The sequence below is a fragment of the Oncorhynchus mykiss genome, chromosome 6 (genome assembly GCF_057628025.1).
Source record: "Oncorhynchus mykiss isolate SJ-2025 chromosome 6, ASM5762802v1, whole genome shotgun sequence".
Taxonomy (NCBI): Eukaryota; Metazoa; Chordata; class Actinopteri; order Salmoniformes; family Salmonidae; genus Oncorhynchus; species Oncorhynchus mykiss.
The window spans coordinates 34,532,779-34,676,957 of NC_143027.1; the positions used below are offsets into that span (position 1 = coordinate 34,532,779).

General features: G+C 42.2%; 4 protein-coding genes across 7 annotated transcripts in view; 2 read left to right on the forward strand and 2 right to left on the reverse strand.

Annotated features, from left to right (window-relative positions):
- The window catches only part of LOC110525834 (purpurin), a 5,543-nt gene extending 532 nt beyond the window's left edge, over positions 1-5,011 (forward strand). For both annotated transcript variants that reach the window (XM_021606284.3, XM_090239334.1), the window contains 4 exons: positions 213-349; positions 3,952-4,064; positions 4,350-4,562; positions 4,698-5,011. In XM_021606284.3, coding sequence (XP_021461959.1) covers positions 213-349; positions 3,952-4,064; positions 4,350-4,562; positions 4,698-4,708 — 474 coding nt within the window. In that variant the 3' untranslated portion in view covers positions 4,709-5,011. The remainder of the gene's footprint in view (positions 1-212; positions 350-3,951; positions 4,065-4,349; positions 4,563-4,697) is intronic.
- A 4,859-nt stretch (positions 5,012-9,870) lies between these two features.
- Positions 9,871-34,408, reverse strand: LOC110525835 (poly [ADP-ribose] polymerase tankyrase-1). 2 transcript variants are annotated; one of them, XM_021606286.3, is made up of 28 exons: positions 33,899-34,408; positions 32,705-32,929; positions 32,245-32,340; positions 32,029-32,065; positions 31,861-31,936; positions 29,199-29,219; positions 26,681-26,775; positions 26,393-26,459; positions 26,096-26,282; positions 25,750-25,871; positions 25,343-25,434; positions 25,126-25,204; positions 24,735-24,906; positions 24,399-24,478; positions 24,117-24,262; positions 23,519-23,684; positions 22,270-22,489; positions 21,838-21,947; positions 21,245-21,433; positions 19,303-19,543; positions 19,067-19,149; positions 18,787-18,907; positions 18,455-18,552; positions 14,483-14,557; positions 14,124-14,229; positions 13,745-13,931; positions 13,368-13,524; positions 9,871-11,739 (listed from the first exon to the last, which is right to left on the reverse strand). In XM_021606286.3, exons 1-28 carry the CDS (start codon positions 34,350-34,352, stop codon positions 11,653-11,655), a joined length of 3,789 nt encoding a protein of 1,262 aa, XP_021461961.3. In that variant the 5' UTR covers positions 34,353-34,408; the 3' UTR covers positions 9,871-11,652. The 2 variants fall into 2 exon arrangements, with proteins under 2 accessions (XP_021461961.3, XP_021461963.3); XM_021606288.3 differs by lacking the exon at positions 29,199-29,219.
- A 3,227-nt stretch (positions 34,409-37,635) lies between these two features.
- On the reverse strand, positions 37,636-73,728 carry piwil2 (piwi-like RNA-mediated gene silencing 2). 2 transcript variants are annotated; one of them, XM_090236749.1, is made up of 23 exons: positions 73,635-73,728; positions 72,376-72,877; positions 72,064-72,166; positions 68,741-68,855; positions 68,098-68,277; positions 67,777-67,887; positions 67,523-67,640; positions 65,584-65,708; positions 63,146-63,226; positions 62,937-63,050; positions 60,516-60,704; positions 58,638-58,722; positions 58,245-58,337; positions 57,833-57,973; positions 48,699-48,812; positions 48,046-48,234; positions 47,554-47,655; positions 46,611-46,727; positions 45,350-45,438; positions 44,889-44,994; positions 39,522-39,775; positions 38,933-39,040; positions 37,636-38,724 (listed from the first exon to the last, which is right to left on the reverse strand). In XM_090236749.1, exons 2-23 carry the CDS (start codon positions 72,847-72,849, stop codon positions 38,568-38,570), a joined length of 3,165 nt encoding a protein of 1,054 aa, XP_090092875.1. In that variant the 5' UTR covers positions 72,850-72,877; positions 73,635-73,728; the 3' UTR covers positions 37,636-38,567.
- Positions 73,729-83,310: 9,582 nt separating this feature from the next.
- LOC110525837 (5-hydroxytryptamine receptor 7-like) lies at positions 83,311-120,329 on the forward strand. Its single transcript, XM_021606289.3, has 2 exons — positions 83,311-84,511; positions 117,727-120,329. The coding sequence occupies exons 1-2, from the start codon at positions 84,045-84,047 to the stop codon at positions 118,463-118,465; spliced, it is 1,206 nt and encodes a 401-aa protein (XP_021461964.1). The 5' UTR covers positions 83,311-84,044; the 3' UTR covers positions 118,466-120,329.
- Positions 120,330-144,179: the final 23,850 nt, after the last annotated feature.

Sequence of the window (144,179 nt, forward strand, 5' to 3'; positions counted from 1 at the left end):
CAGGTTGTATTGTAGTATGTAGTCTATAGCAGACCTACCTGCAAGGTTGCAGTACATCTATCTGTTTCATGTGTGCCAGTACTACCGTACGCAGTTAGACAAATATTGTGACACTCTCCAGTATGCAGGAAATTATTATTGCTGAGGCTACAACAGTCCTACATGCAAGGCCCTTCAACTAACCTGTTGTTGTTTATGCGTGTGCACTCCAGTACGCAGGGAAGTGGTACGCTCTGCAGAAGAAGGACCCGGAGGGTCTGTTCCTCCAGGACAACATCTCAGCGGAGTACACCATCGGTGACGACGGCTCCATGGTTGCCTCCTCCAAGGGCCGTGTCACACTGTTCGGGTAAGAGAGCTGGAGATTATTTCTGATGAAATGGTAATAGTCTTAGAAATGTGCCATTCCCTAGTCATTCAGTATGTTGGAGTGAAAACATAAGGCTTACCTGTACATGTTGCTCGTAATTGTATTCTAGTACTGTATCTGTGATGAGTAACTACACTGAGCAAAAATATAAACGCAACATGTAAAGTGTTGGTCCCATGTTTCATGAGCTGAAATAAAAGGTCCCTGAAATTGTCCATGCACAAAAATCGTATTTATTTAAAATGATGTGCACATATTTGTTTACATTACTATTAGTGAGCATTTCTCCTTTGCCAAGATAATCCATCTACCTGACAGGTGTGGCATATCATGAAGCTGATTAAACAGCATGATCATTACACAGGTGCACTTTGTGCTGAGGACAATAAAAATGTTCAGTTTTGTCACACGACATAATGCCAAAGATGTCTCAAGTTTTGATGGAGTGTGGAATTGGAATGGTGACTACAGGAAGGTCCACCAGAGCTGTTGCCAAGTAATTGAATGTTAATTTCTCTACCATAAGTCGGGTCCAAAATCGTTTTAGAGAATTTGGCAGTGCGTCCAACTGGCCTCACAACCATAGATCACGTGTATGAAAAAGAATAGAAAATCAGAACCTTACAGATAATGCACGGATAATGTTGCAAGGATCCGTACAAAATTCCTGGAAGCTGAAAATGGCCCAGTACTTCCATGGCCTGTATTCTCACCAGACATGTCACCCATTGAACATGTTTGGGATGCTCTGGATTGACGTGTACGACAGCGTGCTCCAGTTCCCGCCAATATCCAGCAACTTTGCACAGCCATTGAAGAGGAGTGGAACAACATTCCGCGGGCCTCAATCAACAGCCTGATCAACTCTATGCGAGGGAGATGTGTCGTGCTACAAATGGTGGTCACACCAGATACTGACTGATTTCTGATCCACACTCCTACTTTAAGGTATCTGTGACCAACAGATGCGCATGTGTATTCCCAGCCATGTGAAATCTGTAGATTAGGGCCTAATTTATTTATTTCAATTGACTGATTTTCTTATATGAACTGAAACTCAGTAAAATCTTTGAAATTGTTGCATGTTGTGTTTATATTTTTGTTCAGTGTATATACAGTACCAGTCAAAGATTAGGACGCACCTACTCAATACATTTTTTAAAACTATTTTTTAAACTATTTTTTACAAAACTATGAAGTAACACATATAGAATCATGTAGTAACCATGATTCTTCAAAGTAGCCACCCTTTGCCTTGATGACAGCTTTGTACACTATCTTTGATGACAGATTTGGCATTCTCTCAACCAGCTTCACCTGGAATGCTTTTCCAACAGTCTTGAAGGAGTTCCTGCATATTCTGAGCACTTGTTGGCTGCTTTCCTTCACTCTGCGGTCCAACTCATCCCAAAGCACCTCAATGGGGTTGAGGTCGGGTGATTGTGGAGGCCAGGTCATCTAATGCATCACTCTCCTTCTTGGTCAAATGGCCCTTACACAGCCTGGAGGTGTATTGGGTCATTGTCCTGTTGAAAAACAATTGATAGTCCCACTAAGCGCAAACCAGATAGGATGGTGTATCGCTGCAGAATTCTGTGGTAGCCATGCTGTTTAAGTGTGCATTGAATTCTAAATAAATAACCAACGAGTCACCAGCAAAGCACCCCAACACCGTTACACCTCCACCTCCATGCTTCATGATGGGTACCACACATGCAGAGATCATCCGTTAACCTACTCTGCGTCTCACAAAGGCACATTGGTTGGAACCAAAAATCTCAAATTCAGACTCATCAGACCAAAGGAAAGATTTTCACCAGTCCAATGTCCCTTGCTCGTGTTTCTTGGCCCAAGCAAGTCTCTTCTTATTACTGGTGTCCTTTAGTAGTGGTTTCTTTGCAGCAATTCAACCTTAAAGGCCTGATTCACGCAATCTCCTTTGAACATTTGATGTTGAGATGTGTCTGAGGTGCGGTTATTTGCCTATTTCTGGGGCTGGTAACTCTAATGAACTTATCCTCTTCCGCAGAGGTAACTCTAGGACTTCCTTTCCTGTGACGGTCCTCATCAAATCAAATTTGATTAGTCACGTGTTGAATACAACAGGTGTAGACCTAACAGTGAAATGCTTACTTACGAGCCCCTAACCAACAATGCAGTTTTAAAAAATACGGATAAGAATAAGAAATAAAAGTAACAAGTAATTAAAGAGCAGCAGTAAGATAACAATAGCGAGACAATATTAAGGGGGTACCGGTACAGAGTCGATGTGCGGGGGCACCGGTTAGTTGAGGTAATATGTACATGTAGGTAGAGTTATTAAATTGACTATGCATAGATGATAACAACAGAGAGTAGCAGCAGTGTAAAAGGGGGGGGGGGGGGGGGGGGGGCAATGCAAATAGTCTGGGTAGCAATTTGATTAGGTGTTCAGGAGTCTTATGGCTTGGGGGTAGAAGCTGTTTAGAAGCCTCTTGGACCTAGACTTGGCGCTCTGGTACCGCTTTCCATGCGGTAGCAGAGAGAACAGTCTATGACTAGGGTGGCTGGAGTCTTTGGCAATTTTTAGGGACTTCCTCTGACACAGCCTGGTGTAGAGGTCCTGGATGGCAGGAAGCTTGGCCCCAGTGAGATACTGGGCCCTTCGCACTACCCTTTGTAGTGTCTTGCAGTCGGAGGCAGAGCAGTTGCCATACCAGGCAGTGATGCAACCAATCCGAATGCTCTCGATGGTGCAGCTGTAGAACCTTTTGAGGATCTGAGGATCCATGGCAAATATTTTCAGTCTCCTGAGGAGGAATAGGTTTTGTAATGCACTCTTCACGACTGTTTTTGGTGTGCTTGGACCATGTTAGTTTGTTGGTGATGTGGACACGAAGGAACTTGAAGCTCTCAACCTGCTCCACTGCAGCCCCATCGATGAGAATGGGGGTGTGCTCGGTCCTCTTTCTCCTGTGGTCCACAATCATCTCCTTTGTCTTGATCATGTTGAGGGAGAGGTTGTTGTCCTGGCACCACACGGCCAGGTCTCTGACCTCCTCCCTATAGGAGAGCCAGTTACCTCATAGTGCTTGGTGGTTTTTGCAACTGCATTTGAAGAAACTGTCAAAGCTCTTGAAATGTTACGGATTGACTGACCTTCATGTCTTAAAGTAATGATGGTCTGTCGTTTCTCTTTGCTTATTTGAGCTATTCTTGCCATATTATGGACTTGGTCTTTTACCAAATAGGGCTATCTTCTGAAGAAGGAAAGAAATTCCACATATTATCTTTTAACAAGGCACACCTGTTAATTGAAGCTGGTTGAGAGGATGCCAAGAGTGTGCAAAGCTGTCATCAAGGCAAAGGGTGGCTACTTTGAAGAATCTCAAATATAAAATATATTTTGATTTGTTTAACACTTTTTTGGTACTACATGATTCCATGTGTGTTATTTCATAGTTTTGATGTCTTCACTATTATTCTACAATGTAGAAAACAGTAAACATAAAGAAAAACCCTTGAATGAGTAGGTGTGTCCAAACTTTTGACTGGTACTGTATATTACAATAGCTTTTTCCACCATTGACATCCATCTTCAGATTCTGGGTTGTGTGCGCTGACATGGCTGCCCAGTACACTGTGCCTGACTCTGCCAACCCTGGAAAGATGTTCATGAACTACCAGGGCCTGGCCAGCTATCTGTCCAGCGGAGGTACATTTTCTAAATAAATATATATATATATATATGCCATTTAGCCAGCGCTTTATCCTTAGCGACTTAGTTATGCGTGCATACATTTTTATGTGTCGGTGGCCCTAGAAGCGAAAACCACAATCCTGGTGTGGCACGCGCCATGCTCTACCAACTGAGCACTACAAGACCACAATATACCCTTATAGACAACATGCCTATACACTTACAGGCACAGAGACACATCATTAACAACCAACAGTAAGCCACCCTCGAGACTCACAGTATACTCTCCTCTTTTCTCAGGTGACAACTATTGGGTGATTGACACCGACTATGAAAACTATGCCATCACCTATGCCTGCCGTACCCTAAAGGACGATGGAAGCTGTGAGGATGGTTACTCCCTTATCTTCTCTCGTAACCCCCGTGGCCTGCCCCCAACCATCCAGAGGAGCATTCGCGCCAAGCAAGAGGAGATCTGCATGGCCGGACAGTTTGAGCCTGTGCTGCAGTCTGGTAAGTGTCCAATTACATTTTATTAATACAGCCCTTCTTACATCAAGTCATTACAAAGTGCTTTTTTTTGGATGGTCTATGTTCTAGAAGTTCATTCCCCACCTGACCCCATTTTTCATACTCTCTCCTCAACAGGAGCTTGCTAAACGTCTACCACAAAGGAACTTGTGCTGCCAAAGGATCCCTACTGGCTTGGACAGAGACACCTACTGACGACTGAAGAGGGAAATTGCATACAAATGATTTTTTTATGAAAGTAATTCTATGCCCCCTTAAATTAAAGGGCATGACGTCTGCACCAACCCAATCACTTAAATTGATTTAGAAAAATGTATTGAATGTGGTGTACTGTACATCACAGAATTACCTAAATCAATATTAACACCACAGTGTTGTTTCACTCATTCACTTTTCATCAGTTTGTGTTGGCGACAATAAAACATTTGAAGGTAACTTTGCGTTGTCAGTGACTTTGTGAATACATTGTCCATGGACATGAGCATTCTAATGTTATCACAGGCTGATCACAGGCTTGAAAAAAGATTCAAGGTGGTTAAAAAAAAATCACAAAGCTTTTACTTAATGAATGTGACATTTCTAAATATTTCTAAATATATTAGAGAACTCCACCTCAAACGTCTTAATGCATTTACAAATTAAACAGAACACGTCCTGAATTTCTTCATCCTCATCACCACACTAGAAGGAGATCAATAAAATAGAGCTAGGGTATTGATGATTTAACAGTACAGTATGAAAATACCATCTGGAGAAATATAATACAAATGTATCAGTAAGACGTGGATTATACATACTGTCATCACAAACCATGTGAGATGGTGGCACTGACCTGGTTTGGCCTGGCCTTGCTCATACATACACATGTATGACGAGGAATGAGGGCACAGAGAGTTTTGCCCGCAGGGTTTGGATGCCCTCCACATGGAAGGGCAGTGGTCCATCCACCTGAAGATCCTGGAGTCAAATCAACACAATAATTTCAGCTCAGCTATAAACACCAGAGTTAATTCCATAGAAAATGACCATGGTCATACATTGCTGTCACTCAGAATTAAGAGGATTATGTTATGTGATTTTGACTGAAATACAAACTTACCTGTTGAGAGTAAGATTAGTTATTTCAGAGGGTGTTTGGAAGAAGGTGTTTTTCTTCATGTACTTCCATGTTCCTCATCTGTCTGAATTTCTCTGCTGTGGGGTAATCTAAGCTGCCCATGCTCTGCCACGTCTGGGACAGGTTGGTAACATTGTTGTCCAAGTAATATGTCATATACACAAGTCCTGAAGTCAAAATCACAATCATGAAACATCTGAAGTTGAAGCATGAAGTTGAAGACTAACTCTATTGCTCATCTATTAACAAGGGTCAGATCCAATACAGTATACAGTATGTCAACATAATGTCAACACAGTATGTCAACATAGTGTAAAATGAGTTCTGACAAGTTTTAATCTGAACTGCAATTTTGTTTGCAACATAAAAAAAATACTTAAAGTTCAGTATATACATGCATATGAAGAAAGACAATTAAAGTCCTGATTTGGAGACAGATTCAGTACCACCTAAATTCTCCACATACAGAGAAACAAGGAAGAAGGCTACAGGAAAGGTGATGGAGGAAAAGAAACAGAAAACGTCAATGAGCAGCGCACTGGTCTCACTGGAGATGCAAGGCAACACGGGTTGGCAACCACACTACTCCTCTTCCCATCATACCAGTGCAGGTGAAGGTATCCAATTCGAACAAAGCCCTTTCCTATATCCAGGAAGCAGTGCAAGCTTCTGCACCAAAGCTTTAAAAAGAAAGTTGCATGTGAAGGAGGATAAAAAACAGAATCTTTCTGCGTACTATGGGACAAGAAAAAACAGTCAACAGCTCCATTGTGACTGGCTTCGAAGTATGCAGTCTAGAAGGTAAAGAATTAATTGAACTACCAGAGTTGTACACCCAAGGCGAAATCCTGGTCATGAGAGAGCATATCCCCACTCAAGAAGCAGTAAAGAAGTGGAGTTATCTGAAATAGTTTCAGTAATCTCAAATCTCACATCGACATTGAACTGCTAATTGGGATAATTGCACCAACATTTATGGAACTGTGGAAAGTGATTAACAGGTGTTAAGGAAGTGATGTCAGTCAGAGTCTTACTGAGTACAGGATGACAGTGCATATGTTTTGGGGACTCATCCAGTTGTGATTGTTATGCTCTGAAGAAGACTGCACAGGATAACAAGAGCAGCTTCTCAGTTGAAGCAGTTGACACCATCAAAGACAACTTCCATGTAGATGACTGCTTGAAGTCTATACCAACTGAAGGGCAAGCCATAGTACTGTGCAAACAATTCAAGACTGTCGGTTGATTAAATGGATCAGCAACAAACCACTCTGTCTTGGCCTTGATTCAAGAGGCAGAGAGAGTCAAGGAGGTGAAGAACCTCGACTCAGAAAAAGAACACCTCCCTTTAGAATGAGCCCTGAGGGTTCAGTGGTGTGTAGAAGAGGAAACATTCAAGTTTCAAGTGGCCATGAATAATCAATCCTTTACCAGGAGAGGTATTCTGTGTATTGTTAGTTCTGTGTACGATCTGCTTGGATTTCGAGCTCTGTTCATATTCACCACAAAGCACATCCTGCACGAGTTATGTAAGCTTAACTATGGATGGGATGATGAAATTCCAGAGGCCTAAATCCAATCATGGCAAAGATGGCTGGTAGACCTACAGCAGAGTGAGGCCTTCAGTAACAACAGGTGCATCAAGCCAAATAACTTTTGACAGATCAAGTCAGCCCAACTGTACCACTTCTGTGATGCAAGTGAATCAGGGTACTGCAACGTAAACTACCTGAGACTGACCAATTCTGAAGATCACGTGCATTTAGCTTTCATAATGGGAAAGGCAAGAGCAGCACCGTTGAAACAGATGACAATCCCAAGAATGGAACTTGCTGCAGCAGTACTAACAGTGCGTGTTGAAAGAATGCTAACTACAGAGCTACAGTTTACACAGGAGCAGTGGAGGCTCCTCAGAGGAGGAAGGGGAGGACCATCCTATACATTGTAAAACATTTAAAAAGTTATCCTTTTTAGGTAAATCTATACTAAATATAATCACGTCACCAAATAATTGATTAAAACACACTATTGTGCAATGAAGGGCTGCAGTAGCCTCAACAGCACTCGGTAGGGTAGCATCATGGTGTAGCCGGAGGACAGCTATCTTCCGTCCTCCTCTGGGTACATTGACTTCAATACAAAACCTAGGAGGCTCATGGTTCTCACCGCCTTCCATAGACTTACACGTTAATTATGACAGATTCCAGAGGACGTCCTCCAAACTTTCAGAGCTCCTGCAGCATGAATCAACATCTTGTCCACCCAATCAAAGGATCAGAGATCATAAGCTTAAGCATAAGCAACAGCTAGCTAGCACTGCAGTGCATACAATCTGGTGTTTAGTTGACTCAAAGAGAGAGAAAGACAACAGTTTAACAGTTTTTAACAAATACATTCTTTCCAAAATGAAGAAGAGATAGAGATTGTCATTTTTTTCACATTCAGTTTCACTTACTTAGCTCGCAAATGCAGCTAGCTAGTTTAGCCTACTCAAACACCCTGCTCAAACAGAGGGATGCAATTTTAGCTAGCTGGCTATGACTATCCAACATAACACTGGAACTCTTCCAGGTCAAGGTAAGCTTTTGGTTTTATTAATTTGTTGCCACGGGGCCCGCTGGTGTAAGTGCTAAACTTCTTACTGACTGGACCCTAACTTTACGTATAGCGTACAGTGGGGCAAAAAAGTATTTAGTCAGCCACCAATTGTGCAAGTTCTCCCACTTAAAAAGATGAGAGAGGCCTGTAATTTTCATCATAGGTACACTTCAACTATGACAGAAAATCACATTGTAGGATTTTTAATTAATTTATTTGCAAATTATGGTGGAAAATAAGTATTTGGTCACCTACAAACCAGCAAGATGTCTGGCTCTCAGACCTGTAACTTCTTCTTTAAGAGGCTCCTCTGTCCTCCACTCATTACCTGTATTAATGGCACGTCTTGTTTTTTTTAAAGGTAAAGCTATGTTGATGAGGCCTTTTCATCAGTTTTCACTTAAGATTTTATGACATGATTTATTCATGGTATGCTTGATTTTCCTTTGAAATTGGAAATGCTCAAGCTAAGTTAGCAAAACTAGTCATATCTGTCAATAAACAATCATTGTCTCACAGGTGAATGTCCAGTATGAAAACCTTCATTTTGCTGCTTGGTTCATTATATCTTTGTCTGGCAGCTCCAGTAAGTCAAAATACACGATAACCCTTTGAATGTCTTTATCATATTCATCTGTCTCAAAGTCTCCTTTAAAACTTGTTTCGTTATTTGGGTGGATCAAGCGCATGTCAGGAAGGCCAGAGGTTTGAGCTATGAGGTAAGGTGTGTGTTATTGCACTAGCAAGACCATATAGTGGTTGGGGTTGAAAGATATACATTTAAATTTTCATGGCATTATATTCTTTTACATTCTCATCACTGACCCCATCCCCTTACGTGATCTAGGTACCATACTGACAAAGATTGGTCAGCAGAGGAAACATAGGAGACAAACCTGGACTCCCCGTGAAACAGAATACTCTTCCCCAGGTCACATATAGATTGACCCCTCATACCCTAACCCCTGTAACCAGTTTCCAAATAGCTTGAATCCCTATTCCCCTATTTGCCATGAATCCATACTAGGCAAACAGGTTCCCTTTATCTCCAACTATTGGAGTACAGCCTCCTATCATAATCCTAGAGACCAGCTAGTACCCCGACTCCAGTCCCTACTCCAGTGCCAGAGACTCAAGAAGACGTTAACCCTTCACCAGCCACGAGGACACTCGACAAAGAGCCAGAAACTCATTGGAGAAAACCCTTGTAGCTACTGTTTAGTAATGGAGCTAGTTTTAAAACAGTCGGACTTGCTTCTTATTAAATACATGACTTTTGTATTATCTATGGCGCTGTAATAACTAATCAGGTGTTGAACTGCTCAAGCTGTTGGGATTTGTTTAAGGTATCCATGCCTCAAGTATCTTTAAACTTTTGTGCTTTTAAGGGTTATCTATCAGCTCTGTGTAATTACTTTTCTCTACAACTAAAACATGTATAACTTCTGCCATCATGAGCAAATATTTGTTGATATGAGTTTTGTATCAAATTTTTTTCTAAAGTAACTGAATACTATTTTACTAACAGTAGAGAATAATCAGCCAACATGTGAATAAAGTCTTGGCAAACTGCTCTTACGTGGATAATGTTTATTCAAAAAGTAGAGAGAATCAAGACCAGAACAGAATTTAGACTTAATTTACAATAAAACTCAAATTACATAGTTAAAACATCAAGTTATACACATCCATTTACACAACCTGTACATACATTCCCCCCCCCCCCCATAACATTTGCAATTCATTTCAAATAACTTAAATAGTTTTCTACTTAAAAGTGCAAATCCTTACACATGGATTTGAATAAGACCATGGCAATCCGGGATGTGGAGTTCACATCTTTTCTTGTGCAATGAACAATAATAATAATAACAATAATAATGTGTGAGTAGATAATTGTTCTCTTCCCATTAAACGTGTGTACTGGTAGAAGTATGTGGACACCCCTTCAAATTAGTGGATTTGGCTATTTCAGCCATACCCGTTGCTGACAGGTGTACAAAATCGAGCACACCACCATGCAATCTCCATAGACAAACACTACCGAGTTCCAAAAAGCCTCTGGAAGCAACATCAGCACAAGAACTGTTCATCGGGAGCTTCATGACATGGATTTCCATGGCCGAGCAGCCGCATGCACACAAGCCTAAAATTATCATGCGCATTGCCAAGCGTCGGCTGGAGTGGTGTAAAGCTTGCCGCCATTGGACTCTGGAGCAGTAGAAATGCGTTCTCTGGATTAATAAATCAAGGCTTCACCATTTGCCAGGAGAACACTACCTGCCCGAATGCAGTGCCAACTATGAAGTTTGGTGGAAGGGGAAAAATGGTCTGGGGCTGTTTTTCATGGTTCGGGCTAGGCCCCTTGGTTCCAGTGAAGGCAAATCTTAATGCTACAGCATACAATGACATTCTAGATGATTCTGTGCTTTTTGCTTTGTGGCAACAGTTTGGGGAAGGACCTTTCTTGTTTCAGCATGACAATACCCCCATCCACAAAGCAAGGTCCATAGAGAAATGGTTTGTCGAGATTGGTGTGGTAGAACTTGACTAGCTTGCACAGAGCCCTGGCCTCAACCCCATCGAACAACGTTGGGATGAATTGGAACCCCGACTGCAAGCCAGGCCTAATTGCCCAACCTCACTAATGCTTTTGTGGCTGCATAGAAGCAAGTCCCCACAGCAATGTTCCAACATCTAGTGGAAAGCCTTCCCAGAGGAGTGGAGGCTGTTAAAGCAGCAAAGGTGGGGACCAACTCCATATTAATGCCCATGATTTTGGAATGAGATGTTCGATGAGCAGGTGTCCACATACCTTTGGTCATGTATAGTATGTATGTATGCATGTAAGGATGGCTGGGGCAGGCCAGTATTACAGGGGTTACATACTCTGGTTGAAAACAACAGGGTTGAGAGAGGATTCTCCAAGTCACAAGGCATGATAAGGTGAGAATGGTAGCGAATTGTTAATATTCTGACACTGTAGGGCAGACGAGAGGGTGAATCTCTACAACCCTCTCCAGGGGTAGGTAGTGGGGAACCCACACACGCTATTGGGCTATACATGCGTCTGTCTATGCATGCAGCCAATGCAAAGGAAACCGAAAAACTATCACCACAAGCAGATAATATATTACAGTATACTTCATATGTCGCCTGAGCAGTCTACTGTTAACTCTACTGGACAAGAAGAATTGAACTGGAACTCAGGCTGTGAAGAAAATGTAAAAAAGGTTTAGACATTACAATAAAGCAAAAAAGCACAGAGACAAAACACTAAAAAGCCTCAGTCTTGTGTGTTGTGGGTCAGGAGGACTGTGTTCAGTAACTGTGTAAGATTGGTCTGGTGGTGCAGGACTAAGACTTCTGCTCCGCTCCTGCAGCAGACGCGGCCGTACTCTCCGGCTTAAGGATCTGATAGGTGATGAGATACTCTGGGTAGGCCTGCAAACACACATGGGACAGAAGCCAATGAGAAGAGCAAATACACGGAACTAAAATATTAAAACGCAACATGCAACAATTTTACAGATTTACAGTTCATATAAAGAATTCAGTCAATTGAAATAAATGAATTCGGCCCTAATCTATGGATTTCACATGACTGGAGAATATAGATATGCCTGTTGGTCAGATGCCTTTAAAAAAAAAAAAAAGTAAGGAAGTGGATCAGAAAACCAGTCAGTTTCTGGCATGACCACCATTTGCCTCGTGCAGCGCAAAATCTCCTTCACATCGAGTTGATCAGGCTGTTTATTGTGGCCTGTGGAATGTTGTCCCACTTCAATGGCTGTGCAAAGTTGCTGGACATTGGCACAAACTGGAACACATTGTCTTACATACTGTCGTACACGTCGATCAAGAGCATCCGAAACATGCTCATTGGGTGACATGTCTGGTGAGTATGCATGAACTGGGACATTTTCAGCTTCTAGGAATTGTGTACAGATCCATGCGACCATCCGTGCATTATCATGCAGAAACATGAGGTGATGGTGGCAGATGAATGGCATGACAACGGGCCTCAGGATCTCGTCACGGTGTCTCTGTGCATTCAAATTGCCATCAATAAAATGCAATTGTGTTTGTTGTCCATAGCTTATGCCTTGACATACCATAACCTCACCGCCACCACGGGGCACTCTGTTCACAAAGTTGACATCAGCAAACCGCTAGCCCACAAGGCGTTTGCATCTGCCCGGTACAGTTGAAACCAGGATTAATCTGTGAAGAGCACACTTCTCCACGGTGCCTGTGGCCATCAAAGATGAGTATTTGCCCACCGAAGTAGGTTACAACACCGAACTGAAGTCAGATCAAGACCCTGATGAGGACGACGCACACGCAGATGAGCTTCCCGGGACAGGTTCTGACAGTTTGTGCAAATTTTATTCAGTTGCACAAACCCAGTTTCATCAGCTCTCCAGGTGACTGGTCTCAGACGATCCCACAGGTGAAGAAGCAGGATGTGGAGGTCCTGGGCTGGCGTGTTTACATGTGGTCTGCGGTTTTGAGGCCTGTTAGACGTACTGCCAAATTCTTTACCATAAGCTGCCTCCAACATTGATTTAGAGAAATGAACATAGCTCTGGTGGCCATTCCTACATTAAGCATGCCAATTGCGCACTCCCTCAAATCTTTAGACATCTGTGGCATTGTGCTGTGTGACAAAACTGCACATTGTAGAGTGGCCGTCTATTATCCCCAACACAAGGTGCACCTGTGTAATGATGCTGTTTAATCAGATCTTGATATGCCACACCTGTGAAGTGGATGGATATCTTGGCAAAGGAGAAACACTCACTAACAGGGATGTAAACAAATGTGCACAAAATATGTGAAACACCTTTTTGTTCTTATGGAAAATTTCAGGGAGATCTTATTTCAGCTCATGAAACATGGGATCAACACTTTACGTGTTGCGTTTATATTTTTGTTCAGTGTAATGGAGTACAGATTATTTTCCATTGTGGATGCTTTTTAGTCCAGGTTGAGGCTTAATCTGTGTCCATAATGTCTGGAATTGCCTTTGGGTATAATTAAAGTTGTATTGAATGGAGTTGAAATCTCACCTGCTCTCCTCTGTAGATGACATACTCTGCGTAGGCCAGGCCGTTGACGCTGGGCCGGCCAATCACAGAGTGATGTCCAGGGGGGGCGTGGGCCATCTTCATGGCACTGAACTGGAGGAAGGACTTCCCCAGGGTTACGCGGCAGAATAACATCTGCCTGAAGGTCACAAAGAACAGGGAGAAGAGGCGTCAAATTGTTTCACAATTAACAAATCTCTGATGAAGGCCGGAATTGATTGATTAATTGATTGAGGGGCACTAGTTTGGCAACAGTGGTATAGAATGCTCTCGAGTCATCAAGTGCTCTCTTTTCATGAGTTAGAGTAGTAAAGCCTTAAATACACCTAAATGTGTTCTTTCTATAGATCATGTCTCACCTGTGGCACAGGTAACAGGAGCGGTCTTTGTGAGTGGGGCATCCGGTGCCGCCCCCGATGCCATAAACATACTGGTTACTCTTAGAGGAGTTCTCAGCAAAGTAGATCCCTGCTCCAAACATCCCTCCGATGTACGCATGCCGCTCGTCAAAACCTTTGTGGATGATGGCATTTATGAACGGAGAACCTGGAGAACCAAAAAACATGAAACAAGAACAATGTCAAATACGATTGAAATTGACATCGCTAAAAATAAATAAATGATAAACAGGGTTAACATTTATCCAGTGATGATCAGTTAAGACATTATTGGCATTAAGAAATAACCAGGAGCGTGGTAAAAAAGAAATAAAACCGGTTATAATATATGTCTTGTTACCATGGAAGAGCATGCGCTCATTGTGGTGGTTGTGGTTCTCGTCCGATATCTCCTTCTGGCGGTGTGTGTATCGCTCCCGCAGCTTCTTGTTGACCACCTTCTGGATCTGCATGGACACACAGACAGGAATCAACTAGAGAAGCAATAGTGAGGACTTCTAATATTCCTTCCTTTTCAGAAGATGGGATTGTTAACGCTGCACGAGTTCCTGAAACCATAGTGGATTCTTACCAACCAATAACTGTGATCAAGGGTAGTACCAAAGTAAAGATGTGTGTATTTCTATCTCAAAGAGATCCATCATATGAGCAAATGTAGATAGTAGAGTGTGTAGTACTGTAATTGAATGTAAAGCTGACCTTGATGATGTTGTATCTGCTGAACACCCCTCCTGCGTTCCCTCCATCCCTGTGTTCTCTGATGCTACTTTGCATCTTGAGCAGAGAGAAGAAAAAATAAAGTTAGTCTTAAAAAGCACAGGATTTCATTACATTTCTGCAAACATGGCACTCTTTCACCCTTGAGTAGAGTTGCAAAGGGAGGGTATATGATCAGAAACTATTAGAATTTTGGTAACCATCAAGGAATATATATTTTTTTTCCAGATGACATCTAGTAGCGTTTCCGGGTACTTCAGAGAAGATGCCTCTTATCTCTGGCCCCCTGTTTAACATGTATAAAAAAAAAATTAATAAAGGAAAAACTGAATAACAAAGCAGTAAAACATCCTAAATGTAAAACTATCAACTTAATGAATACCATTGCTGTTAAATATGAGGGTTTCAGCATGAAATTGTAAAATAAATAAAACATTTTATAAAAATATCAATATGACCTTGTTGTAAATGTTTTGGGGCAAAACTGGTTGCAATTGGGGAAAAAAGTCAATAGTTGGAAGGAAATAATGCAATTGTTGATTAGATGCCTTAATTTTTGGGGGGCTATTTTCTAGGCTACACATATTAAACATTAATACTTTGACAGTACCAGTCAAAGGTTTGGACACCTAATCATTCCAGGGTTGTAATTTATTTTCAACAAATGTTCTAACTTGTAGAATCATAGTGAAAACATCAAAACTATGAAATAACACATATTGAATCATGTAATAACCCCTCTTCCCCAAAAAGTGTTATAAAAAAATCTTAATATATTTTCTAATTGAGATACTTCCAAGTACCCACCCTTTGCCTTGATTACAGCTTTGCACACTCTTGGCATTCTCTCAACCAGCTTCATGAGGTAGTCATCGGGAATGCATTTCACTTAACAGCCTTGTTACAAATTTGTGGAATTTCTTGCCTTCTTAATGCATTTGAGCCAATCGGTTGTGTTATGACAAGGTAGGGGGGTATACAGAAGATAGCCCTATTTGGTAAAAGACCAAGTCCATATTATGGCAAGAACAGCTCAAATAAGCAAAGACAAACGACAGTCCATTGTGACTTTAAGAAATGAAGGTCAGTCAATGCGGAAAATTTCAAGAACTTTGAAAGTTTCTTCAAGTGCAGTCGCAAAAACCTTCAAGCACTATGATTAAACTGGCTCTCATGAGGACCGCCACAGGAAAGGAAGACCCAGAGTTGCCTCTGCTGCAGAGGACAAGTTCATTAGGGTTACCAGCCTCAGAAATTGCAGCCCATATAAATGCTTCAGAGTTCAAGTAAAAGACATCTCAACATCAACTGTTCAAATTTGAGATTTTCAGTTCCAACCGCCTTGTCTTTGTGAGACGCAGAGTAGGTGAATGGATGATCTCCGCATATGTGGTTCAACCGTGAAGCATGGAGGAGCAGGTGTGATGGTGCTTTGCTGGTGACACTCTCAGTGATTTATTTAGAATTCACGGCACACTTAACCAGCATGGCTTCAACAGCATTCTGCAGCAATACGCCACCCTATCTGGTTTGCGCTTAGTGGGACTATCATTTGTTTTTCAACAGCAGAATGACCCAACACACCTCCAGGCTGTGTAAGGACTATTTGACCCAGAAGGAGAGTGATGGAGTGCTGCATCAGATGACCTGGCCTCCACAATCACCCGATCTCAACCCAATTGAGATGGTTTGGTATAAGTTGAAGCGCAGAGTGAAGGAAAAGCAGCCAACAAGCGCTCAGCATATGTGGGAACCCCTTCAAGACTGTTGGAAAAGCAATTCAGGTGAAGCTGGTTGAGAGAATGCAAAGCTGTCAAAGGCAAAGAGCTGCTACTTTGAAGAATCTCAACTATAAAATATATTTTGATTGTTTAACACTTATTTAGTTACTACATTATTCCATATGTGTTATTTCATAGTTTTGATCTCTTTATTTTTATTTTGTAGAATAATAATGAAGAAAAAAAAAAACCTGGAATGAGAAGGTGTCCAAACATTTGACTGGTACTCTATGTGTGTGTGTGTGTGTTAAATAAAACACAGTCAAAGGTTTGGACACACCTACTCATTCCAGGTTTTTTTTCTTCATTATTATTCTACAAAATGCCAGGAGTAGGCTACCTGCCCCAATGCATAGTGCCAACTGTAAAGTTTGGTGGCGGATGAATAAACGGTCTGTGGCTGTTTTTCATGATTCGGTCTAGGCCCCTTAGTTCCAGTGAAGGGAACTTATAACTTAATGCTACAGCATACAATGACATTCTAGATTATTCTGTGCTTCCAACTTTGTGGCAACAGTTTGGGGAAGGCCCTTTCCTGTTTCAGCATGATAATGCCCCTTACACAAAGCAAGGTCCATACAGAAATGGTTTGTCGATCAGTGTGGAAGAACTTGACTGTCCTGCACAGAGCCCTGACCTCAACCCCATCGAACACCTTTGAGAGTAATTGGAACACCGACTGCGAGCCAGGCCTAATCGCCCAACATCAGTACCCAACTTCACTAATGCTCTTATGGCTGAATGGAAGCAATGCAATGTTTCAACATCTAGTGGAAAGCCTTCCCAGAAGAGTGGAGGCTGTTATAGCAGCAAAGGGGGGTGAAAATCCATATTAATGCCAAGGATTTTGGAATGAGATGTTCAACGAGCAGGTGTCCACATAATTTGTCAATCGCATTCCACACTGCCCTTTCCCACCTGGACAAAAAGAACACCTCTGTGTTCAACACCATAGTGCTCTCAAAGCTCATCACTAAGCTAAAGACCCTGGGACTAAACACCTCCCTCTGCAACTGGATCCTTGACTTTCTGATGGGTTGCCCCCAAAGGGTAGGCAACCCCACACCTGCCAGGCTGATCCTCAACACTGGGGCCCCTCAGGGGTGAGTGCTTATTCCCCTCCTGTACTCGCCGTTCACCCACGACTGCAAGGCCAAGCACAACTCCAACACCATCATTAAGTTTGCTGACGACACAACAGTGGTAGGCCTGATCACCGACAACGATGTCACAGTGTATAGGGAGGAGGTCAGAGACCTGGCAGTGTGGTGCCAAGACAACAACCTCTCCCTCATTGTGAGCAAGACAATGGAGATGCTAGTGGACAACTGGATAAGGAGGGCCGATTAACATCATAGGGGCTGTAGTGGAGAGTTTCCAGTTCCTTGGTGTCCACATCACCAACAAACTATCACAGTCGTGAAGAGGGTACATACAACGCCCCCTGTTCCCCCTCAGGAGACTGAAAAGATTTGACATGGGTCCCCAGATCATCAAAAGGTTCTACAGCTGCACCATCGAGAACATCCTGACCGGTTGCATCACCGCCTGGTATGGCAACTGCTCGGTATCTGACCATAAGGCACTACAGAGGGTAGTGCATACAGCCCAATACATCACTGGGGCCAAGCTTCCTGCCATCCAGGACCTATATACTAGGCGGTTTCAGAGGAAGGCCCTAAGAATTGTCAAAGTCTCCAGCACCCAAGTCATAGACTGTTCTCTCTGCTACCAAACTGGAAGTGGAACCAGAGCACCAAGTCTAGGTCCAAAAGTCTCCTTAACAGCTTCTATCACCAAGCTATAAGACAGCTGAACAATTAATCAAATGGCCACCCAGACTTTTTACATTGACCCCCTTTGTTTTTACACTGCTGCTACTCGCTGTGTATTATCTATGCAGTCACTTTACACCTACCTACATGTACAAATTACCTCGACTAACCAGTACCCCCACAAATTGACTCGGTAACGGTACCCCCTGTATATAGCATTGTTTATGTTATGTAATAAAAAAAAATACTTACTAAATAAACATAACTATTTCTTGAACTGCATTGTTTGTTAAGGGCTAGTAAATAAGCATTTCACAGTAAGCAAGCATTTCACAGTAAGAATTTTCAGCACGTGACAAATAACATTTGATTTGACACACACATCTGTCTGTACCCACCTCCTCCTCCACTGATTGGCCCTCTTTGTCGTCAGGGGCTAGATCGATGAGGACCGTGCCCTGGTTGGCACAGTGGAATGTCAGGTACGGGTTGGCACCTGGAGAACAAACAAAGCACCTGTTACACACTCATACTTGGTTTTATATATATATATATATATATATAGCAAGTATACCAGACACATATTGGGCCTAATCCTGAACTACAAATAACTTTCAATAGAGAATCTCCATTCCAGGAATAGGAAGAAAAGTCTGGGAAGTATTTGATGCAACAATAAATGGGAAACATCACATTAGCGCCTCAGAGATTTCTCTGGGAATGTCCTGACCTTGTTGTCCCCCCAGCAGCCTCTCCACTCCCTTGATGAGTTTGTGTCGGTGGCCGTAAGCGTTGATCCCAATCTCCTTCAGTTCCTCGTGACCCATGTCAGCCAGCACATCCAGAGAGATCTGGGAAAGAACAGGACATTTCGTACAGAGCAGGGATCCTGAACTGTGACATGACAACAGCTACTCCAAGAGGGGCAAAGATTGATATTTTATCTGACTAATTAGAAGCCCTATTAAATTAAAAATGATAACATGAAACCCAAATCAATGAACACTCACCTGTTCTCTCTCAAAGATTTCCCTTATATGCTCCAGACCCAAGCTCTTCAGGAACTGACCGATGTTCATGTCCAACATCGCCACTGGAATACAAACACCACAAGAGCAAATTCAGCATGTGAGTAAAATGACTGATTCATCTGTACTGACTAAGATTTCAACCATATTCAACCAAAACTAGTAGAATATCAGCTGCTTGCTAAAATACAGCTCAGTTTCGATCCATCTATACTCACATTCCCCCTCCTTCCTGTCGGAGCCTGCGGCCCCGTCGGCCACTCCGGAGGTCCCTGCGGCCCCGAGCTCGTTGAGCGGCCCAGCCAGGTTGTCGATGCTGCTGGCTGCAGACAGGCAAGAGGGCGTGGAGGCTGGGGAGATGACCGAGCCTGAACTGACCACCGTGGCCTGGGGCTTGAAGCAGATGGGCAGGGCATCCGGGGGCATGGCATCCATCAGCAGGGCACGGATGTCATCAGCCTGAAAGAGGAGGGGGAAATAATTAGAGAGAGAAGTCATGGGTGAGAAGGGGCTCGAATTGTTGGCATAATCCCTAAAATAGAATAGGAGATATATCTATCTATCTTCGGAAAGTATTCAGACTCGTTGACCTTTTCCACATCTTGTTACGTTACAGCCTTATTATAAAAAGGATTTCTAAATGATTTGTATTTTTTTAATCACACCCATAATACCACACCCATAATACCAAAGCAAAAACAGGTTTAGAAATGTTTGCCAATTTATTACAAATATAAAACAGAAATAACTTATTTACATAAGTATTCAGAGCCTTTGCTATGATACTCGAAATTGAGCTCATGTGCATCCTGTTTCCATTGATCATCCTTGAGATGTTTCTACAACTTGATGATTCCACCTGTGATAAATTCAATTGATTGGACATGATTTGGAAAGGCCCACCTGTCTATATAAGGTCCCACAGTTGAAATTGCATGTCAGAGCAAAAACCAAGCCATGAGGTCGAAGGAATTGACTGTAGAGCTCCGAGACAGGATTGTGTCGAGGCACAGATCTGGAGAAGAGTACCAAAACATTTTTGCAGCATTGAAGGTCCCTAAGAACACAGTGGCCTCCATAATTCTTAAATGAAAGAAGTTTAGAACCACCAAGACTCTTCCTAGAGCTGGCCATCTGGCCAAATTGAGCAATCGGGGGAGAAGGGACTTGGTCAGGGAGGTGACCAAGAACCCGATGGTCACTCTGACAGAGCTCCTCTGTGAAGATCGGAGAATCTTCCAGAAGGACAACCATCTTGCAGCACTCCACCAATCAGGCCTTTATGATAGAGTGGTCAGACGGAAGCCACTCCTCAGTAAAAGGCACATGACAGCCCGCTTGGAGTTTGCCAAAAGGCAGCTAAAGACTCTCAGACCATGAGAAACAAGATTCTCTGGTCTGATGAAACCAAGATTGAACGCTTTGGTCCTCACGTCTGGAGGAAACCTGGCACCATCCCTACAGTGAAGCATGGTGATGCCAGCATCATGCTGTGGGGATGGTTTTCAGCGGCAGGGACTGGAAGATTAGTCAGGATCGAGGCAAAGATGAACGGAGCAAAGTACAGAGAGATCCTTGATGAAAACCTGCTCCAGAGCACTCAGGACCTCAGACCTGGGCGAAGGTTCACATTCCAACAGGACAATGACCCTAAGCACACATGCACAATGTCCTTGAGTGGCCCAGCCAGAGCCTGGACTTAAACCTAATCAAACATCTATGGAGAGACCTAAAAATAGCTGTGCAGCAACACTCCCCATCCAACCTGACCTTGAGAGGATCTGCAGAGGAGAATGGTAGAAACACCCCAAATACAGGTGTACCAAGGTTGTAGCGTCATACCCAAGAAGACGAGGCTGTAATCACTGCCAAAGGTGCTTCAACAAAGTACTGAGTAAAGGGTCTTTCTAAAAAAACAGTTTTTGCTTTGTCATTATGGGGTAATGTGTGTAGATTGATGAGAATTTTTTTTATTAATCATTAAAAAAAAAGAAGGCTGTAATCTAACAAAATGTGGAAAAAGTCAAGGGGTTTAAATACTTTCCGAATGCACTGTAGATGGGGAAAAAAATGGTAAGCATATCATAATTTACAGCAAAAAAACACTTGATTTTGTGGCATTGCTAACTGCTTTAACAGTAGGGGAGCAAGACGTTTTACCGTAGCCAGGTCCAGTGCGGTCTGTCCCTCCTGGTTCTTCATGGTGGGGTCTGCTCCGTGGGCCAGCAGCAGAGCACACAGCTGGGTACGGCCCTTCTGAGCTGCTTCGTGGAGCGGGGTGAAGGCCCATTTATCTGTAGCGTTCACACATGTGTTGAACTTTATCAGAAGGGCAGCAATGTCCACGTGCTGCAAGAGAGAAAGAGGAAAGACAGGAGAGGAGTAGATGAGACAGCGGAGAGGAGCAGAGAAGATAGAAGTAGCAGATGAGCCACGAGAGGAGATCAGCAACACAATTTAATCATGACATGCCCAAAAACTGATGACATCCAAACTCTTACATATCTAAGCTTTCCACAAGGTCACTTTCACAGTGTGGGTGTTTTCTCCTGTCCTGTATGGTTTTCTATAAGGTTTTGTAACCTAAACAATGCATACAATACCTTCTAAGAAATCCTCCAAGCTGTTACATATTTTAGGCCAGAAGGTCACAGGGTAGGTGTTTTGTATGCATCGTCTATGCTAAAAAAAAAAAAAAAGTACAGCATGTACAATGGGTTCCAAGGCCTGATGTAGACTTGGCGCGAACTCACCCCATAGGAGGCAGCGTTGTGCAGGGGGATGAGGCCTCCTTTGTCCTGCGCATTGACGTCAGCCCCATGCTCCAGGAGATACTCCGCCACCTCCAGGTTGTTGTAGCCAGCTACAGGAGGGGAGAAACATGAAGGATGACAACATGAAAGATATTTCTGTAATGTGTCTAAGTAATAATATAGCTCCAAATGATCTAAATTCCCAGGGTTTGATGATCTGCCTGTCATAATTGTATGTAAGGAGATAAGCGTCTGTGTGTGGGTTCCACATTTGCTATTAAATGAATTGATTCCACTGCTTTGCTTGCTATTACGGGATTAGGCTGGGTAACTGTAAAAGCACTGACAATTGCTAATGTAAAGTGTGCTTTATAAAAATATAAAATGGATTTGATTCCATGAATAGATTCTGAGGGCTGGTACGTCCAGTACCTGCGAGGTGCAGGGGGGTGGAGTTACGTCCCTGTGTGTCTCTACAGTTGATATTCTCTGGGCTGCAGAGTTTCTGGACGCGGGCCAGACAGCCCTTCTTAGCAGCGTCCAGCAGCGCAGCGTCTCCTCTCAGCAGGTCCTGGATGTCCGTGTCGCCATCCTTCACCATGTCCAGAGGCATGTTACCATCACGGTTCTTCTTGGTGGGGTCCGCTCCATGCTGGAGAATCATCATAAATATACACTGAACAAAAATATAAAAACGCAACAAGCAACAATAAAAAATTAATTAGGCCCTAATCTATGGTTTTCACATGACTGGGAATACAGATATGCATATGTTGGTAACAAATAGCTTAAAAAAAGGTAGGGGTGTGGATGTCTGGTATGACCACCATTTTATTGTGGCCTGTGGAATGTTGGCTCACTCCTCTTCAATGACTGTGAAGTGGTTGGGAACTGGAACACGCCATTGTACACATTGATCCAGAGCATCCCAAACATGCTCAATGGGTGAAATGTCTGGTGAGATGCAGGCCATGGAAGAACTGGGACATTTTCAGCAATCAGGAATTGTGCACAGATCTTTGCAACATGGTTCATTGTTCATGCTGAATGAAGAGGTGATGGCGGTGGATGAAAGGCACGACAATGGGCCTCAGGACCTTGTCATGGTATGTCTGTGCATTCAAATTTCCAATCAATAAAATCAATTGTGTTCGTTGTCCGTAGATTATGCCATACCATAACCCGACCACCACCATTGGGCACTCTGTTGACAACAATGAAATCAGCAAACCAGTCACCCACACGACACCACATCTATCATCTGCCAGGTACAGTTGAAACTGGGATTCATTTGTGAAGAGCACAATTCTCCAGCATGCCAGTGGTCATCGAAGGTGAGTATTTGCCCACTGAAGTCGGTTACGATGCCCAACTGTAGTCAAAAACAAATTGACACCTGTGGCATTGTGTTGTGTAAAAACTGCACACTTTGATTGTCTCCAGCACAAGGTACACCTGTGTAATGATCATGCTGTTTAATCACCTTCTTGATATGCCACACCTGTCTGGTGGATGGACTGTCTTGGCAAAGGAGAAATGCTCCCTAACAGGGATGCAAACAAATGTGTACCAAACATTTGAGCGAAATACATTTTTTGTACGCATGGAACATTTCTGGGATATTTTTTTCAGCTCATGACACATGGGACCAACACTTTACATATTGTTAAGTAAGACAAACCTTGAGCAGCAGTTTGCAGATCTCGTATTTGCCCTTGGCGGCAGCCTCGTGGAGCGGGGTGAACTTCCAGAGGTCAGCTACGTTCACCGATGCCCCATGTCTCACCAGCAGCTCAGCCACCTCATAGTGACCGTAGGAGCAGGCGTTGTGGAGGGGCACCAGACCACTGCAGGACATACAGAAGAGGCTGACTAGTTACACCACCGAAGGAACAGAGATCCTTTAAATGATGTATTTCAAATCATTGAAAGTTTCAAGTACTGTGTGTATTTAATGCAAAATAAAATCCAATGATAAAGACTTATTCAAAACAGAATGAAAGCCTTTTTATGGACTATCTGATGCAAAAAGCCACAGTCTTGTAAAAACAGACAGACCAAGATAATACATTAACATTTTAACCATTTAGCAGACGCTCTGACTTATAGGAGCAATTAGGATTAAATGCCTTGCTCAAGGAACGAGACAAGACCAGACATAATTTTCTTTGCTTGCCGGGCTCAGGGTTTCGAACCAGCAACCTTTCAGTTACTCGCCCAACGCTTTAACCGCTAGGCTACATTGTCCACCTAGGGTGGACTAGGAGGACGACACGTACCCTTTGTCTTTAGCATGTACGTCAGCTCCGTGATGTAGCAGGTACTCCACCACGGCCACACGGTTGTAGCCTGCAGCAAAGTGCAGAGGGGTAGAGTGACGACCCTCCAGGTCCCGACAGTTCACGTTCTGAGGAGTGCAGAGTTGCTACAACACAGACAGAAGATCAAGCGTGAGAGGATTGAGGGAGACATCTTGGATTCCTGGTGGTATGTAGAGCATCGTTGATGCATGTAACGGGATTGAACTCACGAACCGGAGACAATGTAGCTGATCAGCTTACCTGCACAGTGTCCAAATCTCCAGCCTTGGCGGCTTCCAGAAACCGGTAGTCGACATCAGAGTTACGAGTTGGAATATTTTCTGTATGAAAGAGACCAACATTGTTAAATAACATACCGAGAGATAAAACATTTTAAAAAACACTAAGATGTATGAGCAACATAAATCAATAGTTTCTCTATTATACATCTTGCTAACTTTCCAACATTGATTGGCATAGCCTAGAATTTAAGGCCATGCATCTGACATCCACACAAGCAACATTGTCAATCACAATGTAGATAGAAGAATATGAAAAATAATCTTTGTATTTAACCAAGACGCTCTACTGCTGTACCATTGAGGATCTGCTGCACGGCCTCGTTGCCCATCTGTGAGGCAGTAAAGCCCTGCAGGGAGACGATGGCCGGGTCGGCCCCGTAGCTCAGCAGTAGCTTGCATGTCTGGATGTGGCCCGCCAGGGCTGCCCTGTGGAGGGCTGTCTGCCCCAGGGTGTCCACCGCATTTACCTGGAGGGAGGGAAGGAGAGAGACGGACAGAGGGAAGAGCCAGTCACTCAAACAGCAACATACTCACAAGCTAAATATGATACATTTATTTCATGAAATAATTTGAGTCACATTATCAGATAGAGGCTAGGAGCAAGTGAGAGAGAGAAAGGAGTGAAGAGAGCTAGATGAAAAGGTACATTAAATGATATGGTAATAGTGAGACCCTGCAGTGTTCACCTTGGCTCCATGTTTCTGCAGCACGTCCAGGATGTCGTTGTGTGCTCTCTCAGCCGCTACATGCAGAGTCGTCATGAAGCTACAGACAGGATGAGAGAGAGACAGAGACAACCATTCGTACCTCACTCAGGTGCTATATGAATGCATATGGCAGTGTTTCCAGACGGCGTGCAAAGGTCCCAAAATACATGGTCTCTGAGTTTTAATGGTGTCTTACTCTTTGTTCTTCTCGTTGACGTTGGCACCTTTACGCAGTAGCAGCTCGGTCACCTGCTTCCGTTTGGGGTGAGGGGAAGCAACGGCACAGTGCTGAAACAGAGGGACAACTCCTTCCATGAATCCATCACATGGTTTATGCAAAATCCTTGACGTTTTGTACTCGTTTTATAGTGGTCATCCTAGGTTATGCATGTTACACAAACACGTTCTGATAGAGACATAATATTATGGCACCCCTGTCCCCTATATAGTGCTCAACTTTTGACCGCGGACAACTTTTCAAAAGTAGTGCACTAAAGGGAATAGTTTGCCATTTGGGACACATCCATAGCTGTATATTATGAGATAATGTTAGGTGTCAGCACTGTGACATTGAGCATTAGCCAGAAGGAGAATGGATCTCACCAGGGCTGTCTCGTTGGTCTGTGGGTGTTTGAAGCTAATGATCTCCAGAGCCAGAGTCTTCTTCACCTTGGCCATGTCTGCCTCCCGAGCTGCCTGGAGCAGCGAATGACCTTTAAACTCATCTGGATGGTAGAAAGAGGATATTGACATTAAATGTGAGAAGATATGAGTGCTCAGGCAGGCATTATCTTCAGTTTAGAAGGTGTGTGAGAGTGTGTGGTGTGCCGTCTATAGTCTTTGTGAATAGGGAGCGGTGTGTGTGTGTGTATAAGTATGTTTTTCTTATTTGTTAACATGTATAAGGGGTGTGTGTGTGTGTGTATGCATGTCTCCCAGCAGAACTCACAGGTGAGCCGCTCTTTGAGTTCAGGGGTGGGGGCCAAGTCCACGGCACTCTTGCTGTGGCAATTGAGCAGGTTGGGGTCAGCCCCGTGGCTCAGCAGCAGAGAACACACCTCCACACGGTTCTTAGATGCGGCCTCGTGGAGAGGGGTGAACTGCCACAGGTCCATGGCATTCACACACGCTCCATGCTGTAAACAGACAGATGAGTTAATCAGTCATTCTCCATCAATAAAAGCATTCGACATTCTAAAAGTCGAATTAAAGCAGGGTTTCAATAACAGGTCTATAGAACCCTTACCTTGAGAAGAAGCTCTGTGACCTCAAAGTGTCCATAGGAGCAGGCGTTGTGAAGAGGGACCAGGCCACTGTATGACAAATATACAGCCTTTTAATTGAATGATCATCATTAATTTCAAGTTCTACAAATTAACATATTCTATCACCATGACAATATGGTTGACTTTCTCAGCTGTGAAAATGTCTGAGAATGGGTCTTAGACGAGAAAACAGGGTAATGGCTCCTAATATAATTCACTACTTTTAACCAGGCATTTTTGCGATGCAGTCTATTTCAGAATTGTCTTACCCTTTGTCCTTGGCATGGACGTCTGCCCCGTGCTGCAGCAGTAGCTGGACGATGCGTACGCGGTTGTAACCAGCCGCCAGGTGCAGTGGGGTGGACTGGAAAAGAGGACATGTTATAGACACACAGAGCTCAGAGTCAATGCACCTCAGAACACACTGCCTTTAGGGAGCCAGAGTGAGTGAGTGGCTGATTATGCTTGGAAGCAAACTGTATACACTAGGTGGTCTGTGTGTTTTCATTGCAGTCAAGGTAAATGGTGGAAGGATGCAAGCTCAGAAAGGCTCTAGTCCACCCCAAAACAACAACTAGTGCTTTTTGAAGTCGGATCGGTTTGATTATTAAAAAATAAATATTTTATACATTAAATGCATTAAGAAATAATGACATTACAATTATTTTAGGGCTTTTAATGGAAATTCCAAAGGCAAAAAAATAGTGAACATTCAATTGCCAGGTTCACTATGAGTATACATCAAGGGAATTACCATGAAATATTAAAATATCAGTTGTGTATGTTACTTAGTTATTTGATTACTTGATTTTTAATTCCTTAAAGTCATCGTCTCTGCTCAGGCAGTAGCAGCCAGACAATATATCATTTCTGCGTTCTCATTAGTCATCCTATTTAGCTCGGTTAGTCTGCCTAAGTAGGCTGCAGAGCAGTCTGACATTTTTTATATTTTTTATTATTAGTTCTTCAAAGTAGATAAGGCATACTTCCACGAACTGTCTCTAACCCTCTGTCGTTCTGTTGTGTACATTCCTCCCTCATGCGGTGTGTGTGTGTATTTAATCTAACGTAGCAGGCATAAAAGTGTATCTATCGCCATCCAAGATGGAAAGAACAGGCACAATGGGTTATGGTCATTACCACATTCCTGAGCAGAACTAGGTTGAATATTTGCTTAATGAAAACTACAACTCCCTTCAGCCCAGCTTCCCACAGTTCTTGACTTGATTTCTCTCGTGAATTATTTGATTTCTCTCTAGAGAAACGGCAAGTTCGTCTCGCAAAAAACCTTAACCAAATGGAATTCAAGGAGTTTAACAGACGTTGGTCAATTAGTTGTTTAATAGCCCCCCCACCCCACAACACACAAAAAAGTGGTTAATCGCTAAGCACTAACAACTGCCCACACTGACACGAGCTTACCTCTGAAAATAAAGGAGAAAAGGGAAATCTGACCTCCAACATACATCAAATTAATGTGAAATGTAAACATTGAGCTAGTCAAAGCAGAGTTTGTCCCTCAACTACACCCCTTACAAAACATAAAGGTTGCTAAAAGGCTGGCTAAGGAAGGCTTGAATCTACTGTGTATTCATAAAAATGTTTGTGTATGCCCATTCCAAATCACATGATGCCTATGTGAACCAAGCATTACAACGTTAGTGTACGCAAAGCTGTGTCATAGATAACAGTTATCCACCCATGAGTCTACCAACAGTTGACCTTGCAGACAGAGAGGAAGAAACAGTAGCATTCATGCACTGGTATTAAGAAAAAAATAAGACCACTGCACAACTCAGTTATAGTGAGGATGATCACTGAATCACCAGAACACGACAGATTAACCAAATCAAATCAGGGCCCGGTTTCCCAAAAGCATCTTAAGGCAATGAATGGTCTTCAGTTCTTTTGGGAAACCGGGCCCTGACTAATAATAGGATCATTCAGTGTTCGATGAAGGCAATCACAAGGAAAGAAATGCATTAATACAAAAAGCATGAGCAGCGACGACGGCACAGCACTTAAAGATGAGGAATTATTTGTTTTGTTTTTAACCAAGGAATGTGACCTAGTCAAGACTAGAAGAAGTGAGAAGTGGACAGTGACCAAATCACAAACAGTACAAGAACTGATTGACAAAATGCAGGTGGAGGCTGCGCATATGATTATCAAAAAAGGGAGAGTCACAGGCCTACAATAAATAGAATGATTGAAGAGCAAGAAGTGATTGAAACTTGGCAGAGGTGAAAGGGTGTAAAGCAGTTAGATAGAGGGGTGCAGAAAGGAGGAGGGAGCACTCTGGAAAAGCAGGCAATGTGGAATTTGAGCTCCTTTCCAAATCCAACGAGCTGAGCGGCAGTGGCCTTAGAACCCCCTTCCAACCTCCACCACATGCAGTAACACACACGACACCTGGGTTCAAATAGTAGGCACATCTGATTAATTTCAAATACTTTCAGAATTCGATTGAGACTGCCTGGAGTGTCAAATGGGCGTAGTTTACACTTTGGGGACTAGTCCTACTCCATCATTACTATTGCACCAGACAAGCTCAATCACGCACAGCTAAAGTATTTGAAAGAGAACAAATCGTATTTCAACCCAGGTCTGGCACACACACGCGCACGAGCATTAGGGTGGGAAATATGAAAGTGACCAGTAGACCCAGGTCCATGATGTGCAATTATGAGTGAGAGCCAGCGTATTGGTCAAATAAAACACGGATTAAAGAAAAAAATGTACATCACAAAAGTGCAACAATCAGGTGGCTGTTATCGAGAAACTTACCAGCATTTTTTGGGATGTTGACTGATCGACAATGTTGCCAGATTCACACAAAAAAAACAAAACAAAACATTACAAAATTGTAGCATTTTTCTTTCACAGCAAGAGAGGATACTTCTAGCCTATCACCCTTTTAAAGTAATTGAAAAACACAGCAGAATTATCACTTTATATAAATTCATAGTGAAACCAGGTACAATGAGTACACAGCTTAAGGGAAATGTGACTTCTCTCATGGCTTCTCAGAGGTATTCTTAATAAGGCAGCCAGGCTCCCTGGTTATCCCCTAAGGACAAATGGCCCAGTCATAAACCCAAATATGTTCCACCAACAAATCAGAGATGGAGGAGGAAAAGCTGCTATGATTAGATTTTTTTTTTTAGGATTTCCTAAATGTCAGTTGAGAACAAGGTAATGTGCTTGGAAAACCTATATAAAAAGAATATTGATTAGGATTTTAATGTATCCACTTCAGGGACCTGGTTAGCCAGAATGAAATATGATGGCAGAAAAATACTGCTCATCCTAGTCAATAGCCTCAAGAGTACACATTACTCATGATTACGAAAAGGAGACCAAGATATGGTTTCTTGCCAACTAGGAGATTTTTGACGAGGACTTCCATATTTATGAGAATGCACTGGGGGTGAAAAACGGAATATTTAAAAACTGGTGCCAAACAGGAAAAGGGGTAAACAAAAAATATAAAAATCAAAAACAACCCAGTCCTACTCCACAATTACCAATGCAAAGTAGAGACTTCTGACTTTTCAAGTACACACTTTCCTCAGATTGAAGTTAATTGTCTAGTCATGACGCCCGAGTAGAGAAAGGAAGGCTCTGGTGAAGCACAATGCTCTTTGATCTAAACACTCACGCATCAACAGCTAAAAACAATAACGCAAAGATTTTTTATAATCCTAAACAGGCACCCTATCTACAGTATGCCGACAAAGCCTGGCATGAGTCATGACAGCAAGTCAATGACAGCGACACAGTGTGCTAAAGGAGGCAGAATGCAATGATCTAAAAATTAAATTCCCATAACATATACACTACATGATAGAATAGGAATGGACGTGGTTAACCATGACCTAATATTAAACAGATTTTTAGGCCTACATAAAGAAAAAGAGCTGAAAGCTTAGAGCTATTATATTCAATTAGAGCTCAAGATAACAGTTTTGTTAGAAATTAGGAAAATTCAATGGATATAGGGACAACTAGGTTATAGAAAACATTGGGTGTGCAGAAGACAGAGGATCAGTGTTTCTAAGGTTAGGGGTAATTGAGGGACCAAAATAAAAGTGAAAATATTTTTTGCCAATAAGTTAAGAGCCTTAGTCTTAACCACAGCAAAACATTTTTTACTTAACTTCTACACACAAGGGATGGTTGAACAGGGTGAGCCATGTTAATATACAATGAAACGGATTACATTTCGACTGATCACAGGAGCTAAAAATATTTTAGACAGATGGGCATCTTTTAGGTCAAATAGCAGAGAAATCCATGTTGATAGATAACCGTTAAAGGGATGCTGAAGGATTTTGGCCATTTATCTTCTCTCCCAGAGTCAGATGAACACGTGGATACCATTACCATTTTTATGTCTCTGTGCAGTGTGAAAGATGTTGCTAACTAGCGTTAGTGCAATTGATAACTAGTTTTAGCGCAATGGCTGGAAGTCTATGGTAATTGCTAGCATGCTAATAGATACCATAGACACAGATAGAACAATGAGACGGATATTTCACCAGATGTATAAATATGAAGCACCCGCTTGGTGTTTCCACTTAATACAAAATATAGTAGTGAGAGGAAGCCCAGTGGCCGGCAGAAGATGAAAGGAGATGGAGTTTGGCCAACATTTAGCAAATTGTCTCATCGATGAAACATTTGATCTCAATACAGTTCTGTTGCCAAAACTACAATCTGTTATGAACAGAGTGGACTAAGTTTTGTAGACTTTACCCTTTGCCAAAGCTTAAAAAATGGCATTGTTTCAAAGGAATGCAAAGGTGAATTGAGTTATTACTCAGTGCACTTCACTGACTAGGCGTTACCTAAAGGAAATATGCAGACGCTTGCTAGAATGGGCCAGTAGGATCTCGCTAGCTCTTGCTTGGCTCTGCCCACCTCCTTGCTTGTTCTGCCCACTATGACTCATTTGGTCCTATTGGAAACGACAGGCTGTGGTCTATCTTGGTTTGCATATAAAAATATTTCCCACTGACTTCCAGACATAGCGCTAACGCTAGTTAGCATCTGCTCACAAAACTACATCTAACTTCCTTCATACTGGATGCAGAGACATAAAAATGGTATCCATTAGTGCATATGACTCTGGGGAAGCAGATAAATGGCTTCCTTGCCAAAATCCCAAGTATCCCTTTAAGGCAATACAGTAAATTGAGTCAAGCTTCCCCTGCTTAAATCCAATCCAATGACAAATCCTTTTCATATTATGCAGACTAGGATGAGATGGTGTTTTTAATCCCCACACAACAGTGACTTTGTTTTGGTAATTAGGCTGACAGAGTTTCTCCATACTTTTGTTGCCGTTGGTCACGCAAATCTTATGAACAAGTCAAGCATCTGCTACAATAGTATACAACATTAACAGAATGTGTGGGGATGGAAGGTTGCGATTGTGATATTTTACCTTGCGGCCATCACTGGCATGGCAGTTGACATTTAACGGGGTCAGTAATGCCATCAGTTTCTCCTCGTTGCCACTCCTGTAGCACACAGATAACAGAGGAGAGACATTACATATGTTGTATTATAAAATGTGTAAAGATGTGACAGGTAACATAAAAATAGCACTGACCTTGCTGCTTCCAGGAGTTCATCCTTCTTGTACTCACCTGAATACAGCATAACAGGTTAGAACAGTACAAAGTCAAGACAAGCCATGATTCACATAAAAGGTTACAGTCCAGGTGGTTAAAGTTGCAGTCAAGTTAAAACAGAAAGACAACCTGGAACATACCCAACATAATGGAGGAGATAACTGACTGAAAGGGGATAGTTGTAGGAAACTCACCAGTGAGCACAGCCTTGGCAGAGGGGTCTGCCAGATCCAGGGCAGACTTGCCGTCCGTATTACGGATGTTGGGATCGGCGCCATGCTGGAGGAGCACTTTGTGAAGGAGACAGGAAACAGTTTCAATATTTTAATTCAATTATAGTCTTATACCTTTGAGTTTAGAGTACTTTAATTTAACTATAGTCATGCACCTAAGTACCCTTGTAGATGACATAAATTCAATATAGTCAACATAAACCGTGTTAATTTGGGAAAAGTTAACAGTGTTGAAAGAAACAAAATAGTATATTTGGGTGGAGAAATAAAGCACTGGGAGCAGCAATATTGTCTGGACCTCTCATTCATTTATCACAGTATAAAAAAAAGGGGCCCATCACAGGTTTAGGATGTGCATGTCACCCTCATTATATTCAAAGACAAAACAAAACAGACCATCATCATGGTAATCCATCCTTACCGATGCACACATCAATCTTGCCTTTGATGGCTGCCTCGTGCAGAGGTGTGTAGTTCCAGTTGTCCCGTGCATTGGGGTCTGCACCTTGGCACAGCAGGAGACTGACCACCTCGGCATGGCCAAAGGAGCAGGCGTTGTGAAGGGGAATGAGACCACCGTCGTCTCTAGCATGCACATTAGCTCCAGTCTGTAAAAGGTGCTCAACCACATCCTTTCGTCCAAAACCTGACATGGCAACAGACAAAACCTGGTCAGTGAATACAAGTTAAGTTTCATTAGGTGTATGTAAAGGAGACACGTGGTATGCACGTCCAACTAAATGCTTACTTGCAGGTTCCTTCGACAATGCAACAACAATAAGAAATAAAGATAAGAATATCAACATAAAGTAAATGGCTCAGTAGAACAGAATAAACATTTTAGCATAAGTACAATACAGGAAGGCACAATTTATAAGGCAGCAGGTAGCCTAGGGGTTAAGAGGTTGGGCCAGTAACCGAAAGGTTGCTGTGTAGAATCACCGAGCTAACTGTTCCTCCTGTCATTTTGGGTAAAAGTATCAAAATGTATAGGAGGGGGTGACCTTTTGCCTAAATGGTAAAGTAATGTCACTTCTACAAAAGAAAACTAACAAAAATACAGAGAGCAAAATATCAACAACCTAAACTACTCTTTTTTGCAGATCCTCTAGAATGTCAAAACGGGGTGTGCACAATTTTGTCCAAGCCCTGCACTAACAGTCCGGATTCCATAAATCAGCTGGTAACCAACCAGTGCTTTGCTGAACAGGGGTGTGTTAGTAATGGGGGTCGCCAATGATTAAATGTATTAACACCCATGGAACAACACATCCGTGAATTTTTGATTACACTTAGTAAGTAGTTAGCAGCTACGAGGGATGAGTTAGATTTGAGGCCTTCTGTCCCCATCGGTCGGTGTGCCAAACTGTTTTTAGCGTTATAGTTTGCAAGCCGTTTTCGATGGGCCTTGGTCTTGGCAAACTAGCCAGATAGTTAACGTTAGCGAATAAAAATATGAACATGTATTGTTAACTAATAACTAGAGAGCCATTCCCGTCGTGACAACTACAGATTCTGATATTTTAGCACGCACAAGTAAGGCGATGTGCGAAAACACGTCAACGATCCAGCTCGCGCTGACAACAAAAACAAAGCTTGCTAGCGCTTAGCTAACCTGCAGCGAAATGTAGAGGGGTAGATTTTCGCCCGGCCATGTCCTTCGCATTAACATTCACCGAGTCTACAAGTCTCTTCACACGGGATACATCTCCATTCCGACAGGCCTCAAAAAGATCCCTGAAAGCTCCACCGATCCCGCTACTGCCGTCGCCGGGGCTCGTGCCTCCTGAACCGGGGCTCGAGACAATACTACTCTCCCCGCCGGAGGTTGTTGTGGTCGGGCTTGTGCTGCTCCCAGTGCTGAGGGCCGGGGCTGGAAGATCCGGAGAGCCCGAAGGATTCTCCATGCCTGCGCTGCATCCACGCTCACCATCCGGGGGCACTGACGTCGCTGCCACAATATCAATTGGCAGAGAGTCCGGAGGACTTCCAGAAAGAGAACTGTTTCGTGGCGGAGATTGCAGGTTACCCAGCTGTTGTTGCTGCGATGAGCGACGAGACACCGCCATTTTCGCAGCAGCTCACTGGAAACAAAAACAGCCTTTTTCTTATTTTTCTTCAGTGGGATTTATCGGCGGATGGCATCCAACGTTATGGTGCATTACCGCCACCTACTGTACTGGAGTGTGGGCCAGCGACAGGGAGAAACTAAATCCTACCTGTCAGCCCCGTTGCTCTTAATAAAACATATACAATATTTGAGACTATATCTAATGATGTTCAACTCAATATATCCTTTAAACTAATTTCCTGTATCCCCTTCTCTCTCATACTAGAGCTCAACCTCTCTCTTCCCACCCGATATTGCCCACACTGTAGCAATACATGCTCCACGGTTTCTGTTTCCTGGCAATAATCACACTTTCCTGTTAGATACTTTCCTATCACATTTAAGGTCTTATTCAACTGGCTGTATACCACCCTTAATCTTGTAAAATTAGCCTCCTCTCTTCTGTCCCTTCCTGCCGTCCTCCCCTTCCTCTGTACATGAACTAAATGCCTGCCTATCAATCTCCTGCCATCTCTGCAACATCACTGTCCATATCAGTCTTTTTTCCTCTGCCTTGGTCATTAAAACTACAACCTCAACATCCCCATTACTAAGTGCTTGTTTAGCCAGTACATCAACTGCCACATATCCTTCCACCCCCACAGTATGGCCATCAGCTCTGCCGTATATACAACCAGATCATCTGTAATATGTTTCCTGACTGCCACACCACATTCCTGCACTACAAATTCTGACCAAGTGTTTCCTGTCCTTGGATCTTTTGAAACATCTGTGTAAATAGCCACAAAATTCTGATACAGTATCCAGACATCTCAAAAATCAGATGGATCAACACCCTATCTTTCTGTAGTCTCTCCAACACTTCTAGATCAACTACTGGAGGTGGGAGTAGCCATGGTGGATTTACAGGAATAGCTACAATTGGACTAAATTCCCTTCCATACAACCCCATCTCCTTCGCCTGGGTATTACCCACCCACCCAAAGCTTGTGTTCGGTCTTCGCTCATGTTCCCAGCATGCCTGTAAAATCACTTTTGCAGGCTGAGACACCCCATGTCCCTGTAGGTTGACCCAATAATTCATTGCCAGCTGCTGTCTCCTAATCTGCAATGGCATTTCCCCCATCTCCACCGGGAGTGCAGATACTGGGGAGGTCCGAAACGCCCCACTACATATTCTAAGTCCTTGCCCTGTTATGACATCTAGTCTTTCCAATGAAGTCCGTGCTGTACTGCCATCGTCTCCAAGTTTTTCCTATATTACCTCAAGCATACCTCATCTCCCACCTTCCTCCTGCTAAAGAATACTGTCTGAGTTTACGCAACAGAGAACCTAAATTCCCACATTAATTTCCACCGCTCTACCTACATCACTTGTTTCCTTTACCTTCCTGACTATGGCACATTTCTTCCCCTCTTCCATAAGGCCCCATCTTCTGCAAATAACCTCCCAATATCCGTCCTTAACTGTAAGTAAACATAATTGAGAACATAGGACTAATCACGCTCCCTGCGGTGTACCGTTATCCACCAGGTCTGATAGAGACTTCCCCACCCTCACCTGGATAGACCTTCAAAGAGGAAATCCTTTATCCAGTTGTACGTTCTTCCTCCTACCCTCATAATATCAAGCTTGGTTAAAACTCCTCCTTCCACATATCATATGCCTTTTCCACATCAAAATAGACAGCTACAACAGTCTCCTAGTTCACCTGAGCCTTCCTGACCTCTGATTCTAAGCAGAGAACTGGGTCCATAGTTCCCCCACTCTGATGTGATACTAGCTCTCCAGAATTAAGTTAACCTCTCCGTAATCATACGTTCCATAATCTTACATACATGTGATGTTAAAGCTACTGGCAGATAGCCTGTTAGCCTTGTTAGGTCCTTCCCTGGCTTCCGGATTGGTACCACTACTGTCTCCTTCCAACTGCCTGGTAGTTTCCCCTTCTCCCATACTCTGTTGTACAACACCAATACCTTATAAAGTGCATCATCACCAAGATGGGAAAACATAACATAGCACATCTCATCTTTCCCAGATGAAGTTAACCCAACCTTACCTTTTGGCCTTTTCACCTCTGCCATTGTAAATGGTGCATTCAACACATCATTTACATCCTTCCTATCCAGCACGCACCTCTCTCGTTCTCTCTCTCCCCCTCCTCTGACAAATTTGCCTAGCTATGCACATGGACAAGTGCCTTCTCATCTGTTACTGCCACATCCTTCCCACTCGTCAACACTGGATAATCCCACTCCCTTCTGACCCCACTCATCCTCTTAATCCTCTTAATCATCCCCCACACTTCTCCCACAGGTGTCACCCTTCAAACGAAGCCAACATGACCTCTTTGTCTGACGAATAGTTCTCTTCACCAGAGACTGCTTATACTGAATCAGATGTTGGAAGTTATGTCCTTTTCAGTACTCTAAATGCCCTGTTCCTACTCCTCACCATTGCCCCACACTCCTATGTCCACCACGGGACTGCTTTCCTCCTCCCTGAACTCTTAGGTATAGCTTCAGGAGCTTCCCCCACTAACGCTGTTCTCACCCAGTTATTAATACTATCCACATCCCCTCTCATATCCACCCGAGCCATCACCTTCTCATTCAGCTCCTGAAACTGATCTTACTTCGCCCTTACAAACACCCACATGCCTGCTCCATCCACTGACACCTCCGGCCTACTGTGCATACTATGGGGTAATGATCAATCCCTACGTCAACTCCTCCCATAGAGATTCATGCCATCGCACTAGATACCAGAGGTCCAAGGCAGACACTTTCCCTGTGGCAACATAAAGCCTGGTCCCTCAGCCATCATTCAGTCACACCAGATCTTCCATTCCTATCAGATTTTCCATCACATGGCCATTTCCATTCATCTGTCCCCCCCCCCCCCCCCCAGTGTTTGGGGCATTAAAATAACAAAAACAGCCCTTACAGTTCCTGTGACTTAATCATGCGTCCAGTTATGCAGCGACAGCTTCTCTCCTCCAGCTATTTATCTATCATCAGTCAGTATTATCTGTCAAAGTGAAAGACTTCCATGTTTTTGCCGGTAGCTTTCGAAGCAATAACCTTTCGGCATTATGGCAAATAACTTTGTTGATTGTTCTGGTCTGTGCCTAGTTACCTATACAACTACAGAGAAGGGACAGCACGTCTACTAGACTAAGTCAATTTCATTGAAAGCTTTCTGATCACTTGGACATGCAGCACAATTGGGGAATGGCCCCTCAAAAAATCTAGAAAGAAAAGACAAGACTAACAACTTAAGAACACTTCCCATACACACACCAGTTTTATTTGCAACAGCAATGTATCTGGAGCAACAAAACAGAGGACAACACAAATAAAACCCACTATGGTTGTATTAAATTACAACAGACTTGAATTTCACACTATCACTTCACAAAAATAAAATCTCCTCTGGTCTCTGTGGGTCATGCAAACAGTGGAAAACTGGCTCTTTTTTGTTTTATAAACATTTGTTCCCATTCCTCAAAGCACTGAAAGCAGCTATATTTCTTAACTCTCAAACTGTTAGCCATGTAAAATGGAACCTCAGCAGCAGAGCGAAAGCTTGTGTCTGAGGGCATGCACAAGCTGATGTGTAGCAGTAATCAGTAGCCATAATCAGGATCTTTGACTCAACCTTTAGTCAATACTTTCTTCATTCTCAAGTCAGTGTTTTCTGAACTCCCATAGCTAGTTACAGGGGGAACATTGGAATTTAGGAAATCCTTCATTATTAAATTAGCTACATGAAGTAGTCCAACAATCTATACGCCGCCATCTTAAGAGTATCATGGTCTTCTCTCATTGACAATGATGCTCTATAATGGCAGTGTATACCTTGTTGGATTACTTCATGTAGCAAAAATAGATTCAATTTAAAAACAGAGCATTGTTTCTAAATTCCAACATACAACCTGCAATAGGACACACAGTTTCTACGACAACAGTGCCTGGGGGTGGGGGGGGGGGTCTATGTCAGACACCATTAGAACACTGGCTGCTAAAAAAAAAAAAAAAATGCTTTTATCTGATCCAAAAGTCAATGTGAAAGCCTCCCCCTTTCTCATTTATTTTCCCCCTTCCATTGTTCTTCTTCTTCTTCACGGCTTTATCTGTTGCGACATGTTAATTGTTGTGCAGACTGGTATGCTCCTTCTAAGAGGGGCTGAGGCTAAGGAGGCACACATTAGAGGAAGTACAGCTTGTCTGCCAGCTGGATAGCTGGCTCTGAGTGGAGGTACTGGCCTGACAGGAAGGCCAGTTTGTGGGCATACTTGCACGGCGCAGGCACTCGGATAGTCCCGGGCCAATTCCAGTACATGTGGCACATTTTGAAGGTCAGCCTAGAGTGAGACCAAGGGTTAGATTGTGTTATAACAAGGTTATATGTTAATGCTGCAAGAATGACAGGCTTTCATGTGACGCATCCACTCCACCCACCAACGTATAAAGTCAACAATAACTGAGTTATGTAAACTGGCAGATACTATTTGGCCCTTACTGCCAACTAGAGATTTATTGTGGCATAATTCACTGTACATCTAACATTACCTTTGCAAGTGGTCTGGGGAGAGGTTTGCTGTGTTGTAGACTGAGATGTAGTGTGTAGGCAGGCCACAGCCCTGTCGAACGTGATGCGCCATCAGGTAGAAGTCAACCCTGGGGAGAGAAATATAAATAATTTGATAAATGATGAAGCGTTACAAAACTGATGACCTAAGCCTTATTCTGTCCACTTCTCCACTGAAGTATGCACTTGTTCATTCCCCCCCATGGATAGGGTCAGAGGAGGAGAAAGGGGAAGAGAACCAGCATTACGCTCCATTAAAGTGATACTTCAGGATTTTGTCTACTTCCCCAGAGTCAGATAAACTCATGGATACCATTTTTAGGCCTCTTGTGTCCAGAATGAATGAAGTTTGAGGTAGTTTCAAGACACAATGCCAACTAGCTTAAGTGCAATGACTAGAAGTCTATGGGTATATGCTAGTCATTGCGCTAATACTAGTTAGCATTGGCTTACGAAACTACCTCTAACATAAAAATGGTATCCACAAGTTCATCTGATTCTGGGGAAGTAGATGAAGCGCCACATTGCCAAAATCCTGAAGTATCCCTTAAAGACAGAGCCAGGACTAACCATTCCCTGTTGGTAACTGTGTGGTCCAGGACAGTTCCTGGCGGAGGCGTTCCAAAGCGGTCTCCGGAGCAGGAGTACAGGTTGGTGCTGACACGTTTCTGTACCACGATGAAGGCGAGCTTGGGCTCATAGTTAGGGAACGTCTCAAAACACTTGAGCAGCTGAGGGATCTCATACAGCTCCACAGTCTTCAGCTGGCCGTCAGACACTCCGTCCCGATATACCACAATCTTCTCCGGGAAGTTATGGTTCACCTGGAAAAACATAAATCACGGCATATTTTTCACTAGCATATGGGTCTTTCTATAAAACTAGGATACTTGTGTGACATAAAACATTACTCTTCTGTCCTTGCATTTATGGAGGGCAAAGTTGTCTTTATATCATATATTAAGCATTAAATCAGTTAACCTCTCTGGGATTGGGGGCGGTATTTTCACATCCAGGATTCTTACAAGTTCAATGTCTAATTTAACTGATTGGGCATGCTTTTCATCTGGATCTAGCTGTCAGGACAGTTTTTTTGTAAAGAGATCCGGGAAATGCAGTAACATTTTGTGTCTTACGTTACGAATGAAAATAGTTTCAACAAATCCAAAATAATAAATGCGATTGCAAAATCGAATGCCCCTAAATCAAAGAGTCGCCTTACCTTGCTTGATACTTAAAACCTAAAATCGATACTGTCATTAAAGTGGTTCTTCAATTATGCATAATACTTGTTGGATGTGCATTTGGTGTCCAACTGATTAGTTACGCCGTGAAAATGGATGCAACAGTCCAAGTGCTGGAAAAATGTCCAGAAAATGTGTGTCTCATTCGTTACACCGGTGAAGACAGTTGTGCCTGGATCCACGTTCAATCTAATATCCTAGATTTAACAGAAAGCATCAAGGTAATATGTTAATGTTTTCATATGTTTCTGGACACAGCCTACCGCACGCAATTGTCTAGGAAAGACTATTGCGCAACACCCAACGCTATTCCGATGAATTATTCTGGATATAATGACAAATTACATAGCCTAGTGGGATTATTCACAATATGATCTGGTAATGAAATAAAATGACAAATGCATTTTGTTTTCAATGTTACACCTGCAATTTTAAACAATGCAAGGGGCTTGAAGTAGCCTAATTGAACCTGAATTTGGAGCTCAGAAATTCAAGTACTGGAATAGGCCTACCTTCAATTTGATGCTTGAAAAGTTATTGTAATTATTGTAGACAAATAAGTTATCCTGTTCCCTTATAATTATGAGCTAAAAAAATGTTTTATCCGTTTTTGTGAGACGTGCCCACCTTGGTTTGTTTCCCACCGCTTCAATTGAATGGCGTTGCGCTACTCTGTTGCGGTAAAAACCTGTGCTGTTATTATGAGGAAGACAACATCCAATGTTGGTTTCAACTAGGCTTTCCATACAAATCCTTCCATTAAGAAAGGTTTTTGGTCACTTTCTCATAAAAAAAAGCGATGGCGAGATTCACCGCTATTCATGGCTTTATTATGTGTGCCTGTATCGGCCACATATGCGACAGAAAAATCCCCATGCATCCAACCTATTTAGTCAGGCCACATTCTCACTTATTTCAGAATATAATAATAGTTTTAATATTAATGCATTGGCAAGTAAATAATTCATTCTTAAAGTGGTAATGGCCTACTTTTTTATACTCTTTAGGGAGAGGGGTGGTTCTGGCTTACTGGTGCTCTTCCATGCTGTCCCTAGGAGGGGTGCGTCACTTGAGTGGTTGAGTCACTGACGTTATCTTCCTGTCTGGGTTGGTGCCCCCCTTGGGTTGTGCCGTGGCGGAGATCTTTGTGGGCTATACTCTGCTTTGTCTCAGGATGGTAAGTTGGTGGTTGAAGATATCCCTCTAGTGGTGTGGGGGCTGTGCTTTGGCAAAGTGGGTGGGGTTATATCCTGCCTGTTTGGCCCTGTCCGGGGGTATCATTGGATGGGGCCACAGTGTCTCCCAACCTCTCCTGTCTCAGCCTCCAGTACTTATGCTGCAGTAGTTTATGTGTCGGCGGGCTAGGGTCAGTCTTTTATTTCTGGAGTACTTCTCCGGTCTTATCCGGTGTCCTGTGTGAATTTAAGTATGCTCTCTCTAATTCTCTCTCGGAGGACCTGAGCCTTAGGACTATGCCTCAGGACTACCTGGAATGATGACTCCTTGCTGTCCCCAGTCCACATGGCCTTGCTGCTGCTCCAGTTTAAACTGTTCTGCCTGGTGCTATGGTACCCTGACCTGTTCACCGGACGTGCTACCTGTCCCAGACCTGCTGTTTTCAACTCTCTAGAGACAGCAGGAGCGGTAGAGATACTCTTAATGATCAGCTATGAAAAGCCAACTGACATTTACTCCTGGGGTGCTGACTTGTTGCACCCTCGACAACTACTGTGATTATTATTATTTGACCATGCTGGTCATTTATGAACATTTGAACATCTTGGCCATGTACTGTTATAATCTCCACCCGGCACAGCCAGAAGAGGACTGGCCATCCCTCATAGCCTGGTTCCTCTAGGTTTTTTCCTAGGTTTTAGCCTTTCTAGGGAGTTTTTCCTAGCCACCGTGCTTCTACACCACCTGGTTTCTGTACAGCACTTTGAGATATCAGCTGATGTAAGAAGGGCTATATAAATAAATTAGATTCTATATTTAATAAGGCACGAGGAGGTGTGGTACATGGCCAATATACCACGGCTAAGGGCTGTTCTTATGCATGACACAAGACGTGCCTGGATACAGCCCTTATCCGTGGTATATTGGCCATATGCCACAAATCCCTGAGGTGCCTTATTGCTATTATAAACTGGTTACCAACGCAATTAGAGCAAGAAAAATACATGTTTTGTCATACCTGTGGTATACGGTCTGGTATACCACAGCTGTCATCCAATCAGCATTCAGGGCGCAAAACACCCAGTTTATAATAGGCCCTATATGTACAATTATATAATTATATAACACTATACAACAGGTGGGTCTAATCTTGATTGGTTAAAAACGGCTATTCCATAAGTTACCACCGGCTAAATCTATGACGTAAAAATCCTATTTACTCTGTTCCATCTGACTGCGCAATCCATTGTCTCATCAAACCAGCCAGGCAATTTATAAACTTGATCTCCTCTATAAAAAAAAACATCTAGACATCATCTCAAACTAACATTTAGTTAGTACTAACATTCAATATACAAATTCAATCTCCAGCTGTCCCCATAGTAATGAACGTGTCAGGAGTTGGGATGAGACAGACCAGTCGAAATCATGAATCAGCTGGCATCATTTTTACAGATATAAGTAATGTAAATTGAAAAAAGGTAAAACGGAACGAAGTGCAGGTAGTTTGCTGTCTTTCCAGCTTCAGTTTGAAGTTAAGTGTGTTAGCTGTGTTGTGGCTAGCTCCTCTAAACAACAGTGTCCTGACAAGTGAGCACATTTTCCATTGTTATGGATGTATCCAAAATAATGTCACTAAAAAACAGCTTACCCAAATGCAGCTACTTTGCTGTCATTCTGGCTGCACTTTTTGATGTGACTAAGTTAGCTGTAGTTGGCTAGCTAGCAAGCAATGGATAGGAACGTTGACAGCCAATATGGCAACGGAACATTTATAATGAACGACTGGGTCGCGTCCATAGATAAAGAGCAAAAAGACTGAACCATTATTTATTGAAAAGACCCATGCCCACTGCCAGTAAAAACTATTTTTATTTTACTGTAACTAGATTTGAGAACACACAACAGTTTTAGAACACCTAATCATTCAAGGGGTTCTCTTTATTTGGACTATTTTCTAAATTGTAGAATGACAGTGAACACATCAAAACTATGAAATAACACATATGGAATCATGCAGTAACCAACAAAGTGTTAAACAAATCAAAATATATTTTGTATTTGATATTCTTCAAATTATCCACCCTTTGCCGTGACAGCTTTGCACACTCTTGGCATTCTCTCAACCAACTTCATGAGGTAGTCACCTGGAATGCATTTCAATTAACAGGTGTGCCTTCTTAAAAGTTCATTTGTGGAATTTCTTTCCTTCTTAGTGCGTTTGAGCCAATCAGTTGTTTTGTGACAAGGTAGGGGGGTATACAGAAGATAACCCTATTTGGTAAAAGACCAAGTCCATATTATGGCAAGAACAGCTCAAATAAGCAAAGAGAAATGACAGTCCATCATTACTTTAAGACATTAAGGTCAGTCAACACAGAATATTTCTAAAACTTTGAACGTTTCTTGAAGTGCAGTCACAAAAACCATCAAGCGCTATAATGAAACTGGCTCATGAGGACCGCCACAGGAAAGAAAGACCCAGAGTTACCGCTGCTGCAGAGGATAAGTTCATTAGAGTTACCAGCCTCAGAAATTCCAGCCCAAATAAATGTTTCACGTAACATACACATCTCAACATCAACTGTTCAGAGGAGACTGTGTGAATCAGACCTTCATGATCGAATTGCTGCAAAGAAACCATTACTAAAGGACACCAATAAGAAGACACTTGCTTGACCCAAGAAACACGAGCAATGGACATTAGACCGGTGTAAATGTGTCCTTTGGTCTGGAGTCCAAATTGGATATTTTTGGTTCCAACCACGTGTCTTTGTGAGACACGGTGTGGGTGAACGGATGATCTCCGCATGTGTATTTCCCACCGTAAAGCATGGGAGGAGGTGGTGTTATGGTGCTTTGCTGATGACATCGTCTGTGATTTATTTAGAATTCAAGGCACAATTAACCAGCATGGCTACCACAGCATTCTGAAGCGTTACGCCATCCCATTTGGTTTGGGCTTAGTGGGACTATCATTTGTTTTTCAACAGGACAATGACCCAACACACCTCCAGGCTGTGTAAGGGCTATTTGACCAAGAAGGAGAGTGATGGAGTGCTGCATCAGATGACCTGGCCTCCACAATCACCCTGACCTCAACGATATTGAGATGGTTTGGGATGAGTAGGACCGCAGAGTGAAGGAAAAGCAGCCAACAAGTGCTTAGCATATTTGGGAATTCATTCAAGACTGTTGGAAAAGCATTCCAAGTGAAGCTGGTTGAGAGAATGCCAAGAGTGTGCAAAGCTGTCATCAAGGCAAAGAGTGGCTATTTGAAGAATCGCAAATATAAAATATATTTTGATTTGTTTAACAAATTTTTGGTTACTACATGATTCCATTATTATTATTCTACAACGTAGAAAATAGTAAAGATAAAGAAAAACCTTTGAATTAGTAGGTGTTTAAAACCTTTGACCGGTAGTGTATATATATAAAACAAATCCCAGGCTGGGCTGAAAGGCCTTTAGTACACTGTGTTAAAAATAAATAAAAGGCCTATTTTAAAAGTCACCTCATAGTATTTCTGCAGTGCAGCCAGCAGACACACTCTGAACCCGTTGATGATCTCCTCGTTGGGCATCTGGAAGGTCACTCTGGAGTACCACCTAGTCAGCAGGCTGGGTGAGGAATAGGAGGAAATGTCATAGGTTGAATCCCAAATAACAGCCTATATAGTGCACCCTTTGGGGCCTGGTAAAAAGTAGTACACTACATAGGGTAGCCATCTAAACCCCAAAAGGCTAGGTCTGGCTCTGACTGCATGTGTGGGTACACATAACCACGAGCCACTGTGGCCCCTCATCAGTTCAGATTTTTTGTTGCCCCCACTCCCATTAAATTTGCCCATCCCTGATATAGGGAATAGGGTGCCATTTGGGATACAACCATAATTACTCAGAAAAGCCATCAAGTAAGTTAATTTCATTCACTGATATGTTACTGTGCAGTGTGTCTTTTAGGGGGCGTGTTTACCTATTCAGGCTGGCGACGAAGCCCATGACTGATCTGTTCTTTTTGCTGGTGTCGTGATGGACATCCACTCCAATCACCATCAGATGTTTCTGTTAAAATGTAAAGCAAAGACAGGCGCTAAAAACACTAAACTAAAACAGGAAATCTAACAGCTGGATAAATCCATTTGAATTCAATCACTTATTGACAACCCCCCTTCTGTTTAATAGAAAAACAACCAAATTGGATGTTCTAAGTCCACAACAACGCTTAAACCACCTCAAGAGACCACTTTTGAGGTTAAGGTTGAGAAATGTAGATTTTAGGGTGTAGTTACCCTTTAAATCAACTGCACATCAGCCAGAGACCATTGTTTGGTTAGCATTGTTACTGATGTTTCTGTAGCGCTCATGTGATTGCAGAATTTGCTAAACAAATGGCCAATGGATCGATGCAAATAATCATGATATCCTTCTGTCAGGTGGGAATAGGCTAATTCGTAGTTAACATTTAATTGAGAAGGTTTAGGGAAAGCCTTTCGATCTACCAGAAGACGGTTGCCATTCAGTTAGCATCATCGCTAACAGCAACACAAAGTGGTAGACAAACGCACACAGGGGCATTCCTGTGCAGTCAGAGCCAGGGCATTCCTGTGCTGTTGCCTCCTCAGAAAGTTGAAAAAAAATACAAATCACTGGTGCATATTATTCATGTTTTATGATAATACATTCAATACATTTGGAATATTTTGACTTCCGTTTTAATGTCTGGATTCCATCCACGTTTTCCGCAACAAGAATTTTATAGGGTCCTACAACCTGTAGCTGTCGATGGCAACACACACAATCCTGGTCACATCTCTCCTCCGGTCCCCCCTCCAAAATAGTAAAATGAGGGGCCCTGCCTTTACCAGAACCGTGAGTTGCAAGTACATTTTTTAAACAGCTGACTTGACAAAAATAAAACCTCTTACCTCTTCAGACTGCTTACTGAGAAAGTAATTTTGCATTATAAACTCTACTTGTTTTATATTATCCCCTTGGCATTTGTGTGTCACTTTCTTTGTGGGTAAATTGGTGTTCATTTTGTACATTACACTATAAAATAAGGTATTTGTGACTTGTTCTGAATTCCTGATTGTGTCTCGCTTTATCTTATGCAAAGCTATAATTCTGACTTGCATGTCTCACTGTCTCCATCTAGTGGACACATAGCATCCCTACACCCAAACATGGTCAACATCAGCCAAAATCTTACCAGTAGAGAAAAATATATCACTAACCAGAGGGACGTTCACAGTCCACAGCTCTCCTCCCAGTTTGCAGTTCATCTGCAGCAGGATTTTCTGGGCTACACTCCTCAGCTTTTGGGGTTGGGAGATGGTCCGGATGTTAATGGCCTACAAAGCCAAAGAAATGTACATTTTAGATTAACCTTTGCTTTAGGCAGTTGATAAACCTTTTGGTTCCTTGCCTCTTTCCCTGAAACTTACACCTTTAGTATTCACAGATCTTATAGGACCTGAGTTACAGTGGTGTAAAGTAGCCCTACCTAAGCAGTTTTTATGGGTCTCTCGACTTTACATTTATATAACTTTTGCTTTTACTTCACACTTAAAGAAAATAATGTACTATATACTCTATACACTTTCCCCTGACACCCAGAAGTACTCGTTAGATTTTGATGATTAGCAGGACAGGATAATTAACTCACTTATTAAGAGAACAATCCTGGTCATCCATACTGCATGTGATTTGGCGGACTCAGCAAACACACATGCGTCGTCTGTAAATTATGCCCGAGTGTTGGGAGTTTGCCACTGGCTATCCGTACATTAAAAAAATAGATATATATTGCCGTCTGGTTTGTTTAATATAAGGAACTTGAAATGATGCATACGTTACTTTTGATATTTAAGCATATTTCAGCAATTACATTTACTTATGATACTTAAGTATATTTAAAACCAAATAATTAGACTTTTACTTACATAGTATTTTACTGGGTGAGTTTTACTTGAGTTATTTCCAATTAAGGTATCTTTACTTTTTCTCAACTTTGACAACTTTTTCTACCACTGCCGAGGTGTAGGTTAAGAAAAACAGTGCTGGCACCTAGCCATGTTATTTGTACATTTACTGTATGTTGTGTGTTTGATGCAGAGTGGACAATCCTGGCTAAATGAAGATCAATAGTGAATTGTCTGGAGGTGTGGCAGAGTTAACCTGAGAGGGCACGGGACTCTGGACGCAGCACAGCTTCTTGATGGCACTGTAGAGGTCGTCTCTGTTGCCTGTCATGATGCACACTACCAACTGCACATTGGGCTGAAAAATGGGCCACGGTAAAAATAATAGATTCATAATTAATAGGATTTATATAGCGCTTTTCCACATCAAAGCGCTTTAGAATGAAAGGACAAATCTCCCTACCACCAGTGTTTATGTATTACTGATGTGAATAACTCAAACAGCATCATAGAAATAACCACAAAGTTGAGATACATTCGAGAAACAAACTAACTTCCACATTTTTACTAGTCAAATGTTTGAAGTAGGCTCAAAGATTTGGGGTGTAAGAGGGGTTGGGAAGATATTCAGAACATTTATACTGTATTTCTCTTCATGGCCTATACAGCTTCTGTGACTCAATAACAACAATTGATCACAAAAAAAGACTGTTCTAAGGTGCTCAGAGGCAGTAGTGTCATGTCCTACCTCACTAGTAAGCTGGGAGTGGATGCTCTTGACGTAGGTCTCGGTGCGGTCGTCCTTCAGCTCCACGCGGATGGGCCGATCCAGCCTCAGGCCCATAGGTCCGGCCACCTTCCCAAAGCAGGACACTAGCTCCTCGGCCTGCTCAGCACAGCGCCGAGGATAGAAAATGGCCCAGCAGTTCATGGGGATCTGAGAGAAAAAACAGAGAAAGTGTGAAGTGGCATTATTCCCTATTTTTTTTATTTTACCTTTATTTAACTAGGCAAGTCAGTTAAGAACAAATTCTTATTTTCAATTACGGCCTAGGAACAGTGGGTTAACTGCTGGTTCAGGGGCAGAACGACAGATTTTTACCTTGTCAGCTCGGGGATTTGAACTTGCAACCTTTCGGTTACTAGTCCAACACTCTAACCACTAGGCTACCCTGCCGCCCCATATAGTGCACTATGATTGGCCAGAGCCAGGCTGATTTCTTCATTCCTCAGTTTATTTTTCTTCAACTAAATCAAAACATTTAAAGTAACTGCGTAGGAGACTGAAATCCTTAAATCAAAACTAAAACAGACTGCAATCCAGACACAAATTATAGTAAGCTAGTCATTCCCCTGACATCATTAGTGTGCTGTACTTGACCCTTTGACCGTGAGACTCACACAACTGATAGAAGCATCCCTGATAACCTCCCTGGACCAGCTGACATCAGCTCCGGTGACAAAGGACACTGACTGCAGACAGATGGTCTCCAGAGGCAGAATTCTTCCTATAGTCTGGAGGGAACAGAGAATAGTTCAAGTTAGCGTGTGTGTGTGTAAAAGAAATAGGCCCCCCGACCCCCCATTTTTGCCAAACAAGCTCTATTTTGGTGGCCTCTGCTCATTCTGATGCTAGATTGTAGTCCAGCAACTATCACGAAATAACACTGATCACATTTTTTCACACTTTTATAGTTATTTTAAAATCAGCTCTTGTACAATATGATATAAAACACAGGGAAAATGTATTTGACTGCACTGTGCATTTAAATAATCCTGTAAGAGTCTGCTGACTTCCACAGGCTTTTAAGAGGCATTTTCTCAGCTATCTGAAATACAGGTAAAATCAATAGTCTTTGAAAATCCCAGATAAGTATCATTAGAACCATTCAATCCATTTTCTTTTATCATATTTTGAACCACTCTTGACTAGCCTACCTATTGTTCCTGTAGTGAGGAGAATTCACCATCTTCAAAATTTTTCAACAATTTATCTGCAGATAATTGCTAAAAAGCATACCAGTATGCAAATTAGGAAGCCAAATGAACGTCTTACCAATGCGATTCGGTAGGCTACTGACGAGTTACTCGCTTAAAAACGCCACTGTCTGGCAAATCCTGATGGACTGCATATCGGAAATACAAAATTAGATCTTTGGTTAACTTGCACCAATGCGATACCTTGGACATAACTACGTTACCGGGCCAGTTGCCCAAAAAAAATCTACTGGCCCGAACATCACTTTCACTGGCCCAGACATGGTATAGTTCTTAAATGCATTGTAGTCATGCAGGACCTATAGCATGCTTTCACTCTATATTCAGCTATTAATAGGCTATATTTGGTTATTATGATATGTATTAAGATGCTATGTAATAATTTAGCAATACAAGTCTACTCTATTCTTTAGAATCACGTTGTATTAATTGCATACATTTTTGCTTCAAAAGCATGTCATTTTGAGAAGATTTGAAAATAGAACACTGCCTGTAAGACAAACATTCCAAAATAGATATCTATATGGCTACAGTAGGGCTAGCCAAGACTAATGCTAGGCATCTTTTTGTAGTTTTATTTTTGCAGACTATCCACAGTAGCCATCATATTGCTAGTTTGTTCACTATTGAAGGTTTACTTCTGTAAATCACTTTCCCTAAAATAAATAAGCTCAGTGAATAGATTTATGGGGCGCTTTTTGCTCAAGACAGCTCGCATGTGCTGTGTGAAGGCATCAACATGTATGCTCAGGTATTTGGGACTCGCGAGAGCGTGGTGGTGCTTGAATGAACGGTCATTAATTTTGCTCAAATACAAATAGCATGACTTTTTGTCTGAAGAGAATTGAAAAGTGGCCTTTTAATTTAAGTGGAAAAAGTAGCCAGCTGAAAATGAGTCTGCAATCGGCTGTATAGCCGACAGCCGGTGCTAGTGGAAAACACTATCTTGCTTATCAACTGAGATTTAATCCTCGGAATTGCTTTTATTACTTGACTACTTTTTATAGTTACACAAAGAAAGGTCTGTGAGCCTGTATGCATAAAACGTCTCCAGCGTGGGGAAAAGTAAAACCGGAGAGTAGTGGATATATACTACCGTGGTTAAGGAGTCAGGGTAAGAGCTCTGTATAAACATTCTTTACCCTTGAGTCTGATTAACTCACCAGGTATTTTAGGAGACTTTTTAACCCATTAAGAGCTATTCTAACCCATTAGGAGATGCAAGCAGGTCACTGCAAATTGATAATCAACTGAGATTCACCCCTGGGAAGTGCTTTAAATTACTTGACTTTTAAAAGCAGGTTTTAGACAATTTATGATATGCTCTTGTGGGTAAACATTAAGGGAGAAGCTGTTTGTCCCCAAGATGAAAATCAGGGTGGGGACTGGATCCGTCTATGTCCGTTAGTACGTTCATTCGTCACACGCGATATCTCAGACAGCACTAGCCCAATTTTGACTCAACTTTGGAGAAGGATGAGTCTTGCCACAGAGATCTGGCATTTTACAAAATTACTCTGATTGGCCAGATGGTGGTGCTATGACAAGCGATTGAAAATGCTAAATCTGAAAGGTCACGCCCGAAATGCTGTTTGACCTAAAGTCATGAAATTCGGTACATAGGTCCCTCTCCTCACAAGGAACACGTTTTCCTCAGGGTCCCATAAGGTGCGAAATGATGGAATTGAAAAAGTTTTTTTTTTAAAAACACACTTAAAACACTACTCCTATGGCACCGAATGATCAATCTGCACGAAACTTGATGTGGCATCTATGGACAAAGGTCTCAACGTAATCCTTGCCAGGCTAGTACCTAAAACAGCATGAGTATGGTCTGGCACATAAATCAGTCAAGGATATTTGTACTAAAACAACATTTGGTACACAAGTTGCAAACACTGTCAAGACTCAACATATGCAAAAAACATTCATATCGACAACACGGTGGTGTTATAACAGGCACATGCTTATATCTCTTGATCTGTTTTATTCAGTGAGATGAAATATGGCACACATGCTCAGGGATATAAGTCTAGCTGACCATTGCAATCTCAGACACCACTGGCCCGATTTTGACGAAAGTTGGGTCTTGCCATAGAGATCCACCATTTACAAAATTACACTGATTGGCCCAAGGGGGGCGCTACATCATTCATGGAGGACAACAACGTTTAAATGTTGCCCTGTTTTTCACAGTTCTAAGTTGTTTTTCGAAGGCTAAACTCAGCTTCAACGTGGACCCTGGGAGCTGTGCTGGGAACCTTTCTGCATACAGGACAAGCCCAATAGACCTAACCATAGCAAGTGATTAAGGACCAGAAGAATTTCATTAAATTTCATAGTAATCATAAACTGTGAATTTAATTTAACACAAGACTGACCTCTTGTCCATTTACCGTCCATGGATTTCACTAACGACGATCCAGTACCCGGCCATTTTTGAAAAATGTGTGAGTGAGAATGTTGTCCATTATGTAATGAGCTGTGTGGAGTCTCACCACTAGGGTGACCACATTTAAAATACCCAAAAGCGTGACAACAAGATGATTTTGCGGGACATTGCGGGTCAGTGTAGAAGATGGTGTTAAAGTATATAGCCTCCCTATATTTTGTTTCAATCAAAGCATATTCTGCCTAGTGGTCCGTACTGTTGAGTTTTGGCCACATTACACAATTTTTCTAAAATCGTATAAGAAATGTGCTGTTTTTGGGTTAACAGTGACGTTATACCAAGGCATAAAATGAACATCTGCCAAATGTGGGTAGGTTTAGTTATTGGCGGGTAAGAATGTCTATTTCACCAGCCACGTTGGTGGGTGGTCAATTTGCAGGGCTCTACATTGAGAGCATTACATTCGCAAATAAAAATTGTCAAAAGTATGAGCACGTGCGAGTTAGAACAATGCTGCGGTAGCTGTTTAAGTATTCCTGCCATTTTGTTTCATAGCTGCTAATTGCACAAAGAAATACAAATCCTTTCTCATCTCGAGCATAAACTGCCTTGCATAGGAGATGTGCGCAATGAGTGGTGATAATCATTTTGAGGCACTGGCACATGCATACAAGTTGGTCTAGTTACCTTGACAGTCTACTAAGTGAGACTTTGTCCTCGTGATTTTTTGAGGCTTTTTAGATTTTGTTCACAATTTCAGTTGTTTTTCAAACGTTAGAGTCGACTGCATCAATTGATAGCGAACAGACATCCTAGACAGATTCCAAATCTCACACAAACAGACTCCAGTGGCAACGTTAAGAAGGTAACCTCCCGGCCTTAAAGGGGCATCTGAATATTGATATTTTGATTATTAAAAAGACTCCGGTCACAAAAAATTAAATTAAGCATTACACTACATTACTTCTTACTAACACATTTCTTGTTTACGAAAGCATGCTCATCTGTTTTTTTTGTACTTAACTATGAAAAAATATTTTAGCTGGTAAAAAAATCTGAGTGGCTGGTAGATTTTTAAAAATCTACTTAGACTTAAAACAGGATTGAATGAAGTAGAAGCAAATATGTTGAAAGAGCAACTAATGAGCATGAGAGCTTCGCAAGTTTGACGAAATTACTGTACATCTTCAGAAGCAGATTTTTTTTATATAGTAGTTAAGCCTGTCTTCTCCAAGTTTAGCTGGAATTTAGCCCGAAAGGATTAGAGAAATATGATTTGTTGACGAAGATCATGGGCATTAATATGGAGTTGGTCCCCCCTTTGCTGCTATAATAGCCGCCACTCTTCTGGAAAGGCTTTCCACTACATGTTGTAACATTGCTGCAGGGACTTGCTTCCATTCAGCCACAAAAACATTAGTGAGGTTGGGCACTGATGTTGGGCGATTAGGCCTGGCACACAGTCGGTGTTCCAATTTATCCCAAAGGTGTTCGATAGGGTTGAAGTCAAGGCTCTATGCAGTCCAGTCAAGTTCATCCACACCAATCTCGACAAACCATTTCTGTATGGACCTCGCTTTGTGCACAGGGGCATTGTCTTGCTGAAACAGGAAAGGGCCTAATCCTCCACCAAACGTTACTCTGGGCACTAGACATTCAGGCAGGTAGCGTTCTCCTGGAATCTGTCAAACACAGATTTATCATTCAAACTGCATTGCGCCTGGTGATCTTAGGCTTGTGTGCGGCAGCTTGGCCATGGAAACCAATTTCATTAAGCTTCCGGCAGTTCTTGTGCTGACGTTGCTTCAAGGCAATTTGGAACTCGGTAGTTAGTGTTGCAACTGAAGAAAGACAATTTTTACGCACTATGTGCTTCAGCATTCTGTGAGCTTATGTAGACTACCACTTCGCGGCTGAGCCGTTGATGTTTCCACTTCACATTAACAGCACTTACAGTTGACAGGGAGACCGCTCTAGCAGTGCAGACATTTACGAACTGACTTGTTGGAAAGATGGCAATGGTTTGTCTATGGAGATTGCATGGCTGTGTGCTCAATTTTATACACCTGTCAGCAATGAAACAGCCAAATCCACTAATTTGAAGGGCTGTCCACACACATCTGTATATATAGTGTATGTTTTCATTAACGCAACGTGACTGCAAAAAACGGGTAGGATTGTCTGACTGAAATATGGACCTTTTTTCTCTCCAAATTTGTGGTGTTTGAATTGATTGCAAATTTTTTTTTATTTTATTTTTTTAAATCACCTTAATTTAAATAGGGCATGGTGGCGAAGTAATTACAATTTAGCAATTAAACACTGGTGTGATAGATGTGCAGAAGATGAAAGCGTAATTAGAGATAGGGGGGTGCAAAGGAGCAAAACATTTTTTATAACAATATGGGATAAGGTAGTTGGATGGGCTATTTACAGATGGGCTTTGTACAGGTGCAATGATCTGTGAGCTGCTCTGACAGCTGGTGCTTAAAGACAGAGAGGGAGATATGAGACTCCAGCTTCAGTGATTTTTGCAATTAATTCCAGTCATTGGCAGCAGAGAACTGGAAGGAAAGGCGGCCAAAAGAGGAATTGGCTTTGGGGGTGACCAGTGAAATGTACCTGCTGGAGCAAGTGCTACGGGTGGGTGCTGCTATGGTGACCAGTGAGCTGAGATAAGGCGGGGCTTTACCTAGCAAAGACTTATAGATGACCTGGAGCCAGTAGGTTTGGCGACGAATATTATGCGAGGGCCAGCCAACGAAAGCACACAGATCACAGTGGTGGGTAGTGTATGGGGCTTTGGTGACAAAACAGATGGCACTGTGATAGACTGCATCCAATTTATTGAGTAGGTTATTGGAGGCTATTTTGTAAATGACATCGCCGAAGTCGAGGATTGGTAGGATGGTCAGTTTTACAAAGGTATGTTTGGGGACCAGTGAAGGCTGCTTTGTTACAAAATAGGAAGCCAATTCTAGATTTAACTTTGGATTGGAGATGTTTGATGTAAGTCTAGAAGGAGAGTTTACAGTCTAACCAGACACCTAGTTATTTGTAGTTGTCCACATATTCTAAGTCAGAGCCGTCCAGAGTAGTGATGTTGGACAGGCGGGCAGGTGCCGGCAGAGATCAGTTTAAGAGCATGCATTTATATTTAAGAGCAGTTGGAGGCCACGGAAGGAGAGTTGTATGGCATTGAAGCTTGCCTGGAGGGTTGTTAACACAGTGTCCAAAGAAGGGCCAGAAGTATACAGAATGGTGTCATCTGCGTAGGTGGATCAGAGACTCACCAGCAGCAAGAGCGACATCATTGATGAATAAAGAGAAGAGAGTCGGTCGAAGAATAGAACCCTGTGGCACCCCCATAGAGACTGCCAGAGGCCCGGAAAACAGAACCTCCGATTTGACACACTGAACTCTATCAGAGAAGTAGTTGGTGAACCAGGCGAGGCAATCATTTGAGAAACCAAGGCTGTCGAGTCTGCCGATGAGGATGTGGTGATTGACAGAGTCGAAAGCCTTGGCCAGGTCAATGAATACGGCTGCACAGCATTGTTTTATCGATGACGGTTAAGATAACGTTTAGGACCTTGAGCGTGACTGAGGTGCACCCATGACCAGCTCGTAAAAGAGATTGCATAGAGGAGAAGGTACGGTGGGATTCGAAATGGTTGGTGATCCGTTTGTTAACTTGGCTTTCAAAGACCTTAGAAAGGCAGGGTAGGATAGATAGAGGTCTAATACAGTGCCTTGCGAAAGTATTCGGCCCCCTTGAACTTTGCGACCTTTTGCCACATTTCAGGCTTCAAACATAAAGATATAAAACTGTATTTTTTTGTGAAGAATCAACAACAAGTGGGACACAATCATGAAGTGGAACAACATTTATTGGATATTTCAAACTTTTTTAACAAATCAAAAACTGAAAAATTGGGCGTGCAAAATTATTCAGCCCCTTTACTTTCAGTGCAGCAAACTCTCTCCAGAAGTTCAGTGAAGATCTCTGAATGATCCAATGTTGACCTAAATGACTAATGATGATAAATACAATCCACCTGTGTGTAATCAAGTCTCCGTATAAATGCACCTGCACTGTGATAGTCTCAGAGGTCCGTTAAAAGCGCAGAGAGCATCATGAAGAACAAGGAACACACCAGGCAGGTCCGAGATACTGTTGTGAAGAAGTTTAAAGCCGGATTTGGATACAAAAAGATTTCCCAAGCTTTAAACATCCCAAGGAGCACTGTGCAAGCGATAATATTGAAATGGAAGGAGTATCAGACCACTGCAAATCTACCAAGACCTGGCCGTCCCTCTAAACTTTCAGCTCATACAAGAAGAAGACTGATCAGAGATGCAGCCAAGAGGCCCATGATAACTCTGGATGAACTGCAGAGATCTACAGCTGAGGTGGGAGACTCTGTCCATAGGACAACAATCAGTCGTATATTGCACAAATCTGGCCTTTATGGAAGAGTGGCAAGAAGAAAGCCATTTCTTAAAGATATCCATAAAAAGTGTCGTTTAAAGTTTGCCACAAGCCACCTGGGAGACACACCAAACATGTGGAAGGTGCTCTGGTCAGATGAAACCAAAATTGAACTTTTTGGCAACAATGCAAAACGTTATGTTTGGCGTAAAAGCAACACAGCTGAACACACCATCCCCACTGTCAAACATGGTGGTGGCAGCATCATGGTTTGGGCCTGCTTTTCTTCAGCAGGGACAGGGAATATGGTTAAAATTGATGGGAAGATGGATGGAGCCAAATACAGGACCATTCTGGAAGAAAACCTGATGTAGTCTGCAAAAGACCTGAGACTGGGACGGACATTTGTCTTCCAACAAGACAATGATCCAAAACATAAAGCAAAATCTACAACGGAATGGTTCAAAAATAAACATATCCAGGTGTTAGAATGGCCAAGTCAAAGTCCAGACCTGAATCCAATCGAGAATCTGTGGAAAGAACTGAAAACTGCTGTTCACAAATGCTCTCCATCCAACCTCACTGAGCTCGAGCTGTTTTGCAAGGAGGAATGGGAAAACATTTCAGTCTCTCGATGTGCAAAACTGATAGAGACATACCCCAAGCGACTTACAGCTGTAATCGCAGCAAAAGGTGGCGCTACAAAGTATTAACTTAAGGGGGCTGAATAATTTTGCACGCCCAATTTTTCAGTTTTTGATTTGTTAAAAAAGTTTGAAATATCCAATAAACGTCGTTCCACTTCATGATTGTGTCCCACTTGTTGTTGATTCTTCACAAAAAAATACAGTTTTATATCTTTATGTTTGAAGCCTGAAATGTGGCAAAAGGTCGCAAAGTTCAAGGGGGCCGAATACTTTCGCAAGGCACTGTAGTTTGGGTCTAGAGTGTCACCCCCTTTGAAAAGGGGGATGACCGCAGCATCTTTCAATCTTGGAGATCTCAGACATTACGAAAGAGAGGTTGAACAGGCTAGTAATAGGGGTTGCAACAATTGCGGCAGATAATTTTAGAAAGAGAGGGTCCAGATTGTCTAGCCCAGCTGACTTGTAGGGATCCAGATTTTACAACTATTTCAGAACATCAGCCATCTGGATTTGGATGAAAGAGAAATGGGGAAGGCTTGGGCAAGTTGCTGTGAGGACATGCTTGTTGGTCGCCGGACAAAGGGCCAAAATGTGGGACTGTCCCGTATAATCCGGGAATGTGGTCACCCTACTCACCACTAGGCTTGGGCGGTATACCGTATACTGGGGTATTTTGAAATACCGCCAAATAAATTATCTCCAGCTCAGGGCTCCAGCTATGTACTTGGTTTGCTAACTTACTAGGTAAGCAGCTAGCATGCCAGATCAAGCTTCTTGGTTACAGCAGAGATAAATAATCCCCTCCTGGATCAAGATCCCTGATGACTTATTATTTTTTGTGCTGTTGTTTTTTTTCTTATTGGAAAGAAATAGCACCCCTTGTGTACACTGCCGTATACCCCAGTATGGTTAAGGAACGGTAAGAAAATCTGAATACCGCCCCAACCTACTCACCACCAGATAAATAAATGTTAATTGTGTCTTTCTATGTGCGACTTTAGCTACACAACTAATTTGTCTCCGAGATAAATTATATGTATTGTTTGATTGTGCCGTGTATACTCACCACCAGGATGTCTTGACTGATCTCCAGCCCCCAGCGTGCCAGTTCTGTCTGGGCCTCTGGGTTGGTGTTGATGTTCTTCAGGAGCTGCTTCAGGGAGTGAGTGTGCTGCTCACTACTCACATTGATGTGCATCGTCAAGTCCTGGGACGGTAAAACCGGCACTTTCAGAATCTATACAGTACTAGACTTTCCGCCCCAGTGTTACTATGTGACGTTTCTGGGTACAAATATAATTTGCCCCCTCTATTCAATTGATTTCATTGCGCCAGGAAAACTAAAGCAAGCGCAGCTAAAGTCTTTGATAGAAAAATTGGCTGGTTACTACTGCTATCAAATCACTGTGTTGCCTTCATGTACAGTGGATGTCATAGAACACTCCCCAGGGAGAATTCATTGCCGATAATGACTTTACCTTCATGGCGCGGAAGTCCTTTCTCATTTTGTCAGGGATTCCAGTCATAAAGGAGAGCTCTGGCAGAAGCAGAATCTCGCCGGTTATGACTTGCTGTAAGACAAAAACACACAATTAAATATAATGTATATTGTCTTTTATGGAGAAAATGGCTCCAACTCAAAAACTCAAATTACTATCTACAAAGCATGTGTGACAGTAGAACATAAAGACGTAATGAATGCAAACTGAAGCCACAAGGTGTCATTTTGTTAGAAGGATACAGACAAGTACTTTGTTACAGGGTAGTTGGGTGTGTGAGGAAAGACAAGGTCCTGTTTATCGATGAGTATGAAATAAATAAGTACAAAAAGTTAAAGCTACATTTCATAATATCCTTTGAAAGAGTTTTACCTTTCCCCCAGGCTTGGACCTTTCTTTGGGTCGATGGATAAGCATGGGTTGGTCCATCTCTTTTATGGTGATGCCATAGTTTTTGCTGTTCAGATTATAGGAAAAAAGTTCAAATAGACAGGTTTTCCCCTATATTCGTTTAGCAGCAGTGGCCACCGCTGCAAAAAAATATGGAATTTTCTTCATACACTGCTCAAAAAATTAAAGGGAACACTAAAATAACACATCCTAGATCTGAATGAATGAAATATTCTTATTAAATATTTTTTTCTTTACATAGTTGAATGTGCTGACAACAAAATCACACAAAAATGATCAATGGAAATCAAATTTATCAACCCATGGAGGTCTGGATTTGGAGTCACACTCAAAATTAAAGTGGAAAACCACACTACAGGCTGATCCAACTTTGATGTAATGTCCTTAAAACAAGTCAAAATGAGGCTCAGTAGTGTGTGTGGCCTCCACGTGCTTGTATGACCTCCCTACAACGCCTGGGCATCCTCCTGATGAGGTGTCGGATGGTCTCCTGAGGGATCTCCTCCCAGACCTGGACTAAAGCATCCGCCAACTCCTGGACAGTCTGTGGTGGATGGAGCGAGACATGATGTCCCAGATGTGCTCAATTGGATTCAGGTCTGGGGAATGGGCAGGCCAGTCCATAGCATCAATGCCTTCCTCTTGCAGGAACTGCTGACACACGCCAGCCACATGAGGTCTAACATCGTCTTGCATTAGGAGGAACCCAGGGCCAACCGCACCAGCATATGGTCTCACAAGGGGTCTGAGGATCTCATCTCGGTACCTAATGGCAGTCAGGCTACCTCTGGCGAGCACATGGAGGGCTATGCAGCCCCCCAAAGAAATGCCACCCCACACCATGACTGACCCACTGCCAAACCGGTCATGCTGGAGGATGTTGCAGGCAGCAGAACGTTCTCCACGGCGTCTCCAGACTCTGTCACGTCTGTCACGTGCTCAGTGTGAACCTGCTTTCATCTGTGAAGAGCACAGGGCGCCAGTGGCGAATATGCCAATCTTGGTGTTCTCTGGCAAATGCCAAACGTCCTGCACAGTGTTGGGCTGTATGCACAACCCCCACCTGTGGACGTCGGGCCCTCATACCACCCTCATGGAGTCTGTTTCTGACAGTTTGAGCAGACACATGTACATTTGTGGCCTGCTGGAGGTCATTTTGCAGGGCTCTTGCAGTGCTCCTCCTTGCACAAAGGCAGAGGTAGCGGTCCTGCTGCTGGGTTGTTGCCCTCCTACGGCCTCCTCCACGTCTCCTGATGTACTGGCCTGTCTCCTGGTAGCGCCTCCATGCTTTGGACACTACGCTGACAGACACAGCAAACCTTCTTGCCACAGCTCGCATTGATGTGCCATCCTGGATGAGCTGCACTACCTGAGCCACTTGTGTGGGTTGTCTCATGCTACCACTAGAGTGAAAGCACCGCCAGCATTCAAAAGTGACCTAAACATCAGCCAGGAAGCATAGGAACTGAGGAGTGGTCTGGTCACCACTAGCAGAACCACTCCTTTATTGGGGGTGTCTTGCTAAATGCCTATAATTTCCACCTGTTGTCTATTCCATTTGCACAACAGCATGTGAAATTTATTGTCAATCAGTGTTGCTTCCTAAGTGGACAGTTTGATTTCACAGAAGTGTGATTGACTTGGAGTTACATTGCGTTGTTTAAGTGTTCCCTTTATTTTTTTGAGCAGTGTATATACACACACACATTCCTGCCGAGGCGCTTTTAAATGGATAGTTGTTGGCTCAATGACTGGAAGTCTATGGGAACAGCTAGCATGCTATTGCGCTAACGCTAGAGGAACTCTACATAACAAATGCACACAATTCTCCAGCCTTACCTGTAGTACTCGACGAAAGTGGTCGTTGAGCCGTCGGCCATGGTGAAGGTGTCTTTGGGGGACTTGCCCCACTCAATGTCGTCGATGCGGTAGGTGCGGTTGTTGTATCGGGTGATGACAATGTTGCCTATCAGCTCTTTGGTGCACTCATCCTGGAAGCTCTCCCTGCTTTGCTGGTAGATCACGTTCCTGGATGGGAGAGGGGTCAAAAGGTCAAAGGTTACCAATCAGGGCCCCACAACTCACCCCAATTTGGCCTGAAAATCACCCCATTTATACTCTGCATGTCATTCCATTTAAAACCTCAAAGTAAAAAGAACGAAAGAAAAAAACAAGGGAATAACACTCGCACTTGTCTTTTTATTCTACCACTGACTTTGCTGATAAATACTTTTGAGGAAAAATGTACTTAATATGTGGTTGTCTCACCTAGTTACCTAAAGATGAATGCACTAAGTCGCTCTGAAAAAGAGCATCTGCTAAATGACTAAAATGTAAACTCATTTGTTCCTTGCATGTGGCCCCTTAGTGCCCTAGCCTTGACATAACCCCGCAGTCTCAAGTCCCTGAGATAGTATGTCTCAACCACTTTAAAACGGTGTCCAAACCTCTATGAGCAGGCAGATTTACTTTCCGTGAAAGCTTGTTGATGTGTGTGGAAATATACAGTTGAAGTCGGAAGTTTACATACACTTAGGTTTGAGTCATTAAAACTAGTTTTTCAACCACTCCACAAATTTTGTGTTAACAAACTATAGTTTAGGCAAGTCGGTTAGGACATCTATTTTGTGCATGACACAATTTTTCCAACAATTGTTTACAGACAGAATATTTCACTGAATCACAATTCAAGTGGGTCCACGTTTACATACACTAAGTTGACTGTGCCTTTAAACAGCTTGGAAAATTCCAGAAAATGTCATGGCTTTAGAAGCTTCTGATAGGCTAATTAACATGATTGGAGTAAATTGGAGGTGTAACTGTGGATGTATTTCAAGGCGTACCTTCAAACCCAGTGCCTCTTTGCTTGACATCATGGGAAAATCAAAAGAAATCATCCAAGACGTCATAATTTTTTTTTAGACCTCCACAAGTCTGGTTCATCCTTGGGAGCAATTTCCAAACAGCTGAAAGTACCACGTTCATCTGTACAAACAATAGTACGCAAGTATAAACACCATGGGACCACGCAGCCGTCATACTGCTCAGGAAGGAGACACGTTCTGTCTCCAAGAGATACGAGTCCAGTATCGACATAACCTGAAAGGCCGCACAGCAAGGAAGAAGCCACTGCTCCAAAACCAACATAAAAAAGCCAGACTACGGTTTGCAACTGCACATGGGGACAAAGATCATACTTTTTGGAGAAATGTCCTCTGGTCTGATGAAACAAAAATATAACTGTTTGGCCATGACCATCATTATGTTCGGAGGAAAAAGGGGGAGGCTTGCAAGCCGAAGAACATCCTCCCAACCGTGAAGCACGGGGGTGGCAGCATCATGTTGCGGGGGTGCTTTGCTGCAGGAGGGACTGGTACACTTTACAAAATAGATGTCATCATGAGGTAGGAAATGATGTGGATATATTGAAGCAACATCTCAAGACATCAGTCAGGAAGTTAAAGCTTGGTCGCAAATGGGTCTTCCAAATGGACAATGACCCCAAGCATACTTCCAAAATTGTGGCAAAATGGCTTAAGGACAACAAAGTCAAGGCATTGGAGTGACCATCACAAATCCCTGACCTCAATCCTATAGAAGAATTGTGGACAGAACTGGAAAAGTGTTTGAGAGCAAGGAGGCCGACAAACCTGACACAGTTAGACCAGCTGTCAGGAGGAATGGGCCAAACTTCACCCAACTTACTGTGGGAAGCTTGTGGAAGGCTACCCAAAACATTTGTCCCAAGTTAAACAATTTAAAGGCAATGCTACCAAATACTATTTGAGTGTATGTAAACTTCTGACCCACTGGGAATGTGATGAAGGATATAAAAGCTGAAATAAATCATTCTCTACTATTATTCTGACATTTCACATTCTAAAAATAAAGTGGTGATCCTAACTGACCTAAAACAGGGAAATTTTACTAGGATTAAATGTCAGGAATTGTGAAAAACTGAGTTCAAATGTATTTGGCTAAGGTGTATGTAAACTTCCGACTTCAACTGTACATAGTGTATCAGTGAATATGCTATTTGTAAATATCTCTATGACCAGCATAAGAATACGGCCTGTTTAAATTTTTATGAACTCATCACATACTGTAGACAGTGCATCATGTGGATATGCACACCATGTGAACAAATAACTGGCAAGAGAAGAGATTTATCATGCATATTTTAGAGTATCACAAAAGTTAGTAAGTTACGTAATGCAACAATGCTTCTATGTGGTGTAAGGTGCACTGAAATAATCTCACATGCAGTCGAGGACAGAGTCATTTCGCAGCACTTTGTGGGACACATCCACCTGGAGGTACAGGCCTCCGTCAGTGTGCTTTATGCACGTTGAGTAACCTGGCCACACCTGCAACCTAGGATAACAGAAGACAGAAACCAAGGGGCTTGAGTCAACTGCTATGATCATTGAGATTTCAATTGGAGTATAATTTCTAATCTAATCACTTACCGATGCTTCCCAAGTATGACTGCGCTTTTTGGATCGTAATGATTCCGCCCCACAAGCTTCAGTCCCAGGATCTTCATTACCCTTGACAACACACATGAGGAGAACAATGACTTGTTGCACCAGACAAATTTAACATTTGGTAAAGCCAGTGATGTTTTTATTTTTATTTTTACAAAAATATAAAACGCAACAAAGATTTTAATGAGTTACAGTTCATATAAGGAAATCAATCAATTGCAATAAATTAATTAGGCCCTAATCTATGGATTTCACATAACTGGGAATAGAGATATGCATATTTTGGTCACAGATACACAGCATGGCCAAAAGGATGTGGACACCCTTCGTATTAGTGGATTCAGCTATTTCAGACACACCCGTTGCTGACAGGTGTATAAAATCGAGCACACAGCCATGCAATCTCCATAGACAAACACTGGCAGTAGAATGGCCTTGCTGAAGAGTTCAGTGACTTTCAACGTGGCACTGTCATAGGACGCGCTGCCCCGGTGAACTGTAAGTGCCTTTATTGTGAAGTGGAAACATCTAGGAGCAACAACAGCTCAGCAGAGAAGTAGTAGGCCACACAAGCTCACAGAATGGGAACGCAGAGTGCTGATGCGTGTAAAAAAAAAAATGTCTGGCCTTGGTTGCAACACTCACTACAGAGTTCCAAACTACCTCTGGAAGCAACATCAGCACAAGAACTGTTGGTCGGGACGCTTCATGAAATAGGTTTCCATGGTCGAGCAGCGCATACAAGACTAAGACCATCATGGGCAATGCCAATCGTTGGTGTAAAGTGCGGTCATTGGACTCTGGAGCAGTGGAAACGGTTTCTCTGGCGTGATGAATCACACTTCACCATCTGGCAGTTCGACAGACAAATCTGGGTTTGGCGGATGACAGGAGAACGCTAACTGCCTGAATGCATAGTGCGAACTGTAAAGTTCGGTAGTGGAGGAATAATGGTCTGGGGCTGTTTTTCATGTTTCGGGCTAGCCCCCTTAGTTCCAGTGAAGGGAAATCTTAACACTACAGCATACAATAACATTCTAGACAATTCTGTGCTTCCAACTTTGTTGCAACAGTTTGGGAAAGGCCCATCCCGTTTAAGAATGACAATGTCCCCATGCACAAAGCGAGGTCCATCCAGAAATACTTCTCGAGATCAGTGTGAAAGAACTTGACTGGCCTGCACAGAGCCCTGACCTCGACCCTATTGAACACCTTTGGGATGAACGCCGACTGCGAGCCAGGCCTAATTGCCCAACATCAGTGTCCGACCTCACGAATGCGTGACAACTCCTTTTCAAAGAGTGGATCAGGCTGTTGATTGTGGCCTGTGGAATGTTTTCCCACTCCTTTTCAATGGCTGTGACACGCTCTCGTACACATCGATCCAGAGTATCCCAAACATGCTCAATGGGTGACATGTCTGGTGAGTATGCAAGCCATGGAAGAACTGGAACATTTTCAGCTTCTAGGAATTGTGAACAGATCCTTGTGACATGGGGCCGTGCATTATCATGCTGAAACATGAGGTGATGGTGGCACAACAATGGGCCTCAAGATCTCTTCACGGTATCTCTGTGCATTCAAATTGCCATTGTGCTCGTTGTTCGTAGCTTATGGCTACCCATACCATAACCCCACCGCCACCATGGGGCACTCTGTTCCCAACGTTGGCATCAGCAAACCGCCCGCCCACACAACGACGGTTGGACGTACTGCCAAATTTTCTAAAACGAAAATTGGAGGCAGCTTCTGGTAGAGAAATAAACATTAAATTCTCTGGCAACAGCTCTGGTGGACATTACTGCTGTCAGCATGCCCATTGCACACTCCCTCAAAACCTGGCATCTGTGTTGTGATAAAAACTGCACATTGTGCCCCTGTGTAATAATCATGCTGTTTAATCAGCTTTACATGTTGCATTTATATTCTTGTTCAGTGTATAATTCGAAACTTCAGTGAAAAATCTTTAGGATTTAGGGGGAAATGGAACGTTTTAAAAGAAGTCTGGTTTTCTGTGTAAAACAGCTGAAGCCTGGCAATAAAGCATGTTTTTGCATGAAGCTATCAAGCAAGCACAATAGATAAGAGATTAGCTCATTACTGACAATATGGGTACACTAAGGCCAGCTTAGCGCACAGAGAACATCCCTCATAAGTAGACCACAGGCCTTTTGTTGAAAAACACCACCAATATATCCTAATTTAAAGTGAAAATGTCAATTAGTGGTAGGCAATTAGCGGTTTATATTGCAGCACCAGTGTGTTATTATTAGATTCAAAATGGAAGCAAACAGAAAATCAGCAGGAACTACACAAACTTGTCCAATAAGAAACATTGTTTTCCATTGTAAAATATTTTGCTACAGTGTGCCCTAATGATGGCTAAGTTTTGCCCTAATGAATAAGGACAGCCCTGTCACCTTCTCAGCACCACGTTGTAGAAGGGGATGCACAGGTCAGAGTTGGGTGGAAGGATCTTAGTCATCTGGACCTTGATGTCAACCTCCTGGTTGTCAGTTCGTCTCACACTCTTTAGGTGAACCACCTGTATGGAGGAAAGATTAACATCACAACATGGGGCACAAAGGGGAAGATGGCTAAAGACAGGAGTGTAGCTGCCCTATGTGCCACATCGGTATTGCGCGTTAATGTTGGGTCTAGATGAGTGAAGACACTTTTAAAACAGTAGTTACTATAACTATAAGGTACTAAACGATATCATAACCGCCATCGATAAAAGACAGTACTGTGCAGCCGTCTTCATCGACCTTGCCAAGGCTTTCGACTCTGTCATATTCTTATCGGCAGACTCAGTAGCCTCGGTTTTTCGGATGACTGCCTTGCCTGGTTCACCAATTACTTTGCAGACAGAGTTCAGTGTGTCAAATCGGAGGGCATGCTGTCCGGTCCTCTGGCAGTCTCTATGGGGGTGCCACAGGGTTCAATCCTCGGGCCAACTCTTTTCTCTGTATATATCAATGATGTTGCTCTTGCTGCGGGCGATTCCCTGATCCACCTCTACGCAGACGACACCATTCTATATACTTCCGGCCCGTCCTTGGACACTGTGCTATCTAACCTCCAAACGAGCTTCAATGCCATACAACACTCCTTCCGTGGCCTCCAACTGCTCTTAAACGCTAGTAAAACCAAATGCATGCTTTTAAACCGTTCGCTGCCTGCACCCGCACGCCTGACTAGCATCACCACCCTGGATGGTTCCGACCTTGAATATGTGGACATCTATAAGTACCTAGGTGTCTGGCTAGACTGCAAACTCTCCTTCCAGACTCATATCAAACATCTCAAATCGAAAATCAAATCAAGAGTCGGCTTTCTATTCCGCAACAAAGCCTCCTTCACTCACGCCGCCAAACTTACCCTAGTAAAACTGACTATCCTACCGATCCTCGACTTCGGCAATGTCATCTACAAAATTGCTTCCAACACTCTACTCAGCAAACTGGATGCAGTTTATCACAGTGCCATCCGTTTTGTCACTAAAGCACCTTATACCACCCACCACTGCGACTTGTATGCTCTAGTCGGCTGGCCCTCGCTACATATTCGTCGCCAGACCCACTGGCTCCAGGTCATCTACAAGTCCATGCTAGGTAAAGCTCCGCCTTATCTCAGTTTACTGGTCACGATGGCAACACCCATCCGTAGCACGCGCTCCAGCAGGTGTATCTCACTGATCATCCCTAAAGCAAACACCTCATTTGGCCGCCTTTCGTTCCAGTTCTCTGCTGCCTGTGACTGGAACGAATTGCAAAAATCGCTGAAGTTGGAGACTTTTATCTCCCTCACCAACTTCAAACATCTGCTATCTGAGCAGCTAACCGAGCGCTGCAGCTGTACATAGTCTATCGGTAAACAGCCCACCCATTTTTACCTACCACATCCCCATACTGTTTTTATTTATTTACTTTTCTGCTCTTTTGCACACCAATATCTCTGACCAGTACATGACCATCTGATTATTTATCACTCCAGTGTTAATCTGCAAAATTGTAATTATTCGCCTACCTCCTCATGCCTTTTGCACACAATGTATATAGACTTCCCCTTTTTTTCTACTGTGTTACTGACTTGTTAATTGTTTACTCCATGTGTAACTCTGTGTTGTCTGTTCACACTGCTATGCTTTATCTTGGCCAGGTCGCAGTTGCAAATGAGAACTTGTTCTCAACTAGCCTACCTGGTTAAATAAAGGTGAAATAAAAAAAATGTTTTAAAAAAACAACTCAAATGCGTAAGCAACCGTTCCCGTTTTGTGTATAAGCCAATTATCTGCACATAATTAATACACATCTATAGTCACAGACACAGTAGGCCAGACAGAGAAAAGTGACATACCTCTTCCATCTTCACAGGGAGGTAGAGAATTGAGCCATCAAAAGCAACAACCTCCCCAGTAGTGGGGCGATGGTCCTTCATCATGCCAAATCGCATACCCATCGACTCCACATTAGGACTGAAAAGTGGGACAAAATGTAATAAGTTACTCCTCTTTAACAGACCAAATGATATTTCCAGAGCAGATATTTTACACATGAATGCTGCATAAATATGAATGCAGCTAACACTTTTAACTTAATACATGTACTTACGTGAAAGTGACATGGTACTGATAGACTGCCTCATTCCTGCAGTGAATGGTGATGTGGTTTGAGCCTATGGGCAATGGGGTTCCTTTGGTACCAGTCTTGTGTAATGTTTCACTGCAAAGGGAGAGGAAATAACCTTTCAATGAATAGGCATAACAACAGTTAATAGTCCTCATAAAACAATTCATAATTGACCTAAATACATTTCTGCCTCATTTGACTGCCTTCAACGACAGTAACATCATTTTAAGCAACATAATTTGCTTCATAATAGATGGTTTCATTACATGGTTTTACAAATAATGGTACTTTGATGGTACTTACCAGGTGGCCTCCATCTTAAGTTCTCCCTTAGTTAAAGAGCAACCTGGAGTCATATGAGCCTCTTTGTGTAGGGATGGAGGGAGAGTAGGGGGCACAGTGGGTCCCCTCCCAGCACCCAAGGGGTGCATCGACGCTCGTCCCATTCCCACCATCTGAGATGGTACACCTCGGCCAAGGAAGCTGCAGACAGAAACAGAAGCATTACAAGTTCTTAATTGAATTAGTTTTAAATTCCCATCCATAACTGTGTTAAATAATATGTATTAGGAAAAAAAGCTGCTATCGAATCAATCTTACTGCTCATCTATTTGTCTGAAGAAAAAATTCTCAATTTTCATTATCTGGCCTAGTTGTCTTTGAATTATCGGGAACGAACCTTGACAATGAGTCACACCGAAAAGTGGAAAGTCTGATTACCTCCACATTAACAACGGATAATTCAATAATAATTTGAAATGAGATGGGCATATACTGAAAAGGATGGGGATATGTGAGAGGGACCTGTGTATGTGCACAGCATGAATGATGCATTCTAGAAGCATTACTGTCAGGACCCTAAGGACCTTAGTAGCATGGAGGAATTGGCCCGCTTTAGCAACAGGTTAAGTCGCAGGGTTTGAGCTCATCACCTTCTTCTTCTCACCTGTTACCTTGGCCCATCATGTCCTCAGGGAATCTGTCTCCACCCGGGCCGGCAACTGCCACTGCTCCAACAGGGGCTGTCTGTGGTTGGAGCTCTGCTCCAAAAACACCCCTCCCTGGGCCAAACACCAGAAAAAAAAACACACAATGAGATTCAGTGGATTCATCCTCAAGGCCTCAGTTGGAGCATAAGGAAATCAAGCAACATCCCTAAATATTTTAAAGCTCAAATTACTCTTTGATTGTCTACATTTTGAGTGCTCAGAACTTAGAGGCTATGTTGGATAAGGCAAATCTATTTATTGCGTAACAAAAATGGTTCAACTTTAGTGCATCAGAGTTAGGGAGATTAATTAGAATTTATGTTTTTGCACATTATTCCAAATTCCTATTTTTCGTTTTTATTAGTGTTAATGTCCGCTTGTTCTCATATCTTTTTGAAATTGTCTCCTTTGCTGCGTGCACCTTCCATTTACAACAGAGACCTGTATATAAAAGATGAGATGCACTTGTCTCCACCCTAACAATGGGAAAGGCTGTCCTTAAGGCGGGGAGGCAAGAGAAAGCTAAGGTCCAAAATAAGCCCATAGAAACGCATTTTGCTTATTTTGGACAGATTTTTGCACTCTCGCTTCACCTCTTCCTCTGGTTTACACACACAACAAGCCCCTCCACCTGTCACTCACACCAACAAAGTTGAGAGATCACATCTTCCTCTCTGACAAGCGGTTTCAACTCGTCATTTGCATGAGAGGTTTGGTCGAACAGAAATTGTTTATATGGACACCAAAACATACTGAGACATTATTTTACTATAATAGAGGTGAAGTTAACTTTTCTAACAATACTTTTTTTATGCCTCAACTACTCAAATTGCACGCAGAGCAGACACTATGAAAACAAGAGTATCAATGGACATTGATTATGGTAAATTAATGCAGTTTGTCGCGCGCGGCATTTGGGTACCACATACTGCTAGCAGCATTTTAGCCAAAGACTTATAGTAGCTGTCTAGTCTGTTTTATAAATGTGCAATAAGTATAAAACAATTACATAAGGAATTGGCAACTCGTTCTCATTCTGAGAAATAAGGTAGGCCACTTGATTTCAACATCTAAACAAAGAGGACAGGCTAACATGCTTTGCAAATAGTTGGCGACAGAGAAGGGTGTGCACATAACAATTCAACTGTTCAACCATGTTATCTAGCAAATAGATCCAAGTTGGCTAAACTTTAAATAAAGATTATCTGGCTAATCACTAGCACATGGGCTTGAGAGATTGCTGATGAGACCTGTGTTACTTCTCTATAGTTTAATGCCTGCTACAAGAAGTCATTATTGGTGAATGTGCATTGTGCATAGTTCTAGTTACATTTGTAACAAAAGGGCATTTTCATAGACTTGACAGTTCAGTGATTATTGCAACAAAAAAACAGCCGTTTGAACTATTTTGATAAAATGATCATGGTTGTGGCAGGCTTATATACACTACATGACCAAAAGTATGAAGGCACCTGTTCGTCGACCATCCCATTCCAAAATCATGGGCATTAATATGGAGTTGGTCCCACCTTCGCTGCTATAACAGTCTCCGATCTTCTGGGAAGGCTTTCCACTAGATGTTGGAACATTGCTGAAGGGACCTGCTTCCATTCAGCCACAAGAGCATTAGTGAGGTCGGGCACTGATGTTGGGTGATTAGGCCTGGCTCGCAGTCAGCGTCAGTGTTAAGATTTCCCTTCATTGGAACTAAGGGGCCTAACCCAAAACATGAAAAACAGCACCAGACCATTATTCTTCCTCCACCAAACTTTCCAGTTGGCACTACGCATTCGGGCAGACAGCGTTCTCCTGGCATCCGCCAAACCCAGTCCCTCAGACTGCCAGATGGTGAAGCATGATTCATCACGCCAGAGAACGCATTTCCACTGCTCCAGAGTCCAATGACAGCAAGCTTTACACCACTCCAGACTAAGTTTTGCATTGCGCATGGTAATCTTAGGCTTGGGTGCGGCTGCTCGGCTATGGAAACCCATTTCATAAAGCTCCTGACGAACAGTTCTTGTGCTGACATTGCTTACAGAAACAGTTTGGAAGTTGGTAGTGTGGGTTGCAACCGGGGAGACGATTTTTACATGCTTCAGCACTCAGCAGTCCCGTTCTGTAAGCTTGTGTCATTGGTTTTTAGGAGCATACACCCATGTGGGTGATTGAAAGATGAACTGAGGTCCACACTCCAGTCGGTGGTGTTAATGCACCTGAAAGTCGGTTGCCAACCGCCATATAAAGTCCAAAGAAGAAGACTGAAGGAAGAGAGATTACTAGAAACTAACTCGGTTTACCCTTTTATCTGTGGATTAATTGTCAGAGTAGAGGACCTTGTGTATTTCAGGTAAAATAACCCAATATTTATAACCCAGGACAAATTAGCTAGCACCTGCAAACTAGCTAGCTAAATGGCCATGAATGTTTCATGTGTTTCGACAAATTAATATAGTTGTTTCAGAGTTTGTTTTGATATTTCAACCTGCGTCTTCTGCTTGCGTCTGGTGTGGATGGACAAAATCAACATGCGCACGTGTCCTGTCTAGTCAGAATGTGACAGTTGACCGGGGCAGCTCTAGCAGTGCAGAAATTTGTGAAAAACTGACATGTTGGAAAGGTGGCATCCTATGACAGTGCCACGTTGAAAGTCACTGAACTCTTCAGTAAGGTCATTCTACTGCCAATGTTTTTCTATGGAGACTTCGTGGCTATGTGCTTAATTTATACAACTGTCAGCAACAGGTGTTGCTGAAATAGCCAAATACACTCATTTGAAGGGGTGTCCAAATACTTTTGTATATATAGTGTATTTAGCCTAGGTATAACGTCACAAGCCCTGAATTAATTATTTCTGACTGTTTGAAATGCAGTGTATTTTACCTTTACATTTTACAACAACACTTATATAGAGAAAACATTTTTTTTTATAAAAAAAATAAAAAATCTAGATATATTGTGAATCGCCCATATGTTAGAGAAAAAAAGAGATGATTTTTAGGCCATAATGCCCAACCCTAATCAGAGTGCATCAATATGATGGATTTCCAATCTTCTAATTGATTAAATGTAAAGGCCAACCATTACTTTTAACCCATGCCGGAGGGGAACACGTGATACTCTTCCCAGTTAGTTTCATCCAGTATGCCTTCATCTATGGACTGTGTCCCAAATGGCAACCTATTCCCTATGTAGTGCACTACTTTTGACCAGGGCCCATAGAGAATGGGGTGCCATTTGGAATATAAACCTAGTTTTTCATAAACTCAAGATTACTCACCCACTGGCAGCCCTCCCCTGCCCCAGGTCTTTGAGGGATCGATCCCCATGCCTCTGAACATGGACACCAGCGACGATCCCTGGCCTTGGGTGGACATGTCCACCTGCCAATTACAATATCGTTACAAGAGCTATAAGAGAAAAAAATAACTTGGCTCAAATGGTATATTAACAATTTAAAATATTTAATCTGCCCTTGATTGAGCTTGCATGGAACTAATAGACTAGTCCAATAAGTGCAAACCTCCTTGAACCCTGGTCTGGGTAGAAGTTAGGAGAAAGACTTTACAACCCCAAGGAACACAACACAAACCTGTTTGGCTACTACTTCCTCTTCTGCCTGCAGACTTGGCATCTCTTCAGGCAAGTCTTGCTTTGCAAGCTGACCTGGAGTTGCTTGTCCAAGGTGAGGCCCCAAACCAAGAAGGGGTTCCCCTCTTGCCACACCTACGGTCGGATCAGCTGTCGAGAGAAGCCACCCTCTAGGGCGGTTAATCCCACCATCTTCTGATGTAGGCATGGGTATCCCCCTGGCAAAGCCAATGGAGGGATCGCTCACTGGGAAGGGCACTCCTCTCCCGTACTGCATACGCAGTGTATCACCAGCGGTGGTGAAACCCCTGGCTCTTCCTAAGCTAGCAGACCCATCTGTTGCAAACATAAGGCCTCTGGCTCGTCCTATTGCTGGTTCATCTGAACGCAGTCCCCGACCCCATGCTTGCTGCTGCAGCCAAGGAATTCGGGTTGCACCAGGGAGGCCTGGGAAACAAGGCTTCTTTGGATCCATTCCAGCTAGCTCCTCTCACATGCAATGCCTGTAATGCAAATGCAAAGGCTTATTGGCAAGGGGAATTGTGTAAACTTGCTAAACCATGTGAACGCTCCAGATGGCATGTCATTTGTATTTAGTCATAATGAAAGAACTAGCTACTTTGTTAGTATCAAAACATTTATGATAAATGTATTGATGGGGCAAAAGACAGGGAGCATCTTGCCGAGTGTGCCTTACTCAGACTGAGAACCACCTCTGAGTTGAGCACAATCAGCAAGGTGTAGACACCATTATTGTTAATGTCAGGTCAAATGTCGCAATGTCTATCTCGACGCTTGCGCAAGCGGTTGCAGCCAAGAGGTGTAATCATTACGCCGATTCTGTTGCAAAACGTTTTGCAACAGAAACCGTATACACCAAACATACAAGTTACTGTTTCCATAATGAATACACCCGTTGGGAATAGCTAGTTACCTGCCTGCATATTTTCTCCCTAAAATGTACGAGACTAATAGCTACTTGCTAGAATAGATGGTTACATTTCACACCAAAGGTATATTAAATATTGCAATAGCTAGCAATGTATGTTTCAGCAAAAGCGAATGAATGTTAATAGGTTCGTCATTAGCTAGCTAACGTTAGCTAGCTAGTGTGTTTGCTTTTGATTACAAGCAAATGCACCAGGGGAAAAACGGGAGCCGAGAGATAAACATTTTTAGGAACTTAAATGCATATTTCGTTGCTTCGTACGTTCCTCACATTTCAAATATAACTCCAAACCTTATTTTTCTTATACTGACTTTAAATGCGTATGGAGCACTTTCTTCTCAACATTGGTACAGACCTTTTGCCATCTGTAGTCAAAATTACCGGGAAATGTTTGGCCACCTGGACACGCCCATGGTAATAAACTATTGGTTAATAGAACAAATTTGTCAAACGTGTACAGGCTCTCGAGAGCTGTCAGTAACCATGTTTCAGTCACTTGTTTTATGGAGTAAAGTAGGCTAAATGTCGGATACAACATTTCATGATAGGATGATGGATGGAAAAATAAAACATTTCGGTAAATTTTCCAAATGTCAACAAATCAAAATACGCAAGACAAGGTGGGATCTTTTTGTGTCGGTAAAATGAATTATGCGAGAATGTCGGCGGAAACGCATTTATGCACAAATATTGACATAATAACCATCAAATCAGATCATATCGTAGTAAATTTGGGAGTCACACTGTGACATTTGTGATTTTGTGGTCCACAATAGGAGTTTTCGGGAAACAGTTTAGTCCTGTGGATTTAGAGATAACTTCACATGGTGATGAAAGTGCAAGGTTGAGTTTGATGCTCTTTGGAGTAAATATCGAGGGTATTATTCTGGTGACGTGATAATCAATGCTTGGCTGCCGTTGGACAAATAAAAATAATCTCGCTTTTTCCATAATAATATGAAATAGTATCATGTAGTCTATAAATGCGCTCTAACCAACAGCGCTAGCACCAAAAAAGTTGAGTTGAAAAAGAGATGGGAGCCCATTTAATTTTTTTTTTCCGGCACCTGGTCATTTAAAACCAAAATGTATTTTTTATATGCACTATGTCATCATGCACAGCCTTTTATCTGCAACAAGTCAATTTGATGGAAACATCTCTGGTGGGAAAATGCGCATGATTTTATGCCGATTTTAGAATATTTGCATGAAATTCTGTCAGCAATTGGATGGAAACCTAGCTAGTCTGACAAAATACAAGTGAATGAAATATATATATGTGTGTGCGTATGTATGTATGTATGTGTGTGTGTAAGAACATTATAATGCAATACTTTATTTGACAGCATACATTTCCACAAATGATGCAGTAAAAATGTTATCTATTTTATAATATTTTACATGATTTTGTAGAAGATGCTATGGACAATTCTAAACATGCCCATCATTGCCATGACCTGTAAGACAGTTGTTTTACATGCATCAATGCTAATCATCAGTCAGACTTACCATTGACGTTGAAGGTTATATAGTATGGTTATAGGCTACAGTAGCAAGCCGTTTTTATGTATTTCTCTGAATGTATAAACTCACTAGAGGGCACCTGAGTCAAGTAAAACGTTTTGTCTTGTGACTTGTCATTGCAGTCCTCTAAATCTTCTGATGCTGCTTCTGGATGATAACAGGATAGAATATATGCCTAGGTAAATAAAGGTTTAAACAAATATCACCAAAATCAGCAGCACAAATCACTTGAGTGGAAGATGGAAGGTGGGCCTGCTGTTTGGATTACAGTTCCTTCATACTTTTGATAGCCGTAAACAAGGGGATGTGAGATATTTGCTTGATGTGTTGCAACGAGATAAAAATTGAACATACCCTGTGTTGCAGGCAGTTGCCATTTTTTGAGTTGTTAAGATAATTGATCATACGTGGTCACACACGGCAACTGAAATATGGTAGTCACGCGCGATATCTCAATTGGCCAATATTGATGAAAAGCAATATCTTTAGGGCCTGTACATGTTCCATATTATCAGGCAGGTGTTCTATTTTAGCAAAAGCAGTATCACCTGTAGCCTGGTGCAGCATCGTGACTACATGGCTGAAGCATGGGCTTGCCCCTCGGCATTGTTTACCACAATGGGCTAATCATTAGCTAGTTCACAGACACTAAATATGATCTTGTTGCTTATTTAATGTCCTAAAAAAACTACAACGGGCACTAATAAAATGATGTGATTTGTGTTCGTAAATACAGTGTTATTGTGTGAATGTTACAGTGAATGTAGGCCTACCGTTTATGCATTCGAATGGCTGACGTGCTTCCCGCGGTTACTTTTTTATTGTCATGCAACTCAAGATTATAAAGCGCTGCCAATTGAGCAAAAGTTGAGAAATAAATCATACAGCACTGAAAAGCTGGGATGCTGCTCTGTTAAATAATTGCATTCAAAACTGTTGTATTTTCAGAGATTGCGTTTAGGAATGTTGCGCAGTGACTGGGCCTATTAGAACACATTTCTTTCCACTCAGCAATCAGCTGTGTGTGGAGTTACGCGATCTTGTCCCCCCAACAGTTGATATTCCGTTTATAAATAAAGGACCTAGCTCATGAACACCTTTGGGAATTAATCTGGTTTTTAAACAATTATATAGGCCTATAAAGAATAGCATTGTTATAATAGTAATTTTGTATTTAACCAACAAGTGATTTGTGTAATAATTTTCATGTCTTGACAAGCAAGCAGCTCCAGTAAACCTACGTAAACGTAGCCGCGGGAAGAAATCTTGATTAACTGTCCCGGTGAGCTCGGCAGATATTGCCGAGGAAGTGGGCAGTTCTGAATGTAGAATCCTTCAATCTCTTTAGCTAATCCACTCCCTGTACTCCGTCATGTGCCAAAGAAAAAACGCCACCTGCTGGAGAAAATAGATTTTTGGGCCCAATTATCCTTTTCGCTTCGCCTATTCCTGTCTGGTGTGACTCACAAGTTATGTTGCCCAATCTACCGTATAAGAGGGATGCACTGTCCTGACAAGTGGAATTATGGGCAACATTTCAGAAAAAGACAAGGGAGCAAGATAGTTCAAACTTGGCAACATGACACCACTCACTGGAAGAACTGTTGCATGCTAAAGTTTGACATGAAACAAATAGTTTCATTGTGCTTCGCAAGTCATATCTTCATGCTCCAGGAATCTACGAACACTTAATTTTCCTCTATTGAGTGGATGGAGATTATAAAAGGGCAGCCTTTATTGTGAATGTTTAGGTCGTGATAGCAGACTCTTAAATTGAACTCCGAAAGATGGCTTAGGTAGACATTTCCCTGAGACGGTTTCTGACAGTTTGTGCAAAAATTATTCATTTGTGCAAATCCACAGTTTCATCAGCTGTCCAGTCTCAGACAATTCCGCATGTGAAGAAGCGGGATGTAGAGGTCCTGGGCTGGCATGGTTACACTTGGTCTGTGGTAGTGAGGCTGAGTCGCCAAATTCTCTAAAACAATGTTGGAGGCGGCTTATGGTAGAGAAATTAACATTACATTCTCTGGCAACAGCTTTAGTGGAAATTCCTCCAGTTAACATGCCAATTGCACACTCCCTCAAAACATGAGACGTTTGTGGCATTGTGTTGTGTGACAAAACTGCAATTTTTAGAGTGGCCTTTTATTGTCCCCAGCACAAAGTGCACCTGTCTATTGATCATGCTCTTTATTCAGATTTTTTATATGCCACACCTGTCAGTTGGGTGAATTATCTTGGCATAATACAAATTTAAATTTAAATGAAAAAAATAAGAAAATAGAAAAACAACAATAAAATAACCGTAACAAATCAAATGTTATTTGTCACATGCGCCGAATACAACAGACCTTAACGTGAAATGCTTACTTACAAGCCCTTAACCAACAATCAAAAGGTAACACAAGAAATGTACATAACAATAACGAGGCTATGTACAGGGGTACAGGTTAGTCGAGATAATTTGTAAAGTGACTATGCAGAGATAATAAACAGCGAGTAGCAGCACTGTAAAAACAAAGGGGGGGGGGTCAATGTAAATAGTCTGTGTGGCCATTTGATTAGTTGTTCAGCAGTCTTATAGTTTGGGGGAAGAAGCTGTTAAGTAGCCTTTAGGTTCTAGACTTGGCGCTCCGGTATCGCTTGCCGTTTGGTAGCAGAGAGAACAGTCTATGACTTGGGTGACTGGAGTCTTTGATAATTTTTTGGCCTTCCTCTGACACAGCCTAGTATATAGGTCCTGGGTGGCAGGAAGCTTGGCCCCAGTGATGTACTGGGCTGTACGTACTACCCTCTGTAGCGCCTTAAGGTCAGATGCCGAGCAGTTGCCATACCAGGCGGTGATGCAACCGGTCAGGATGCTCTCGATGGTGCAGCTTTAGAACGTTTTGAGGATCTGGGGACCCATGCCAAATATTTTCAGTCTCCTGAGGGGGAAAGGTGTTGTCGTGTCCTCTTCAAAACTGTGTTGGTGTATTTGGAAGATGATAGTTTGTTGGTGATTAGGCAAGTCAGTTAAGAATAAATTGTTATTTACAATAACGGCCTACCCCGGCCAAACCCTAACCTGGACGACGCTGGGCCAATTGTGCGCCACCCTATGGGACTCCCAATCACGGCCGTTTGTGATACAGCCTGGAATAGGACCAGGGTCTGTAGTGACACCTCTAGCACTGAGATGCAGTGCCTTAGACCGCTGCGCCACTCGGGAGCCAGATGGGTTTAATGATGTTGCATACTTTGTAAATATTATCAAGCAAGAAATGTAATCATTTGCAATCCTGTCAGAAATCAATTCATCACCTATCCTGGACGTTAGTCCAGTTAATTATTACCTTCAAGGAGATGAAGCTGTTGGACAGCCACAAACCACTGAATACAACTTTTATAATTACTCTGATTATTGGCATTCGTTATCATCATCATGTGATTGTTTCACATCCCAGAACCGTTTCCCCTGACCGATAATGTCTAGGGATTAAGGTCACAGAAACAAATAATCCTCAATTTACCACCAACTAAATTAGATGAACAACGTTTACCTTCATCTCACCTAGAATGAGCCATCATAATCACAAACTCTGTCCCACAGAATGTGCAATCTGCTGGTAAAAGAGAAGACAGCAGAGAAGGGAGCTCTGTGTTTGATTGGCCAGGACGATTATTGCTATTTTTACCCTGTCAAAGACTCAGTAGCTAGGGCAGACTGACTCATATACCCATTTCTCCCAATTTATTAATCTCTGATAACAAAATAATTCACTCTAATCTAGTATTACAAAAAGCAGAGTTTTAGGGAACTGATGAATTACCTGGAGTCACAAAAAGAACAGAGATTGCTGGGCTGACTGATTGGCCACAAAGAGGGGCAAGGGTATGCTACACTTGTAAAACTCATGACAAGAGGCCCGTAATACAAAAATAAATACAAGATTTGTTTTCATGATTTCCTTGAACTTGTTTTGTCGACGGACTGTCACAAAGCCAAAGTGACATCCCAATCAGCAGCTACTATCTACAGTTAGTTTGAGCTGTCACTCACTGCATAAACTGGCGCTCTTGCATAAAATTCCACAGCAGGAATGTTCCACCAGTCTCCCAGAGCAGCTTAAATCCCATTTAATCACATCTACTTCTCCCCTCCTCTCCATTACAAGAGACTGACTGGCTGCTGACAGGTTGTTTTCATAAGATCTCGATGCTTGTGCCCTCCCTGTTTTCCTGGGTAACAACGTGTACCACCGTTCCTTGGCATCCAAACCATTGATTAATAATAATAATTAATCATGTGCCTCATTGTAAGTGGGGCAATTTCAATGACAGTAGGGCTGGCCAAGCACTGTCACTAGACACTGTTGGTAATCTAATGCAACAATCATCATCACCAGCATGCCCATCAGAGCCTGCAGTGGGTAATGGCGAGCAAAGTCCTAGGCTGTGCTGGTGATCACATCCGGGGGAGAGACAGACAGCCCAGGCAGTGGTGGTATGTGGGAAGGAGCTAGCCTTCCCAAGGCCCAAAGTGGTTAACGTACCACAGCTGTTCCCTGGATGATGATGTGAACAGCCTGGGAAACACTCTATCCCTTATGTCCTGCCCACACTGTCTGTCTCCCCCAGCATATTTCCAATGTTGAAAATAATATGTTTTAAACTCCAGTGGTTTTGACTGAATATTCCTCACCTGTTTATTTTTATTAACAGGTGCCCTCTGTTATGCCCAGGGGTGGCATAGAAGGGAACCAGAAGGACTGTTTCTTGTCTGACCTGCAATGTCACTGTCCACAGATTATTTGCATGGAAAAATCAGGTCCTTTCCCATGTATTTAATAGAAAGCAAGATATATTGTATTTATTTGTTTTGTTTATTCTAATTCCAATCACCATGTACTTGACACCTCAAAACCAACACAATTTAAGATGGTCTTTATAAACAATCATGACCTAGCTTTGGCAGGATAATCAATTCAAGTCTTTAAAATACATCACTTTTCCAAACATATTCGTTTTGTATACCATCCCTGCAAACCTCTGCAAAGAGGTCTGAGTGTTAATGGCACAGGCGATAATCCACTAATCCAATCCATAACTCCATGGGTCACTGGTTCAATCGCCAGCAATGATTACCCTTCATTCCCTATATAATGCAAAACAGTAATATGTCCAAAACTTCTGGATAAAATTGAGATGAAAAAGAAGAGAAAGCAGTCATTTAGCTGGTTTATTTTTAATAATGTGTAAGGATATTTATGGCCCCCCTCTTGACATCGTATATATATTTTTTAAGGTTTATAGCTCATTTCCTGCAATTCTACACATTTTGCTATCGGGTGGAGAGAAATTGTTGTAGTTTTAAAACAAGTTTACTGCAATTCTACACAATTTGCCATGGGATAGGGAGAAGATTTAGCAATTTTATAACTCATTTCATGCAATTCTACTCATTTTGCCATGGGTCGGATAGGAAAAATAGCAGTTTTACAGCTAATTTTTCTGCAATTCTACCCATACAGCCATAGTGTGGAGAGAAATGTTTTCAGTTTTTGGGCTAATTGAATGACTGTCAGTGTCTCACATAACAAGAGAAAAACTGCTGATGCACAACCAAATTTTGTGTATTATACTATTCTAACTTTCAACAGTAAGTTGAGACTGAGTTCCTAAAAATGTATATATAGATTTCCATGAAATATGACCTATAATTAACTACAATATGAGTTAAATAGTTTTGCTTCCAAAAACATTACGTATGTAGCTTTTCAGCATTAATAGCATTAATATTATTCTCTCAAAATGTTTGATTAGCATTATAAACTGCACATCTTTCTCTCTGCCCCATGGCAAAATGTGTTGAAATGCATGAAATAAATACAGTATCAGTCAAAAGTTTGGACACACCTACACATTCCAGGGTTTATCTTTATATGAACTGTTTTCTACATTGTAGAATAATAGTGAAGACATCAAAACTATGAAATAACACATATGGAATTATGTAGTAAACAAAAAAGTGTTAAACAAATCAAATTATATTTTATATTTGAGATTCTTCAAATTAGCCACCCTTTGCCTTGATGACAGCTTTGCACAATCTTGGCATTCTGTCAACCAGCATCATGAGGTAGTCACCTGGAATGCATTTCAATTAACAGGTGTGCCTTGTTAAAAGTTAATTTGTGTAATTTATTTTCTTCTTAATGCGTTTGAGACAATCAGTTGTGTTGTGACAAGCTAGGGGTGGTATACAGAAGATAGCCCTATTTGGTAAAAGACCAGGTCCATATTATGGCAAGAACAGCTCAAATAAGCAAAGAGAAACGACAGACCATCATTACTTTAAGACATTAAGGTCAGTCAATCCAGAACATTTAAAGAACTTTGAAAGTTTATTAAAGTGCAGTCGCAAAAACCATCAAACGCTAGGATGAAACTGGATCTCATGAGGACCGCCACAGGAAAGGAAGACCCAGAGTTACCTCTGCTGCAGAGGATAAGTTCATTATAGTGACCAGCCTCAGAAATTGCAGCACAAATAAATGCATCACAGAGTTCAAGTAAGAGACACATTTCAACATCAACTGTTCGGAGACTGTGTGAATCAGGCCTTCATGGTCCAATTGCTGCAAAGAAACCACAACTAAAGGACACCAATAATAAGAAGACCGGTGGAAATCTATCCTTTGGTCTGATGAGTCCAAATGTACGATTTTTGGTTCCAACCGCCGTGTCTTTGTGAGACGCAGAGTAGGTGAACAGATGATCTCCACATGTGTGGTTTCCACCGTGAAGCATGGAGGAGGAGGTGCTTTGCTGTTGACACTGTCTGTGATTTATTTAGAATTCAAGGCACACTTAACCAACATGGCAACCACAGCATTCTGCAGGGTATGCCATCTCATCTCGTTTGTGCTTAGTGGGGCTATTATTTATTTTTCAACAGGACAATGACCCAAAACACATCTCCAGGCTGTGTAAGGGCTATTTGACCAAGAAGGAGAGTGGAGTGCTGCATCAGATGACCTGACCTCCACAATCACCTGACCTCAACCCAATTGATGGTTTGGGATGAGTGAAAGAAAAGTAGCCAACAAGTGCTCAGCATATGTGAGAACTCCTTCAAGACGGTTGGAAAAGCATTCCAGGTGAAGCTGGTTGAGAGAATGCCAAGAGTGTGCAAAGCTGTCATCAAGGCAAAGGGTGGCTACTTTTAAGAATCTCAAATATAAAATATATTTAGATTTGTTGAACACTTTTTTTGTTACTAAATTATTCCATAAGTGTTCTTTCATAGTTTTGATATATTCACTATTATTCTACAATGTAGTAAATAGTAAAAATAAAGAAAAACCCTTGAATGAGTAGGTGTGTCCAAACTTTTGACTGGTACTGTATTTATATATATTTAAAAATTGGGGCGTTGGGGGGCCTTCTACTTATCCTTCCATGTATACGGTTTTCAAAATACCCCTTAAAATACCACAAAAGAGGCATAATAAGTCATGTCAAACTGTTGAATTAGGTGAAACGCATTTTAAAATAAAACAAATAAAAAAACTGGGATACCCTGCGGACCCGTATACTGTTCTCTCCCAAAATATCTGCACCACAATTTTGCCCTTGGCCCATCCTATATTAGACTAGTAGGGTACAAGGGGGTAACTTGTCCCCCTTAAGAACAATGTCTAATTGCTGACACAGAAAAGCAACGTTTGGAAAAGAAATTGGTATGTGGATGAAGGTCATGCTTAGGTGAATAAACTATAAAGGGAAATAAATGGCTACAGTTGACACTTTTTTTGTTATTTCACTTTTTTTGTTTTTAGAAAATTGCCATTTTTTTAATGTCCCGGGGTAACTGCCCCCGGGGTGCCAGTTATCCCAGTAGACGATTATGACACAGGGTTTCACACAAGTGTGTTAAAATCCATTTAATCAGTTTAATTTATAAATTCTCTAGTAATTAATGCTTAAAAGCTAAGTCTAGTTGTCTTATTTTAATTAATAAAATAAAATATGGGGGGAAATGGTGTTGCACATGTCACCATTAATATATGCACCATGAGGAGATTTGATGTAAAGTCTCTCTTTTTAACTCACCCGCACATTAATTTGCTTTGTTCTTTCTTTGTTGTTCCTTTTCCGTACAATACATGATGTACAATTGGACTAATATTATTTTAATAATGCAGGACTTTAAATCCCAGCAATCTTTAAAATGACATTCAGGAGCCCCTAAACCGGACAACGCTGGGCCAATTGTGCATCACCTTGTGCGTCTCCCGGTCACAGCCGGCTACGTCACAGCCCAGGATCAAACCCGGATCTCTAGTGACAACAAAAGTTGTGATGACACAGAGGACATTTTTTGTTGAGCAAGAGCAGTGGCAGCCACGGAAATGTTTGGAAAAAATAATTTGGTGACATCTTGTGGTCTTAAAGTGAATGTCAGAGTGGGCAGTTACCCCAGGGGGCTAGTTACCCACTAGTACCCTACATTGATGTCCTCAATATGAACCAGTATAGACCTACTGTCCTCAATTAAGTTTAGAGATTATGTAAATATGATCCGTTTGCTTTTTTGATTAAATCCTTTTTTCCCTGCTGAAAAAAAATCGAACAATATATCATAATAGCAGGTATACACCAAGTCCTATAGCCTTAAGTACATGAGTAGTAAAATGTTTGATACGTTTCAATTACCTTGCATGGACTTGTATCTTTGTGAACACATTTTCGTGTTTGAGCGTTCGCAGATGGATCTAAACCGCTCGTGGGAAAATGTATTTCTGTCAGCGAATTAGCCTACCCTAAGCCACACTGGGAAACAAGCGCGTTGTGAAATCAACCTAAAAATAGCTTAACATGCAACGTTTTTTATGACGTTTTAGTGATTTTTCTGGGAAGATTTCTTTGAAGATAACTCGATGCTGGCCATAAAATTCATCATTGTTTTTCGCCTCTTCTTGCGCATTTGGAGAGGCGCGGATCACTCTTTTGGGAAGGTGAAACGCTCTGACTGTGCATGGCTTTAAGGTTTGGACTAATGTTTCTCAGTACTGGCTGTCTTGTTACAAAGGAAAACAATAAACTACTGGACCCAAGATCACAGGCGTAGCCTACTGATCAAGAATGCGCTTAATTGGAGTACACTGGCGAGGTGTCCCTTGCATCACCGCCGGGATCACGTTTTCGTAATGTTCAATACTTCGGGCGTCGATCCCACTTCCAATAAGAGAGAGGATGTTTCCGAAGTTATCAATGGCACTCTGGAGCTTTTCTATAACGTCCTGGTCACAGCTGGTCCAACAGCCATGTGGAACGATACGTGCGGGGAGACACTACTTGATTTCGGCAGTGGAGAGAAGATAATAATCGGAGTGATGTTGGCTATCATCACAGCGGTCACTGTGATGGGAAACACACTGGTTGTCATAGCGGTTTGCGTGGTGAAAAAATTAAGACAACCGTCAAACTATCTTCTTGTGTCCCTGGCTGTGGCAGACCTCTCCGTGGCCATAGTTGTCATGCCCTTTGTTATAGTGACAGACCTAACTGGAGGCAAGTGGCTTTTTGGGGAGGTGTTTTGCAACATCTTCATTGGTATGGATGTAATGTGCTGCACAGCCTCCATCATGACCCTGTGCGTGATCAGTGTTGACAGGTGAGTTAGTTAAACTTACCAGTGAAATCAAATGTACAACAAGGATGTATCTAATGTAGGCTATTCACCTGAGCTATTCGGTAACGTTAGTCAAAACAATTATAGCGCCAAATGACACACATCAGCGGAATGATAATTGGTTTGCTTGAGGTAGATAGATGTCCATCATAAAACACATGAGCTCTTAATAAGCCAACACTTTTTGATAAATAGGCTATAGTCTAATTATGGATTCATAGCCCCTTGAGAGTGGACCTATTTGTAAGGGTTGTTGATCGTTAGACCTTGGTTGGTCGCTACCCACTGTGCACAGGCTGTGGGCACATACGTATATTTAATAACGTCTATTCCACGTTGGTTTAACGTAATTGCCTTGAAATGACGTGGAAACAACGTTGATTCAACAAGTGTGTGCCCAGTGGGTAGCTCTTACATGCCCAATATAACATGTGAAAGTTTATTTCGGTCATTGCAAAGAACGTGTCACTGTGACTAATTTGATTTTCTTGTGACGTTAGGCTACTGTCTAGGGACATTCGTGCAAGCTAACGTGTTGCAAGCTAGGTTACTGTTGTAAATTGCAATGTGTTAATGTTATTGCATCTGTCCCTACTCCAACGTAATTAATAAAATATGAATGCTTAAAATATCATGAATCTGCGAGTCGCGCCAATGACACGATTACGCGCCAGTGGGTTTCAGTAAAATACTGGAAAAACGAATGCATTTCAGGTGTTTGGTTCCTGAGGGATGTCTTCTGTGCGGTCAAGTGCCCCCCCCCCCCCCCCCCCCCCCCAGAAAATCAATAAGCAGTCTGCGATGAATGTATAGTAAGCCTAATTTAAATGTGGTTATCCTCTTGCACCAGAACATGGATACAATCATGCATGGCCTAATTACACATGCTGGTTAATGTATTGTGTATTATATGAATTGTATGCAGTGTTTGTGTTAATTCTCCACATATGACATATGGGCTATATTATAGTCCTCCTAAACAATATTGGCCTATATTTCACATGAATACTTTTTAAAATTAATACAAATTCATGCGATGTTTGATGTCATTCTGTCATATCCCATTTGGCACTCCAGTCATTTCAACATGGAAATGTGGGTAGTATTTGGTTTAGACGTTGAGCAATGAGATTTCCACCTTTATTCACCAACTCGCTCAAAACAACTTCTCACAATAGCACATTGGTAGTTGTCAGTGTCAAATATCAAAGCTAAGCAGAGCTGGGCTGGGCTTGGTTAAAAGCCTGGGTGGGAGACAAAATGGATAGCTCCAGTAGGAGGTCTTGCCCAGATCCGACATTGTTTAAAAAGGTAAAAATACGACATATTTTATACAAGGTTTGTCTGTGTTGAAAATTGGTTACCATGATGACAAAATCCTGTGGTTAAAATGTCACCCTCAAAACAACATTTTTCACGTAGATTCCACACAACAATATATTGACAAATTACTTTGAAACAACGTTGATTCGATCAGTTTGTGCCCAGTGGGATGTGACTCACTGTCCAATTGAGCAAACTGGACCTATCCATTGCCAAACCCCACTGATTTCAAAGGGCAAATAAACACATGCTCTCTGCCAGTTACACTGATCCCTGATATTAATATGTAGATAAAAAGCACAGAAATGGGCATCTGTTCAGCAAGCATACTCAGAGTACACACAAAGCTCACAGGGCTTTACACAGCAGTTATGCTTTTTCATTTGCCAAAATTATGAATGCAAACAATTCACATTATTTCCTCAATGTATCTTTTGCATCCATCCACACATAATTCTCAGGATAATTCTCAGGATGAAGACTGATACCCTGATTAGATTGAAAATATTGAAAATAATCCTCAACATTATTCCCCATCCCATCTCAACCCCTCTTTTTCCTTCTCCTCCTCCTCCCTTCCCTCCCCTCTTTAAGAACTATCACTGTCTGCCTGGGGAGGGAAAGAAGAGAAACCTGCTAGTGGGAATCATTGCTCACTGTGATTGACTGGTTCTAGATTGCCCTTATAGCACTGTTGATTGTTCAGAGAGGAGACAGATTGGAAGCACTCCACTGTTCCCCAATAATAATCCACTATAAAATAAATTCAAGTGATCAAATCGGGTTGCTCCGCCTCACTCAGAAGCCACAATTAAGCCTAATAGTGGTCACAATGGTCAGATTATCCTTCTCCCTTCTTGCTCATAATGCCTTATTAGTACAATACATTACACCAAGAAATTATGCATGGTGCCAGCAGTGCTTTCGCAAAACAGAATGATTCTGTATGCCGGAAGAGCTAATGCTATTAATGGGGGAACAGGAACACTGAGATATGAGCATTTCTTAATCTTTAGTATTGTTATGGCCATCCCTTCCTGATGCCCAAATGGTATGGAGGATACATATGACATATGATGACATATCCCACCACATCATTTTAAAGTGGATAATTGGGTAATATTTGGTTGAGATGTTGATCAATGAGATTATAACCATATTCACAGACTGAAAAAAAACTGCCAAAAGTTATTTCCAATGTGTTATCAATATGCTTTCATCCATCTAAAAGCACAACCACATTCTAATGGAAAAACAATGTCATATTTTTGGTTTAGTTGTCACCCAAATGTCTATCACTGCGCATTCAACCATTTAAAAGCACATAAAAGTTCAAATGGGAATACAATGTCAGATATTTTGTTTATTTATACCACAGATGTATGTGTAATCACTGTTCTTCATCTAATAGCATAACCAAATTACCTGGATTGCAGTTGAGATTACAATAAAAGTACATGGTTCAAGTGCTCAATGCCATTCGAGATTCTGAGCAGATTATTACAGCAATTGTGAAGATCTCCACAGACCTCCGATGACATATGCATGCTATGTTAAACATGCACACTTTATATGATAACATAATACCTTTAATAGCTTTCCCGAGTAGTGCAGCGGTCTAAGGTCTGAGGCATCACTACAGACCCTGGTGTGACCGGGAGACCCATGAGGCGGTGCACAATTGGCCCAGCGTTGTCCGGGTTAGGGGAGGGTTTGGCCGGCCGTGATGCTCTAGCGACTCCTTGTGGTGGGCCAGGAGCCTGCAAGCTGACTTCGGTCGCCAGTTGTACAGTGTTTCCTCCAACACATTGGTGCGGCTGGCTTCCAGGTTAAGCAAGCAGTGTGTCAAGAAGCAGTGCGTGTTGGCAGGGTTGTGTTTCGGAGTACACATGGCTCTCGACCTTCACCTTTCCTGAGTCTGTACGGGAGTTGTAGCGATGGAGCAAGACTGTAACTACCAATTGGATATCACGAAAAAGTGGTAAAAAATAAATAAATAATAATAATTTTAAAAAATAATACATTTATAGTTACAGTAAACACTATGCTTGAAAATATGGAGAGTGGTACTCAGTAATGTGTTGTATTGGATTTACCCCAAACATAACACTTTGTATTCATGACAAAAAGCAAATTGCTTTGCCACATTTCGTGCAGTATTACTTTAGTGCCTTGTTGCAAATAGGATGCATGTTTTGGAATATTTTTATTCTGTACAGGCTTCCTTCATTTCACTCTGTCAATTAGGTTAGTATTGTGGAGTAACTACAATGTGGTTGATCCATCTCCCAAGTGGCGCTGTGGTCTCAGGTACTCCATCTCAGTGCGAGAGGTGTCACTACAGACACCCTGGTTTGAATCCAGGCTGTATCACAACCCGGCCATGATTGGGAGTCCCATAGGGCGGTGCACAATTGACACAGTGTTTTCCTATGTTTGGCTGGTGTAGGCCATCATTATAAATAAGAATTTGTTCTTAACTGACTTGCCTAGTTAAATAAAGGTTATATACCAATAAGTGGCCTTCTTTGTGGAAAACCTTCCTGGTCTTTGTGTTTGAAATTCACTGCTCGACTGAGGGACCTTAGAGATAATTGTAGGTGTGGGGTACAGAGATGAGGTAGTCATTCAAAAATCATGTTCCACACTATCTTTGCACACAGTGAGTCTATGCATGTTATTATGTTACTTGTTAAGCAAATTAATTTGTAAAAATGTAGAAAAACATAATTCCACTTTGACATGGGGTATTGTGTGTAGGCCAGTGACAAAAGAAAATCTCAATATAATCCATTTAAATTTAGGCTGTAACACAACAAAATATGGAAAATATTTCATGTCTATGGCAAAAGATGGTTGGAGAACATATTTGAAATGTGCAGTGAGTGTCATTGATGGCTCAGAGAGACAGAAACTGCGGTATATGGCCAGTGGTTTTGTCATCCTCCAGTGAACTCATCTGCCTTTCTATAGCACGTCGCTCATGGATCCTCTCACAACAAAGTCTTCCTCTGTCCCTCATGCAGGTGGTTCTATGGGCTTACATTTTCAAAACAACAGGTTGTTGTTGTAAATAAGAATTTGTTCTTAATTGACTTTCCTGGTAAATAAAAGGTAATTGTAAAAAACAAAAAATATCTTAACAGAAAGACGCCAATGTTTTATTTGCACAGGAAGGGCAAGATCCATTCATCTAACCATTCAGCCATAAATTCCTTTCTCTCTCTCACACACACACACACATACGCACGCACGCACGCACGCACGCACACACACACACACACACACACACATATATATATTCCATCTAGCTAACCTTTTAAAGGAGAAATAAACAAAGCTAAACATAACCTCGCTTTTGAGGACAGCAGCACTGAGAGCAAAGTCAACATGACCTCACCCCTCGTTGGGCATTGCTGCCAAATTTGGTCTTCCCTATTTGATGACAGACAGACAATTGGCCCCAGTCAGAGAGGAAGCGAGAGAGATAACTGGGCCCAAAATCTTATCCAGCAAGTGGCGTTTTTTTTTCTCCATTTACCAAGTGATTGAATAGAAATGTCGTAATGCTTAAGTTGTTACGAGTGTACTGATAAATAGGCCACGTGACATTTCGGGATCTTTAAGAAAAAACACTTTGGCTGCGTTTCAAACTCATAAAAGACACACCTTCTTCCACTTACCCTCGCCTTTTGCCGTTGGGGAAATCCCTGCGGCCATCTTTGTCGTTGGTCCAAATGATTAACAAAGAAAGGGAAGTGGGCAATGTAAGCCCCTCTTGTCCTCGTTTTTGATCGAGTTTGCGAGTGTACAATTATGTTCACTCCGGGCCTGAAACGCCCCATAATTAAATTCCCCATAATTGTACATCCACTAAGAAAAGTCCACCAAAACCTAAAAACCAACATTAATATGGAAAAGTCAACATGCACGTGTAAGTACAAACTAATGTAAATAAGTTAGAAATTGTGATGACGGCTCAAACACATAACATTATCATAAAAGTCATGTTTTTGTTTGGTTAGCTTTTGGAAACGTTAACTTGCGCACATAACTTTCCCTGACATCACACTTATCCGTTGTAATTTTAGATTTACCTGATATAGTAGGATGGCTAACATTAGATGCCTGTGGATGCGTTGTCTTCTAGCCAAGATATGAAATGCAATCGTAATTGACTGTAGCGCATATAAGGCACACACAACAGTTCCATGATGACTGAAAACACAACCGTGGGATGAACGAGTGCCACATTTTTGGGAAAGAGCGGTCCAATTCATTCTTCCCTTGCCCTGCAAATAAAATAAAAAAAGTGTTAACTCGTCAGACGTCATGATACGTCATCAGAAGTGTCACTTAATTTGAGGACTGAGGGGAGAGGGTTTGGAATGCAGTCTTTTTATTGGAGTTGTGCCTGTTGTTCACACGCATATCTGCCTTCATTGGCTAGAATGGTCCCACCTGATCTCGCCTTCTATTATTTTCATTGTTCGAGCGGCTACTTGAGTATCTGGTCAATTTCATAGATCATCTGTGCCTCCCTAGAGATCCTATTCATCTACATTTTCAGAATGGTTACCTGGAGGAAAAAAAGAACGCGGGTCATGCCTTTTCAATTTCAGTCAATATGAGGGTTTAGTTTAAAATAAATCTAGTCCAGAGGGGGGTCATGTAATTTGTAGTTGATGAAATTAAAATGATTTCCCCGTTTTTTAGAATTAGTTGCTTATTAGGCTATATATTGACGTGTGCTCGATGCCGCCCCTCATCTCTGAATCTCAAATGGGCGCACAATAACAAGTGTGCCTATAGGCTATTTAGTGTGGTCTTAATCAAATGATCCATATCCATATCCATATGAAGAATAGAGCAAAGTTAATATTTATATTTCTAAGATAGCTGCTGGGATGGTTTAAATAAAACGAGGCTGCATTACACACTGCAATGGATATTCCAACTCTTGCTGATCAAAAACGTTTTTGTGTGCTGCTTTTAACCAATGGCTGTTCTGTGTAGGGATACGGTGGCAGTTCAGAAGGAGAGTCAAATGTTTCTTCCGAAAATACATTTTGATTAGGCCTAGTCCATGCGTGCGGATAAGCCTATAGTCTATGTTCTGTTTAGTTTGAGAAGGAGAGCGCGAAGATGAGGAGGACCGGAGGTCAACTTTGATAGCTGGCCACTACTATAGTATATTTGATTAAAAACAATATGTTTCTTGCCCATTATGTATTTATCACAGTTATTGACCTCACAATAGGCCAGATTCGAGTAATTTACATTGTGGTGCTAAAACTTCAACCAGCAGCCGCGGCACAATCAATCGGATGGACAGCTCATGGTGCATATAAATAAAACTGATCAGTTTATATAAAGTCATCTATAACATCGCTTTGCTCCGTGATTCTTTATGCGAGAAACAAGCTGTAAAATACCCGGGCATGTCACGTTCACTGTCTTCAAACTCCCTGTCATAGATGAGCCAAGGCGCAGTGTGCATGTAATTCCACATCTTTTAATAAAGTGAAACTTTCACAAGAAAAACAGTTAAACAGACCGTGGCGCGCACAAACACACACAGAAAATAAATATTTACCCACAAACACAGGTGGGAAAAAGGCTGCCTAAGTATGATTCCCAATCAGAGTCAACGATAGACAGCTGCCTCTGATTGGGAACCATACCCGGCCATCAAAGAAATAGACAAACTAGAATGCCCACTCAAATCACACCCTGACCTAAACAAAAGGTGAAATAAAAAGGCTCTCTAAGGTCAGGGCGTGACAGGGCAAGACGTGACTCCGATGCATAATGGGGATATCATTGTTTAGTTTCCTTGACATTCAGAGGCTGACTTTGCTTGTGAACTAATCTAATTCTGTCACTATCAATTGATTAAGCTATTCACTTTCTGTACAATAGATGTTTAAATCCAGACAGCTTTTAGGGAAACACTTTTGACCTTCTCTCATTGGGTTAAGCCACGAAAGAAGAGTAGCCAGCAGGTAAAGCTTACAATTTTCTGCGTCGGTATTATGTCTGAGGTGGAAAGGTAGGCCTAACTTTTGAAATTACCCCTCTTCAATTCCTAAGGACGTCTCAGATTGAATTATTTGCAAACAGGCACAGTTTTGTTGCAAACAAGACACATATTTGGCATTGCTACAAATAGAATAAGATCGAAACATAGGCCTATCTCTCTGTCCATTCTTAGCCTGTAATTTCTGTAGTTTGTGGTGTATAAAAACATATTCTGCTAATATGTAAAATTACACAGAATTGTTTCACATATTTATAAAAGGCCATTTTTTTCTCGGACACGCAAAGACGATAATAGATCAATGCAATGCTTTTGGTATGAAGGAGATATTTTCACCCCTACTCTTGTCCACGGTGGTCTGCGAACCCACAACCTTGCAAATTCCTGCGTTGCCATGTCGTTTTTACAGGTCAAAGAACAGTTTCTAAAACTGCATATGTAAGACTCTGGTCTGTCCAAGAAGTAAGGGTAAACGTTATACTTTACATGTTCTCTGCTATCCACTTTGTTTCAATTATTATTTTGGGTGTAGGGGAGGCTCACCTTGTTTTTTTTCAAGCGTTCATGGAGGGTTTAGGTAAAATATATTTTGCTGAAGGGAGGGCCACCCATTCTAGTATTCTAATTCCTAATTCTATGGTAGTCTCAGTCTCTCCCTAAACAAAAAAATAGCGTGATCGTGACTGCTGTGAGCGTGATCGTGACTGGTGTTTATCAGGGACCATCGTGTGATTTAAAATGTCCTTGTAGTTAAGGGTCTGATCTGAACAGCTCATCCATCACTTATGCTCACCGGACCCAGGGACAAAAATATCTTATGTGAGGCAAAGAACGTCTAAAAAGATAAGATGGACAATTGGATCTGTCAACTACTTGAGACAAATAAGACATGTGTGTTCCCAAAACAATCCTCAAGCAAGGGAAGACCTTTCCAGATCTTAGGCTCATTCTGCAATTGACTTATTTGATGGGAAATTAACAATAAAGTCTTAACTGATTTAGCGCCCCAGCTCAATAAAGCAATTTTATAAAGAAATAAACTAATCTTGAGATAATCTTCTGGGATTTTAGTATTATTGTCAAACTGTATATTTAGAGGTATTGACTGTATCTGCACACCAGTGGAGGCTGGAGGGAGGAGCTATAGGAGGACAGGATCATTGAAATGACTGGAATGGAGTAAATGGAACGGTATTGAACACATCAAATGTATGGAAACCACATTTGACTCCCTTCCATTAATTCCATTCCAGCGATTACTATGAGCCAATCCTCCTCTGCTGCACACTTTTCAGTCATATCCTTGAAAGCAAGAAAATTATTTTCTCTTCAGTGTAGCACACTCATTAAAAAAACTACTGTGCAGTTGTAAAAATATGTTATAGGCCTATACAATTGATATATGTGGAAAAGAGAATGAAAGAGATTCAGATTGAACTTGTCAGTTGTAAAAAATGATTGGCCTGATAATGCTGTGTTTGATATGCGTTTCAAGATTCCCAGCAAGGTCATGTGATAAAACTGTCCCTGTCCCTCACAGGGAATATAACACCTATAAAGGTATATTCTGTTTAGTCAAACACTCTGCGTCCTGGCTATAAAGGCCAGTGGTTCAAAACTGTTTAAACATGTTTTTAAACTAAAATAAATGGAGGAACTTATTCAAGAAAGATCAAGTGTAATATATTGTAAAAATGAAGCAAACTGGAGGAATATGGGGAAAAATGCACAATTTAAAAAAAATCTTCAACATACAAATGCTACCCAAAATGATTTACTGAAATATGTTACCTATGATTCACCAAACAATATTTTGAAAGAGGAAGCAAAGCATTTGTTTTCATTTCAGTCTCCTCCATCTCCACTTGCCAAAGTTAATGGGATTTTCCCCCCTATTAATAATGTAAAATTAACAGCTGTACAGAAAGACATGTGTAGGCCAAATTACAGAGGAGGAACTTCTTGATGCAATTAAAGCCTTTAAGTCCGGGAAAACTCCAGGGCTGGATGGCATACCAGTGGAGGTATACCAAACCTTTTTTGATGTACTCAGAGGATTTTCAGATACTCAACAATAACGTCTGACTTTATTATTACTGAAACAGGACCTAAGTGGTAAATCTAAAGTCCATTTAAAGGTCCCTTACACTTCAGTGTTGTGATGCAGAAATTCTAGCAAAGTGCATAGAATTAAAAAGGTATTGTTTTATATTATTCTTCCCAATCAGACAGGTTTTTTACATGGACAATACATTGGAGATAATATATGACAAGTACTGGAAACAATAGAACGCTATGAAAAATCTGGGAAACCAGGCCTGGTATTCATAGCTGACTTTGAAAAGGCTTTTGATAAAGTACGACTGGAATTTATATATAAATGCCTGGAATATGTCAATTTTGGAGAATCTCTTATACAATGGGTTAAAGTTAAAGGTGTAAATTAGTAAATAATGGCTACTTCTGAAAGTATTAAACTGTCAAGAGGAGTAAGGCAAGGTTGTCCACTATTAGCATATCAATTTATTATAACCATCAAAATTGTACCTATTAAAATCAGGTCCAACAATAAAATCAAGGTCTAGGGCTTAAAAACAAAGGTGTCATTGTACGCGGATGATTCATGTTCTTTTAAATCCACTATTTGGATCCCTCCACAGCCTTATAGAAAAACTAGATTCTTTTTCTAACCTCTGGATTACAACCAAATGATAAGTGTACTATATTACATATTGGATCACCAAAAAGTACACTTTTACATTACCGTGTAGTTTACCAATAAAATGGTCTGATGGTGAAGTGGACATACATACGGTGGAAAGGAAAATACCTGTCTATTTGTGGATAAATCACCCTGATTTAACTCTTTAGTCATATCCCAGTTTACCTATTTGCTTATGGCCTTGCCTACACCTAGCAACTTTCAATTAAATGAGCAAAAAATGTTCAATTTTATTTGGAACAGCAAGTACATTTTGCCTTCCAAAAGAGAGCAGAAATGATTAAATATTAAAGCATTTACACCTCTCACTAAAGGTTTCCCCTCACCATCTCCAACATATCACTATTTTTAAAACAAGCCATAAGAAGTTGGTTGCAATTTCAGTTTAATCCACCAGAAAAGACCAATCAAATATTACAAAAAATATTATGGTTAAACTCATACTAACTGATAAAAAAAAAATAAAAAAACATTTTGGATAAAAAGGTATAATCTTTGTAAATTATATCATATATAGGACTGATGGTTTGTGGAAAAATCACACTGATTTAACTCTTTAGTTATATCCCAGTTGACCTATTTTGTTCATGGCCTTGCCTACACCTAGCAATTTTTTTAAAATTTTATTCGGAACGGCAAGTCAATTTTGCCCTCTAAAATTATATTTCCGAGGGCAGAAATGATTAAATATTAAAGCATAAGACCTCTCACTAAAGGTTTCAGTCATGAACTGATACACACAACACTAGATTCAAAACTTAATTCTTGCAACCAATAGAATGTTATATATATATATATAGAGGATACAACTTTCCCAGCTCTGCAGATTTTTCCTCGAAGAGACATAATCATTAGACAATTTGTTTTGGGACAGTCGATATGTAGCTTGTTTTGGTCGCAGGTTCAGGAATGGCGAAGAATTGCAACATTTCCTTGGCGCTAAATCTGCAAATAGGACTGCTGGGTGATTTAAAAAGTTAAAGTCAATTGATCAATAATACAATAATACTCTTAGCAAAAATTATTCTCTTTAAATGTATAATTTGTAGAATCTTTGAGAATAGAAAGGTTCAGAGTTTTTGTGAAACATAACAGCACAGTTGAAAAATATATGGAATATAGAACTGTGTCCTTTAAATGTACAGTGCATTCGGAAACTATTCCGACTCCTTGACTTTTTCCACATTTTGCTACATTACAGCCTTATTCTAAAATTGATTAAATAGTTTTTCCCCCTCATCACACAATACCCCACAATGACAAAGCAAAACACGTTGTTTTTTTTTGCACATTTATAGATTAAAATAAATAAATATCACATTTATATAATTATTCAGACCCTTTACTCAGTACTTTGTTGAAGCACCTTTGGCAGCGATTGCAGCCTCCAGTCTTCTTGGGTATGATGCTACAAGCTTGGCACACCTGTATTTGGGGAGTTTCTCCCATTCTTCTCTGCAGATCCTCTTAAGCTCTGTCAGGTGGTGCAAGATTTCCTCCAAATGTGACGCTTGGCATTCAGGCCAAAGAGATCAATCTTGCTATCATCAGACCAGAAAATGTTGTTTCTCATGGTCTGAGAGTCCTTTATGTGCCTTTTAGTAAACTCCAAGCGGGCTGTCATGTGCCTTTTACTGAGGAATAGCTTCCATCTGGCTACTTTACCATAAAGGCTTGATTGATGGAGTGCCGCAAAGATGGCTGTCCTTCTGAAAGGTTCTCCCATCTCCACAGAGGAACTCTGGAGCTCTATCAGAGTGACCATCAGGTTCTTGGTCACCTTCCTGACCAAGGCCCTTCTCCCCCGATTGCTTGGTTTGACCGGGCTTCGAGCTCTAGGAAGAGTCTTTGTCGTTCCAAGCTTCTTCCATTTAAGAATGATGGAAGCCACTGTGTTCTTGGGGACCTTCAATGTGTTCCCAAATGCTGGAAGTGGGGCCTGAGTGAAACGTTTTGGGAACCCCTGATATAGGCCATATGGTCCCAACTAACTTGACTGTCTTATGTCGTCACCGATCAGTGGTCCCTGAGATCTCCTTACTGTAGGTCTCAGCAGAGGAATGTAGCTACCACATGATTGTGGATCAAAGAGAGAGTGACAGCATGTTCCAGGAGATCTGTTTAAGCAAGGCGAGGTGCAGAATTGCTCATCTTGATTACATGTAGATCAGTGATTCTTCACAGTCCGACTGCATGAATCAGAATGTAGTGATTAGTGAATCTCAAACACCTATACAAGCACAGTGGTTTTTGGTCTCTGTTGGAACTGAGGCTGCATCCCAAATAATATATGTCCCCTGGTCAAAAGTGCACTATAAATGGAATATGATGCTATTTGGGACGCAGCTTTAGAGGTCCTCTGGATTAGCATGATCCTGTCAGCAGCTCAGACAGGGATAAAGGATGCATAGAAAAACATGGACCACTCTGCTGGAACTAATCTCTGCACTTCTCTGACATTTCCCCAGCCATCATGTTGGTTGGTCTCTAGCTTCACACACACACACTGCACACTGGAGAGGCAGGCCCCAATTCACAATGATTGAAGATTGCTTTTTTTGGTGTAGATTTTCTGTGTGGGTGGTTTATGCATACTTTTTAGTCGCTCTTATCCAGGAGAAATTAGGGTTAACTGCATTACTCACATCAGCAGATTTTTCAATTAGTCAGCTGGGGAATTTGAACCAACGACCTTGGGTTATTGGCCCAATGTGCTTAACCGCGAGGCTACCTGCCACAGTCATACAGGTGAATTAGTTGTAGCTCCACTATCATTCCTGGATGAGGATCTTCTCAATTTGCTTCTACTGGGCTGAGCCAAACTATATTCCTGCCACGTTCTTACCATGTACTTTAAGTGGCCACTGCACAAATCTTACTCTGAAAAGTGTGAATAGTAAAAAATTAATTTATTTTATGTTTTATTTATCTGTTATTTTACCAGGTAAGTAGACTGAGAACACATTCTCAATTGCAGCAACTACCTGGGGAATAGTTACAGGAGAGAGGGGTGGGGGGGGGGGGGTGGGGGGGGGGGGGGGTGAATGAGCCAATTGAGCCAATTTAATACAAATACATCTCCAACCGTAGCATTGTAATTGCATATTGCAAACTCATGATTCATCATCATAGATGGAAATAGTCTTACCTTCTCCAGTTTGAAAGAACTAGACCTGCCCTTGTCCAGTTCCTAAAAAGGTGCTTTCTCTTGTGGCCAGTTCTAGTTCTCCCTCTAAGAGTAGTATACAGTATATATTCTTTATTTTTAAAACCAGATATGAATAATTCATTGGCAACAGAGGGGAGAGGGAGGATATTCCCTGTCTAGAGTCACCCAGCCGTTGACAATATCTAGATAGTGCTTGGGGAATGGAAGAGTTTGTTATTGCAAAGAGACAGATCCTCATTAAAAATGCAAATAAGAAATAACACTGTCTTGCACTCAGTACATTTTTATGTACTGAGTGCATCAGCATTTGTGGGTTCGCAAAACACCAGTCTCAACGTCAACAGTGAAGAGGCAACTCCAGGATGCTGGCCTTCTAGGCAGAGTTCCTCTATCCAGTGTCTGTGTTCTTTTGCCCATCTTAGTCTTTTCTTTTTATTGGCCAGTCTGTGAGATATGGCTTTTTCTTTGCAACGCTGCCTAGAAGGCCAGCATCCCGGAGTCGCCTCTTCACCGTTGACGTTGAGACTGGTGTTTTGCGGGTACTATTTAATGAAGCTGCCAGTTGAGGACTTGTGAGGCGTCTGTTTCTCAAACTAGACACTCTAATGTACTTGTCTTCTTGCTCAGTTGTGCACCGGGGCCTCCCACTCCTCTTTCTATTCTGGTTAGAGCCAGTTTGTGCTGGTCTGTGAAGGGAGTAGTACACAGCGTTGTACGAGATCTTCAGTTTCTTGGCAATTTCTCACATGGAATAGCCTTTATTTCTCAGAACAAGAATAGACTGACGAGTTTCAGAAGAAAGATCTTTGTTTCTGGCCATTTTGAGCCTGTAATCGAACCCACAAATGCTGATGCTCCAGATACTCAACTAGTCTAAGGAAGAACAGTTTTATTGCTTCTTTAATCAGAACAACATTTTTCAGCTGTGCTAACATAATTGTAAAATGGTTTTCTAATGATCAATTAGCCTTTTAAAATGATAAACTTGGATTAGCTAACACAACGGGCAATTGGAACACAGGAGTGATGGTTGCTGATAATGGGCCTCTGTATGCCTATGTAGATATTCCATAGAAAATCGACCGTTTCCAGCTACAATAGTCATTTACAACATTAACAATGTCTACACTGTATGTCTGATCAATTTAATGTTATTTTAATGGACAAATAATGTGCTTTTCTTTCAAAAACAAGGACATTTCTAAGTGACCCCAAACTTTTGAACAGTAATGTATATATATTTGTATTTAATCCTTCACAATCTTCCTGACATCTGACGCTTCACACTTGTTGTTAACCAGCATTTGGTTTCCAAACAGAGGCAAAAATGTCAAAGCCTTTCGTCTTGAGTGAATCCCACCTTAGTAGACTACGTCTCGGATACTCAATTCAGAATTGAACATCTGCACACACATTCCACAATCACAGAATAAAAGTCCTCCATCTGCTTTTCAGTCTTTTTCGTATCAGACATCCTACACATCGATGTCATTATTAGCAAAGAAAGTTTAAGGTAGGATTAGGCCTACACTATGGAGCTGCTTGCTTTCCAAGACATTAACATTATTTACACAAATCACTTGTTGGCTAAATAGCCTACAGGAAGAAATTACAATGAATATTGTAATAATGCAATTATGTAGTCTATATAATTGTTTAAAAACAGATTAATTCCCGAAGTTGTCATCGAACTAGGTTGTTTATTTATCAGCTGAATGTCAACTGTTGGGTGGCAAGCGCGAGCAACTCCTCACACAGCTGATTGTTGTGCAGAATGACATGTGTTCTAATGTTCTATGTAAGCATTTCACGGCAAGGTCTTCTACACCTGTTGTATTCGGCACATGTGACAAATACAATTTGATTTGATAATAAGCCCAGTCCCTGCACAACATTTCTAAATGCAATCTATGTAAAAGACAACTGTTTTGAGGGTGATTATTGAAAAGAGCGGCATCCCAACTTCCCAGTGCTGTATGATTTATTTCTCAGACACTCTTTAGTGTCTGGCATGATAATAAAAAAACGGACCACATTGGCCACTCCTATGCATAAATTGAAGGCATAAATGCCAATGCAATTGTTTTTAGGACATTAAACCAGCAACAAGATCATATTTAGAATCTGTGATCTAAGTAATGGTTAGCCCATTGGGGTAAACAATGCAGAGGAGCAACCCCATGCTTCAGCCATGTAGTCACGATGCTGCATTAGGCTACAGGTGATAATGCTTATTGCTAAACTAGCTCACCTGCCTGAAAATATGGATCATGTATAGGCATGGCAGCGGGAAGATGTTTTGGGTCCTGTCAGGGGTGCTGAGGAGTATTTTTCTCTGCTAATAGAGAAGTAATACATTTTTAAAAAATAGATGAGTTCACCAATTAAAAATTATGTTTTTATATATTACGATTTATCAGGGGGTGCTGCAGCACCCTCTGCCCCCTTACTTCCCGTGTCTATGTGTATAGGCCCTAAAGATATTGCTTTTCATCAATATGTTATTGGGCTCATTTCTGGAGAGGAATGTTACATTTGAAACGGTTTCATATGTGAAGGCTATATGTCCTCATTGAGTTGGGGATGGTTTCATTTTAGTTTTTCCAAACAATCAGTGTCAATATCAGATTTTATGGTTGGCCATAATATAAAGGTACTTGCCCAGACGGCAAATGATACATGAAATCACCCACGATTGAAATTCTGGGTGCGTAACTTGCTTTCCTGTGATCTTGGCCCAGGCCAGTAGTTTTCACTTGGTACTAGCCCGGTGTGACACTGGCAAATTTATATGAATGTCAAGTCCTGATGTGATTCCCCTCCATTGTGACAGATTGTTTTGGCCCTTACATTCTGCCCAATTTACCCAGAACCAGATGGGTGCTTTGACAGAGTTCATACCGGGGGCAGTAAGCACCTGTGTAAGCCCATAGCCTGACATGACAATCCTGTGTGGAATGTACTGTATATAGTCCCCCTTTTGCTACCGTTAATTATTGCATGTGAGCCAGTGCCAATTCTGTAGAACTGTTGAACATACCAGTACAGTATACAGTATAGTCCCCCCTCTACCTTTGATTGTTGTTTGTGTGCCAGTGAATACGTTCAACCCAGGGGAGGTCTGGGTGTATGGGTGTCTGTGTAGTTATTTGGTGCAGAATGAATATCCACCCGCCACAGCACAGCAGCACCCGGCCACCACCACAGATGAGTTGACCTGGATGACGGTTGCACAAGTAATACAGAGTGACACCAAGGAGGATACACACTCAGTGGCATCCTCCCTCCTTCCTTCCTCCACCTCTCCACAGACGCAGTGCCCTGCCTGCTCTGAAATATGTAGGAGAGGAGAGACATGGCTGAGGAGAGAGGATCTTCTCTAAAGCTATAGTAGTACGGTCAGATCTAAGTTAATGTGTACTTGGAGAGGCATGCTACTTCTCATGTAATCCTTTAATATGTTTTTTTCATCCGTGCTTTTTCATCAAGTCCATCGGACTTGTAGCAGTGATGTATTCAGTCCTCTATACACCTTTCCCCGTTGGAAGTTATGAATAGCAGGCTGCAAACAGTGTTTTCCAAACAAGGGGAAGTTGGAGTTTGTCCGACATACTGGAATTTGTCAAAACGTGAATTAATAATTCAGTTTGCTCAGTGTTTTATTCATGGAAACATTCATTCACAATAATAGCCGTGCCTCAGAACTGCCCTCCCCCTTGTTGGGCATTTGACAAAAATAGAAAAGACGAAAAACGGTCAATGGTGTCTTTTCAATGTGACAGTCCTATAATGTCATCATTGGGAATAAAGTACTGTCTGTTTAAATCCCATAGCCATGAATTACCAAAACACATTGTAATAGAGCTACAGTGCCAATCCATCATAACGATCTGTGAGAGAGAAGAGTTCCCTTGGGACTTGGTCAATACGATAGCAGAAAGGAGAATAACACTGCCCAGGTGCCTAGACTACATTGTTTGTCCTCCTACTTAATACATTCCCTCCTCTACAATATTGACTCTGTGAGGTCAGAAGTTGCCTCAGTCGTTTACTTGGGTCCCAGTTATCATAGAACTCCAATAAGCTGTCTGGCCAGCTGACTCATAGGGAATTGAAGACATTTGCCTCACGTCATCTCCCTTACAGTTAATATCACCTCTGCTCACTGGCCTCAATATAAGAGTCTTTGTTTTGTTTTTAAAAACTTTGATGGTTTCGACCCTTAGCTCCAGTCTAAACACTTTGCCGTGGGGTGAATGCATTGGAATAAGTGTACAACATTTTTTTCCCACACATACAGAGTATATACTGTATACCTTATATTGATTTTAGTACAGGCACAGACTGGTTCATTGGACCGATATGGATTTTCACCAGACCCACCTCTTGGTCCTATTTCGTCTTGTTTTTCTTTGCTACAGTAGCTACTCTGTCAGACAAAAAACTAATCAGAGATAACTTGAAACCTTTCCAGGTAAGCTTCATACGTAGAGAGAATGGGCACGGTGATGGAACAGTAACATGGAAAACTTCCCAGAAGAAACTTCCTCAGGCAAGGTGTTAATGTCACGATTACAGTGAGGGATCATTGGGCTGATAGTGTGAATAATGTGCACATTTTGCACGGTGGGGATAGACAGGATGGATAAGCTATAAGCCTCCAGGAGATCGAGACCTGCTTCTTTGCTGTGCATATAACCTGGCAGTGACATCCACATATAATCTGAGTGAGCGCGCAGGGGGGAAAAGATCAACGGGGTCTTAATGGCGAATGGAGTTTGGCATAAATCATGTTGCGTGTTTGGCTGTGGTGCATTATTCGTCTGGGATGAACAAAAGCAAAACATTTTACACAGAGCAGGATCATGGGTATCCCATGGATGGAACAGATTATATACAGTAGATAGTGTTCTGGGTATTTGTATACACAATCGAGTCTGAAATTATTGACACCCTTAATAAAGATGAGCAAAAATTACTATATGAAACAAATAATTCAAATACTGAGCTATATTCTATGCAATTTTGGGGGATGGGGCGAATTATATTATTTTATTCGAATACAATTGCTCAAAGAAAGTGATATTGTAAAAAAAATCATACTTATTTTTCTCAAACGGTATGGGTCAAAATGATTGACACCCCTTTTTTCAATACCTTTCAATGTCTCATCTTTTGAGGATAACGGCACTGAGCCTTTTTCTAAAATGTTTTATGAGTTGGGGAACACATTGGGAGGGATCCATTTCTCCATACAGAATCCCCCTCCATACTCCCTCTACTAATCTATATGGAATTGTTTTAAGAAGGTCATACCATGGATCATTTAGCTATTTGATTTGGACCCCTTGAAGTATTATAATTTTTTTTTACATTTAAAAATAAATATATATATGTTTTTGCCCTACACTACAGATGATTTTGTGAGAAGATCCAGTTTTGGGATGCCTCATGGTGTGACAAACACCTCTCAAGCTCTTTCACCTTTCACCACAAATGCGGAAGTGCGACAAAGGCGGATGCGGTTTAAGACACATCCAATGCTAAAAACGGAGATCTCTATCTGAAACTGACAGGTTTTTATGGATATTTTTTTATTGTACTAATTACATTTCCGCGGTGGCGTGGACATCGACCTCAGGGGGTTAAGGTCATAGGCATCATGAACTTTATCCAGTACCAGGACATGTTTGTTTGTGTGTGTGTGTGTGTGTGTGTGTGTGTGTGTGTGTGTGTGTGTGTGTGTGTGTGTGTTTCTGTGATTTGGCGTTGGTATAGTGCTCTCCAGCCAAGGATACTAGAGAGACACAGATACAGTTCCTTCGGAAAGTATTCAGACCCCTTGAATTTTTCCACATTTTGTTAGGTTACAGCCTTATTCTAAAATAAATTTTTAAAAAGTATAATGAGAGCGTTGGGCCAGTAACCTAAAGGTTTCTGGATCGAATTTCTGAGCTGAAAAGGTAAAAACTGTCGTTCTGCCCCTGAGCAAGACAGTTAACCCACTGCTTCCCGGGTGCCGAATACATGGATGTCGATTAATGCAGCCCCCCACATCTCTCTGATTCAGAGGGGTTAAGTTAAATGTGGAAGACACATTTCAGTTGAAGGCATTCAGTTGTACAACTGACTAGGTATTCCCCTTTCTCAAGCTCTGTCAGGTTGGAGGGGAGCATTGCTGTACAGCTATTTTCAGGTCTCTCCAGAGATGTTATAATGGGTTCAAGTCCGGGCTCTGGCTGGGCCACTCAAGGACATTCAGAGAGCCACTCCTGCGTTGTCTTGGCTTTGTGCTTAGGGTCATTGTCCTCTTGGAAGATGAAACTTCGCCCCCAGTCTGAGGTCCCGAGCGCTCTGGAGCAGGTTTTCATTAAGGATCTCTCTGTACTTTGCTCCGTTCATCTTTGCCTCAATCCTGACTAGTCTCCCAGTCCCTGCTGCTAAAGAAATCCCCACAGCATGATGCTGCCACTGCCATGCTTCACCGTAGGAATGGTGCCAGGTTCTCTCCAGACGTGGCACTTGGCATTTAGAGTTTAAATTTGGTATCATCAGACCAGAGAATCTTGTTTCTCATTGTCTGAGAGTTTAGGTGCCTTTTGGCAAACTCCAAGCGGGCTGTCATGTGACTTTTACTGAGGAGTGGCTTCCGTCTGGCCACTCTACCATAAAAGCCTGATTGGTGGTGTGCTGCAGAGATTGTTGTCCTTCTGGAAGGTTCTCCTATCTCCACAGAGGAACTCTAGAGCTCTGTCAGAGTGACCATCGGGTTCATGGTCACCTCCCTGACCAAGGCCCTTCTCCCCCCGATTGCTCAGTTTGGCCAGATTCCAAACTTTTTCCATTTAAGAATGATGGAGGCCACTGTGTTCTTGAGGACATTCAATGCTGGCGAAATGTTTTTGTACTCTTCCCCAGATCTGTGCCTTGACACAATCCTGTCTCGGAGCTCTACGGACAATTGCTTTAACCTCATGGCTTGGTTTTTGCTCTGGCAGGCACTGTCAACTGTGAGACCTTATATAGACAGGTGTGTGCCTTTCCAAATCATGTCCAATCAATTGAATTTACCACAGTTGGACTACAATGAAATTGTAGAAACATCTCAAGGATGATCAATGGAAACAGGATGCACCTGAGCTCAATTTCGAGTCTCATAGCAATGTGTCTGAATACTTATGTAAATAAGGTATTTCTGTTTTGAAAATTTGCAAAAATGTCCAAAAACCTGTTTTTGCTTTGTCATTACGAGGTATTGTGTGTAGATTGCTGAGAATTTGTTATTTACAGTGCCTTGCGAAAGTATTTGGCCCCCTTGAACTTTGCGACCTTTTGCCACATTTCAGGCTTCAAACATAAAGATATAAAACTGTATTTTTTTGTGAAGAATCAACAACAAGTGGGACACAATCATGAAGTGGAACGACATTTATTGGATATTTCAAACTTTTTTAACAAATCAAAAACTGAAAAATTGGGCGTGCAAAATTATTCAGCCCCTTTACTTTCAGTGCAGCAAACTCTCTCCAGAAGTTCAGTGAGGATCTCTGAATGATCCAATGTTGACCTAAATGACTAATGATGATAAATACAATCCACCTGTGTGTAATCAAGTCTCTGTATAAATGCACCTGCACTGTGATAGTCTCAGAGGTCCGTTAAAAGCGCAGAGAGCATCATGAAGAACAAGGAACACACCAGGCAGGTCCGAGATACTGTTGTGAAGAAGTTTAAAGCCGGATTTGGATACAAAAAGATTTCCCAAGCTTTAAACATCCCAAGGAGCACTGTGCAAGCGATAATATTGAATTGGAAGGAGTATCAGACCACTGCAAATCTACCAAGACCTGGCCGTCCCTCTAAACTTTCAGCTCATACAAGGAGAAGACTGATCAGAGATGCAGCCAAGAGGCCCATGATCACTCTGGATGAACTGCAGAGATCTACAGCTGAGGTGGGAGACTCTGTCCATAGGACAACAATCAGTCGTATATTGCACAAATCTGGCCTTTATGGAAGAGTGGCAAGAAGAAAGCCATTTCTTAAAGATATCCATAAAAAGTGTAGTTTAAAGTTTGCCACAAGCCACCTGGGAGACACACCAAACATGTGGAAGAAGGTGCTCTGGTCAGATGAAACCAAAATCGAACTTTTTGGCAACAATGCAAAACGTTATGTTTGGCGTAAAAGCAACACAGCTGAACACACCATCCCCACTGTCAAACATGGTGGTGGCAGCATCATGGTTTGGGCCTGCTTTTCTTCAGCAGGGACAGGGAAGATGGTTAAAATTGATGGGAAGATGGATGGAGCCAAATACAGGACCATTCTGGAAGAAAACCTGATGGAGTCTGCAAAAGACCTGAGACTGGGACGGAGATTTGTCTTCCAACAAGACAATGATCCAAAACATAAAGCAAAATCTACAATGGAATGGTTCAAAAATAAACATATCCAGGTGTTAGAATGGCCAAGTCAAAGTCCAGACCTGAATCCAATCGAGAATCTGTGGAAGAACTGAAAACTGCTGTTCACAAATGCTCTCCATCCAACCTCACTGAGCTCGAGCTGTTTTGCAAGGAGGAATGGGAAAAAATGTCAGTCTCTCGATGTGCAAAACTGATAGAGACATACCCCAAGAGACTTACAGCTGTAACCGCAGCAAAAGGTGGCGCTACAAAGTATTAACTTAAGGGGGCTGAATAATTTTGCACGCCCAAAAAAAGTTTGAAATATCCAATAAATGTCGTTCCACTTGTTGTTGATTCTTCACAAAAAAATACAGTTCTATATATCTTTATGTTTGAAGCCTGAAATGTGGCAAAAGGTCGCAAAGTTCAAGGGGGCCGAATACTTTCGCAAGGCACTGTATTTAATCTATTTTAGAATATGACTGTAATGTGACAAAATGTGGAAAAAGTCAAGGGGTCTGAATACAGTCCGCATGCACTGTTTAAGTACATCCCTGTGAACATGTAGATTTATCATGTTGGTTAACAGTCTTCCACACAAATTATGATTGGCAGTGAATATTTGGTGTGTGTGTGTGTGTGTGTGTGTGTGTGTAGAGTATTCACTCTCAATTCCAAAACTTATCATTTAGAATTATGATGTTGCTGCAATATGACCACATTTTCCTGCTTCCCTAATCACCACCACTGACACAGGGAGAGAACATAAAGTACCATTATGATGTTGTAAATTTCCTGTGAATCACAGATGCAACCAGTTTTTCTTGTAGCTTTTAAAATGAGTAAAGGCAAGGGCAGCAAAGGTAATCTTCTCTCAATTAACAAATAGGCTACTTATTTCATGCTGCAATAGACTGTCAGTACTTTGACACCCACTTAGTAGTTTACAATAGGCCATAGCAGAGTGGAAACATTTCTAGAAATAAAAACCCTTTCACTTAATGTAGAATAACCTAGCTAAGTTTATTTTATGAATCCTCAAACAATCCATCAATGCTACTTTAAATGTACATATGTAGTATGAAAGCAGATCTGTTATATGTTATCCATAGATGCCTGTCACAATCTATGTTCACTGTGTGAGAGTACACTTTGTGTTTGCTCACCTGAAAAGGTACACTTCAGGCGTTTATCTACGATGATAATATAAAGCATAGAGATAACAATTCCTGGCAATATTAAAACTTGTCCCAACTTCTAAAGATAATGAAAAAGATAGAGGGTATGAGCATAAGCTACACCAAATGTGTTTGAAGAGATAAACAATATTGTTTTTCACTGTAAAATATCCCTGGTAATGGGTATAGTTGAGAGTTATGTTGTAGTATACAACATAATATACAACATAAACATAATATATATATATATTTGATCTTTCTTTTTTGCCCTAATCTTTCAGTACTATTTTGTGTTTGCAGCAACAAAGGTAAAACTACACACAGTACCGGCATATGGACTTTCTGTGACATAGTTTTTCTGTGACGCAAGTGGATTATTCTGAGTAAAACAAAGACTTACCAATGTCTACCTCTGCCAGTAAAAGTTTGTTTCCTTGTAGGAACATGAATGTCACCACAAAAAAACACTGAAACATTGTTGGTCTACATTGATAAAACCTTATGTCTTAGTCACTTATCACTCTCTGTTTGCTGAATTTAGGGCAGTAGACATATTGATATATACTCCAGGGAAGGCTTTCACATACTGTAACATAACCAATGTATCTTATCTTTCCAACTATAGCCTAGCTATCTAGCTCGAGACATTTCCCATAAATGTCAGTTGTACAGAGACATGTTCAGAGTCTGAGCAGATATTTAGAATGCCGTGTGAAGGACACAGGAGGGGAAAAAGCATAACTTTCCACTGTAAGATGACTTTTCTGCTGTTCTATAAAACATGTTATCACATGATCAGGCTGTTTTGAAAAACTGATGCCTCCGTCTTACAGTTCTTTGAAGGAAATCTGAATTCTCTCTCTCTCTCTCTCTCTCTCTCTCTCTCTCTCTCTCTCTCTCTCTCTCTCTCTCTCTCTCTCACTGTATTTTTACGATGTTGACCTTCAAAGTGCTGTTAGGGTTTTAGTAGAAGTGTTTATGGTCCCACTTAGAGGTTGCAATGCAGATCCCATTCCATTAAGAGGTTCCATTTGACACAGCTACAGTTGAAGTCGGAAGTTTACATACACCTTAGCCAAATACGTTTAAACTAAGTTTTTCACAATTCCTGACATTTAATCCTAGTAAAAATTCCCTGTCTCAGGTCAGTTAGGATCACCACTTTATTTTAAGAATGTGAAATGTCAGAATAATAGTAGAGAGAATGATTTATTTCAGCTTTTATTTCTTTCATCACAGTCCCAGTGGGTCAGAAGTTTACATACACTCAAATAGTATTTGGTAGCATTGCCTTTAAATTGTTTAACTTGGGACAAATGTTTTGGGTAGCCTTCCACAAGCTTCCCACAATAAGTTGGGTGAATTTTGGTCCATTCCTCCTGACAGAGCTGGTGTAACTGAATCAGGTTTGTAGGCCTCCTTGCTCGCACACTCTTTTTCAGTTCTGCCCACAAATCTTCTATGGGATTGAGGTCAGGGCTTTGTGATGGCCACTCCAATACCTTGACTTTGTTGTCCTTAACCCATTTACCCACAACTTTGGAAGTGTGCTTGGGGTCATTGCCCATTTGGAAGACCCATTTGCAACCAAGCTTTAACTTCCTGACTGATGTCTTGAGATGTTGCTTCAATATATCTACATACTTTTCCCTTCCTCATGATGCCATTTATTTTGTGAAGTGCACCAGTCCCTCCTGCAGCAAAGCACCCCCAAAACATGATGCTGCCAACCCCGTGCTTCACGGTTGGGATGGTGTTCTTCGGATTGCAAGCCTCCCCCTTTTTCCTCCAAACATAACGATGGTCACTATGGCCAAACAGTTCTATTTTTGTTTCATCAGACCAGAGGACATTTCTCCAAAAAGTACTATCTTTGTCCCCATGTGCAGTTGCAAACCGTAGTCTGGTGTTTTTATGGCAGTTTTGGAGCAGTGGCTTCTTCCTTGCTGAGTGGGCTTTCAGGTTATGTTGATATAGGACTCATTTTTAAGATCTTTTGCTGTTGTTTTGAGATTGATTTGCACTTTTCGCCACAAAGTACTTTCATCTCTAGGAGACAGAATGCGTCTCCTTCCAATGACGGCTGCGTGGTCCCATGGTGTTTATATTTGTGTACTATTGTTTGTACAGATGAACGTGGAACCTCCAGGCGTTTGGAAATTGCTCCCAAGGATGAACCAGATTTGTGGAGGTCTACAATTTCTGGCTGATTGCTTTTGATTTTCCCATGATGTCAAGCAAAGAGGCACTGAGTTGGAAGGTGGGCCTTGAAATACACCCACAGGTACACCTCCAATTGACTCAAATGATGTCAATTAGCCTATCAGAAGCTTCTAAAGCCATTACATAATTTTCTGGAATTTTCCAAGCTGTTTAAAAGCACAGTCAACTTAGTGTATGTTAACTTCTGACCCACTGGAATTGTTATACAGTGATTTATAAGTGAAATAATCTGTCGGTAAACAATTGTTGGAAAAATTACTTGTGTCATGCACAAAGTAGATGTCCTAATCGACTTGCCAAAACTATAGTTTGTTAACACGAAATTTGTGGAGTGGTTGAAAAACGAGTTTTAATGACTCCAACCTAAGTGTATGTAAACTTCCGACTTCAACTGTATATACAGTATATACACATTCATAAAATACTGCCCTAAGACAGTGAATTTTTACTAGGATTAAATGTCAGGAATTGCAAAAAACTGAGTTTAAATGTATTTGGCTAAGGTATATGTAAACTTCCGACTTCAACTGTAGCACATTGCGTAATTAACAGTACGATGTAGATTGCACAGAATAAAGGGTAAAGCAAGCATGGACCACCATGATTGGATTGAAGCCATGGACTAGTTAAAGCATACATATTCAGCTTCCATCGATAGATGTCGTTGTATGATAATGAAGAAAGAGTTGACACATTCATGAATATTTGAGTGACCATTTTAGGACCCTCACTAAATGAGTTCGGTTCTATAATTGTTTTTTTTTTTTAGGTATAATTACCCGCAGTATCCAGAGGAAACGATAGAGCTTATTATCTAATCACAAACTCATATACACACACACTATAATTAAATTTGACATACACACCTGCTCTCATATGTAAAGTGACAGACCAGCTGTGCACTGTATTAGTGCGCCCATTAGACATTTATCGTTTTGACAGTAATAGCCGGCTATTATCTTTATCTGTGGGAAACTCTATAAACTCCAGTGGTGCAGGTGGTTTCTGAGGCCTGTAATGATCCACTGGGCCATAAAACATCAACGTTTTATTGACCAATACACTGTACCAGCCACTGAACAGGCTGGTTGGTGTGAGGAAGGAAGCAAGAGAGACAACAGAGAGAAAATCTAACATTTCAGGATATTTTGTGCTCAAGAGGTTTCAGGGGCAAGGGTTACTGCTCAAACATCCTCCACTTGTAAAGTGGAAAGAGTCGATGAGGCACAGGTCAGACAAATATTAGGTCTACAGATGATTTTATGCTTAAGACTGGCTGGTATGTTTCAGCACCTGCAAGGTAAAAGTAAAAAAAATGTCAACACACATGGTCATAAAAAAAGTTAAGAATCCAATAGTGTCACAGGGTAGGGAACAATGGTATGGAAGCCGAAGCACATGTGTAGTATTTATTTATTTAAAAATACTTCATCTGTGCTTGATTGAACATTGCCTATTGGAACCAATGGAATCGTCACAGAAGGGTCCCAACACCACCCATCTGGCTCTTGATCATTCTCTCAATCTGCATTCTCAATCAAATTCTCAAAGTATTTGAAAAAATAAATAGATAAAACCGTCCAGGGGTGACTCAGTCAGTGTGTAAGAGACAAGGCCAGTTTATATAGGCACTTACTGCTCCTAACTGACCTCTCCGTTCACTCATTTGAACCTTGACCTGGCCAGCGATGGGCAAGACAGCCAGGGTCAGTCAAGTGTCCATACACATACTAAGAGGGGCAGGCGTTAATGGGAGAAAGCCCAATTAAAAGGCCTTTCTCTTTTTTGCTAACTTAAGATAGGAGTTATTAGGTCACTGATGTCATTATACAGGCACATTTGTGAGAGTCGTTAGAAGTCAACCCCTTTCTCTTGAGATCTGCAACAAGGTAGTGTTGTCAATGAGATGTAGGAGGACTTGTAAAGCAATGGCAGCATACTTTAATACAGAGCTATTCAGTATGAAGATGTGCTGAAGTTGCTGTTTTTCTGTGCATTCAAGTTTTCCCTGGCACTGACATTTTCTTTATATTTAGCAAACAAACCATGAAGCAAGCAGCAAATGTACTGAACGGTGTAGGAAAAACAGCAACATGACAGTTCCCGCGTTCGGAGAAAAATGAACTTCTTTTCAGATTAGCATCAGCCCTGGCTGCACATGTGCGTTTTGTTCAAATCCACTGCTCTCTCATCTGTACAAATATAGGACGTGGTTATTGCAGATGCACATGACGTCTGATATTTTTACTAAAGCAGAACGACATTTGAAAAACTCAATCCAATTATTTTGTGTATACTGAAATCCTCCCTTTAAGATAAACCCAATGTATTAGAAAGTTACAGAATTCTACTCTTATTCTTAGAAAGACACTCTATGTAGGCCTAAAAACTATCCAGCCGACTATATTTATTTTTTAGTGCGCTGCTTTTTTAAGAGGGAAGCCATTCCAAATGAGCCACTCCAGCCCAGTTAAATATTTCACCATGTTTCCTATCTCAGACATAAAAGGCTTGAGTGGTGCTCCTGGCTCCTGGAGGTGAGTGACAGCCACTACAACCATGATGTGCATCCAGGCCCTTCCATTCTGCATGTGTGTAGAAAATAGTTCCACTTTACTGTGCTTCACTAGCCTAGCAGAAGTAATGGAACTCTCCATTAGCTTAGCCACTCTGTTTGTCTAGGGCATTGTAATCCCCTAGGGCTCAGGAACACAACAACTGTGGATAGGCCCTAATCCATCTGCAAAAAAAAGCAACAAAAAAAGAAGAGCTCAACTACATTTGATAAGAGCTGTCCCTCTTCTGTCTCTATCTGGCTCAGTGATAAGTGGTGACATTCTATCAGGGGGTGCATCCCAAATCGCACCCTATTACCTATAAAGTGCACTATTTTTAATCAGGGCCCATAGGGCTATGTTCAAAAGTAGTGCACTGTGAAGGGAATAGGTTGCAACCAGTGTGATTCACCTGTTTCCACTTTGTGTATTCTGGGGAGGTGATAATAACTAATAGACATCTGTGGTGACACATTCATGATCACCTTGATGTTGGACTGGACTGTTTCCCTCATGTGTTTTTTGTGGTGACACTGGAAATGCATGATGGGATAGCAAATCTCGATTTACAAAAAACATTCAGATCATGTAAAAGCAGGTAGCCAAGTTGTTAGAGCGTTGGGCCAGTAACTGAAAGATTGCTGGATTGAATCCCTGAGCTGAGAAGATAAAAATCTGTAGTTCTGCCCCTGAGCAAGGCAGTTAACCCACTGTTCGCCGGGTGCCGAAGACATGGATGTTGGGTTAAATGTGGAAGACACATTTCAGTTGAAAGCATTCAGTTGTACAACTGACTAGGTATCTTTCCTTTGCCTAAAACAGAAAGCTTGAGATTGTGTTACAGGTGGGATCACCCACAAGAACAACCAACATCTTACACAGTTAGATTGAGAGGATATTCCCTCTTGGGCTGAAGGCAGACACAGGTGTTGAAGTTCGCAGGTGGGGCATCACGTAACCATGACTGACTCATGTCTGCTACATATGTTTCATGAGTCACTATATCAAGGAGTTTGACTGACAAAAGTATAAAATAATTGCATTCCAGCATATGTAAATCAGTCTAATTCTATAGGGGCAAAGATGGCGATATTAGTGTCCAAATTACGATTGGTTCCTAAAACGTCCGTTATCATGGAAAGGCCAAGCAGTATGAGGCACTGATACAGAATCACTCATGTGTTTTACTTTTCCCACAGATATTCGTGTTGTTTAATAAAACATTTATGGCACAGAGAGAGGCATTATGTTTTTTTCTGAATTTCCTCGGAGGATAACCTAGGACAGTTTAAGTCATATGTTTACATACACCCTAGCCAAATGCATTTAAACTCAGTTTTTCACAATTCCTGACATTTAATCCTAGTAGAAATTCCCCGTCTTAGGTCTGTTAGGATCACCACTTTATTTTAAGAATGTGAAATGTCAGAATAATAGTAGAGAGAATTATTTATTTCATCTTTTATTTCTTTCATCACAGTCCCAGTGGGTCAGAAGTTTACATACACTCAATTAGTATTTGGCAGCATTGCCTTTAAATTGTTTAACTTGGGTCAAACATTTGGGTAGCCTCCCACAAGCTTCCCACAATAGGTTGGGTGAATTTTGGCCTATTCCTGCTGACAGAGCTGGTGTAACTGAATCAGGTTTGTAGGCCTCCTTGCTCGCACACTCTTTTTCAGTTCTGCCCACAAATCTTCTATGGGATTGAGGTCAGGGCTTTGTGATGGCCACTCCAATACCTTGACTTTGTTGTCCTTAACCCATTTACCCACAACTTTGGAAGTGTGCTTGGGGTCATTGCCCATTTGGAAGACCCATTTGCAACCAAGCTTTAACTTCCTGACTGATGTCTTGAGATGTTGCTTCAATATATCTACATACTTTCCCTTCCTCATGATGCCATTTATTTTGTGAAGTGCACCAGTCCCTCCTGCAGCAAAGCACATCCACAACATTATGCTGCAACCCCCGTGCTTCACGATTGGCATGGTGTTCTTCGGCTTGCAAGCCTTCCCCTTTTTCCTCCAAACATAACGATGATCATTATTGCCAAACAGTTCTATTTTTGTTTAATCAGACCAGAGGACATTTCTCCAAAAAGTACGATCTTTGTCCCCATGTGCTGTTGCAAACCGTCGTCTGGCTTTTTTATGCTGGTTTTGCAGCAGTGGCTTCTTCCTTCCTGAGCGCGCTTTCAGGTTATAGAACTCATTTTACTGTGGGTATAGATATTTGTGTACCGGTTTCCTCCAGCATCTTCACAAGGCCCTTTGCTGTTGTTCTGGGATTGATTTGCACTTTTCGCACGAAGTACATTCATCTCTAGGAAACAGAACGCGTCTTCTTCCTGAGCGGTATGACGGCCGCCTGGTCCCATGGTGTTTATACTTGTGTACTATTGTTTGTACAGATGAACGTGGTACCTTCAGGTGTTTGAAAATTGCCCAAGGATGAACCAGACTTGTGGAGGTCTACAACATTTTTTTCTGAGGTCTTGGCTGATTTCTTTTGATTTTCCCATGATGTCAAGCAAAGAGGCACTGCGTTTGAAGGTAGGCCTCTAAATACATCCACAGGTACACCTCCAATTGACGCAAATTATGTCAGTTAGCCTATCAGACACTTCTAACGCTATCATTTTCTGGAATTTTCCAAGCTGTTTAAAACTTCTTCGGGATAGGGGGTAGCATTTTCACTTTTGGATAAATAGCGTGCCCAAATTCAACTTCCTGCTACTCATCCGGAGAATATAAAATATGCATATTATTAGTAGATTTAGATAGAAAACACTCTGAAGTTTCTAAAACTGTTTAAATCATGTCTGTGAGTATAATAGAACTTATGTAGCAGGCAAAACCCAGAGGACAAACCATTTAGATATTATTTTTTTGAGGTCACTGTCTATTCAATTTGTTTTTCATTGGGAAACCAGATTTCTAAGGGAATTGTTTGCAGTTCCTACCGCTTCCACTGGATGTCACCAGTCTTTAGAAATTGGTTGAGGTTATTCCTTTGAATGAGTGTCACATCATGTGTACTTTTTGAGTGGCGCATGGCTCGAAAAGTAGCGTCAGTTTGTTGTCTTCCTGTATTGAACACAGATAGTTCCGTCTTCAATTTGATCGATTATTAACGTTTAAAAATACCTATAGTTGTATGACAAAAGTAGTTTGAAATGTTTTGGCAAAATTTACAGGTAACTTTTAAGATATTTTGTAGTGACGTTGCGCAAATTGGAAGCTGTGTTTTTCTTGATCAAACGCGCCAAATAAATGGACATTTTGGATATATATCGACGGAATTAATCGGGGAAAAAAGGACCATTTGTGATGTTTATGGGACATATTGGAGTGCCAAAAAAGAAGCTCGTCAAAGGTAAGGCATGATTTATATTTTATTTCTGCGTTTTGTGTCACGCCTGCAGGGTTGAAATATGCACCTCTCTCTTTGTTTACTGTTGTGCTATCATCAGATAATAGCATCTTATGCTTTCGCCGAAAAGCCTTTTTGAAATCTGACATGTTGGCTGGATTCACAACGAGTGTAGCTTTAATTTGGTATCTTACATGTGTGACTTAATGAAAGTTAGATTTTTATAGTAGTTTATTTGAATTTGGCGCTCTGCATTTTCCCTGGCTATTGGCCAAGTGGGACGCAAGCGTCCCGCCTATCCCAGAGAGGCACAGTCAACTTAGTGTATGTAAACTTCTGACCCACTGGAATTGTGATACAGTGAATTATAAGTCAAATAATCTGTCTGTAAACAATTGTTGGAAAAATGACTTGTGTCATGCACATAGTAGGTGTCCTAAGCGACTTGCCAAAACTATAGTTTGTTAACAAGAAATTTGTGGAGTGGTTGAAAAACAAGTTTTAATGACTCCAACCTAAGAGTATATAAACTTCCTACTTCAACTGTATATCTATCCTGTTATACTGTGGCCTACATCATGTATCCATTTAACATGGGCTACCCCCGGATATATTAAAAACTCATTCAGTCTTACCACAGCTGTGTACATGCACTGGGACTGACTGAAAGAGAGAGAGTTTAAAACCAGTGTTTTTTTTTGCATTAGTCAGAGTTGAGGTGGGGGAGTGAGTGGAGTGGTGGTGGCATGACTGTGGCGTTGTGTAACCAGGTTATGACACACACAACCATATTTGGTGTTGCTGTCTCTTTCCTTCTTTTTTGGAAGACTTCTAGGAAACATGGAGTCCATTCTCAGTCAATGTCAATCACTACTGTCTATTGAGAGTAGATAACCGGCCTGTAACCTAACGCTCAGATATTGTACCCCTCCGGTTTGTGCGAAGGATAATTGTCCACGAAACATCACATTTTAGAAGTTTAGGTCTTACATTTTTTTAATTCCAAAGCCAGTGGTGGAAAAAGTACCCAATTGTCATACTTAAGTAAAAGTGAAGTAAAATAGAAAAAGACTCAAGTAAAAGTGAAAGTCACCCAGTAAAATCCTACTAGAGTAAAAGTAAAAAAGTATTTGGTTTTAAATATACTTAAGTATCAAAAGTAAATGTAATTGCTAAAATATACCAAAAGTGAAAGTATAAATTATTTCAAATTCCTAATATTAAGCAAACCAGATGGTGCCATCTTCTTGTTTTTAACATTTACAGATAGCCAGAGGCACACTCCAACACTCAGACATAATTTGCAAACAAAGCATGTGTGTTTAATGAGTCTGCTAGATCAGATGCAGTAGGGATGACCAGGGATTTTATCTTTAAGTGCATGAATTAGACACTTTTCCTGTCTTGCTAAGTATTCAAAACGTAACGAGTACTTTTTGGTGTCAGGGAAAATGTATGGAGTAAAGTACATTATTCCTTCAGGAATGTAGTGAAGTAAAAGTAAAAGACATAAATAGTAAAGTACAGATACCCTAAAAAACTACTTAAGTAGTACTTTAAAGTATTTCTACTTAAGTACTTTACACCATTGGCCGAAGCCTTTTACAACCGTGATCCGATGGGATTTGTTTTTTAAGCCTTTTAAGCCGTACAGTACACTATACATTTGAATTCCCTAAAGTCAGTACAGTGTTGTCAGTACATTGTACCCCAAGAGCTGCTCTTATGACCGGAACAGTAGTTCTGTAGATTCCTTTAAGCCTCTTTACAGAAGGGTAAGGAGTCAATGGCTCTTAAAAAGATGATGGAGCTTACACTTGACCATCACATTAAAGAGAGTGTTTTTTTCTTTGAAATGAATAATAAACTCTTTGATGTACTGTACAAGGCTAAGACTACGAGCAGCCTTGATGTATTTAGGGCGGGAGGCTGCTCTTTTGTTGCTCAAGGTAATGATAAGCAAGCAGTGCTGTAGTGTTTTCTCAGAGGGGACAAAACTTTGTAAAACAAGCAGATGATACAGGAGACTCAAACAATTGCAAAAACAGGCAGGAGATTCATTGTACTAATTTCAGAGTATAGTACTCCTTATCCTGCTGCCCTAGTGTCTTTATGTTTTGCATTGTATGTAGCCTGCTTGCATTTCTAAATGGGATAATAAAGTTAATCTGGTTAAATTATTTGTGTTTCTTCTCTCTCAGGTATCTGGGGATCACCCGCCCCCTCACATACCCAGCCAGGCAGAACGGCCAGCTGATGGCCAAGATGATCCTGGGGGTGTGGCTGGTGTCCGCCTCCATCACCCTGCCACCCTTCTGCGGCTGGGCCAAGAACGTCCACGCGGGCGGCGTGTGCCTCATCAGCCAGGACTTTGGTTACACCATCTACTCCACGGCTGTGGCCTTCTACATCCCCATGCTCGTCATGCTCTTCATGTACTACAAGATTTTCAGGGCCGCCCGCAAGAGCGGCCTCAAGCACCGCTTCACCGACTTCACCCGGCGCGAGCGGCTGGAGACGGTGGCAAGCGAGGCACTGAGGATGCAAGGCCTGAAGCCGCAGGGCGTGGCCGAGGAGTGTGCGGTGCTGTCCCGTCTGCTGACCCGCGAGCGCCGCAACATCTCCATCTTCAAAAGGGAGCAGAAGGCTGCCACCACGCTGGGGGTGATCGTGGGCGTGTTCTCCATCTGCTGGCTGCCCTTCTTCATCCTGTCCACGGCCAGGCCCTTCATCTGCGGAGTGGAGTGCAGCTGTGTGCCCATCTGGCTGGAGAGGTTCCTCCTCTGGCTGGGCTACGCCAACTCCCTCATGAACCCCTTCATCTACGCCTTCTTTAACCGGGATCTGCGCTCCACCTACAAGGATCTGCTGCGATGCCGCTACCGCAACATCAACCGACGCCTGTCCGCCGTAGGTGTGCACGAGGCCCTTAAGGTGTAGGAGGAAGAGGACAATGACTAGGAGAGTTTGGGGCCCCAGAAGCATCCAAGGAATTTCTAATCCTGTCCTCATTGTAAAGACTACTGGCTGCTACTCTTTGTGATTGTATAATAGAGGCTGAGGGATGACCTGTGACCTGTGGCTGTAGATAAAGACAGAGACAGACTGTTAATACCTCTCTAACACGCTGTAGAGACACAGAGACAAGGCCATCACTTAGGTCTGTGTCTGTCTGACACACACAGTCATTCTATTTTGGGACACAAAACCATAGACCGTATTTGACGGCCTATTCAAGTTGACACTGGCTTTGTGCATATGCTACAATTCAGTCCTGACTTCATATTCATGTCAGGAAGATGATGCATTGACTTGGGAAATCACATGCGGACCCTGGCGATAATTCTAGGTCATTAAAAGCATGGGCTGCAAATGGATTTCTGCACAATGACATTTGCTAAATTAATGCTTGCGCAAGGGGTGCCATTGGCTGTTGACTTAAACCAGTGAAGGTCACGGAATCTGTATCTATGTAACTGTTTCCAGTTCAACTTATCTGTCGTCTAGTAGGTGATGATGGTGAACAATTGAAAGTGGTCTGTATAGGAACATGTGAATCTATTATTTTTTGGAGGCAGGCAAGTGTTTAATGTTCACCAACAAAAACACTGCAAAACAGAAAGCATCCATTGTCAGTTTATTTTCAGACATGCCTTTGAATTCCTTTGGAATATAAATCGTAATGTGAATGAAGGCTAACAAACAAAAGTTAATCTTGTAATGTTACCACAAAGCACTTGAGGGTGGTAGGGATAACAAGCCTATGATTTGACGTGATTTAATGGGGAAGATGTTAGAGAGGTGGTACAACAAGTAGGCCTAATGGTTAGAGTTGGAGAATGTTCTGGAACAAACTACATACATCTTTGAGAAATGCCCATTTACAAAATCCACAGGAATCCTCACCATTTCATTTGGCATTCATTGTTCAGTGGATTCTGCTTGAAGCTCACATCTGTCTAACATGCTATGCATTATCCATGGAAGACCAGAATGTTGTGCATAGTCAGTTTGACATAGCTCAGCAGCACAGTGGTTCATACTTCACTTCACCCTAGCACACATGTAAAACATGTAGAAGGTGCCCACTGGGCACACACTGGTTGAATCAACATTGTTTCCACGCCATTCTAATTAAATGATGTTGAACCAACGTGGAGTAGACATTGAATTGACGTCTGTGCCCAGCGGGTAATGACAGATCTTAATAATTTTCTCCAAGTTCAGTTTTCACAACACACAAACAGTTGGTTGGCTGCACGAAACAGACAGATTTTCCCTACTGATTTGATTGTGTTATAACAAAATTGTTCAACTATGATCCATTAAGGAAAGGCACTCATTGTGCTGATGAGATTCTCCCAACAAGGAATGAGTCCACCCATCAAAGTCTTTATCGCTAATGCCTGAAGCAGCAGGTGTTGCTACTTCTGCTCTCTTTCATAGCAGGATGTGGTCAAAACTTTTATGAACTCTGCATCAACTTGGTTTATTCACAACAACTCTGTTCTGTTGTAATCTGTGTAAAAAAAAATTGTATAGTTGAAGCAGTGTGTGCTTTTCTCTACCTCGGTTTTCGGAAAATACTTGTTAATTATTATTGCAAACAGATATATTCCTGGCTTGCACTATATTTTGTCATATGATTCCTTGTTATTTAAGTGTCTAGTGTCGACGGCATTCATTGACATACCCTTCTACAACTGCTTTGTGAACGTTATTCTCCAAAATGTACCTGGAGAAATGAGAGTATATTTCTTTCATCACTTTGTAAATAAAGCAGCACTTGGTTTAAAATCAAAAATGGGTTTCTGCCAGAATGCACGTATATTCCACAGTCACTCAGACATGTATGTGGTCATAAACTATTTAATACCCATAGATTTAAAAGCTCTGCCAGCTGTTTCACACTTAAAACAAGCCTTATCTTACACTTTAAAACAAGAAGCCTTCACAAACCACGTTTCCATCCACAGTTTTAATGCGAGTCACAACAACTTTGATGGAAACAAGAAGTTTTGGTGTAATTAGCCTACTGGCCTAATTATTTTGTTTGACATGGTGGGGTCTTTTTGTGTCTGCACACGCCTTAATGTGCAAATATATATATAATAACAATCATGTCGAAGTCATATCGAAGTCAATTTGGAGTCAGGCGATGAGATGGTATGTGGTCCTCCCACTACGACTGCAGTTTAATAGGCTACAGATTAAATAATTTATGGTGAACTTCACAGGGTGTTGAAAGTGCACGGTGATGAGCTTGATGATGCTTTCCAATAAATATAGAGGGTCTTATTCTGGTGACATGATGAGCGATGCTTAACTGCTGTTTGTTAAGCAGAGCAGCAAAGGGGAACCCAAGAGCAGACTCAGATGAGGAAACAGAGATGAATGTTAGTTCATGCTAGTTATTTATTGTAACACAGGGAGATACGGAGTGCAGATCCGGGGAAGCTTGGATGAGTTGTAGGAAACCAGATGTGGAGGCTGAGGTTGGAGTGTGCTGGGTTGGGACAGTGTAAACAGGTCCGGAGGGGAATCCAAGGGAGTGGTGGTGTGGTCCAGAATAGGGTAGCAGGGTGGTGAGATGTGGATCAAGAGCCAGAGTCAGGGCGGCAAAACTGCAGTGAGAGGATAAACAGGTACAGCAGGGTAACAGGATCTTGAATAATATTAATGGCTAGAAGCATAAACTGACTGAGCAGAGATCACAATCTGGCAGAGTGGAAGTGGCAGAACTGAGTATTTGTAGAGGTCTTGATAATGGAACGAGTTGGAGCTGGTAGGGATCTGCTCTGACTCCAGCACAACTGTCTCCTAACACACAATCACACACAAACAGAAAGGGAGGAGGAAAGAGAGAGAGTGTACTGGGGGAATGGTTGCAGGTCAAGCAGACACCGGATGACCACGAGGGGGTGTGGCAGGAGCACATGTGACACTGTTTGGCAAAAAAAAATATTCTCGCTCTTATTCATAATAATCTCATCATGTAGACTAGACAACCAGCCTGCACAGCCTACCCGCACTGTGTCTGCGAGCTGTTGGCTAGAGCGCAGTTGCCAAGAACAGAGTAGGCACATTTGCTATTTAACACAACAGTTTTCTGACAAAACTAGTTGAAAGTGCGATGGAAACTCATTGAACTTTCTATTTTTATTCGGTACATGAAAACTTAAGCTCAAAAGTCAATTTTGTGTGCCCTACGTCATCATGCGCGGATCTTTATCCACAACAAGTCCATTTGGTGGAAACATACCACTGGTGGAAACATACCACTGGTGGAAACATACCACTGGTGGAAACATACCACTGGTGGAAACATATCACTGGTGGAAGCACACCACTGGTGGAAACACACCACTGGTGGAAACACACCACTGGTGGAAACACACCACTGGTGGAAAATATGCATCTTTTCTTTATGCGGATTCTAGAATATTCGCATGAAAATCTGTCGCCTATTGGATGGAAACCCTGCTACTGTCACATAAAACATCTCATCAAAGAGTGAAACCTAAATAGTGCAAAATACAGTGCCTTTGGAAAGTATTCAGACCCCTTGACTTATTCCACATTTTGTTACGTTACAGCCTTATTCTAAAATGGACCAAATAACAACAATTCCTCAGCAATCTACACACAATACCCCATAATAACAAAGCGAAAACAGATTTTTAGATATGTTTGCACTTAAAAAAAAAAAAATTACATAAATATTCAGACCTTTTGCTATGGGACTCGAATTTGAGCTCAGGTGCATCCTGTTTCCATTGATCATCCTTGAGATGTTTCTACAACTTGATTGGAGTCCACCTGTGGTAAATTCAATTGATTGGACAGGATTTGGAAAGGCACACACCTACCTATAGTTGACAGTGCATGTCAGAGCAAAAACCAAGCCATGAGGTCAAAGGAATTTTCCAAAGAGCTCCGAAACAGGATTGTGTCGAGGCACAGATCTGGGGAAGGGTACCAAAAATGTCTGCAGCATTGAGGGTCCCAAATAACACACTGGCCACCATCATCCTTAGATGGAAGAAGTTTGGAACCACCAATACTCTTCCTAAAGCTGGCCACTCGACCAAACTGAGCAATCGGTGGAGAAGGGCCTTGGTCAGGGAGGTGACCACTCCTCAGTAAAAGGCACATGACTGCCAGCCTGGAGTTTGCAAAAAAGCATCTAAACACTCTCAGACCATGAGAAACAATATTCTCTGGTTTGATGAAACCAAGATTGAACTCTTTGGCTTGAATACCACGTGTCAATTCTGGAGAAAACCTGGCACCATCCCTGCGGTGAAGCATGGTGTCAGCATCATGCTGTGGGGATGTTTTTCAGCAGCAGGGACTGGAAGACTAGTCAAGATCGAGGCAAAGATGAACGGAGCAAAGTACAGAGAGATCCTTGATGAAAACCTGCTCCAGAGCGCTCGGGACCTCAGACTGGGGCAAAAGTTCACCTACCAGCAGGACAACAGCACTAAGCACACAGCCAAGATAACGCAGGAGTTGCTTCGGGACTGGACTTGAACCCGATCAAACATCTCTTGAGAGTCCTGAAAATAGCTGTGCAGCAACGCTCCCCATACAACCTGACCGATTGTGAGAGGATCTGCAGAGAAGAATGGGAGAAACACCCCAAATACAGGTGTTCCAAGCTTGTAGCGTCATACCCAAGAAGACTCGATGCTGTAATCGCTGCTGAAGGTGCTTCAACAAAGTACTGAGTAAAGGGTCTGAATACTTATGTGTATGTGATATTTCAGAATTGTATTTTTTATAAATGTGCAAACATTTATAAACCTGTTTTTGCTTTGTCATTATGGGGTATTGTGTGTAGGTTGATGAGGGAAAACAACAAAATGTGGAAAAAGTCAAGGGGTCTGAATACTTTCCGAATACACTGTATATATACACAAAGTGTAACGGTTTTCTTGATGAGAAGGAGAGTCGGACCAAAATGCGGCGTGTCTATTGCAATCCATGTTTAATGAAGTAACACACTAAACACAAACACTATCAAAACAATAAACTTAACGAAAACCGAAACAGCCTATACTTGTGTAACCTAACACAGAACAATGACACTAAGGACACTAAGGACAATCACCCACGACAAACTCAAAGAATATGGCTGCCTAAATATGGTTCCCAATCAGAGACAACGAAGAACACCTGCCTCTGATTGAGAACCACTTCAGACAGCCATAGACTTAGCTAGAACACCCCACTAGCTACAATCCCCATAAATACACACCACATACAAAAACCCATGCCACACCCTGGCCTGACCAAATAAATAAAGATAAACACAAAATACTTTGACCAGGGTGTGACAGAACCCCCCCCCCTAAGGTGCGGACTCCCGAACGCACCTCAAAACAATAGGGAGGGTCCGGGTGGGCGTCTGTCCATGGTGGCGGCTCCGGCGCGGGACGTGGACCCCACTCAATCAATGTCTTAGTCCCTTCTCCTCGCGTCCCTGGATAGTCCACCCTCGCCGCCGACCATGGCCTAGTAGTCCTCACCCAGAACCCCACTGGACTGAGGAGCAGATCGGGACTGAGGGGCAGCTCGGGACTGAGGCAGCTCGGGACTGAGGGGAAGCTCAGGAGTGAGAGGAAGCTCAGGAGTGAGAGGAAGCTCAGGAGTGAGAGGAAGCTCAGGCAGGTTGATGAATCTACCAGATCCAGGCTGGCTGGTGGTTTCGGCAGATCCTGGCTGACTGGCAGATCCTGGCTGACTGGCAGATCTGGAAGAGTCTGGTCGACTGGCAGATCTGGAAGAGTCTGGTCGACTGGCAGATCTGGAAGAGTCTGGTCGACTGGCAGATCTGGAAGAGTCTGGTCGACTGGCAGATCTGGAAGAGTCTGGTCGACTGGCAGATCTGGAAGAGTCTGGTCGACTGGCAGATCTGGAAGAGTCTGGTCGACTGGCAGCTCTGGCTGCTCCATGCTGACTGGCTGCTCCATGATGACTGGCAGCTCTGGCTGCTCCATGCTGACTGGCTGCTCCATGCTGACTGGCAGCTCTGGCTGCTCCATGCTGACTGGCTGCTCCATGCTGACTGGCAGCTCTGGCTGCTCCATGCTGACTGGCTGCTCTGGCTGCTCCATGCTGACTGGCTGCTCTGGCTGCTCCATGCTGACTGGCTGCTCTGGCTGCTCCATGCTGACTGGCTGCTCCATGCTGACTGGCGGCCCTGGCTGCTCCATGCTGACTGGCGGCCCTGGCTGCTCCACACTGACTGGCGGCCCTGGCTGCTCCATGCTAACTGGCAGCTCTGGCGGCTCCTTGCAGACTGGCAGCTCTGGCGGCTCCTTGCAGACTGGCAGCTCTGGCGGCTCCTTGCAGACTGGCAGCTCTGGCGGCTCCTTGCAGACTGGCAGCTCCTTGCAGACTGGCAGCTCTATGCAGACTGGCAGCTCCTTGCAGACTGGCAGCTCCTTGCAGACTGGCAGCTCCTTGCAGACTGGCAGCTCCTTGCAGACTGACAGCTCCTTGCTAACTGGCAGCTCTATGCTAACTGGCAGTTCTATGCTAACTGGCAGCTCTATGCTAACTGGCAGCTCTATGCTAACTGGCAGTTCTGAACAGGCGGGAGACTCCAGCAGCGCTGTAGAGAAGGAAGGCTCTAACAGCGCTAAACAGGCGGGAGACTCCGACAGCGCTGGAGAGGAGGAAGGCTCTGGCAGCGCTGGACAGGCGAGGCGCACTAGAGGCCTGATGCGTGGTGCTGGCACTGGTGGTACTGGGCCGAGGACACGCACAGGAAGCCTGGTGCGGGGAGCTGCTACCGGAGGGCTGGGGTGTGGAGTTGGTACTGGGTAGACCATCTTCACCAGCCGACTAACACGCACCTCAGGACGAGTATGGAGCGCTGACCCAGGTGCCATCAAATCCCCGACACGCTCCGTCGGGCGAATTCCATGTTTAAAACACCAACACAGCAACTCCCTCATTTCTCTCTCCTCCAATTTCCCCATTAACTCCTTCACAGTCTCTGTTTCGCTCACCTCCAACACCGGCTCTGGTTCTGGTCTCCTCCTTGGCTCCTCACGATAAACAGGGAGAGTTGGCTCAGGTCTGGCTCCTGACTCTGCCACACTCTCCCTGAGCCCCCCCCCAAGAAATTTTTGGGGCTGACTATGGGGCCTCCGTCCGCGCCGCCTTGCTTGCTTCGCAAACTCCATTCTCCTATATCCTTCCGCGCACTGCTCCATCGAATCCCAGGCGGGCTCCGGCACTCTCCCTGGGTCGACCGCCCACCTGTCTATCTCCTCCCAAGAAGTATAGTCCATACTGTACTCCACTTTGGGCTGTTCCTGCCTGTTGACACGCTGCTTGGTCCCTTTGTGGTGGGTGATTCTGTAACGGTTTTCTTGATGAGAAGGAGAGTCGGACCAAAATGCGGCGTGTCTATTGCAATCCATGTTTAATGAAGTAACACACTAAACACAAACACTATCAAAACAATAAACTTAACGAAAACCGAAACAGCCTATACTTGTGTAACCTAACACAGAACAATGACACTAAGGACACTAAGGACAAACTCAAAGAATATGGCTGCCTACACACCACATACAAAAACCCATGCCACACCCTGGCCTGACCAAATAAATAAAGATAAACACAAAATACTTTGACCAGGGTGTGACACAAAGCTGGCGAGATTGATAGACCTTTCATAGACCTTAAGGCATGGTATAGGTCTTGTGAAATATTCATAGATTTTCAGATGAACTAAAAAAAATCATAAAAAAGGTTCCCTGAAACTGGAGCGACTCTGGAGGAGTGAATGAGGACAGTGACCCAAAACTCCCCTTAATTGCCATCCTGCTACCAGAAAAATATTTTATTCAAAACTAGTGTGGCAGCTGTCATATAGAGTCATTTAGGTAGTAGGTACTGGAACAAATTTGTGGAACAAATGGAACAAGGACATTGCTTCACACAGTAGCTATAAAGTACATGACTGAGAGGAGAGAAAATAGCATACACAACAAACTAAAGAAAAAAAGAGAGAGAAAATAGGCCTTTCTCCTGTAGCATGCTGACATTCTGGCAGTCAGACACACAAGACCGACCGCCAGCCACATCCTGTCTAACCGACAGCGTCTGATCTCCTTACAGCCATGGCAACAGGGGTTACACTCTGAGATATGAGCAGAGCAAACCTTAAGAGGAAGCCACCCGCCCTTCATATCAGCACACAGTTTTGCTAGCGAGCTTCCTGTCCCTGTCGCTGTCCCTGTGCTGGCTTGAATGTCTGTCACCAAAGATGTGGTCAAATGTTCACATGTGATGTCTGTTCATCAAAGGGAAACAGAGAGAAGCAGATGACTCCTTCACATATGCTGCCCAAAGGCTCCCACTGCCAACTACAGAATGACAGCCTGTGGGGGGGTGAAGGATGAACATACACGCACACATATATTTTTAATCCCACCTGGTAATTAAGGCGAATGCTTTGATGAAACAAAAGAAAAATAGCTAACGTTGTAAAACAACTGATTAGCGACGAGGTTGAAAGAGCACTACAAGAAGATATGCAGCGTGTCCTAAAGCAGTAGTAACTGTTTTTGATGTGTGCAGCACAGCAAAGGAAAAGTTATGCAAATGTATGTTGGTATTACCAGTGCCAATAAAAAGCATGAGCTGGCGCACACCCAGAGAAGATTATTTAGTGTAGAGGTGATGACTAACGGCGAATAAACTGTAAGCTATAAAAAATAAAGGGAGTCACACACTCTGTATGTATAAACTCCCAGTAATTTATTGGGTAAAACACCAACGTTTCAGCATCACTGTGCCTTCTTCAGGGTTATTACGAGTACCACCACACACTTGACAAGTACTTGAATTCACTTAATGTCTATGTCACCTGTTCTGTTAGGGTGAATAAAGGTACTGTGGGCATCTTGCTGTACTGATGCAGTGGTAGATGAACCATAACACTGGAAGGCCAAAACATACAGTATATAGACAGGCGGAGTGATACACACTCATTCTCACATTCGTAGAAATGGGGTGTAAATGCCTCGTTCAAGCCTCAGCTATAAATAAGACTACCAGTAAACACATCAGTTACTGAGTAATCCAATTGATTTGGTGTGACCTGAAATATCAAGTTCCTCCCAGAGACATACATATCCTCTGGGCCGACGGCTGCACGAGATACAGGTATTAACAGTGCCACTTATACAAGCACGAGATTTAAAACACACAAGAGATATCGTGTCGACATGACTGACAGTCAGTAATTGTTGTGTACTTTCTGTCAGTGAACACAGCAGGAGGAATATATCCTTTCATTCATGTAGCAAAGGGAAAACATGATTGTAAACATAAACATGGCATCAAAGCAATAACTACTGTAGCTTACATGATGCAGCCCTTCCCTTCCCCCTTTAAGTTGAAGTGGATCTTACCCACCATACAGACCTATACCAAAATCACAGTATATTTGAGTCTTGATTCACCGTCTTGCTTTTTAACACCGTATATTCATTAGGGTCAATGCCAAGATTACACTCCTACGAACTGTATATATATATATATATATCCAGTACTGTGACATCAACCAGAGTCTTGTGTGGGAAGGTGCTGCATATTAAATCATTTTTTTTTTGCATATTCTCACAATGTACAAAAATCATCCTTATCATGCTGTTGAAAGCCTCATTGTTTAGCATCAGAGCTTTAGGGAATGATGAGAGAATCGGGTTTTTTTTTCAGGGCTCAGCAAAAGAAAAACAGGGATGAATGAGTACATTTGCTTGAATGTAATAAAATAAACGAAAAACATCACCATTCTTCATTTAAGATAACCAAAAAGTACTATTAGTTTCATCAGCGGGGAACAATGAATTGAATGAGACGGCCCGTTAGCCTGTACACTACCATTGTTCATCCTCTGCTTCCATCTCATATTCATTCCAGGTGAGTGTCCTGCCTGCTGTTCTGTTATCTGTTCTAGTCTAGCAGGCATTCCGCCTCACCTCCACTCTATCTCCCCAGGCCAGCGGGGGAGACAACCGCTTTGTGGAGGTCAGATAAGATCCCAAACAGTTTTTCCTATATAAGATCAGACATCATTGCAGTACATACAATAATTATAATTCATTTTTTTCTCCTGCTTTTCTTTTTTATGTCTGGTATCGTGCTGCGAGTTTCTTTGTTAGTCTGATGATTAAGAAAAGTCAAATTTTCCACCCACATAAGATATTGTTGAGTCATAAGCTTTAACCTCACACACAAGTCAGGTAATGAAGCACATTCAGATGTAACAAACCATGTAGCTGTTTTCTCCCTCTGAAAATATTACAAAATATTACAATTATAATTTGTCATATTTATAATCCAGATTTCTCACTAACTTTGATCATACATACAGTATCTACTGTACATTCACAACTCACTGAAACCATATGTAAACAATCGGGTCACTAATGGGGATGGGACAGAATTGGGAAGAGAACCGAGTGGTCCTACGACTGACTAGAGGGAATACAGCTCTGAGTTACTTTTTAATAGCAGGTTAGGATAATTAACGTGGCAGGTTAGAAGACTTAGGTGAAGGTTAGTAAAAAGGTTAGGGTTTGCTAACATGCTCTCCTAACCTGATACGAAAAGTAACGTCCTGTTTTAGCTGTAGTTCCTCTCGTCACAACCAATCACAGCGTATCCACTTTATGAAGACCCGCCCACTTGACCAGGTTCCTGATTGAACTTGACTGTTTTTCTACTTCCAGCCCACTGACAAACAAGCAAACCCATCGTTAAAACCCTTTAGTCTTGTGCTCGTATACAGGTTGAAAATGCCAGATTTGGGCACTTAATAAAAGCACCTAAATTGGAACCCAGTGGCTGTACAGTAACATGCTACAAATGACATCAGAGCTCAAACTCTGTGGTTTACAGCCCTGTATGGGTGTATGGGGTAAGGGGTTGACAACAACAGTTGTCCTGTAACTCCTGTAACTCAAACCCTTGTCATTTTTTTGTTTGTTTGTTATATTCTTATCATGTTTTTTTGTTGGTGTGACGTATCCAGAGTATTTTCATATTTCATTATCAACAAATGCAGCAAAATAAAAATATAGAAAATAAATCAGTGTAAATCAACAGTGTAAAGTTTGGATTCAGTCTTGTATCAGGTGAACGGTTGTGTCCTCAACTTTGGTCTAATAATATTCCCATAATCTCCAAACGGTTCTCTTTGAATTGCTACCATGATTGTACATACGCTTTGCATGTTTCTACTTTAAGAAACATTTCTATTTAGCCCTGACCATATAGGCTCATTGAAACGAGTGTAAAGGGTTAAATATGAATACAATTTGTCAAAACAGAATTTTAAAGATTTGTTAATTCTCTGTTGAGTAAAATTGTTGAGTAAAATTATTGAAAAAAAAAAAACAACCTTTAATTGTACATAATAGAATTCTACAGGTGCTGGTGGGAAATGGGAAACTGAGAAGTCTGACATTATTGTGTTCAAGTGGTTTTGAATTCAGAAACAATTATTCAACCAATACGATTTTAGCTAGCTTGCTTAACATTGACAGTGTGGTCAAAAATAAGCAATGTAAAAAATAAAAAAAAGTATTGCAATGTGTCGTGGAAACCGTAGATATAGGAGAAATGTTTTAAAGATCAACAACATTTTATCTGTTCGACAGAAGTGGATTATTATTTTGTCTAACTTTCTTTATTGAGACAAATGATGGAAACTTTTGTTTTTCCAATAACTTATGATTGCGGAATAATTTTGAAGGTAGGTGGCACACGTGATGTCATCATGTAAATTTAAAGCTCCACTCCACATTTAATTATAAATGCCTACGGCTTGCTAAATCTATTTTTCAACTATAAAAATAATGCTTCTTTGCAGGACAAGGATTGCCTTGACTTTCAAGAATGCCTGAAACGGTGTTTCTTCGACTTACTTTTGTGGTTGGCTGAATGCAAGTTTCCCCATCTAATTATTTCAGATCTCACCATGGCACGGACGGTGGTGATACATTGAGAATTATTACAATATGGTAAATTTTAGTAAATTCTTGCATTCTATCCATGCTGGCTTTTGCAAAATACCTGCGACATGAAACAGATTGGTGGGAGGGTATACAGGCTGTTGCCAATTTATTAATATGCAATTTGCCTAAATGGATAATGGAAACACTTCAACCACTTCGCTGGTATTCAACAATGTTTTTTTTGTTGTTGGTGTGACGTTGTTACATACAGCTGTTATTTATCAACACAAGACATTTAAATGGAAATGCACCGTAGCAGTCAATTATCACATCTATTTTCTATGTAAATGTTCTAAATGTCAACAAAAGAATCACTGGTCAAGTTAATGAAAATATAGCTACTCACCGAAATGGTGGCGAATTTGCAATCTGCTAGCTACCTGCCATGTTAACTCTAAACAGGGAATTGCTCTGGATAAGAGTGTCTGCTAAATGACTCAAATGTAAATGTGAATAGTACAGCCAGGTGCTCTCTTGGTGTCACCCCTGACTTGAAAGAGAGCAAGTCAGAGCACATTGGTTCTGATCCATGACTTTAGCAGCTGCTAGACTCTTTCTTCCTGGCTCACATCCTTTGTCTGTCTGTCTGTCTGTCTGTCTGTCTGTCCTGAGCCTGCTACCAGGGCCTCCCACAATGCATCAAAGTCTATTAAGCCTTGTTCACACTGCAGGCCTTAATGCTCAAAGCACTTTTGTTTTTCTAATCCGTTTTAGGATACTGACCGTCCATACCGCAAGTTACAAGTGACCAAATTGTATTTGTGTGGGTTCAGGCAGCAGTTATTTGCTTGCATGGTAATGCAAGTTGACATAGTAATGACGGGTGTGTGCGCAGTGGTGTAGGCTGATTGGTCGTGGTGCTCATGCATCCTATCACTCAGTAGTTATGTAGAAAGCTGAGGTGACAACAATGCCTGCCATGTATGTTTCCCAGTTGCTTTGAATGTTCAAAATCATAGTGTAAGAACACTAAAGCCTGAAAGGATAAGATGATCCAACTTTTCTTTTGGCTAGCTACAGCAGTCAACTAGCTAGCTAGGTAGCTGTTTAGCTAATTTGTTTGTAAATAATTCACATTCTCGCTAGCTACCACATGTTCTTGTCAAAACTGTCAACAGAGTAGCTAGTAAGCGCCAAAATCTGCCAAATAACAGTCTAAAAACCACTTGAGGACAAATAAATCAGACACAAGTCGCATGGCCAGGAATCAGATTTCAAATGTGGCTTAAAATATCAGATTCTGTGTTATTTTTGGCTGTTCAGAATGCAGGAGAAATTAACAAGTTTGAATCTGATATGCAATACAATTGTATTTGAGTCACTTCAAATGCCAGTGTGAACAAAACTTACGTCACCTGTGTGTACAGTCTATCACTCAGTCTCACATCAAAAACCGTCACTGCTTCAGGTCATGCTAAATATGCCTTCTTCTAATACACTTTCAACCTTTTCTTCCTCGAATTACTCTCCTGTGAGTATTTTCTCTGACCACTGCTACACGTTGGGAGATAGGGAGGGAATCTTTGAAATTCAATTTTTGCTCTCAGATATGCTCACCGCTCACCATTGGCGTTTTATTTTGTTAAACAGTTTATTATCAAATGTTCACTTTGTGGTATCCCTTGTGCATGGACAGAGATGGTACAAATAAAAACATGACCAATCCACAACCTTGTTTCTATTGCAGTAGCCATGCCATAGCGATCTCCAATTCAAACTGGTGATGAAGAGGTGATAATTGTCAGTCTCAAAAGCCAGACGCAGAGACATTTTTCTCCTCTATGTCTATGGCCAGAACCCCCTCCTCTCTATTTTGTTTGCCTGACAGAAAATACAGAGACCCTTCGTACATTGAGTTATAAATGTGCAGTATATTGGCCTGTAAAGTGTACATTGGGGTAGAAACCCAAGCTCAAGGTTCCACAGTAGAAAATTAGTTTCTCGCCTCGCATTGACCAGCCATACAATTAAAGAGATCACACACCTAGCCCAGACGCACTGAGCTGCAGTTCTGAAAGCCCAGTCATACAAAATCAATGGCGCTGAACAAAATCACCAAGATAAAAGACAAACCAGTTTCCTTTTTGCCTCTCGACAGTGTGCTTTTCTACACAGTTTTCAATCACATAAACCTTGACCATCTGATTGATTTGAGAAACTTCAGGCACTGTACTTTTTAACGGCTCACCTTGGCTGAAAATTACATACAGATAAAAACATGCAGCAACAACACAACATACACACACACACGCACAGTCACACACATGCACACACACACACACACACACACACATACATAAATATCTCATAAACCCTGACATCTGATTTATTTTACAAACTTCCGGCACACTAGTTTTTGAAGGCTCACCTTGGATGAAAATGACTTAGAAATAAAAATGTTTATGTGGTCAAGCAACAATAGCACACACGCACACACGCACGCACACACAGTCACACATACCAGATGGTGTCAGAGGAAGGCCCTAAAAATTGCCAAAGACTCCAGCCACCCTAGTCATAGACTGTTCTCTCTACTACCTCTCGGCAAGCGGTCCCTGAGCACCAAATCTAGGTCCAAAAGGCTTCTTAACAGCTCCTACCCCCAAGCCATAAGACTGCTGAACAGCTAATCAAATGGCTACCCTGAGTATTTGCATTGACCCGCCCCCCCCTTTTTTTGACGTTGCTCCTACTCACTGTTTATTATCTATTATCTATGCAGTCACTTTACCCCTATTACCTCGTACTAACCCCTACCCCCGCACATTGACTCAGTACCAGTACCCCTGTATGGCCACGTTATTATTTTATTGTTGCTCTTTCATTTTTTACTTTAGTTTATTTGGTAAATATTTTTCTTGACTCTAATTTTTCTTAAAACTACATTGTCGGTTAAGGGCTTGTAAGTAAGCATTTCACTGTACGGTCTATTCCGCGCATGTGACAAATAACATTTGATTTGATTTGATTGGAATTTATGTTACCATTAATAAAATATTGTAATCAGATTACAGATACTTTAGAAAAACTGGATGATTAGAAAGAATGTTCGCAAAAAATACATTGACACTTTTATGTTTTCTCAATGACATTAAATTTAACATTGAAAAAAGTCAAAAGTTTAAGTTTGTTCCACGTGAGTGAGTCTGACCACAATTCAGAGATCAATGTGATGACACGCCAAATGCGTTTGATGGATCCTTTTTGTCTTCTTCTAATGCCTCTTAAGGGGAAAGGAATCCAAAAGTAACTGTAAGTAATATTACGTTACTGATTTTGGGTAATGCTAAAATTACACTACTGATTACAGCTTTAGACAGGTAACATTAACAGATTATATTTAAAAAGGAAAAAGTAACCCACCCAACTTTGCATACACACGCACACACAGAGAAACAGTTTGAGATCTAAATTGTTTAGCAGATGATTATGTAATTAAAATACGGAGAAATTCCACTGGCGAGTCCCAATATTCTGGATAATATGAACAATATTATTATATAGACTATCTGTGGTCGACTAATGTGACAATGTCCACCGGCACTAAGCCCAACATCACTGCACATTGAAGCATCCTTTACCTTATTTACCACATGCAGATTAGACATCATTACTCTCCACTTTGGAGCGGGGCTGACAAAAACCCCAAATACAGCCTGATTACGTCACTGAGTTAACAGTAAACAACTAAATGAAGTGAATCTCAAACCCCCCTTCCTCTTCTTCCTCATAGTAATGAATAAAGCTTTGCCCATTCGGGTGGGTAATTTATAATCCATTAATTCATGTATTTACGTCATTTCCATTTCTTCTCATTTGCTTAGAATGGAGGTTGGAGCAGTATGGCGTTCAGCAGGAGTCCATATCCGTTTTCCTTAGATAGCATAAGATAGGACAAAAACTCTTCTTGGCCACTGGTTGTGGTTGTTATTTGTTATTTTCATCAAGGTTATTAGGGAGGAGGCTGTCTCAGACATGGGAGACAGGGGAATCAACGTGAACAAAAAGATTTACAAAAGGTCATCAGCGTAAGGGCATTTCATTTTTTTTTTAAACAAACGCTAAACCTAAATCCAATGACATGGCGAAATGTTTTGTTGATTTCACGTTGAATTCACATTAGATGACAACTAAACCAAATGTAAATCTAAACTAGACATTGAACTGACGTCTGTGCCCAGTGGGATGTTTTTGGGGAGAAATGTATTCAGGACAGAGTCATCTCCATATGTGTCCCTGGTCTCCATGCGTCCGGTTAGCAGAGTCAGAGTAAATGTAGATTTAGTGTCAGAGATCTCCGCTGCTGATCTGAATCCAGATTACTCACTCTTGAAATGACACTGCACTTATGATAATATATTTGATATTTTGCATCTCAGCTCCAAATTGAAGTTCTCACTTGTGACCAACAAAAAACTGAAGCACATTCACACACTACAAACACACAGCTTGCATGGCATGCAGTATGAAATATGGCGCCACATGCACTGCCATCTGGCCAAAATCCTTGGTGAAAGTTACAATATGAGGGGAGAAATATAAAAAACAGATAAACAAGACAGAAATGTCCCCATACATATTCATGGGAGCGTCCACTGCCTCCCTTTTCCCTCTCCCTAAGAAACTCATGCCTGGAGGGCAATAATGAAACCCACACCAACAGACAGACAAACAGCAAATGTAAGGGTGGAGTGTTTCAGTTCATCTGTTCCATACTGAGGCTGGGAAGCAGTAGTAGCAGCACTAGAGCGTCTCCTGGAACAGTCTGTGGCTGACTCCCAAATGGCACCCTATTCCCTTTATAGTACGCTATTTTTGACCAGAGCATGGGATCAGGTCAAAAGTAGTGTACTATAAAGGATATAGGGTGCCTTTTGGTACTCAGCCTATATTCACTAGCTGTGTCAGGGTGCAGGATGAACAGCTCAACTACCTTGAGCCATCCATTATTGTATTCCGCACAGTGGACCCCCCTCTCTGGCCCGACAAGCGGAGCGTCAGCAAGGTAATGATGGTGCATTAAGATGATGAAAGGATAGTTTTGGATTTCCGGTATGGCGACTATGGGGTAGTCCAGCTTCTTCACCTGTGGGATCGTCTGGGGGGGGGGGGGGGCGACAAAGCCCTTTTGTGGGGAGATACAAATTCTGATTGGCTGGGGCTGGCTCCCCAGTGGATGGACCTGGCTTCAGACCCCTTCCCTTTTTATAGCCTTATTCTAAAATGTATTAATAAAACATTTCCCTCATCAATCTACATACAATACCCCATAATGACAACAGCGAAAAACTGGTTTTTGGAAATACCTTATTTACGTAAGCATTCAGACCATTTGCTATGATTCTCGAAATTGATCATCCTTGAGATGTTTCTACAACTTGATTGGAGTCAACCTGTGGTAAATTCAATTGACTAGACATTATTTTTATAGGCACACCCCTGTCTATAAGGTCCCACAGTTGCCAGCGCATGTCAGAGTAAAAACCAAGCCATGAAGTGGAACGAAATGTCCAGCTCCAAGACAGGATTGTGTCGAGGCACAGATCTGGGTAATGTGTACCAAAAAAACGTCTGCAGCATTGAAGGTCCCCAAGAACACAGTGGCCTCCATCATTCTTAAATGGAAGAAGTTTGGAACCACCAAGACTCTTCCTAAAGCTGGCGGCCCGGCCAAACTGAGCAAACTGGGGAGAAGGGCCTTGGTCAGGGAGGTGACCAAGAACTGGATGGTCAATCTGTCAGAGCTCCAGAGTTCCTCTGTGGACATGGGAGAACATTCTAGAAGAACAGCCATTTCTGCAGCACTTCACCAATCAGGCCTTTATGGTAGAGTGCCAAGATGGAAGCCACTCCGCCTGCTTGGAGTTTGCATTAAGGAACCTAAAGGACTCAGACCATGAAATACTAGATTCTCTGGTCTGATGAAACCAAGATTGAACTCTTTGGCCTGAATGCCAAACCATGTCTGGATGAAACCTGGCACCATCCCCTGCTGTGGGGATGTTTTTCAGAGGCAGGGATTGGGAAAAAGATTAATGGAGCAAAGTACAGAGAGATCCTTGATGAAAACCTGCTCCAGAGCACTCGAGACCTCAGACAGGGGCGAAAGTTCACTGTGTTTCTGAATGTAAATACCTTCCTAGAATATTTACGGACCATAGCCCATTGTCCTTCACGTTTAAGCTCAGACCTCCTATTCCAATAAAAAAGACATGGCGTTGAACACAATGCTACTAGGTGATAAGGATAAGTTTAAGGATGAGGATAAGCATAAGTTTACCTCTTATCACAACACACAGATAGACATGTTTTTGGAAATAAAGGTAGATCATTAAGTGTGCCCAACTCTTGTCTGGGAAGCTTTTAAAGCATATATGAGAAGTGGTATCATGTTTTACTCTTGAAATAAGAAAAAGAAGACACATAAAGAACTAGAAATACTAGAACAGAAAATCCATGACTTACATGCTGACCAAACCAGAGTGCGCCATCGCATGCATTTTGATTTTGTACCCCTACACCAGACACGATCAGGAGACGCAGGTTAAAATATCAAAACAAACTCTGAACCAATTATATTAATTTGGGGACAGGACGAAAAGCATTAAACATTTATGGCAATTTAGCTAGCTAACTTACTGTTGCTAGCTAATTTGTCCTGGGATATAAACATTGGGTTGTAATTTTACCTGAAATGCACAAGGTCCTCTACTCTGACAAATAATCCACAGAATAAACGGTAAACCGAATTCCTTTCTCGTCATCTCTCCTCCTTCCTCAGGCTCATTTTTTTACTTCTTTGGACTTTATATGGCGGTTGTCGACCAACTTTACAGTGCATTTCTACAACCGACTGGAGTGTGGACGTCAGTACATCTTTCAATCACCCACGTGGGTATATGCTCCTAAACATCAATGAGGAGAAGGGAGAGGCTGGACTTGCAACGTGTTGAGCCTGACAAATAGAACCTATTTCTGTTTTTCACCTGGCCACCAGACACTCGCTGAGGCGTGCGAGCAGGGTGGGTGTAATGATTGAATAACATGTATGTGTAAATGGATTTATAATTTATATACAGATTATAGCCTCAGTCCTTGGCTGCCTCCCAATTGTAAACTATTCCAAAGCAGCGGGAACTCGGGTTGCTGAGGGTGCTGCAGCAACCCCTGAAAAATCAGAATACCCCCCCCCCCCCAAAAAAAAACAAACAATTTATTCTCATGAAAGTAGTGCACTGGGCCATTACTGGTCCTTTATTAGAAGACCGATAAAGCCTTCTGTAGCGCGGGCCAAAATGTTTTATGCCTCTCATTGTTGTTGCTTGATGAATGTTTGAGAGGGGAATTTACCAGTCCATTTTTATCTGCTATTGGGAATGCATGTGAGGTCAAGTGTGCTTTTGGAACTCTTGTTCAAACGGGCTGTCACTGGCACTGATGTGGACTAAAATGTTGAAGTGATGCTGAATCACGAGGTTAACACCTTTGGTTAACACCTCCAGTGAAATCTAAAAATGTAAATCCTTCCAGTTTGGCACATTTTTTGAGCACAAAAAAATTGAAGTGTTACTCTCGTCGCTGCCCTATGTTTCTAATCAATGACCCCAATCCAGTTTCCTCTGAACTGGAGATAAACAAACAACATGCCATACACTTCATGGGTGTTGGGGTTAGTGTGAGCTGTCCACTCCTCACACCTCACGCACAGAACTAGCCTATGTGCTAAAACAGACTCACACAGTCTAGTCTCCATCCACCACCGGTGAAAATATATGTACTGTATGATATATTATACAGTGCCTTCAGAAAGTATTCACATTCTTTGGATTTGTACACATTTTGCTGTGTTACAGCCTGCATTTAAATTACATGTTGTGTCATTGGCCTGCACACAATAGCCCTTAATGTCAAAATGGAATAATGTTTTTAAAAATGTTTACAAATTAATACAAAATTAAAAGCGGACATGTCTTCAGTGAATAAGTACTCAAACACTTTGTTATGGCATGCCTAAATAAATTCAGGAGTTAACATTTGCTTAACAAGTCACATAATCTGTTGTGTGGACTCACTCTGTGGGCAATAATAGTGCTTAACATGATTTTTTAATGACTACCTCGTCTTTTTTACATCAAGTTTTTATTATCTCAATTCATAGGATTCATACACTACATTTATAAATGTATTTTTATACCCAGCTGGCAATCTGATAACATGTCAAATCAATCATTAGATAAAAACAAATAAATAAATAGTGCATAGTAAATATACTGTACAATACATCATATAGCCTAAGAAATAGTTGCAAATTATTGATATACATTCATGTAAAGGCCTGTTGGTTAAGAGTTCAGAAGTGTCCTATGCTGATTTTTTCCATGTGCCCAGAGTAGACGCCTTGGCTCTGTGGATCCTGGCCATGGAGAGCTCCATTGTCATGTATTGTCATGTTGTGTCTTGTTTCTGTCCCTTCTCTTTACCCTGTCTCCCTCTGCTGGTCGTTTTAGGTTACCTTTTCTCCCCCTCTTTCCCCCAGCTGTTCCTTGTCTCCTCCTAACTACCTCGTCACCCCTTTTCCCACCTGTTCCCTTTTTCCCTCTGATTAGTCCTCTATATCTCTCTCTGTTTTTGTTTCTGTCTTTGTCGGATTCTTGTTTGTGTTATTCATGCCTGAACCAGACTATCGTCATGTTTGCTGCAACCTTGTCCTGTCCTGTCGGAATCTGCCGGTCCATCTGAGCCTACCCATGTTTTGTCATTAAAGAAGCTCTGTTTACGTTAATTCGCTTTTGGGTCCTCATTCACGCACCGTAACAGAAGAATCCGACCAAGAATGGACCCAGCGACTTCGGATCCTCTCCACTCAGCCGTCGAGATCCAGGGAGCGATGCTAGGCAGACACGAGCAGGAATTGTCTGCTGCTCGACATGCCGTTGAGACCCTGGCCACCCAAGTCTCCAACCTCACAGAACAGGTTCACCATCTCCGCCTCGATCCACCGGCCACTTCCAGGGCTTTCGAATCTCAGGAGCCCAGAATCAATAACCCGCCGTGTTACTCTGGGGAGCCCACTGAATGCCGCTCGTTCCTCACCCAGTGTGATATTGTGTTTTCTCTCCAGCCCAACACTTACTCCAGGAGCACTGCTCGTGTCGCCTACGTCATATCTCTCCTTACTGGACGGGCTCGTGAGTGGGGCACGGCAATCTGGGAGGCAAGGGCTGAGTGTACTAACCAGTATCAGGACTTTAAGGAGGAGATGATACGGGTTTTTGATCGATCTGTTTTTGGGGAGGAGGCTTCCAGGGCCCTGTCTTCCCTATGTCAAGGTAATCGATCCATAACAGACTACTCTATTGAGTTTCGCACTCTTGCTGCCTCCAGTGGCTGGAACGAGCCGGCTTTGCTCGCTCGTTTTCTGGAGGGTCTCCGCGCAGAGGTAAAGGATGAGATTCTCTCCCGGGAGGTTCCTTCCAGCGTGGATTCCTTGATTGAACTCGCTATTCGCATTGAGCGACGGGTTGATCTTCGTCACCGAGCTCGTGGAAAGGAGCTCGCGTTCTCCGTTGCCCCCCTCTCCACATCACTACCATCTTCCTCTGCCGGCTCGGGTGCTGAGCCTATGCAGCTGGGAGGTATCCGCATCTCGACTAAGGAGAGGGAACGGAGAATCACCAACCGCCTCTGTCTCTATTGCGGTTCTGCTGGTCATTTTGTCACTTCATGTCCAGTAAAAGCCAGAGCTCATCAGTAAGCGGAGGGCTACTGGTGAGCGCTACTACTCCTGTCTCTCCTTCAAGATCCTGCACTACCTTGTCGGTCCATCTACGCTGGACCGGTTCGTCAGCTTCCTGCAGTGCCTTAATAGACTCTGGGGCGGAGGGCTGTTTTATGGACGAGACCTGGGCTCGGGAACATGACATTCCTCTCAGACAGTTAAGGGAGTCCACGGCCTTGTTCGCCCTGGATGGTAGTCCTCTCCCCAGGATTCAGTGTGAGACGCTACCTTTAACCCTCACTGTTTCTGGTAATCATAGCGAAACCATTTCTTTTTTAATTTTTCGTTCACCTTTTACACCTGTTGTTTTGGGCCATCCCTGGCTAGTTTGTCATAATCCTTCCATTAATTGGTCTAGTAATTCTATCCTCTCCTGGAACGTCTCTTGTCATGTGAAATGTTTAATGTCTGCTATCCCTCCTGTTTCCTCTGTCTCTTCTTCACAGGAGGAGCCTGGTGATTTGACAGGGGTGCCGGAGGAATATCACGATCTGCGCACGGTGTTCAGTCGGTCCAGGGCCACCTCTCTTCCTCCACACCGGTCGTATGATTGTAGTATTGATCTCCTTCCGGGAACCACTCCCCCCCGGGGTAGACTATACTCTCTGTCGGCTCCCGAACGTAAGGCTCTCGAAGATTATTTGTCTGTAGCTCTTGCCGCCGGTACCATAGTCCCCTCCTCCTCTCCCGCCGGAGCGGGGTTTTTTTTTGTTAAGAAGAAGGACGGGTCCCTGCGCCCCTGCATAGATTATCGAGGGCTGAATGACATAACAGTGAAGAATCGTTATCCGCTTCCTCTTATGTCTTCAGCCTTCGAGATCCTGCAGGGAGCCAGGTTTTTCACTAAGTTGGACCTTCGTAACGCTTACCATCTCGTGCGCATCAGGGAGGGGGACGAGTGGAAGACGGCGTTTAACACTCCGTTAGGGCACTTTGAATACCGGGTTCTTCCTTTCGGCCTCGCTAACGCTCCAGCTGTCTTTCAGGCATTAGTCAATGATGTCCTGAGAGACATGCTGAACATCTTTGTTTTCGTTTACCTTGACGATATCCTGATTTTTTCACCGTCACTCCAGATTCATGTTCAGCACGTTCGACGTGTCCTCCAGCGCCTTTTAGAGAATTGTCTTTTTGTGAAGGCTGAGAAGTGCTCTTTTCATGCCTCCTCCGTCACATTTCTCGGTTCTGTTATTTCCGCTGAAGGCATTAAGATGGATCCCGCTAAGGTCCAAGCTGTCATTGATTGGCCCGTCCCTAAGTCACGCGTCGAGCTGCAGCGCTTTCTCGGCTTCGCGAACTTCTATCGTCGTTTCATCCGTAATTTCGGTCAGGTGGCAGCTCCTCTCACAGCCCTTACTTCTGTCAAGACGTGCTTTAAGTGGTCCGTTTCCGCCCAGGGAGCTTTTGATCTCCTCAAGAATCGTTTTACATCCGCACCTATCCTTGTTACACCTGACGTCACTAGACAGTTCGTTGTCGAGGTTGACGCGTCAGAGGTGGGCGTGGGAGCCATTCTTTCTCAGCGCTCCCTCTCTGACGACAAGGTCCACCCTTGCGTGTATTTTTCTCATCGCCTGTCGCCGTCGGAACGTAACTATGATGTGGGAAACCGCGAACTGCTCGCCATCCGCTTAGCCCTAGGCGAATGGCGACAGTGGTTGGAGGGGGCGACCGTTCCTTTTGTCGTTTGGACTGACCATAGGAACCTTGAGTACATCCGTTCTGCCAAACGACTTAATGCGCGTCAGGCGCGCTGGGCGCTGTTTTTCGCTCGTTTCGAGTTCGTGATTTCTTAACGTCCGGGCTCTAAGAACACCAAAACTGATGCTTTATCTCGTCTCTTCAGTTCTTCAGTAGCCTCCACTGACCCCGAGGGGATTCTCCCTGAGGGGCGTGTTGTCGGGTTGACTGTCTGGGGAATTGAGAGGCAGGTAAAGCAAGCACTCACTCAAACTCCGTCGCCGCGCGCTTGTCCTAGGAACCTTCTTTTCGTTCCCGTTCCTACTCGTCTGGCCGTTCTTCAGTGGGCTCACTCTGCCAAGTTAGCCGGCCACCCTGGCGTTCGGGGTACGCTTGCTTCCATTCGCCAGCGTTTTTGGTGGCCCACCCGGGAGCATGACACGCGTCGCTTCGTGGCTGCTTGTTCGGTCTGCGCGCAGACTAAGTCCGGTAACTCCCCTCCTGCCGGCCGTCTCAGGCCGCTTCCCATTCCCTCTCGACCGTGGTCTCACATCGCCTTAGATTTTGTCACCGGACTGCCTTCGTCAGCGGGGAAGACTGTTATTCTTACGGTTGTCGACAGGTTCTCTAAGGCGGCTCATTTTATTCCCCTTGCTAAGCTTCCTTCTGCTAAAGAGACGGCACAAATCATCATCGAGAATGTTTTCAGAATTCATGGCCTTCCGTCAGACGTCGTTTCGGACAGAGGTCCGCAATTCACGTCTCAATTTTGGAGGGAGTTTTGCCGTTTGATTGGGGCTTCCGTCAGTCTCTCTTCCGGCTTTCACCCCCAGTCTAACGGTCAAGCAGAACGGGCCAATCAGACTATTGGTCGCATCTTACGCAGTCTTTCTTTTCGCAACCCTGCGTCTTGGTCAGAACAGCTCCCCTGGGCAGAATACGCCCACAACTCGCTTCCTTCGTCTGCGACCGGGCTATCTCCTTTTCAGAGTAGCCTCGGGTACCAGCCTCCGCTGTTCTCATCTCAGTTCGCCGAGTCCAGTGTCCCCTCCGCTCAGGCTTTTGTCCAACGTTGCGAGCGCACCTGGAAGAGGGTCAGGTCTGCACTTTGCCGTTATAGGGCGCAGACTGTGAGAGCTGCTAATAAGCGTAGAACTAAGAGTCCTAGATATTGTCGCGGTCAGAGAGTTTGGCTCTCCACTCAGAACCTTCCCCTTAAGACCGCTTCTCGCAAGTTGACCCCGCGGTTCATTGGTCCGTTCCGTATTTCTCAGATCATTAATCCTGTCGCAGTGCGACTTCTTCTTCCGCGATATCTTCGTCGCGTCCACCCGGTCTTCCATGTCTCCTGTGTCAAGCCCGTTCTTCGCGCCCCCGCTCGTCTTCCCCCCCCCCCATCCTTGTCGAGGGCGCACCCATCTACAGGGTCCGTAGGATTTTGGACATGCGTCCTCGGGGCCGTGGTCATCAGTACCTAGTAGATTGGGAGGGGTACGGTCCTGAGGAGAGGAGTTGGGTTCCCTCTCGGGACGTGCTGGACCGTGCGCTGATCGATGATTTCCTCCGTTGCCGCCAGGTTTCCTCCTCGAGTGCGCCAGGAGGCGCTCGGTGAGTGGGGGGGTACTGTCATGTATTGTCATGTTGTGTCTTGTTTCTGTCCTTTCTCTTCACCCTGTCTCCCTCTGCTGGTCGTTTTAGGTTACCTTTTCTCCCCCTCTTTCCCCCAGCTGTTCCTTGTCTCCTCCTAACTACCTCGTCACCCCTTTTCCCACCTGTTCCCTTTTTCCCTCTGATTAGTCCTCTATATCTCTCTCTGTTTTTGTTTCTGTCTTTGTCGGATTCTTGTTTGTGTTATTCATGCCTGAACCAGACTATCGTCATGTTTGCTGCAACCTTGTCCTGTCCTGTCGGAATCTGCCGGTCCATCTGAGCCTACCTATGTTTTGTCATTAAAGAAGCTCTGTTTACGTTAATTCGCTTTTGGGTCCTCATTCACGCACCGTAACATCCATAAGGACAATTTTCTTAAATGTGAGCAGCCATTGTTGCAATGGCAATGGATGAGGTGGAATCCACCTTTGTACAATCATTTTCTTAGCAGGTGTGGTTCCTGCTAACCACACTCTCTGTTGGTGTTCTGACAAGT

Bases quoted from the DNA above. Each gene is read 5' to 3' on its own strand.
- LOC110525835 (XM_021606286.3), bottom strand. From the start codon at position 34,352: ATGGCGGTGTCTCGTCGCTCATCGCAGCAACAACAGCTGGGTAACCTG. The intron at 25,205-25,342 runs GTAAGACACCAT...TCCTGTCTGTAG, and splicing joins GTCAACGAGAAGAACAAAGA to CTTCATGACGACTCTGCATG. The intron at 22,490-23,518 runs GTTTGTCTTACT...ATGATTCTCCAG, and splicing joins TCTGCAAACTGCTGCTCAAG to CATGGAGCGGACCCCACCAA.
- piwil2 (XM_090236749.1), bottom strand. From the start codon at position 72,849: ATGGATCCAAAGAAGCCTTGTTTCCCAGGCCTCCCTGGTGCAACCCGA. The intron at 45,439-46,610 runs GTTAGTGATATA...ACATTTTAACAG, and splicing joins GGACTGTGAACGTCCCTCTG to AAACATCTGATGGTGATTGG. The intron at 39,041-39,521 runs GTTAGTCCTGGC...TTCTCTCCCCAG, and splicing joins ACAGTTACCAACAGGGAATG to GGTTGACTTCTACCTGATGG.
- LOC110525837 (XM_021606289.3), top strand. From the start codon at position 84,045: ATGTTCAATACTTCGGGCGTCGATCCCACTTCCAATAAGAGAGAGGAT. The intron at 84,512-117,726 runs GTGAGTTAGTTA...CTTCTCTCTCAG, and splicing joins TGCGTGATCAGTGTTGACAG to GTATCTGGGGATCACCCGCC.